Here is a 104,373-nt window from a genome sequence, read left to right on the forward strand (position 1 = left end):
TAATGCTCATGATCCACAACATTCCCTTGAGAAGGGAGAAGATGCGACAGTGTCTAGACTGAAGAGGGAAGGCTGTAAGCCTGGACACATTATCTCCTTTACGCAGCACTGTCCTATGGCACTGTTTGATAACATTTCTATAAACTTGTCTTCTACGTGGAACAGTTAAACCAGATCATTTCTGTATTTAAAGTTAGCGGATGAGAATCTAAGTATAATTAGGTGAAGATATAAATGCTACAGTTTAGCCAGTAAACAGACACTAGACATTTACTGTGATGTGTTGTGCATAGGTTTGAATATCATTCCAGAAGTACAAGATGAATTTTGATCACTTGAACGGCATATTATTCCATGGTCTCCTCCAGTTGAGCTCTCTTCATATGTGAGGGAAAAAAAAGTTTGATGTTGGAGATGCAGCTTAGTGGTAGAGTGTTTGCTTAGCTTGTGTGAAGCCCTAGGCTCACTTTAAAAGAAGAAACGGGAAAAAGTTCCTTCAATTGTTAAAAGTCAGAAAAACATTGGAACCAGAGGACAGAACACCTAAATCTGATTATCCTTTGGTAGCATGACAATGGGCTTGGGCCTATAGATGACTTTGTTATCACCAAAAGATTGGGAACTAGGTATCAGTAAATAGAGATGAAATTCCAGTCTCCTCTACCAAGTCTGACATTAGCTTTCTCCACAGTGTACGGGAAAGGTAGAGTGTGTATGTGGAAACACATACATACACACACCACACATACATAAATCCTAGAGGAATTTATTTTTAGGGTTAGTCGCAGCTGTTCATCGTTTCCAGAAATTACGGTTACATAACACTTGGCATACATAATACATGTTGCCTTGAACTGGGGGTGAGCACCAATTGTGATCTTTGTGACAGTATGCTATGTTAATGGCCGTCCATAATTTGAAAAGGAAACATCAGCTGATTATTGCTGACGAACTGGATCTGAAGTAATGGGGACCTTTTAAGGTAGCTGTATATAAAAACTGATTCCCAGAGGCATTTGGGCCAGCCTCTTGACGTATTCCTTTCATAAGTGGCATTGCCAGTTTGAAGTAGTAAATACTTAAGTGTTTTTAATTTTGAGTTGATGGTGCAGGCTACTATCCAGATAATGAAAAAGAACCATCTACAAAGCACTGCTGTTCCCTAGTGTGAATTCATTGCTGGACTTGGTACAGCAATGTGATAAGTCACATGCGGTCTATAAAAGCTAATTGGTAGTCCCTCATGAAGTAGGCTTTTGGAAACATCCCCAACTATTTCCCTGCCCTTGGCTATCTACTTCTGTCTTCATGTTGGTGCCTGGCCCATAAGAAAACTGTTTGCTGTGAAATCAACCAGGGTTAGAAATCCAACTAAATCAGGTAGGTGTCTGAAATAATTTCAAAGTAGAAGGAAAACCCTGGGAAGTTGCTTCTCTTTCACCTTTTATTAGACTTGGCATTAAGAAACCATGCTTACTATAGTAAAAGAAAAGCAAAGAAAGGAAGATTGGGGACTGTGGTAGATAAATATGCCTTTTATAGAATGATTTGTATAAGGCAGAATCTTTAAGGGCTGCCAATTAGTTCCAAATTAAAAAACAAACACCTTAAGATGGGTCCAGTTCTATTTGAAATGCTGTTGCTTTTAAGCCACAATTGAAATACTCCAGGCAAATAGTTGCACTAGCCAAACTGAAGCAGTGGATACTAGAAGACCACCGTTGCCAGTTGTTCTAGAAGTTGTTTTGCTTTTTAATTCCTTGTAAGTTGGCTGAAATATTCAACAAATATATGAGAGGAAGACCTAAAAATGAAGAGGCTTAGAAGGCTTCTTATTTAGAAAATGCAGGAGCAGTTTAATGCTAATAACCTTTTGGGAAATCTAGAATTTCAGAATTACAGTGGCTACTATGAATCTTTAATATGAGTTAGGCTTTTTGTGTGTTTTGTTTACTACACCTTGATAACTGCCAGGCAGATGCTAAACTAGTTCACCCATCCCTTAAAAGCCAATGCAAAGGTCTGGAGAGATGGCTCTGTGGTTCAGAGCACTGGCTGCTTTTCCAGAGGACCCAGGTTCAACTCCCCTCGCTCACCTGGCAACTTACAACCATCTATAACTCTGGGTCCAGAGGCCCTGACACCCTCTTCAGGCCTCTATCACCAGGCATACATGTGTTGCATAGACCTAATCCCCATAACATGACGGTAGACCCACTGGAAGCTGGGCATAGTGGTGCACACATCTGCACTTGGGAGGTGGAGACATGAGAATCTAAAAGTTCAAGGCCAGTTTTGGCTATATAGTGAGTTTGGATGTGCTTGGGCTGCGTGTAATTTTTTTGTCTCAAAAAAATTCAAAAGAATTAAAATCAAATAATTTGTACATGTATAGATCTAATAATGAGCACAACTGAGATTTGGAATTAGGCAGACTCATAGTTTGGCCTACTAGTCACAAAACTACTATCTGTCACTCCAGGAACTAAAAGAACAGTCAACCTTTAAAATAATTCTTTGCTGAATTAAGCCTTGCAAAATAGAAAGAGGGCTTGTTACTGTTTGAGGGTGAGAAAGGAAATCTGATGCTTTGATTACAGGAAAAGGACACTGAAAAGTTCAGTGTACTTGAGGTTGTTTGATGAAGAGGGTCTCCAGCTATCCTAAGAGAGGTGAGTATAAGCAACAGTTCTTTCACGCCTGTGGGTGCCAGGGGACAAACACATTTGGGAGCAGGAAACGTCTTGGATGCAGAATTCCAGCGCCGCCCATGGTGAAGGGTTCTATCTTGTCAGGTGCAGGCTTTACCTGTCTTTTCCTCTGGCCGCTTCTTGGAGGACCCAGAAAGGACCAAATTGCTCTCCCTGAGAGCCCTAGTCCTCTGAGCTCAGGGTGGAGCACGAGGGAGGCCCCCGCTGCAGTGGAGACAACCTCCCAGAATTCTGCTCCGGCCTCGTCAGACCGGCGACTACGCAGGTCCAGCGGGGCTGGGGGCGGGGCCGAAGGGGGCGGAGCGTCTTGGTTAGGGGCAGGGTCTAGGCGGAGGGGCGAGGCCTCCCGCTGCTCGCGCGCGCCTCCGAGGCTCGCGCTGTCGCGCCGGCCGGGCGTCTCTGTAAAGCCTTGGCCGCCAATGGGGGAGGTGGAGCCCGTGCCCGCGGGCCCGCTGGAGCCCCCGGAGCCACCTGAAGCGGCTGCGCCTCGCCGGCCAGGAGGCATTCGGGTCCTAAAGGTGAGTCGGCAGAGGAAGGGAGGAAGCAAGAGGGCCGTGGCCGCCTTCACCAAGCTGCCCGAGGCGGTGGGCGCTCCCCGCCCTGCATCCCTGGGCCGCTTGCACTTGGCCCGGCCGCCGCGGGCCTGCTGTGGGCCTCCGTGCCGCGCCCCCGCCCCGGCCTCGGCCGCCTGGGTTCGCGGCGCTGTCCATCCCTGACCGCCGTCCCGCAGGCCCACGCCTTCGGGCAGCCGCTGCCCCCACCCTCCTTCTTCCTCACATCCGCGGGACCGCGGTCGCCTCGCTGGGCCTAGCCCGGGGCCCTGGGACGGGTTCCGAGGGGTTCCGAGGGCGGGCCGCGCCTGGCGGGAGTCAGGCGGCGAGTACGCAGGGCTCGGCGGACACCTGAAGACATCACCCCAGGCGGAGGATGGCGGCGGCGATTGGCCAGGCGCTGCGGTGTGCGCGGGCTGCGCCGGCGGGAGCGGCCACACTGCCCTCGGGACTGGCTACGGGAGTTCCGAACCGGCTCTCGGCTCCAAGACGCGACATCCCGCGCTTCCAGCTCGGGGACAGTCCCGGAGAACCTGCTGCGGGAGAACCCGCTGGGCGTGTTGCAGGGGTTGGGGGGTGGGGAGGAGCAGAGCCCGAAGGGGCACTCCTGCTTGGCTGACAATCCTGGGAGAAGGCAGTGGGGGAGCCGTTATGCAACAGGCAGCTAAGCGGGGCTTTTTGGTGGAATCAGGGGAGTAGGAGGATAGGAAAACAGATGCAGGGGAAAGGAGAGCGCAGCCTTGAAGGTGAGTGATGACAAGTTTCTATGCAGGAAGAATGCAGAAGGTGAGGTGAGGTCACCACAGATGGGTTAAAGGGTGGCTAACTGGGTGGAGTTCTCTAATAACCTCTGAAATCGTGCACAGACATTTTTTTCTGTTGGTTCAGTATATAAACGAAGCGGAATTGTGGAATGGAATTCATCTGCAGTTCTAGAAGAGAGCAATTGGCAGGATTTAAAACTTGCCAAAGAAGAAGGGGAAGAAAATTGAGATTTAATGTGTTTCGAAAACAGCCTGCCAAGCATCGAAGATGCTTAATGTTGAAAACAAACATTAAGTGATTAAATGAGATTGTTGTTGAGTAATATTTTCTTTTATTAAGATTATTAGTAAAGTAGCACAGAAGCGGGGACAGCAGAAAAGTAGATTATGCACTTAGTGAATTCACGACACCAATACTCGGCAGCCTTAAATCTTATTTTCTAGCACCTCTCAGTCTTAAAGCATAGTTTACTTTAGACTACTTCATAACGGTTAGCCCCCATTGGAATTTACTCCAGCATACATCGAAGTGTGATCACTCAAAGTCTTCTGGATATTTAAAGTGATAGCAAACAACAAACTGCAAATTGTGAGTGGATTCAATTGAAACCAAAGTTCTGTAGGCCCAGCTTATGAGGAAGTAGTTTTGAGAGAGATCAAATGGTTTTAGGTGTACAAAAGATGAGCACGTTTTAAAACCTTTTCTGGTAACATTTTTTTGGTCGTGCTGAAGTGGCAAATTGTATGAATGAAAATTTTGATTGAGGACTGTCTTTCCCTCGTTCCTTAAGCTCCCATTTTGGGATCATTAGGAAGATTTCAGTGATCGGTCAGTACTGAGCCCTTGCTGTGAAAGCCTTTCGGGAAGGCCTTTCTAGCCTTGCTTTCCCGCAGCGGTTGACAGGAATCCTGGTAAATAAGCCGAAGGTCATGGAAGCAGGTCTTGTGTGTTCCACAGCAGAAATTCTCTGGTGTTGCTGAGTGGTTCCCTCTCTCAGGGTTAGCCTATAAAGAGTAGTGGTGAGCAGAAGACTTTCTGAACCTTGAAGAATGTCATGTTTGCCAACGGTTTTCTCTGGAGATGCTTGTAAAGACTTCTAGCCTGGGGGTATGGCTCTGGGTTAGGAGTGCAGCTCAGTGGTAGAGGGTCAGCTTCCAATGTACAGGACTCTGGTGTTACTCCTCAGCCTAAGCATCAAAATACTTAGAAAAAGGTGGTACATGCCTTTAATCTTAGCACTTGGGAAGCAGAGGCAAACAGATCTCTGAGTTCAGGGCCAGCCTGGGCTACAGAGCTCCAGGTCAGCCAGCTATACAGAAACCTTGTCTTGAAAACCAGAAAAACAAAACAAACAAACAAAGACTTTTTATTCCTTTATACTTACACCGAAATCATGAGCATTATTCTCAACTTTTCATAAAAAGGTCTTCATAAAAAGCCTGACATAACTGAGTCAACATAGTTTATCTAGACTTCATTAAGGACCACAGGACACCGGAACATTTTATTTAAACACACTCCTAAACCAAAGGTCTGGGCTCATACCTGTGGCCTCAGCTATTCAGAAGGCTGACATGATATCATACTTAAGCCTCAGGGTCTAAGGCTAGCCTGAGCAACATAGAATGTATGTCAAAGTTCTAGAACTTTTTCCAGTCACTGAATCAAGCTCTAAAGGTTTTCAGATGTTTCCTATGATTTTGAGATTGTGGTTTAGTTTAATCAGTCAGCAGATGATAGGAAGTTACAGACAATCTAGTTTTTGAATTTTTTTTGTTTTTTCTTTAAGAATAGTTTTATATTTTTATCAAAATGGATGCTTTTGAAATTGCTTTTATGTGTATGTTGTGTGTCTGTGTATGGAGGCCAGGGGCAGATGTCAGACATCTTTCTCTATTGCTCTTCACCTTACTGTTTGAGACAGGTGTTCTTCCTGGACCAACTCTACTAGACTGGCTCCCTACTGAGTCTTTTAGGTCTTCATCTTTCAACGCTGGGGTCACCTGTATTTGCTGCCACACGTTGATTTTACTCATGTGCAGGGAATTGAACTCAGATCCCTGAACTTGCATGCCAAATGCATTACTGACTGAGCTATCTGCTCAGCCCTGACTTTTTTAAAATTTTGTTTTGGTTTTGTTAGATATTTTCCTACTATGTGGACCTTGCTGTTCTGAAAATTTCTATATGTTCCATGTTGATCTAGAACTTGCAGAAATTCACCTGCCTTTGCTTCCTGAATGCTGTATGGGTCCTAAACAACCAATCCCAAAACATTTTTAATGAGCTGAAATGCTTTTCCTTTCATACTCTTTCTGGTCCCTTAGGAACACTTCTAATGTGATACTGTTTAAAGCTGTTATTATATTAAAGCTTGAAGGCAGAAACATCTACCTTAAAGTATCCTACATTCTGATGGATTGGCTAGGCAAGAGCCTGAGACTTAGAGTCAGTTTACTAGCTTTGAGCTGATCATAGTCCTCATATGTCATCGTTATTCTTAGAATTAAAAGTATTAAATTTAAGTGGTGGCTACTCAGTTTGTGGCCTGCTTTAAAATGTTTGGCTTTGTAGACAGACTTTAATATTTAAGAAAATTTTAGAGTTCTATTATCTTATGGGATGAGTGTTTTGCTTGCGTGTATGTATTGGCACCATATGCATGCTGGTGCCTGTGGAAGTCAGAAGAGGACTTTAGGTTGGTTGTTATGAGCTACTGTGTGGGTGCTGAGACTTGAACCTGGGTCCTCTGCAACAGCAACAGGGGCTTTTAACTGCTGAGCTATCTCTCCAATTCCGACCTTTAAATGGTAAGTCTTTGTACGTGTGTTTGATGTGGTGTGTGGTTGTGATTGTATTTCCTTTTGGATAAGTTTGTGATAACAGCTTTTATAAAAGTAAAGAAAAAGTCAAACTGTCCTCAGATGAGCAGCCTGATGCCAGCTGACTCTTAGCAGTCAAAGGCTGCCCATGAGTGAGGCAGCAGAAAAAGACATTCCTGAGAAGAAGGAAGCACGAGGTAATTTAGCTCGACAGTCTATCTTCCTTATTGTTTCCATATGTACATTTTTGCTTTGCTTATTGTCAAGACTTTTAAATGACTATTGGGGAAGCGCAGATGAACCACATCTACAAGGGTTCTTTAGCTCCTCTGCAGTTTTACTTCAGAGTCTAGAGTGTAGAGTTGTAGATTGATAGCATAAAGTTCTTTATTAAATGTGTAGTCTTAGAGGAATACATGTGCTCAGTTACAAGTATATGCTGGGTGTGGTGGCTCAGACTGTATGTAATCCCTGCACTGGGGAGAGGATTCAGCGGATAGAGTCAACCCACAGAGTGAATTTGAGGCCAACATGGGGTACATAAGCTCCCATCTCAAACAAACAATTCTTGAAATAAAATGTATAATACTTTTGGGTCTTTCTAGGCTTTTCTTAGACCATGAGTCATTATTTGACCTGCTAATTTATTATAGTTTTATTGTTCTTTTTTGCAGCAGGATTTCACTTTGTAGGTCTGACTGCCTCAAACTCGCCACAGTCTTCCTGCCTCAGCCTCTTGAGTTCTGAGAGCACAGATGTGTGTGTCAGTCGTGTGTGTGCACAGATGGTGTGCAGATTGTGCCTGCTCATTCTTCCTTTTTACCGGAGTGTGGGATGCGGAGCCTCTTTGTAGAAATGTTACACTACCACATAGAATCAGTATTCAGTATCAGAGGTACTGGTTAGTCTTTATCAGAGATTAAAAGATAAGGATTATTAAAAATTGGCTGGTGGATGACTGTTCAGTGGCTACAGTTTCTTAGTGACACAAACATGACGGCTCTTGTGTTCGAGAGGAGCACTTGAGAACCCTTATTGACTTAGAGATTAAGCCGGGATTGAGCTTGGAAGAAAGGTTGCATTTGGTGGGAAAAGAGGTCTCATTTCCACCTGTGCCAGGGCTATACTTGTAAGATTTTCAATAATTCTAGGAAGTTGAGCTGCAGAAAAATCAGTTTAGGGTTGAAAGAGTCACTAGTAGAGTGCTTATCTGGTATGTCAAGGCTGTGTTCAACCCACAGGTCTGTTTTTCAAAAGCAAATTTACCTGTGTATCCTAAATTTAAAAAGTAAGGGCATTCATCTTGTTTTAAATTTACCACATCTGGGGTTACCAGCTTAGTTACCCTTACTTTTACTGTTTACTAATTTTGATGTAGCCCACATTGGTCTTGAACTTGATCCTCTGACCCTGGTCTCCAGCATCTGGGATTATAGGCATTGCGTCTCTGTGCCTGGCTTGGTTGTTCTTAAGTATCTGCTCTCTGTCAAACTAGTATTTTCTTTATATGTATTTCTGTTTTTTAATGAGAGATACTAGTGAAAGTTTTTATTTATTTTTATTTTTGTAGGTAAAAATTATTTGGTGTTTTACAAAAATTGAGACTTTCTTTTAAAGTTTATTCAGTTCCTTGTCATCTAATTAGTGAAGCTAAAGTGCAGATTCCTGTGGTGTCACCTGGGCTTTGCATCTGTATCTGTGACATCCTACATTAAAATCACTCTCCAGGGTCTCTGGTGAAGGGAGTGAGAAGTCAAAGAAAAGATGACATTCATGGCCAAACGTGCATAGTAGAGTCTATTCAAGGTGAAGACATTCTGTTGAGAGGGGTCATTGATGGTAGGCTTGGTGGGAGCTATGGAAGGCTCCAGAATAAGCCCTTCATTTGAGTAGGGCTTTGGAGAGCAAGCATGTGGAGAAATTGGAGAAGATGATTTAGACACTCTACAGAGTAGTAGAATGGTTACCGTGCTAAGGACACAGATGGTTAGAGAGGACTGAAACATGGCAAAGGGCAGAGGGAAGTCAGTGGACATTTTTGTTGAATAGAAATGGCCCATTGTGAAAACAGGCAAATGGTGACTTTTAGAACCGATTTGTTGTTGTTTTCATTTTTGTTTGTTTTGAAAGTCTTAGTTTGTAGCGTAGGCCAGCTTGGGACTCACTCACTCAGGTTAAGGTTGTCCTTACACTCTAGATTCTCTCCTTGCTTTTCAGCCTGACTGCTAGATTATAGGTGTGCCTCACCTTGCCAGGCTGGACATTTTTTTCATGTTGGCTCTTAACAGTTGTTTTGCTTTAAGGTAGCTTGACTTTGTAGTGTGTATGTGAATTTCACAGACCGTGGCTATAGAATGCCAGCAGTGATTATTTTAAAGCATGCAGGAACAGGACAGATACTGTATTGTAAGGTTGTGCTTACTGCTCTCTGTATGTTTGCACTGTGAGGTCTGAAAACAGTCTGTATTGTCAGATTAAAGAGGGGAGGTTGTTATTAAGTGACTTCTTTGTGTGAAAGGCTTACTTTATATGTATCAGATTCTACTTGAAATGTGAATTAGTAATTGTTTTAATTTTTGCTATTTAAAACCCTTTGGAAATAAATAAAAACCTCAGACACCAACATTAACCAGACTGTATAAACTAATGAACTTATATATAGTTAGGATTGGCATATAAAAACTTGAAAATTTCACATTAAATTTGACACTTTGAGTATTCAATTTGTTTTATGTACTTATTCACCACCAAGACTCACCTAAAAAATTCCATGACAGAATTAGAACTAGAAAAGTATATGTATGTATGTAGGTGTGTGTACATATATATACTTGTATCCATTAGCAGCATTCACTCCTTATTCTCTTGTTCTCCTTTCTTTGTTATACTCTAATGTGCACACTTGCTGCATATACACATATATGGTTGACTATTGTTGCTCTTTTTAGAATAATGATGTGTGAGTTACACTTGCATTGCTAGGACTTCGTAGATGAAGCAATTTAAATGGGGAGAGGTTTATTCTGGCTCATGATTTTAAAGGGTCTGAGGGCATCCGGATAGGGAAGGCAGAGTTTGTGCCCTCTGGGTGTTGAATCAGGAAGTAGAAAGCACCTTGGAAGGGCAGGCCTGTAATCTTCAAAGACCAACTCCAGTGAGCTGTCTCTGCCAGCTTAGTTCCTACAACTTCCCTGAATAGCACATCAGCTGAGGAGTAAGCACTGTGTGTGTGTGTGTGTGTGTATGTGTGTGTGTGTGTGTGTGTGTGTGTGTGTGAGAGAGAGAGAGAGAGAGAGAGAGAGAGAGAGAGAGAGAGAGACAGAGACAGAGAGAGAGAGAGAGAGAGACAGAGAGAGAGAGAGAGAGAGAGAGAGAGAGAGAGAGAGAGAGAGAGACAGAGAGAGAGAGAGAGAGAGACTCACTATATAGGGCTTGTTTGCTGGAAGTTTGCAGACCAGGCAGGCCTTGAACTCAGATCTGCCTGCATTTCCCTCTGAATTTTTGGAATAATGGTGTGTGTTCTTATGGCTAGCCAGGATCAAGCCTTTGAAAGTTTGTCTTGGGGTAGTGCAGATTCAGCCCATAACAGATCTGAACTAATAAGTCAGAATGTTGAAAATTTGCTCAAGGCAGGCAGTATATCCATATTTTGTTAGCACCTTCCTGAAGACAAGAGGGTGAAATGGGATGGTAGATGGAGGCCTAAAGGACGGTGTTTTAGGTTAGGGTCCTTTAGAGGAGCGGATACAGCTGACATGAAAGGGACTTGCAGGATATAGTGCCGATAGTTCCACAATAGCCATCTCACAACCAAAGGCTGCTAGCTGTTGAGCCCACAGCAGCTCAGATCTAGTACTAGAGTCTGGGAAGGTTCCTGAAGAACTGCTTCTCAGTTTGTGTTGGAATCTTGGGGAAGTTGGATTTGATACCGGTTACAGTAACAGGATCGATGAACTGGTCAGCAAACGGAGGGCAGGCAGGCAATAGCAACGTTTTCTTCTTCGAGCCCTTTTATGTGAGCTGCCAGTAGGTGTGGCCCAGGTGCAGGGTGACTTCCTGCTTCAGTAATCTGTTTAAGAAGATCCCTTCTTCACCGGTGCACTGCAGTGTGGGTCTAGTTGATTCCAGATGTTCTCGAGCTGACAATCAAGATCAGCCATCACCAAGGGGATGCTTGGGCAATTTTGAGTATAAGGACTGAGTATCAGACCAATGTTCTTGTTAATAATTTCTTTCTTTTCGAATTTTTTAGAGAAATATGAAACACAATGCGAGCAGAAATTGTTTGAATAGAAGAAGTAGGTTTGGTTCTCGAGAAAGAGACTGGCTAAGAGAAGATGTGAAGAGAGGCTGTGTTTACCTTTATGGAGCAGACACGACCACTGCCACTACAACCACCACCTCCTCCTCCACATCCTCCTCCTCTTCTGATTTACATCTTGTCCTTTGCACAGTAGAGACACCAGTGTCAGAAATATGTGCTGGAGAGGGAAGAGAAAGTCTCTATCTACAGCTTCATGGAGATTTGGTCAGGTGAGGTCTAGAGGTTTTCTTGTTGATGTTTTATTTTGTTTTGAGTTGATTGTGGCTCCAATACATTAGTGTGATCTCAAACTCACAATTCTTCTGCTTCAGTCTCCTAAATGCTAGGATTATAGTCATGTCACTACACTGAGCTGAGGTCTGAGTCTGATTCTACTGAGATATTAGGAACTTGTCTATCTGATTGGAAGTGGGCTTGAGGATTATAATCACATTCTGTTGGTGATTTTAGAGTCAATGGGCTTGAAAAAGATTTGTCCTTGGAATAATTAATGTTTTTAACAATTACTGTTTTGTATGTAGTGTGTCTACATATTTATGTGTGTGCCTGTAGATTAGAGGTTGATGTTAAGTGTCTTCCTCTATTGCTTCTTAAAGGTTTATTTTTAACTATTTAGAGATGTGTGTGTGTATGTGCATGTGTGTATGTGCATGTGTGTATGTTCATGCGAGCTGTCTGACTTGCATGGTGGGGATCTTAACTCAGGTTCTCTGGACCAGCACAAATTAGTACTCCTAGCTGCTTAGCTATTGCTCCAGCCCTTCTGAACCTGCTCACCAACTGTTGGACTGATCAGTGAGTCCTGGGTCTCTGCCAGTCTCTGTCTCAGTGCTAGTGTTACAGGTGTGCATCAGTCATCACAACAGGCCTACATGTGGGTGCTGGGGCTCCAAACTCAGCCTTCCTGGTTACATGGTGAATACTTTACTAAGCATCTTTCAGTCTCTTACTTTATGATTCTCAGTCTAAAAACTATAATGAAGGAACATTTGATAGTTCTTTTATTTGGAATACATTATAGTTCCTATATACAAATTTAAAGATTTAAAAAGTTACCTTTTGGGGAATTGTAAGTAGAAAAACATACTTGGAGGTATAGAAAAGGGTACAGAGTGAGAGGTAAGTTCTTCTCTGTTCCGGAGCTAGTTCTTCTCTGTTCATGAAGACATTTGCTCTTAGGTTTCTTAAGCATACACATGCTCATACCTCCACATCCACATCTTAATAGAAATGATGCAGTATACAACACATTGTTGACTTACTGTCTCTGAGAGATATTTCCATATCCATATTTTTATATAATATCATTTACTTAATATCTACCTGACTATTCCACTTTATGGGTTACCGTAGTTTTAGCTAGTTTCCCTAATCTCTCAGTATGGATATTAGCCTGCTACCTGTTAGCACAGTGAACAGTGTCACAGCTGAACTCCTCTGTGTCTGCTGTTTTACACAGGGGTTTCTCTCGAGGGTAATCCCCTAGAGGTACAGTTATCCTTGGTCAGAGGAATATGACCATTTATAATTTTGATAGATATTTTCATCTCCTTCATAGAGGTTATATTCTATTTAAAATATAAAAATATGGGGCTAGAAAGATGGTTCAGCAGCTGAGAACACGTAGCTGCCTTTTCAGAGGATCTAGGTTCAGTTCCTAGCACCTACATGGAAGTTCTCAAATATTTGTAACTCAGTCTCGGGGACTCAGCATCCTCTTCTGGTCTCCTTGAGTATCAGGCATTCACATGGTGCATAGACATACATGTAGGCAGAACATCCATATATGAAAATAAATACCAATTTTTTAATTAAAAAATCTATTAATAAAATATAAAATATACCCACCTCTTCTTTACTTTCTCTAAAATGTTAGTATTAAGATTTATATATAACTGTAGATACATAGTCTTGCATGAGCTGAACCTGCTTCTAAAAGATAACAGCTACTTGTTTGTTTGCTCATTCATTTACTTAAACGTTTCTGGATTCAAACTCAAGGCCTCAACCACATTAGACAAGCACTGTACACTGAGTTGTGCTTCTATTTGGTTGGCAGTTCTATATCAGACTCATGGAGTCAGCTTTCCAAAGGCAATCCTTTTCCAACCCTGTTGGAAGTCGAAGAAGAGGTTTTCTGAATCTTTTTGAGACAGGGTCCCATGTAGCTGAGGTTAGCCTTGAATTCCTGATTATTCTGCCATTTCCTCCCAAATGCTTGGGATCACAGGTGTGTACCACCACACCAGGCTTAAATAGGAGTTAATATTTATTTCTCTTAATGAGTGAAGTTGAGCATATTTGCACAGGCTTAAAAGTAATTTGTGTCTTAAATTTTTTATATAAAGACAAATAGTGTTTGTCTTAGTTAGCGTTTCTATTGCTGTGAAGAAACACCATGACATAGCAACTGTTATAAAGGAAAATATTAATTGGGGCTGGTTTAGAGTTTCAGAGGTTCAGCCCATTATTGTCATGGCAGCACACAGGCAGACATAGTGCTGGAGAGGCAGCTGAGATTTCTACATCTGGATGGGCAGACAGCAGGAAAAATGAATGAGCCACTGGACCTGGCTTGAGATTCTGAGAACTCAAAGCCCACTCCCCAGTGACATACTTCTTTCAACGAGACCACACCTCCTAGTAGTACCCCTCCCTGTGGAACTGTGGAGGCCATTTTCATTTAGATTACCACATAGGCTTGTAGCCACATCATAGTCCAACTCCCTAAGTCCCCATAGTCTACCACAGTATCAGCACTGTTTAAAGTCGAAAGTTCAAAGTCTCTTCTGAGATTCATGCAGTCTCTTAATATGATCTCTATAAAATCAAAATGGAAAAAGCAGATCACATACTTCCAGCATATAATAGCACAGGATTTTCATGTATTACTATCCCAAAAGGGGGAAAGAGAACATAATGAGGAAATACTGGATCAAAGCTAGACCAGCTGGGCAAACTCCAAACTACATCTCTATGACTGATATCAAAATGCCCTTTAGATCTTCAACTCGTTTCAGCTTTGTTGGCTGCAACAAACTTCTTTCTCTTGGGCTGGTTCTACTCCCTGTTAGCAGCCCTCCTGGGCACGTATCCCATGGCTCAGGCGTCTCCTACATTTTGTAGTCTCCAAGGCAATCCAGGCTTTACCTTCATAGCTTCACACTGTAGCCTCTCTAGGCCTTCATGCAGGCACACCCTGGATATGCCTGGCTTTAGCTGCTTTCCTTAGTTGTGGAGGGAGATTCCATAACCCCTTTCTTCTGTCCTTGACTCTAAGTCAAGAACCACGAGGCCAAAGTTGTCACGTTCTGCTGCTTGCTGGGGCTGGAACATGGCCCACTCGTTCAATTACATTTTCACCAGCTTTCTGTTGTCCTTCACTGCTTAAGCTTGGCTGTCCTGGAACTTAGTCTGTAGCCCAGACTGGCCTTGAATTTAGAAATCTGCCATCCTCTGCCTTCTGAGTGCTGGGATTATATGTGTGCACCACAGTGTCTAGCTCTGAACTTTTCTTTAATTCCCTTTTACTTTCCTTTAATTCCTTCTTGGGAGTTGGAGGCTTAGCTCGGGTAGGATCTTGTCCTGACATCAGCATTTGAACACAGAACTTACCTCCATTCCGTTCTCTGGTGTCCCTTCTCCCCTCAAACTGTACATTTTGTATTTTTTCTTGCTTAGCTTGCTTCTTTTTATTATAGATCTGCATAAGAGTGAACTAATAACCACACACTAGAGTCAATACTAGGCTGTTTTGAGACTTTTCTCTGTCAATACAATTAATCCAAAACCTTTCAATTTAGCACGAAACAGACTTTTCAGACAAAGGCAAAAAGAAGCCTCATTTTTTTGCCAAAATATAATGAGAACAGTCTTTAGGCTACACACTAGAATTTTTCTCCTGAAACATCTTGAGTTGGGCCCCTAGAGTTCAAATCCTCCCCTGTACCACTGCTTGCATATACTTACTAGGATGGCTCATAGAGCCTCACTTAAAGTGTTCACCATCTTTTTAAATCTAAAATTCCAAAGTCTACATTTCTCCAAACAAAAGCATAGTCCAACCTATCACAGCAATACCCCAGTTCTCCTGGTACCAACTTCTGTCTTAGTTAGGGTTTCTATTGCTGTGAAGACACCATGATCACAGCCACTTTTATAAAGGACAACATAATAATTGGGGCTGGCTTCTAATTCAGAGGTTCAGTCCATTGTTGTCTTGGCAGGAAGCATGACAGCATACAGGCAGACATAGTGCTAGAGAGGTAGCTGAGATTTCTATCTACATCTGGATGGGCAGGCAGCAGAAAGAATGAATGAGCCACTGGGCCTTGTGGGGCTAGTGATAAACTTCTTCCAACAAGTTCACACTTCCTAGTAGTGCCACTCCCTGTGGGCTTATGGGTATCAATTTCATCCAGACCACCACAGTCTTAATATTTTTATACTGTGCATCTGAACTCTATTTCAATGTTAAAAAAATTAGTTCTTTAAATGCTTCAGTGTGTGTTTCTGTCCTTTTCAGTAGTAAATAGAAACAGAAGTTCAAGCTGTGGATTCAGCATTATTGAAGTGTGTACATGAAGTAGCTTCTTACACCTTAGAAGTGTGGTAATAATAGTAACACCTTTAGCTGAGCCTAAACTGATGCCTCATTAAATGTGTGAACTGAGGTTTACTGTGATTCTTTTTAGGATCTCGGTGAAATCTGGAAAAAGTAGATTAGCATTTGAATGTTTTCTCTGTTCTCAGGTTAACTACATTTCCTAAATCCTTTTGTATAACAAAAGGATAGGGTGGGGGGGGGTTGGTGATCCTTAGGCTCTTCTAAATCTTATTGTGAATCTGATCTAATTTTATCAGGTGGAAAGCCCTGACCTAGATTATAGCTGGTAGTGACTGATGGTGCTCACTGGTATAAACAGATGTCTTATTCATTTATCAATGTTAGAAGATGCCAGGAATGTGAAGAAACACATGCTCTATACTTTGTTCCCATTAGTTGTGTAATTAGTTAAGAATTCAAATGTGATATAGTTCATTAACATGAGAATGTAAACTGTAATTAAAGTGGAAAGTTTACCTCTTGTTAGCCCTGTAGCTTTGATGATTAATAGTTGAGTAGCTCTTTAAAGATATAATTTATTGGAAGATATTGAAAACAGTTTTAAACTTTGGATGGATATAATAGGTGTGCTTTCATTACTGGAGAAAGTTCAATCTGAGGAGGAGAAAGAGACTGCCTGATCCCGACTAACTCCGTGAGTTTATTTGCAATAGTCAATCCCTTAGCATATTACCCATTTTCCTCATCGCATCTTTACAAGAACTGTGAGGTCGTCTCTTTCCTTTTATGAGAGGAGGGTTGATGGTATGAGAGGGTCCAATGACCGGTCCAAGGTCAGACAGATATTGCTGGGCAGATGATGGGACTGGTTTATAGTCAAGGACTTCGTGCTGAGTAAAGGTCTTAGAGGAGAGGAGCTGTTCTTAGTTTACTGCTTCATCATCTGTAAGATCTCTTACTTAGTTGTTAACAGCTTGATTTTAGTCTTCTATTATCTCCAGAGTATCCCTTTGTGAGATAGTTGATGATTGCTGAGGCACTGTTGTTTTTGAGAACCTTTCTTGCTGACTACTGAAGTGTTCTGTGTGCTTATTGAAGAAATTTTGGAAAATGAAAAGGCATATTTACATGTATGCTCTATATAGATTACCTCATTAAATCAAAGAGGCTTGTGAAGTAAATGGTTTCCATTGTATAGCCACAGTAGGTGATATTTAAGAGGGAATACTCTGACCTAAGAGTAGTCAACCAGAAAGTGGTTGAACTAGAGCTTGAGCCCTGGTATTCTAATAACCAGATCCTAGCCTCACGACCTATATTAGTAACTTTTTTTTCACTGGATATTTAACAATTACAGTACACCTTCTAATAATTATATATTTGAGTTCATATCATATATTTATTTTATATCCTTATAATTCTTTTAGTATAAGATCATCTAAATTTTATTGTGCTATTAAAAATTTGACTTTAGATATCAGTTTTAATAGTAACAGATTATTCCATCTTACAAGTATACTATATGTTGCTTAAAAATTGGGTGTTGGGGCCAGGGAGATGGATTCAGCATAGAAAGGCACTTGTTGCCAAGCAGACAAGTTAGGTCCCTGGGATTCACATAGTGGACATGCACACCATGGTGTGTGTATGTGTATACATACACACTAAATATAAAACTTTTTTTTTTTTTTTTTGAGAGCAAAGCTGGGTGTCATCCCAGTACTTGGGAGGTGGAGGCAGGAAGATAAGAGTTCCTGGTCATCCCTCAGCTACATATAACATTGGAGGTCAGCCTAGACTACCTGAGACCTTATTTCCAAAACTGAAAAAATAACTGAGACTTGATATACTTAGGTTGGATTATAGAATGAAAAAGTATGGTTCAAATCTTGTCTCTGACAATTTACCATGCAAGTTCATAATGTTTTGTGCCTTATGGATTTGTGGAATGGAGAATATTTTCATTGTTTATCATAGGGATTAAATCCACTGTATCTGATATAAAAAGTAATGAGTTACTACTTGTAAGTAATGCTTATTAAACTGTCCACCTAGGAACCTTGTTAAGGTATATTCTGGCTGTGTGGTGGTAATGCACACCTTTAAACCCAGCACTTGGGAGGCAGAGGCAGGTGGATTTCTATGAGTTGGAGGCTAGCCTGGTCTACAGACTGAGTTTCAGGTCAGCCAAAGCTACACAGAAAAACCTGCCTTGAACATTCAAAATAAATAAATACATAGAATGCAGATTCTGATTCAGAATGCAGATTCTGATTCAGAAGATTACAATAGCCTGAGATCATACTTCTGATTTGTCTCATAGTTTGGCTTTTGTTAGATAAGGTTTTGCTATGTAGCCCTGGTTGGCCAGGTACTTTCTGTGTAGCTCATTGTGGCTTTGAACTCACAGCAGTTATCCTGCTTCAACCTTGCCTTCTGAGTGCTGGGATTCCAGACATTCATCACCACACCTGACTTTTGAGATAGCAGCTCCTGTGTCATCCATAGCACTTTAAGTATCTATCAGTGCAGCAAAGCACTGAGAATGTTGTCTGGTACCACCTAATAAGTATTCATATATTCCACCTAACACAGGGCCATATGTGTGATAAGCATGTGCTCAGCCATTGAACTATTTTCCCAGTCTAGTGTTTAGTAAATATTTCCTATGTGGGTATTTCAAATCATTCAACTCTTAAAAGTAGTATTGTGCTAGCTAAACCACTGCATGTAATCCTGGCTCGGTTCTGGGAATCTGTTTTCTCTAAATTATATCTTTTTTCTTTCCTTTTAAGTTCTCTTTATTCTCTCTTTTATTTCCTTTACTATTTTTTTTCCAACTAGGGGTTTGTGTGGTAGTTTGAATAAGAATGGCCTTGACTGGCTTATGTATTTGAATGTATAGTTGCCAGAGAGTGTTACTGTTTGAAAGGATTAGAAGAAGTATTAGGAGGTATGGCCTTGTTGGAAGAAAGTGTGTCCCTGGCGTGGGCTTTGAAGTTTGAAAAGCCCTTGCCGAGTCCAGAGTCTGTCTGCCTAAGGATCAGACTGTAGCCCTCAGCTGCTGCTTCAGCACCTGCCTGCGTGCCACCTTGTCCCCAAACCTCCGCAACTGCAAGTGAACTTCCAACTAAATGCTTTCTTTTATAAGAGTTTCCTTGGTCATGGCGTCTCTTTCAATAAAAGAACAATGACTGACTAAGACAACTTGTGACTCAGTTATACTAGAAGGGTTACAAACTTATGGAACTAGTGAAGTAAACAAGTGTACACAACCCAATAGCACCCTCATATCCATTGTGTGTTGGGGCAGGGGTTCTTGGTTGTAACTGCTGGGATGTGATCCAGCTTTTAGGGAGCAAGAAAAAGAAAAGCTTAGTATCTCAAATGTGAGGCCCGGCAAATTTTCCTGCCTCCAAAGCCAGGAACTTCCCACTGGGAGTCTCTGAGGCCGCTTATTTCCTTTTGTCTTATAAACATGGAAGAGGCCCAGAGAATTGGTTGGATCATGTTCCTGTTGTTGATTGATGGTAAAGTTGCGTTTGGGAAAAAGTATTTCCATCTCAGTCTGTTCTTTGCCTTATACTGTTTGGCCTTGTCTTTTTCTGTTGAGCTGTTTAAGTAGCAAATGACTCATCAGTGAAGCTTATTGTAATCATTCCCTTCAGGCTGAAAAGTTGTAATAAGATCACACATAATAAAAACAGATTGCCCTTTGACTCACTGTCATATATCTGCTTTGGTTCTTAGTGACCAAAATGACTAAGATGTCAAGTGTTTAATAGCCATCTTTTAAGGTAAGCTCTGAGCGCTGATAGGCTGCTTATAGCAGAAGACAACACTGGAGGGATTGGGGCTCCTGAGTGCTAATCTTTCTGTCACTGTGTGTGACTTCTTACGAGTCATCAAAACTTTTATATAGATGGATGCACACCTGTAGACACACACAAATCTGTACCATACATTTCCTTTCCTCCCTCAGTGTAGTGCTGAGGGTCAAACTTAAGGATTTGTAGATTACATTCTCTACTGAGCTAAATTCTCATCCCTCTATACCATATTCTGAAGTAGAGTGAAATTTCTTGTTTATGGGTCTGTACCAGACTGTTACTGAAAGAAGACAAGGAGATTTGTTTTTTCTTCACATTTCAGCACTCTTGTTTTTGAGATTGTGCCTCATGTAGCCCAGGCTGACCTTGAACTTGCTGTGTAGCCAAGAACGATCTTGCCCAGGAGTTTTACCTGTCTTTAACTACCTGTGATTACAGGCGTGTGCCACCACACCTGGCTTTAGTAGTCTGTTAAGACTTTAAAAGAAAAGTGTGTTAGGCTGGAGGGAGAGCTCAGTGGATTAGTAATGTAAATAGTAACCAAGTAAAGTACAAGCATGTGGACCTGAGTTAGATTCCTGAACCCATGGTACAGAGCTGGGCTTGGCTGTGCCCTTTGGATTCTGAGTGCTGGAGATGTGGGACTCTAGGATCACTGGCCAGCTATGCTAGGCTACCTGGTGAGTCTTGGCTGAGTAGAGACTGTCTCAATAAAAATGTGGGTGGTACCGGAGGAACAATACCCAAGGTTGTCCTCTGGCCAGAGTATATATACATGCAGTCATGTGAACATATAGCCACATACATGCTACATATGAGTGTGCTACACAGTATACATGAATGTTCACTGTGCTGTATATTGTAAAAATCAATATAAATAACTTATTTTCAAAAATTTGCATTTTGATACTTATAGAATCAGTATGCATTTTACAGTTAATGGCAGGTGATAATTTAATTAGCAGTGATTTTTCTCTTTTAATGTTTGTTCTGACACCATCTTGTTCACTGCAGTGTTCTTAATGTGCCTTTCTTAATGATGACTTGAGAAATTAGGGCTTATTCCCTTTTTGGTGGGTAATGAAGGAATCACAATATGTGAAATCCTTTAAATTTTACTGACATTAAAAAACACTGCCCAGTTTTACAATAAAACAAACAAACAAACAAAGCAAAGGTAGTAAAAAAAAAATCACATAGTAAAATATCAGCATTTGTTTTGGTTCAGAGTTTTTCTGCTTTTTTCCACCCGTGGAGGGAATAAAAATTATATTTAATAAAAGAAGAAGAAAGAGCTGGGGAGATGGATCGGTGGATATTGCCATCCGATTACCAGGACCCACATGGTAGAAGGAGAAAATGGACTCCCCCAAGTTGTCCTCTGACTTCCATATATGTACTGTGTGTGCTGTACCCCATACCCATGCACAGGCACAAACTACATAAATGTAATAAAATCTAAAGCAAAAGCAAAAAGGGTGGAGAGGCATACAGGATTAAGATACATTCTATACAAGTATGAAATCGTAAAAGAAAAAAAAAAAGAAAGATACAAACAAAAAAGGAGGAATATTCTTTTTTCAGAATGGAGCAGCTCTTCTGGGGTACCCAGGCCATCTGCTTGTCTGGATAGCTAGATTCAAATTGGAAGTTCCCATGAGCTGCTCAAGTTCAGTAGTTTCCTGGAAGACTCAGCAGAAGGGAGGAAAGTACTATAGGCAGGATTAGAGTTTGGATGTAAAGAATGCAAGACAGAATTGCACCTGAAGAGAAGCAGGGCGAGGTCTGGGAGAATCTCCATCTATGTGTTTCCCCAACCAGGAAGCTTTCCTGAGCTTATACAGAACCTTTATTGGTGCTTAGTATAAAAGTCCATGTCTACAAGTATCTTAGGGTTTTCCTGCTGTGAACAGGCACCATGACTAAGGCAAATCTTTTTTAAAAAGGTTTATTTATTTATTATATATAAGTACACTGTAGCTGTCTTCAGACACACCAGAAGAGGGCATTAGATCTCATTACAGGTGGTTGTGAGCCACCGTGTGGTTGGTGGGATTTGAACTCAGAACCTCTGGAAGAGCAGTCAGTGCTCTTAATCACTGAGCCATGTCTCCAGCCCAAGGCAAGTCATATAAAGGACAACATTTAATTAGGGCTGGCTTACTTATAGGTTCAGAGGTTCAGTCCAGTATCGTTAAGGCAGGAGCATGGCAGCATCCAGGCAGGCATGGTGCAGGAGGAGCTGAGAAATCTTCATCTGAAGGCTGCTAGGAGAATACTGGCTCCCTGGGCCAAGCATGTAGAAACTATAACAATCACAACAAGAATAAGCCCTCTTCAGCCCCTTTGGCTCTCCAGCCAGGTCAGGCTGGCCTAGAATCCCAAGACTTTAATCACCTGGTCCCTTGTTTTGGTGACAGGGTCATATCCTGAATCACTTTATTTCTTAGCATAAATTACCTAAGGGGCCTGTGAATAACAAAGACTCTCCTTGGAATCTACCTCCTAGGAACCGGGGACCAAGGCCAGCTATGTTTTTTGTTAAACTGCTGTGGTACTTTAAAAAAAATAATGTATCTTTCAAGGCGTGTTATAGTAAATGTAATAAAATTCAGGCATTTAAAACAACCTTTTAGGGTCCATGGAGTGAAATGACAAATGAAGTGCTTGAGCTATTTTCTGCATAAATTATGTTAGCAAAATAAAACAATATGGTTTTCCCTAAGGAGGGGAAAAGGTAGGTTGGTTTTGTAATGGAGCAGACACAGTTGAAATGGGCTGTTACTGTGTTCTAGTTATGACACTCTGAATGTCAGTTTTCTTATTTCTGAAACAGGCATTGCTCTGTAATGCTTTGTATAATACCAGAGATACCTTCAGCATAGCACGTGGTAAAAATTATCCTTACTGTTGCTATTGGAATTAGTCTCTGTACTGTCAACTGATATTTGCAGTTTTATTGCCAAAGGTGAATGGGAATTGAATGTTAATCTGAATTCAATGTAGAGAGCAGTGCTGTACGTTATGGGGGCTTTAGTGTTAGGTCTTACATGGGATTTTCGAAGTGTGTGCTTTTTCTTCCCACTGATAACAAGAACTGGGTATTTATTTGCTGTTTTTGAAACAGGTTCTCACTGTGTATTCCAGGCTTGCTTGGAACCCATGTCTCTCTTGCCTCTACCTGGATTGTAAAGCTTGTGCTGGGATTGTAGATGGGATTACAGTTTGCAACTGTCTGGGTAGAACTCAATTTGGGTTGGGGAGGGAGTGGTGCTGGGAGTTGAATCCAAGGCTTTATGCCTGCTAAGAAAGTACTCTGCCATTGAGCCACATTTTTAACCCCTAACTAGAACTCTTGGAAAATATGCGTACTGAAGTGTATTCTGTACATAAATTTTAACTAGAGCACTGCTTAGTGACCAAATGCACAAATACTATTGGCTAAGGCACATAATCCACTGTCAAGAGGACATTGTTGCCATCTTGCTGGTTGGTATGGGAACCTTCAAACGTTGCAGATTGGGATTCACAACGAAGAGTTTTTTCATTGTTAAGTCAGAGAATTAATAAGAGTGGTTCAAATGCTGATTATACCTGTTTATAAAACAGCTTTCTAGCATCTATTTTACAGTATATAATGTCTTTTTGTCTTTTGAAAGAAACAGCAAGTTACCAGTTTATGAAACTTTTAAAACTTGGATCAAAAAATTGAGCTGTAAACATATCACCTCCTTTCCTTCCCCCATATTCTCTGCTCTTTAAAGAAAATGAATCTACTGAATAAATAGAACTAGTCTTTCACTTTCATTGATCTTGCACTTCTTGAGATATTCCTTAGGTACTAATTTGTTACATTAATAAGAGCAGGTGTGGGGCTGGAGAGATGGCTCAGCAGTTAAGAGCACTGACTGTTCTTCCAGAGGTCCTGAGTTCAATTCCCAGCAGTGTTCAGTCTACACAGAGGCTAATAACCATCTGTAATGGGATCCGATGCCCTCTTCTGGTGTCTGAAGACAGTGACAGTGTACTCACATACATGAAATAAATAAATCTTTAAAAAACAATAAGAGCAGATGTGGAGGTTCTCTTAAATTTTTCATGTAACCTGGAAAAATGCTTTTGTTAGGTGGGAATAGTATATAAAGAGGGTTTTCCAAATCTGCAAACCTTTAGAAGATCTAGTAATTTGATCATGCAAAATGCATCAGGATTAGGATGTTTTCATTTTTCTGTCTTTTATAGAGAAAATAGAAAATTTAGCAAGTGAGTTAGCTTTTAGGTATCATTATGGAGTAGGCAAAATGGCTCAGTGGTAAAGGTACTTGCCCCACAAGCCTGCCACCCTGTATCTGATTCCTGGACACAGTGGTGGAAGGAGATAACCAGACTTTTCCTGAAAGTTGTTTTCAGACTTCTGCAAAAATACATTCACCTCTCAAAATGAAACAAATTAATTATGACTATAAGATCATCCTATGAAATTTTGGTATTGAAATACAGTGAACTCTAAATTCTGAAGGGAGTGTAGTTAAGATGGAATTTGCATTTACTTGGAGAATGGTTTAGTTTAGATACTTCAACTTAAGTTGTAAAAGAATGATTCTGGTCATATGGCCCAAGTTGATTTCTGCAGATTCCTATTATTCTTCTGATAAGTGATGCTTTCATTTTTGAGCAGCTTGATGTATTAAGATCCAGATCTACCGATGTGAATTCTCATTGTGCCTGGCCTCATTCAGAGGGGCAGTGTAGAACAAGTCTGTTATAAGTCCTCCTAAAACACTTTATAAAATTCATTTATCTATTATGTGTGCTGTGGATATTTTTTGTACCATAGTGCACATGTGTAGATTAGAGGACAACTTTCAGGAGTTAATTCTTTCATTCTTGGGTTCTGGCAACTGCCTGTAGCTGTTGAGGCATGTTACTGACCCTATATGTTCTTCTTAAAACATGTCTTTATCTTGCTGATCTCTAGAATTTACTTTCTAGCTCCAGGCCCAGTGAGAGGCAATACAACAAAACAAAACCAACCAAACAAAGAAAAATTAAGATGCGCTGAAAATAAGGAGAGAAAGGTATATATAGAGAAAAAGTACCCAACGTTGATCTGTCTGGCTTTTGTACATACACATATGTGTACACATATATACCACCTAATAACAAACTCTATCTTTTGAAGAAAAATCCCTACTATTGTAAATCCCTACTATTGTCACAGACCTTAGTGAGTTTTGATTTTCTTTTGCTAAGGATTAATTGATGCTTTTACTCTGAAAAGCATCTTTTCTATTAAATTAACCTGGGCATGGTAACTGTATTAATTATGGTTTTACTGCTGTGAACAGATCCCATGACCAGGGCCACAGTGACAGACCTACTCCAACAAGGGCACACCTTCTAGTTTTGTCACTTCCTGGGCTGTCACACTGGCCTATACTTAAAATCCCAGCTGTTGGGAGGTGCAGACAGCAGGACCACTGCAAGATTGAGGTGAATCTGGAGTACATAGTGCCAGGGCAGCCAGCGCTACAGTGCTAGGCCTTGTCTCAGAAAACTGTACTGTGTAAATAAATAATGATAAAATGTGCTTTAGTACTTCTGTGCTGTATGTTCTCCTCTGGCCCCCTTTTTAGTAGTAGCAGCAACAGCAACAACAATAACAACCAGAAGCTATAATTGAGCTGGACATGTGTGATGGTTTATGCTTGGCCCAAATAGTGGCACTACTAGGAGTTGTGGCCTTGTTAGAGTAGGTGTGTCATTGTGGGTGTGGGCTTAAGAACCTCACCCTAGCTGCCTGGAAGTGAGTCTTCCTAGCTGCCTCCAGATGAAGATGTAGAATTATCAGCTGTGCCTGTACCATGCGTGCCCAGATACTGCCAAGCTCCTGCCTTGATGATACTGGATTGAACCTCTGAACCTGTAAGCCAGCCCCAATTAAATATTGTCTTTATAAGAGTTGCCTTGGTCATGGTGTCTGTCTGTTCACAGCAGTAAAGCCCTAACTAAGACCACATGGTAGCACATATTTAGAATCACACTACTTTGGAGGCTAAGGCACAGTTGTCAGGAGTGCTACCCTGGCATGGGCTGTAACAGCAAGCACTAGAAGAAACTAAGCAGAGAAGGAGGAAGGCAAGCCCAGGTGCTGACTTATTGTCGGTACGCTTTGTGCAGCAGTGAGCGAGCTTCTCTTTGGTTCTTATTTTGATGCAGGTGTTTGTATTGCAGCTTCTAGGTGATAACTGTTTTCATTATATTTTTTAACTTAAGTCCTGTTGCCTCATCGTTCTATAGTTATTCAAATATAAAAGACTAACCTTCTTTATAACTTGTGTCTTTACAGAGAACTATGTTATATTTCATCTTTATTTGTTATTTTATCTCTTTTATTTTATTATTTTGAATCAAGGTCTTACTCTATAGCCTTGGCTGTCTTGGAACTCTCTGTGTGTAGACCAGGCTAGCCTTGAACTCACAGAGATCTGCTTGTTTCTGCCTCTCAAGAGCTGGGACTAAAGGTGTGCACCACTATATCTTGAGTCAGGGTTTCTGTTGCTGTAAAGACCATATGACCATAGCAACTTTTATAAGAAAACATTCAGTTTGGGTTGGCTTACAGAGGTTAGTCCATTGTCATCATGGTGGGCAGGGGAGTATGGTGGCTTGCAGGCAGACCTGGTGCTGCTGCTGGAGAGATACCTTACAGTTCTATATGTGGATCAGGAGGTAACAGGAAGTGTGAGTGAGCCATTGGGCTTGGCTTGAGCTTCTGAAACCCTAAGGCTTACTCCCAGTGACACACTTCCTCTAGCAAGACCATACCTACCCAAACAAGGCCACATCTCCTATTAGTACCACTCCTTTAGAGCCTATGGGGGCCATTTTCATCCAGACCACTACACTGGCTTTCATCTCTTTTTTAATCAATGTAATTCCTAAATGTTCTTTAAGACCTTTTGAAGGTACATAGACTTTGATGTAGTGCTTGTTTATTGGTTGCTTCATGTCGAAGAGATGCTTTTTATTCTAAATAAAAAGTATGATCACTCTTAATTTTGTGTGTGTGTGTTGTGGGCACATGTATGTTTTTTGAATTACAATTGTCAGTATGTTAGGGGACACATTACATGCAAGAGAGTTTGCTAAGCACTTCACATATAGTTCTTGTAAGAAAGCAGGGAGTCTTAGTAGCAGCCCCGTGGATTGAATTTTCATTCTCTTTATACTGGTAAGAAATTGAATACAGGAAGGTTAAGTAAGCAGGGCAGGGAGATGGTAAATGGTAGAACTAAGTCTCTAGTTGTGACATCTATTACTGTTTGCTTTCTGATAAAAAGAATTATCTGAGGATCTGTGCTAGTGAGACTGCTGAACCCATAAACTCCACAATGTTTATATTTTCAAAATATCTTAAATCCGATTTAAATGCAGTCACCAGGAGCCTCAGCTTTTAGTCTAGGCCTTGTAGTAAAAACTTTTTAGGGGGAGGGGTCATTGTGGCATTTATTCCGAGGTGTTCTGGAAATACCTTCTGTAAAGCCAGTGGAGACACATGGTGCCTGGAACAGAGTAGGAAACATGGGCTACATGTATGTTTGTGTGTGTAGATTGTTTGAAATTAGTTATGGATGAGTATAATTTATATTACACATTTTTGTTGTTATTTCTGCCTTTAAATTTAGATTAGAAATATGCAGAGGACCCCAGGAGCTATCTGAGTGTTTTCCCAACCCCAGTTTTTTTTTTTTGTTTTGAGTCAGGGTCTCTTAGCTCAGACAGACCTCAACCTCTTAACCCTCCTGCCTGACCATAGTGCTGGGATTTTTGAGGCACATACCAGCAGAGTTGCTTTTGAGAGTCTTTAAAGAGATTTGTGAGGTTGAAACCACTTTGTAAGATTGTATTCCTTTTCCTTTTCATTTGCAGTTCCTTCTAAGGAAGTAGTAATGCTTTCCAAAGCCAACATGGCATACTACCTCAACAGAGTGACTGGAGAAGGAGACAGAACTTTCCGCTGTTTCTGTTAAACCTTCTGTTAAGCAATTTCTAAAAAATGCCTGGGCATGGTGACATACATCTATATTCCTAGCACTTGGAGGTAAAGGCAGGAGAATCAGGAGTTTAAAGCCTTCTTTAGCTGCATACTGAGTTCTAGGCCAGCCTAGTTTATGTGAGAGACCCTTTCTCAAACAAAAAACAAAAACTGAAAAGACAAATTTACAAAAATGAAAAGCAACGAGTGTCACTTTTTAGACTAAACTTTATTTTTGAAAACATATTAAGTAATTTGTGTTCTTATACAGTGGGTATAATTGTTTTAAGATAATAAATCTTTAGAAATTCTTAGCTTTAATTTCTAATTCAGTTGTATCACTGAACAGAAGCTTTTTGTGGTCCTTACAATGTCAAAAGAAATCCTAAGACTCATTATGAAAACCACATTTTTAGATTAGTTGTGTGATATTAAAACAGGTCTTGGATTATGTAGATAGCCCAGTGGGCAAGAGTGCTTACTCTAGAAGCTTGAATACCTGGGTTTGAAACTCCACTGCCCACAGGAAAAGCTGAGCATGTCTGCCTGTGCCTGGCAGCCCCAGCATTGGAAGGTGGCAGCAGGAGTTTTGGATCCACAGAGCTTGCTGACCAGCCAGTCTCTCTCAAAGGCAGGTCAGTGAGAGGCTGTCTCAGGGAATAAGTGGAGATCGATAGGGGAAGATACTTGACATCGTCTGTTGTTCTCTGCACCTTCACAGTCATGTGACACAGCACTCACTTGTGAGCACACACATACACAATCTTGTTTGATCTGGGAATTAAAAAAATGATCAAGAGCTGAGGGAAATAAGCACATTTTCATTACTTACCATGTATTATGTTCTGAATTGTGCAAGCAGGAGACTGGAGCCCACTGAACGACCTCTCCAGATTGTTTATGATTACTTATCCAGGCTGGGATTTGAAGACCCTGTGCGTATACAGGAGGAGGCTACAAACCCTGATCTCAGCTGTATGATCCGATTTTATGGTGGTAAGAATTTATCAGTAGTTTTGTGAATATGTTAACTACTTTTAAAGTGATTTGTATCTTCATTTCTGTTTGCTAAGAGTATTTGATATAAAAAGCTATTTTTAAGTCAGCTAAATTAAACTAAACACAAATAAGTACAAGAAAAGAAAGTAAGGAAGATTTTTTTTTAATTAGCAAAATACCAGTAAAAATATCTTCTCCTTTAAGTGCTTATTCTTTTTTTCCAAACTTACTACAATTATTTTTATATCTTTGCCAAGTTAGCTTTATTTACATTTTTTAAGATTTATTTTTGTTAGCCTCGAGGTGGTGGCTGGCATCTGCGTTTAATCTCAGCACTTGGGAGACAGTGACTGACCGATCTCTGAGTTTGAGACCAGCTTGCTCTACCGTATCAGTTCTAGGTCAGCCATGACTCTACAGAGAAACCTTGCTTCAGGGGAAAAAAGTGGTATGTTGGATGGGTGATGTTACTTTCCATAAACTGAAATGGTTCATATATCAGGTAAAATGGAAGGTACAAAAAGTATGTAGAGTAGGAATTAATACAGTTAGGTACATATTCTTGAGAGACATGCTAGTGCATGCATGTGTGCATGTGAAGAGAGAGAAATGCAGATAAAATCTTTTGGTGGTTTGTGGAGGGAGAATAGTTGATAGTTTGAAGCCAAATTGGAGAAAAAAATAGGACCAGTTTGAATTCTTCTGTTGCTATAAAACTTGCTTTTAAAAACCCAACCTGAGGGCTATAGAAATGGCTCAGAGGTTAAGAGCATGTGCTATTCTTACAGAAGACCTGACTTTGGTTTGCAGCACACATATACAGTGGTTGGGTCAAAACCAGCCTTTGGTAACTTCTTCAGGCTTCTAGGGGCCCAGTTCATTCTCATAAATGCTCATACCTAGATACATATACTCAGATATACATAATGAAATTAGTAAAACAAATACTTACCCAAGGTAAAATGAAAGCATGCTCCTTACTTGACTGTGATTGAACTAGGTTCTTTATGTAGTCAGTGTTTTCATTCCAGAATGAAAGCTGAGCCTTATAATACTTTGTGATTTCTTTTATATATAAGGGTATAGCACAGCTGTTGGCTCTGATGCCACCAATTTTCTACCACCACTTGATAAAGCATTGTATGACCAGAATCTTAATGTGGCTTTAAAAGAACAGTTCTAATGTAAACTACAAGAGTAAGTTTGTGTTTGATGCTGGTTGTGGCAGTGCTAGATAGGGAATCTTAAAAAATGTTCTACCAGTGTGCATAAGCTAATGTAATTTGAATGAGAAAATTAAGTTCAGTAAAGGGAGTTTTTAAAGTATTTTAAAAAATAGGCAATATATACATTTGATGACCAAACCAAAATGTTACAAGAAAATAGGTAGGCGACAAGATAGGCAGAGGCAGATAGGTAGGTGAATTATCTCTTGGCTATGTAACAAATTGCCTCAAAACACAGCAATGTCAAATGTCTGTTTTGTACTTTTTATGGGTTGGAAATACAGGAACAATTTTAGCTGGATGGTTCCGGTTTTAGGCACATATGACAGTTATCTGGAGCTTGAGATTTCCCGTATCTCTCTTTCTCTTCTGCTTATTTTGCTTATTTTTATTTTTACATGCATGTTCATGCACTTACGATCTGCATGCCTAGTACACGTGGATTCTATTAGAAAGAATAGGATCTCTTGGTTGAGTTGTCTGAGCAGCAAGTGCTCTTAGTTGCTGAGTCATCTCTCTAGCCCAATCACTGAAGATTTCTTTGTATGCATTTATGTATGTTTGAATGTGTGTGCATGTGTATTTTATGCACATATACACATATCCATGGTGTGCATGGGAAGATCAAAGGGCATCTTGTGGGAGACAGTTCTCTCCTTCCATCATGTAGGTCCTAGGGATTCAAGTCAGGTTGGCCAGGCTTGGAAGCAGGCAGAAATATCTCCCCAGCCTTGAGGATTCACTTTTATTATGGCTTAATTAAAGACTGTTGGTTAGAGGCCTTGGTTCTTTACTCACCATTGGTAAGACACGTTAGTTCCTTGCTATGTAGACTATCCATGGATTGCTTAACTGTGTCAAAGATATGGCAACTAGTGTACCTAGAGTGACCCCACATACACCATGTACACACATGCTGGCCTCAGTATCTTTTTGACAAGTTAACATCATTTTTAGCATCTTCTGTTTATCAAGGCTGGAGATATGGCTCATCTGTTAAGAATGCTTACTGCTGGGCTGGAAAGATTGCTCAGGACTGACTCCTTTTTCAGAGGTCCTGATTTCAATTCCTAGCAACTACATGGTGGCTCACAACCATCTGTAATGGGATCTGATGCCCTCTTCTGGCATGTCTGAAGACAGCTTCAAAAAGTTAAAGAAAAAGAAAGAAGAAAGTAAGAAAAAGAAAGAAAGAAAAAGAAAGAAAGAAAGAAAGAAAGAAAGAAAGAAGAATGCTTACTGTTCTTCTAAAGGATACAAGTTAGGCTCCTAGTGCCCATGTCAAGTAAATCAGAACCACTAGTAACTCCAGCTGTAGGAGTCAGATACCCTCTTCTGGTCTATGTTTATCTGCACAAACATATGTGTCTTAGGGTTTTACTGCTGTGAACAGACACCATGACCAAGGCAACTCTTTTTTAAAAATGTACTTATCTATGTATGTGAGTGCTCTGTCATACACATATACTTCTGTAGGCCTGAAGTGGGATCAAATTAAACAGGTGGTTGTGAGTCACTATGTGGTTGCTGGGAATTGAACTCAAGACCTCTGGCAGAAGAGTCAGTGCTCTTAACCACTGAGCTGTCTTTCCAGCCCCCAAGGGAACTCTTATAAAGATAACGTGTAATTGGGGCTGGCTTACAGGTTTGGAGGTTCAGTTTATTATCATCAAGGCAGGAACATGGCAGCATCCAGGCAGGCATGGTGCAGAGGGAGCTAAGAGTTCTAGATCTTTATCTAAAGGCTACTAGCGGAATACTTGGCTTCCAGGCAGCTAGGTTGAGGGTATTTAAGCCCACAACCATAGTGACATACCTACTTCAACAGGGCCACACCTCTTAATAATGACACTCCCTGGATGGACTGAGCATATACAAACTGTTATATTCTACTCCCTGGCCCCATAGTCTTTTTTAGACATGAGTCTATGGGGGACATACCTGGCCACAGCATAATAAAAAAATCATATTTTGTCTAATTTCCAAAGTCCCCATTTTCTATAGCAGTCTCAACAATGTTAAAAGTCTAAAGTTCAAGGCCTCTTCTGAGATTCATCCAATCACTTAACGGTACAAAGCAAGATGGGAAATCAGCCAGGCAAACTCCAGCTCTGCATCTCCATGTCTGATGTAAAAACAGTCTTCAGATATTCAAATCTTTTTATCTTTATTGACTGCAAAAACTTCTTTTTCCTGGGCTGGTTCCACTCTTTAGTATCTTTCCTCAGCAGATACCCCATGGCTCTGGCATCTTGAGCATCTTGGGGTCTCCAAGGCATCTTCAATATTACAGATTCTTCTTTCAATGTCTGGGATCCATACATGATCTGGGCCCCTCCAAAGGGCTGGCTTCACTTCTCCAGCTCTGCCCTCTGTAGCACTCTAAACTCGGGTTGATCCACTCCACTGCTGCTGCTGTTCTTGGTGATCATCTCATGGTACTGGCATCTCCAGTACACTGGGGTCTTCCGCTGCAACTAGGTTTCATCAATAGCCTCTCATAGGCTTTCTTCATGATGCCAAACTTTAGATCCTTTGCATGATCCCTTCAGTCCTGTGTTGTCAACTGCAACTGAGGCTGCACCTTCACCAGTGGCCTTTCATAGTGACAAGCCTCAGCTGTTCTCCATGACCCCTTCATGCTTCAAAACCAGTACCTCCTGGGTGACTCTTACCAAGTCCAGTTGTGCATAGGTGACTGTGTTTTCTTCAGTATAGGATGTGGGATCCATGCATGCCTCTTCTATACCTTGTTCTGTTCCTGGGAGCTCTTTTCTTCTGAAGGCCTGGATGACAATAGCCAGAACAGTTTTTGAAGTTAGATGTTACACGTGTAACTGTCATCCTCATGTTCCAAATAACAGTATTGATCTCGAGCTACCAAGAATGCCTCCCTGGACAGAGTTAGATGTTATGTTTAAGCCATTATGTTCTGTTGTGGTAGTTTAATGTGTACTATATAGGATATATGCATTAGAAATGTCAACTCTAAAGAGAGCGGGAAATGACTGTAGAGAAAGGGAAGAGGCTGGCTTCCTGAGTGTAAGAGGAGGACGTAGGTCACAGAGTAGAACCTTTGAGTTATTATAGCCATACGTTGTAAATTTGACTTACTATTCCTGAACTGTACAAATATGTGTTACCAGTAAGCATTTTTTTCATTAGAACTTGAGTGTGCTCCGTTTTTTACATTTCTTTCAGTATCAAGTAGTTAAGAACACTGACTGCTCTTCCAGAGGTCCTGAGTTCTATTCCCAGCAACCATATGGTGACTCATAATCATCTGTAATAGGATCTGATGCCCGCTTTTGGTGTGTCTGAGGACAGTGACAGTGTAGTTATATACATAAAATAAATTTAAAACATTTTTTTTTCTCAAAATTGCAAAGCCATACTGCCTCAGGTTAATTTGCATATCTGAAACTCATTTGTCAGCATACAGTGGTGCTAGGGCTGGAGAGCTGGCTCTGTTGTTAAGAGCAGCTGCTGCTCTTGGAAAGGAGCTGAGCCCCCGTACCCATTTAGGGGAGGCTCAAAGCTGCCTCTAACTCCAGCTTCAGGGAGAGCTGATGCCTTTAGTTTTAGCTTTTGCAGCCAAGTTTATTCATGCACATGCTCGAGCAAGCGCACACACACATGCACACACAATTTAACAAATCATAAAATGAATCTTAATAATGTAGATGTACTCTCTAGAGAAAACATCCCACTACACAGTACATTACTTTTATAGTCTATATTTTTTACTCTTATTTTATGTGTATATTGTATATTTATAATTATTGTGTTCATATTTTACGTTTCAGGAAATTTTGTTTAATTATACAAGTAAAATACAAGTATGTCATTATTGGTACTTAATTTTTTTATACTTACTTTTCAAGATCATTAACTTTTTGATCAATAGTCTCTATTGTCAGTTTAATATATATCTTCGTTTTGAGTGTTGGTAGACTCCGAATGTCTGGCTGTTGGTGGGCACTTAGGAACTACAGGTTTGAGAGAACCAGACTCCTCAGGGGTGGGAGTTAGATTGCAGGCAGAGGAGTTGGCTTATGTAGAGGTGGCCATTAGTAAGTCTACTAACAACCTTTTTGAGAAATGCAGTTGTGAGTCTTTGAGGCATCTGACCATTTCTTCATCTTACATATGCACAAAGGCGTGGGTATGTGGGCAGAGTGCTGCCTGAGGGCACACGGTCAGTCAGCCCTGTGGCGATCTCTGCAGAGCTGTTTGTACCATTTATTCCTGCTGCTTCTCTTGGTTACTCATTTTGATTGACTGGTTATGTGTGTGTACAAGCACATTTTCCATAGTGCAAATGTGGAGTCAGGACAAATTGTAGGAGCTGGTTTTGTCTTCCTCTTGTAGATTTTGGGGGTTCAATTTAGTCACCTTTGACAGTTGAGCCCCACTTGTCTGTGCCTTTACGGAGAGCTTTGCATCTTGGTCTCAGTGTTTTGTTTTGTCTGTTGTATCTCAGTCATGTGTTCATGATGGAAAGGAGAGTACTCGAACAAAAAGATGCTGTGCATGCTCTGCTTCTGTGGTGGGAGCTGATCGAACTACTACTCATAGGCTTTTCTTGCAAGAGCCAGAGAGGTGCGAGATTATAGACAGAATCAGAGAACTCTTACATTTTATATTCTCTATTCTAAAATAGATTGATATTAGTAATGACTGTCATTTATCTCATGTATCTTTTGTAGCTCCATTATGCTCAGTACTTTGTGTTATTTTGCCTTTTTACAAGACTATCCTGGAAGGTGAGTTAATAAAATCCAAGACAACATTGAATGATAGAATTTAATCTAAACTCTGTGAGGAAAGTAAGCCCAGTGGCCCGGGTAATTGAAGGGAGTGGTTTAACTTGGCATTCAGGCTCCAGTGTATCTGAACCCAAAGTCCGTGATCTTTCGACCCTTTTGAGAAAGGAGGCTGTTTAGAGAAGAGTTAGCAGTGACATCTGAGGTAAAACCTTATTTTCACTATCTAAGTGCAGTGGTGGGTGCTATTTTAAGACCAAGATCTTATTTTGTAAAACCCATATTGCTTCGTTCCTCATATCTATAAATAGGGCTACTGAATGTTGGCACATGCATTTTCCTTTTCTTTTCCAGTGTTATGTTACTTTAATGGTACATTCTGAAATACTGTTTTCTTCTCAGAAAAACCATGCCAGATGGATCATCTGGATCGAATCCTACTGTCTGGCATCTATAACGTACGCAAAGGAAAAACCCAGCTGCACAAATGGGCTGAGCGCCTGGTTGTTCTCTGTGGTACCTGCCTTATTGTTTCCTCAGTGAAGGACTGTCAAACTGGAAAGATGCACATTTTGCCTCTGGTTGGGGGAAAGGTAAGATTTCCAAATTTTAAATAATACCTTGCTTATTAAAAAATGTCAAGGGTGGGCTGGTTGCCCAGTTGGTGAAGGAGGATCTGGAGGGCCTCAGTTTGATCTTCAGAATCCCTGTTTAAAAACAACAACAAATCCAAGTGTGGTGGCACATGCTTGTTCTCTGAGTTCTGAGGAAGCAATGACAGGCAGGTCGGGGGGTCTGGTCACCCTGCCAACCTAGTGTAATAATTAAGCTTCAGATGAATCAGAGAACCTGTTTCAACAGACAAGGTGTACTGCTCCTGAGGAATGACTACTCCTCAGGTGGCTCTCTGGCCTCCACATGTATACATGTGTATGACAGATGGCCACATATACACACACAGCGAGAGGAGAGACACACACACACACACACAGCGGGGGTTGGGAGGGACACTGATTGTGTGCTAGGCTGTAACTCAGCTGTACAATGCTTGCCTAGCATGTTTGAGTCCCTGCATTTTTGTCTTCAGCATTCGAGGAAGGAAAGGAAAAAGGAAAGGAAACATCCTGCCTGACTTTCATAGATGCCAATAGGAACATTATGCAAGATTATATCAGAGACTCTTGGGAGGTCTCATTCCTCAAGTGCTGTTGAAGAACTGTGTGCTTCCACACCTAGGAGCTAGGTGCTATAGCTGACACCAAGTGCTGTTACCAGGTACTGCCTTTGGGAACCAGAAGCAGCTGCCAAGATCCCTTGTCAAGATAGATTCTTTCGGTGTCTTCTTTTTGCCTATTAGTTTAAAATATAAGAGTTGGGTGGTCATAAGCCTCATTCAACAGCCAGGGAAGTATGACAAGTCTGTATCTGTCTTGGAAAAGTTCATTTGCTAGTTAAACAGAGTGACGGTAGTTAGTCCTAGTAGGTTAGTATTTATAGGATGCTAGATAGAATGTTTTGAAGCTTGGTTAGCATAACCAATGTGAACTGAAGAGGATTATGACAAAATGACCTTTGAAATATGTAATTGATGTAGATTCATAGCAGTACAGACATAATATGTGTATTAAAAAGACATAATGTCGACTGGAGAGATGACTCAGAGGACAAAAGTGCTACTGACAACATATCTATAATCTCAATAACTAAAATATAAACTCATTTAAGACTAAGGTAGAAATCAGTGGATACACTGAAAACTTTGGGAATAAGTATATTTAGGATTCTGTGAGACAGAATAGAACAACAACAGTAGTTCTGAAATCAGAATCCTGGGGAGGATTCAGTGCACACCACAGGAATAGAAATATTATTATTAAAACTAAAAATAATGGGCTAGAGACATGGCTCAGCATTAGCTGTTCTTTCAGAGGACCCAGGTTCAATTCCAAGAGGCACCTAGATAGCAAGCAGCTCACAACCATTTTTAACTTCAGTCCCAGGGAGTCCCACACTCTTCTGGCCTTCAGGGTCCCAGAGCATGTACATACACCACACACACACACACACACACACACACACACACACACACACACACACATTAGTAAAAGTGAAAGCTAAAGTATAAAAAATACATTGAAAAACTATATACAAAGTTTAGAGAAACTTTCTTTACTGAGAAAATTTTATGAATTACTCATAGGTAGTAGAAATTAAAGCCAGCGTTTCTATGCAATTATGTTAATTTGGTATTATGTGAATTGACTTTGTACAACTTTGGAAATTATTAACTATTAATGGTGAGTTGTTTATATTTCATAGTGGGACTTATTGCCACAAAGCTTTTTCCATTAGTCTTTCTGTTTGTTTGTTGTTTGAGACAGGGTCTCACTGTGTATCCTGGCAGGCCTGTGTATCAGCCTTCTGCCTCTCAGTGCTGGGATTAAAGATCTATGCCACCCCACCTGGCAAACTCTATTTTTTTTTCTCCCTTAAATTGTACAGAGGTATAACTTAATGTATCTAAAATGAAATCCTCTTAATTTTTTAAAAATTATTTTTCCTTTTTATTTTATGTGTATGACTTTTGTCTATATGTGTGTATATGTACCACATATGTACATGGTGCCCTTGCACGCTAGAGAAGAAGTCCACATCATCTTATGGGACTGGAGTTACAGATGGCTATGAACCATCCAACATGTTAGGATCAGAACTCTGGTTCTCTGCAAGAGCAGCAAGTACTCTTAATTATGGAGCCATCTCTCCAGTTCCCCATAGTAATATATTTAAAAGATTATTCTAGAATTTATCTGTTGGTTTCAATGAAATTCTTTGTTTTGACACTAGTTTCTATAGTTGTACTGATTTCTTAACAATGAACAATGATTATGTTGTAAATACTGCAATTAAATGTTACAAAAACTTTTAGTTTTAATGAATCTTTACAGTGTGTTTCTTTTTTGCTCAAAGTATTTTGTGTTTCTGCCACTAGGTTCTATCTTTAGTAAGCACTAGAATGTATTGATTTGCAAGTATAACTTGTAAATTTATAGTTGGTGTGCCAAGATTCAGAAGCAATGTCATCCAAAGTAAAATGCCAAAGACAGAAGTGGCTCCGTAGTGGTAGGCAAAGTGTATCTTTAGCAAATCTGTGTAAGTTGAGTTGTTGCAGTTTAGGGAAACGTCTTTCTTTTTGAGACAAAGATGTTTAGGTAGCCCAGACTTACCTGGAATTCTCTCTGTATCTGCCTCCCAGGTACTGGGATTACAGGCGTGTATCCCTACATCCAGCCTTTGTTGTAGTTTGATTTTCCATAATGGCTGTTGATGTTGATCATTGTTTCGTGTTTTTGTTGATTATTTGTATATATTATTTGGAGAAATGTCTGCTCAGATTCTTTACCATTTTAAAAAGTGTGTTTTATGACTGCGTTTTGACCATCATTTCTGATAAGTAGTTCTGATTTTTTTCCTCTTCTTCTTTAGATAGAAGAAGTGAAGCGCCGGCAGCACTCCCTTGCTTTCAGCTCAGCTGGAGCCCAAGCTCAGACCTATCATGTCAGCTTTGAGACTTTGGCTGAGTACCAGAGATGGCAACGGCAGGCATCTAAGGTTGGAAGCTTTGATAGGAGATGAGGATGCAGCAGCAAGTGACCATCTTTAGTGTCACACTTGGTCTTTCTTAATGCACAATGAATATAATAATAGAATTTCACTGGGTCTTTACCTTTTTGTATCATCATAGTAGAAAATGGCATCAGGTATATTTCTTTCTGTAGCATCTTTGTGAGGTGGGTCTTAGAGTTATGGCATAATGAAATTAGACCTCGAAAGGATCTGAGAGGTGAGATTTCCATTACTTCCCACTCCCTCCCTAGCTTGCAGCCTGGTGCTTACTCTGTACATTGTTAGAACAGCTTTGATGAACCACTTAATGAGGGGACCTGACCTGTGACTCTGTCCCATATCCCTCATGTGCTATGTTGAGGGTAATTGACATTTCAGCATAGCTCTGCTTAGCCATTGAAGACATGACACTGATGTGTACTGCATCTCTAGAACTTGTGCCCTTGGATCCTTCATGTCTCAGGACACAAGTGACTTTCCTCATGTGTTTTAAAATACATTATAGGCATGTTTATGAGTACGGTATCATGGATTTTGAAGACTTGATTCATTTTATTGCTCTTTTGTTGCTGTAGCAGCTATAAAATCTGTTCTTTGTAAAAACTGGCTTTAGTTGTGAGTAACTTCCATCCTTCTGCCTCTTTAAGGAGAAGTTACTGTTTCTTGGGCATCTTTGGCATATTCAGCAGTGTGCTGTATGCTTTCAGTAGAAGAAAAAACCTTTTGTGAATAATTAGCCAAGAGTGTGGCTACAAAAGGCATTTTGTCCCACGTCGTCTCTGATTAAAACTTAGCTATTTTGAAGTACCTTACATTGATTCTGATTTGAAATGTGAAATTTTAATCCCTTACAGAGACATGATCAGCTTTTTTCTCCTTCTTTCTTTTTATGAAAGACAGCGGCTCACATATATTGTATTGTCTAGCCTGAAATTTATTCTGTAGCCTAGGGTAGCCAGACTTCTAGTGACCTTCCTCCTCAGTCTCCCAAGTGGTAGAATTATAGGCATGGACCCACTATGCTTGTGGTCTCGGTCTCTCTCTCTCTCTCTCTCTCTCTCTCTCTCTCTGATTTCTTATTTCTTGATAGGCTGGCCTTAATCTCCCTATGCAGTCAGGGCTAGTTACTGATCATTCTGCTTCCACTTCCCTGGTGCTAGAATTACAGGCTATACCTTTGTTTTTTTAAAGCAGCTTATAGTTTTAGGGAAAAGTAAAAATTAACTGGTTTTTATAAATGAGTAATAGAACCTCTGCCTTTTCCCCTTTCCTAGTTTATAGTCAGCACCTTTTGAGTAAATGCTATTCTGGTCTGTGCTGTGAAAGCAGATGATAGCTCAGAAGGCTTTCCTTTTTCTCTTCCTCAGGTGGTGTCCCAGAGGATCAGCACTGTGGACCTCTCATGTTACAGCCTTGAGGAGGTTCCTGAGCATCTCTTCTACAGTCAAGATATCACCTACCTCAACCTGCGACACAACTTCATGCAATTAGAAAGACCAGGGGGCCTTGATACACTCTACAAGTATGTAGAGAAGAGGTTTCTAGACTAATATACTGAAAATGAATTATAATCAGTAGCTTAGTGGTTCACACTTAGGTGGACAAGTTTACTAGATTAAATCATTCCTCATTTCTATAACAAAATAACCATAGGTTGAATAATGTATAAAGAGAAGAGGTTTAAATGTAAGAGATTGTCCCTTTGCTGCAGCATATCATGGTGGATGGTGGGATGGCAAGACAGGAAACCAGGAATAGTCAGTGGTCAGAGCTTACTGCTTTAGAGCAACCCATTCTCCTGGGAACTAACTCACTGTCTATCCTTTCCCAGGACAGAGTGTTCAGTGACTTAATTACTTCCTCTTCCTTTTTACATATTTGTTTATTATTTTAGTGAGGTTATTGAAGTATTGATTGAGCCCAGACCCCTGTGTATACTAGACAAGTGTTCTATCCCTGAGCTACACCCTGACCCTTCCCTCCTACAGGTCTACTGCTCTCAGTCCTGCCACACTGGGTCGTGCTTCCAGCACATGAACCTCCGAGGACAAACCAGTTGGCACTTTCTATCATAGTTTCTAAACGTCTACTCCATTTTGAAGAAGCAGAGCTTTTATCCACACAAATCTCTTTTCTTACTATTCTCTATAAAACAGAGGGATGGTAGAATGTTATGATTCAAAGACTACGATGAATTGCCATTGATTTTGATACTATTTTTTGGTTATTTTCTTTTGTTATAAGACAGGGTCTTAAACTGGCTTGGCACTCACTTATGTAGACCAAACTGACCTTGAATTTACAGAGATCTGCCTGCCTCAGCCTTCAGGGTGCTGGCATTAAAGGCCTGCACCATTATGGCAGGCTTGGGATAATCTTTATATTAATACTAAAGCATGATTTGTATTTATGATAAAGCATCATTTGTAGCTCTGGCAGATTGAGAGATTTCATACGTGGACTTTTTTAATCAAAAGTTTCTAATTGAAATGGCTTCAGGGTGGAGCAGGTTTTCTCTCTCCTGTGTATTTATTCCCACCAGTTCTTGAGTTTTTTGTCATTTGTGAAGCCTTCCTCTTCTGATAATGGAGCTATTTCATCCCTATGAGACTGTGATCAATGTGTTTATCTTCTGTGTTAGGACATATTTTATCTTCCTATTCTCCCCACATCCCACTGCATGTTTTCACCTAAAATAGCATGAGAGACAGACCAGCCTGGGCTATGTTAAATGAGACCCTCTCTCAAGAAAATACACAAGATACAAAAACTGGATATCCATGAATAATGACAAGATGTGATTGTGGGTTTCTGCTGGAGAAGGGAGAAATTGAAAATCAAAGCAAAGTGTTTTACATTACATGGTGAATAAAAAGTAACATGTTAAAGTGACATGCTTTACTTACTCATGTTAATAACATAATTCATGGGTATTTACAATCTAATTTTTTATAGGTACAAGTATATAGTAATGTTATGGGTATTTGACTTACATTTGTATAGTAAATTAAGATAATTTGTAACAGTAAGGAAGCCAGTCTTTAGCATTTTCATCTGAATTGCCCTGAAAGTATAATTAATCTATTTAGAGAGCTTGTCAGAGGTTTAGAAGTCAAGGCACCTGGGCAGAGAATAATAAGTAATCAGAGTCAGGTCACCTGGAAGTCAGAAGTTGAGGTTTGAAAGAGAAGCCTTAGTATTAGTTACCATGGGTTCCATTCTCAAAGCAGAACGGTGTCTTTGGCTTATCATCTCACTTGTGTAAAACATGATGTTCCACACACCCATTCTATGGCCACACTATCTCGAGGTAAGATAATATAGAAACTTTGACTCGGCACAAATGGCAACAACACAGGATTCATGTGGCTCACACTCTTCACCACACAAGGCTGCCACATTTTCAAGCTCTCTTGATTCATTTATTTCAAGTGACATTCAAACCAATATAATTTCAATATAAAAAGAAATGCTTTTAATGTGCTATGTATTTATTAGCTATTGTGGTATCTGAATAGATTAAATTTTGTATATTACATGTAGACATTTAGTAAAATGAGCTTAAAGGTATCAAGTGTGACTTGATAGAAAGGTACTATGCAGCATGAGCTCCCATATGCATTTTCTGCCTCATTTAGGACTCTCTAGACCCGTTTACAGCATGCTTTATATTTTAACCACTTTGCTATCCTGTGTCCACACATTTGTTAGCACATAAATGAAAACATGTGTTTAGAACAAATTATATTGTATATATTTTATATAGATCATTTAGCTGGTTGTGGTAGCATATGTCTGTAATCCTTCCACTTTGCAAATGAAGGCAATATTTTGAGTTTGAGGCTAGTCTATGCTACATCGTGAGTTCTAGGCCAGTCTGGGCTACATAGAAGGGCTCTGTCAAACACAGCAATAATAAAACAGTTAAAAAATAGATCGTCAAAGTTCATTAATGGTCCCTGTAAAAACATATATGGGTGTCTGTTATTCCATCACGGTGGATTTTTGGAAATATAGTCTATATTGTGCCTTTGTTCTTTAGATTTTCTCAACTGAAGGGCCTGAACTTGTCCCATAATAAGCTTGGACTGTTTCCTGTGTTGCTGTGTGAGATCTCTACCCTGACTGAACTCAACCTTTCTTGTAATGGATTTCATGACTTGCCAAGTCAGATTGGTAATCTGTTAAAGTAAGTGTTGGCTTTTTCTAGATTCTTCTTTTGCAGGAGACCTCCTCTAGTCTTAGAATGCAGGTAGCACTTTGAGTTTTCACAGTGAGATAAGTCACATTCTTATCAAGATTCTATTAAGTAATGGCTCTCAATGCCAGATTTGACCATGCCACCAAGCAGTGACCCATTCCTTCCATCTCAGCAGCAGGGACCCTGGACCTTTATGTAGTGTCTGAAAGCCCATCTTTAGAAGTTATGTTGAACTTCTGTTTATTCTCCATGGGCCATGATTTGGGGAGTTTTGTAATGTTTGGATTGTAAATAATTAGTGTCATGGCTTAGTAATGAATTACAATTCGTATTGTTGGCTCTGACTGTGTAAGATGTTCCATAACGCAGGCCTGTCTGTTCCCACAGTCTTCAAACCCTCTGCCTCGATGGTAATGTTCTCGCGGCTCTACCAGATGAATTGGGAAACCTGCAGCAGCTAACTTCTCTGGGAATTTCCTTCAACAATTTTAGTCAAATTCCTGAAGTTTTGGAGAAACTCACCATGTTAGATAAAGTGGTTATGGCAGGAAACCGTTTGGAAATTCTGAACCTTGGGGTGCTGGCCAGGATGAGCCATGTTAAGCATGTAGATCTAAGGTGAGACACTCCATGGGAACCTCTTTAGCTGTGCCGGTGTGGGCTTTGATGTCTTCTTATAAATGTTTCTTTGAAACACTAGAACTTAGAACAGTAGAAAAATAGATGTTCTCAGCTCTGCAGTAAAACTTCATTTTTCACCCAGTAGTAGAGAGATAAAGAATCTGGTGGGTTTGTCAGTGACAGACTTAAATTGCTCGAGATGTTGTTGATTTACTCTTTCAGTAACACTTTATGAGAATTTCCATTTCCTTGAACCTTTATCCACAGTGGATTCAGTAGTTTTGTTTTTCCTTTTTCTTTCTTCCTCTTTCTTTCTTTCTTTCTTTCTTTCTTTCTTTCTTTCTTTCTTTCTTTCTTTCTTTCTTTCTTTCTTTTCTTCCTTCCTTCCTCCCTTTCTCCCTCCCTCCCTTTCTCCCTCCCTCCCTCCCTTTCTTTCTCCCTCCCTCCCTCCCTCCCTTTACTGGCAGTAGAAGGTACCAATTTGTAGCTCATTGTTTTGATGAGCATTTGTTTATTCATGAGTGATGTTGAACATCCTTTTGTATGTAGACTAGTGGTTTTTACTTTTCTATAAACTTGACCATTTTTCTGTTGAGTCACTTTTTTCTTGATAACCTTGTGTTGTAGTTGAAATATTCAAGGCTTCACTACTAAAAACCTTCTTATGAGTTTTACTTTATAGTGTCTATTTTTCCCTAAAGGAAGGTGGTAAAAGTTATCTACTATATCTTCTGACATTTCAGAAAACTGATCACAAGCCCAGTAAAGACAGACTGGGATTTAGTAGCACACAGAAGGAGAACAGGCTGGTTTGTGCTAAGTCAAGTAGGGAAACAGACAAGAACCAGAAACATTGTATGAAGTTTGTGTTTCAACCATTCTTGTGTATTCAGATGACATTTTTCTCCTTAGTGCATGTAAGTCTTAGCACTGGAGAAGAGGAGGCGTAACCACAGGAAAGGGAAGCTGTTCCTGGCTTAGCTTTTCTCTCACTCCATGCCCATTTCCTTGTCCTCCCCTTCCCCACCTGACCTTACTAAGTACTTGGATATAAGCATTTCTCTCTTCATGAATATTGCCTTTTTTTCTGTCTAGTTTGTGTATGTATTTACTGGTTGTAATTTAACTAGATCTTGGCTTCTCTTTTTATAAATCAACTGGTTTTATTTATGTAGTACCTTGAAAAATGAAGCAAGTAGTGAAATTCTCAAGTTCAGTAAAGAAAGGGTCATACCTCTCTTCTACATTTCTAAACCCATAATAGAAATTCTTCTCAATTATCTTCCTATTTCTGAATATTAAGGATGAACCAGTTAAAAACAGTGATTATTGAAAATCTGGAAGGAAATAAACACATCACTCACATGGATTTGCGGGACAATCAGTTGACTGATTTGGACCTTAGCTCCTTATGTAGCTTGGAACAGCTGCATTGTGAGCGGAACCAGTTGAGAGAGCTGACACTCAGTGGCTTCTCCCTTCGAACCCTCTACGCCAACTGGAACAGTGAGTTCTCTATTCAACCTCCTGTTTTAGCTCTTTCTGCTTGAGTCTGAGCTTTCGAAGATGGGCATCTGTGGTCCTTCTCGGCCACTCCTCAGAATAGAGGTGTGGCCCCTTGTGTGTTCTTTTTTAACTTTGTTGTTAGCCCTGAAGCAATGGATATATACATAAAAAGACGTGACTGGGTACCTTGAGACTCATTGTGCACAGGAAGAGGCATTTTGCAGAATCGTAGGGGTCGGGTAGGTAATTGAGCATGTTCATACCAGAGCATCTGTTATGAAGCAGGTGTTGGTATCCTTACAACCTAGACTACATCTGTCCTGCCCCTACTGTTTGCATAGTCTATAAAGTTTCTTAGAATTTCTGTAACTGCAACAAACACCAGGACCAAAAAGCAAGTTGGGGAGGAAAGGGTTTATTCAGCTTACATTTTCACATTGTGGGTCATCACTGAAGAAAGTCAGGACAAGAACTCAAACAGAACCTGGAGGCAGGAGCTGATGCAGAGGCCATGGAAGGTGCTGCTTACTGACGTTCTTCAGATGACTGGCTCAGCCTGCTTTCTTATAGAACTCAGGTCTACCAGTCCAAGGATGGCACCACCCACAATGGGCTGGGTTCTTCCCCACTGATCACTAATTGAGAAAATGCCTTTCAGCTGGATCTCATGGAGGCATTTCCTCAACTGAGGCTCCTATCTCTGCAATAACTCCAGCTTCTGTCAAGTTGACACAAAACTAACCAGTACAAATGGTTTTTATATTTTTTAAAAGTTGGGCTAGAAATTAGAATAATAATATTTGTGACATGAAAATTACATGAAATTTAAGCTTTTATACTCATAAACCAAGTTTTATTAGTACACACTCATAGGTTTACATTTGGTTTATGTATCACTGATTTCATGTTACTGTGTTATAATTATAGGAATAAGACACTGTTACGGCCCACAAGCCCTAAAGGATTTCCCAACCCTTGTGGAGAAGCACATGCTTCCTTAGTTGTAGTATAAATAGATCCTGTCCCAGTAGTGTAGTGAGTACAAATGCCAGAAACAGACATGATTGTGCTTTCCACAGTGTCACAATTGACCTAGAAACAGTAAATCCACAAGGTTTCGTGGTTTCAATGACAGAAATCTGATATAACCTGCCTACCTTGGTAGCCTCGCTGAAGTGAATGCAAGTTCTTTTATTCCAGTGTTAATAACACAACTCTCATGTCATACCATAAGCAGTACAGATGCATATATGTGGTTTATAGAATGAATATAAGTTAAAGAGGTTGAAGCAGAGTTTCAGAGACTTCAGAGTCTGTATTGATAAAGTAATGAACCAGAGGAGTGTCAGGAGAGAGTGGCTATGGTTAGGTTTGAGAGTAAAGTTACAGAGTTCAGCTGAAAAGTGAAAGGCTGAACCATGATCAGAGAGTTGGGAACAGATTAAGAGCAGGAAACAGCATGCCAGGCAGGTCCAGGTAAAACAGGTAGTCACTATCTACATAAAAAAATGAGGTTGACCTGAGCTGACACTCAAGGAGTAGTAGGGGAGGCCTTAGTCCTACACATAAGCACACACACACCCACCAGGTGTCAGATGGTAGATTCATGTGAAGCCTGTACCATTACACTATTTAATATCTGTCACTTTATGCGGTCCAGGGAAGGGAGTCATCATTCCCTTTCCTTGGCTTGGCATATTATTGGGCCTGGTTTTCTTGATGTGATTTTAATAAGCCACATGCCCACACTATCTCAATCCCAGTAAACTTACAGGGTATTTGGCTCCCTTTTGGTCCCCAGGAATAAGTCATTTATCAGTCTGTGCTGGATGGGTGGTTACTGACAGCTGGGTTACCTAGGGCTGTAGTCATCCTTCTCCCTAAAAGATGTTCACAGCCTGTGAAACCACGCATCATACAGTGTGAAGTGACTTGGAGCAGAGCTTAGCTTCATCAGCAGCTAGAGATGGTCTCTGTGGGAATGTTTTTGATGTGAAAGCCTTGTGTTTATAGAGACCACCATTTTGTCTATTTGAGAGTCTCATGATGTTGAAGGCAGTTTTATGGAAAGTTCTTTACTAGTTAGGCTTGTTCTGTGTTTTATTTTGGCTTTGGTGTTTTAAGGCAGTTTCACTGTACCACCCAAGCTGACTTCAGACTTAACCCCTCAAGTACTGGGGCTATAGTTGTATTTACCATGCTTGGCAGTTTTCTGTGTTAAAGGAAGGAAAGGAAAAGAAAAATGTTCAATTTCACTAGCTGCCAGAAATGAAGAGAGAGTGCTAAGTATAATCAGAGACTAGTATAATTCTGGAGTCCTCAGCCATAGCCATGAGGATGTGACTGTGAAACCACCTCAGAAGAAGGTGAACCTGTCAGAAAACTGGCACAGCTGTGTGAGCAGTGATTCCCTGCTGGCATTTACCACAGAGCTACTTACACACAGAATGATTGCCACATTGTTGTGTCATGTTGTGTTGTGGTGAAAGTATAGGACTGTTAATAGGAAAGTGGGTAAAATCAGCGGAGGTGTATTTATACAGTAGCTCTGTACAATAGTGGAAATGAATGGACCAAAGCTTTGTGTGCTGGTGCAAATAAGTCTTGGAAACAGGTTTTGACCAAGAAAGCCAAACTGCATGATTTTAGTGAACTGTGGAAGTTACATCAAAGTTAAAACAGTGCCACAAATGATACATTCAGGGTAATGTTTACGGCTTAGTGCTAAGGCAAAGTGTGTAAGGCAGACATCAGTGTGTTAAGAGCTACTGATGATGGTGGGAAACTGCTTTCTTTCTTTCTTTGCTTTTCTGTGTTGGAGTGTGTTATTAGGGTAAAAGATGTTAGACACTTCTATTTAGTTGTCTTTCATCATGTTATAGAGGTTCATTCATGGCTCAGATAAACTTTAGGAATCAGAAGGTCTAGTTGTTGAGCAGGACTACAGGGTGGCTCTGAAGGGAAAAGAGCTTCACATAGCTGAGCCTCAGGACCTGAGTTCTACCCGTTGTACCTATAGGGTGAACAGAGAGAACCAGTTTTCATAAGTTGTCCTCTGGCCACCATGTGACAGCTGTGTATAGACACAGACATATATGCATGCAGAGATAAGTAAGTGCAATAATAAGAAAAAAGCTTGTTAAGTAAAAACTGAGTGCCGTGGCCCACACTTGTAATCCCAGCACTTGGGAAGGATTAGGCAGGAGGATCAGGAGTTTCAGGCTAGCCTGAGCTACCAAGTAAAGTGCTATTTCAGCCTACCACTCCCCTTAGAAAAGCCAAAACAACAACAAAGTCTTGAGTGTTAACTGACACTGAGTATAGTCACAGAGGCTGAGGTTCCTCTTTTGGCTCATATTTACTATCTGTGCATAGATTAGTTCACATGTGTATGGACAATATATTCATAGTTACTCTAAATTGGAGAAGCCCTAAATGCCCAAACAGCCCTACATTAAGTAGTTATGGTGTATTTGCCATCAGTCAACTGTCAGGGTTCTTATGTTCTACCACATAGAAGTCATCTCTGGACATGGAGGAACACTCTACAAGTGTTGGCTTCAGCAACTTTTGTACCCCATGGCACGGCAGTGAGTCGGGTAGTCAGGCCTGGTGATTCCCTCTAGTGTTACAACTCATTCATAGGTCTTTGATAGTAGAGCCCTTTGCCTACAAGTGAAGCATTGCCTAGGATAGGAAGTCAGGATTCCTCAGCCTGTAACAGCAATTGACATTGTAGCTTCTAGACAGACCTAAATGTCAGGAGTTCTCAACCCTTGATAGCAGCCACTGTTACAGCTTCCAGACCCGGAGTGTCTGAGGACTTAATAGCTCACTGGTATTCTTCCAGCAACCAGGGCTTGCAGTTGATTTCTTATGCCTCTTTATAGCCTCTGCCTTGTTCCAATTCAGCTCTCTACCCGATTTTGCCTTCTGTACTTTCTTTGCTACCCTTGTCTTGCTGCCTGCCAGGCTTGTGACACTCCTTAGTTGCTTCTTAAGCTCTGAAGAAGACAGCTTTGTCATCTTTGCAGCTTAGCATGCTCCACTGTCCTGATAGGTGCTGCCTCAGCCACCACTGCTGCTCCGCTGCCCCTGCTGCTGCTTAGCCTCTTCTGGTAAAGGAGGCAAGAAAAGATAACTTGAGAGAAATCTTGTATTAGGGCTAAGTGTCATGGCTCCAAGTTGACTCATCAAATGAGCAGACAGCTTGCTTATAGCCAGAGATAGGTGTTTACACCAATCTCAGAAACCTCTGATGCATATGAAGGTTTGTATTTATACTACTCTCAATGATCCCTCTGCTAGGCCACTAGGGTTGAGTGTCTCTTTCTGGCTTAGGTAGGAATGGTTATAGAGTCATCTAGGATTTGTCAAGGCTTGTGACAGGAAAAAGTCTCAAGTAAACTGAAACAGCCCTGGCTTGAGGATGTTGCCTCAGGAGCCCCTTTAAAAGCTGTAGTAAATAACAGTACAGTCGTCATGTTTTTTCCTCTAGGCCTCTGGTATGTTCATAAAGGTTAGTGCTAGCCTAACATTATTTGACTGGCTGATAGTCATTTTGCTTAACCCAGTCAGCAAAGGAGAGTGCAGCATCTGCCAGTTAAGACACCAGATTGTCTTATCTCCCATCATCCTTCCTTTCTTATAGGAAAATGAAGATTAGAAAGAATGCAATATTATAACACTTTAACAAAGTTCAAATCCTATTCAGATGTGTTTCACACATACACACATACACACACACACACAGAATATTCAAAAGATATAACCACATTTGTATGAACAAATGTCACAAGCATAATGTGGAGGGAGTGAAGTCAGACCAAAGCATATATAGGAGGGAGAGAGAAGAAAATCAAGAGTTCAAGGCCAGCCTGTGTTACATGAGATCTTGTTTCAGAAGGAAACAAAGGATAGCAAAGTGTATGTGTGCCTGGGTTACAGATGTGCATCATCGTGCTTGGTTGATGCAGTGCTGGGTTTAGACCCCAGGCTTCCACAAGCTAAGTGAGCACTCTGCCAGCTGAGCTGCGTCTACAGCTATCCTACCCTTTTAGCCCAGTATTTGGGGAAGTAAAGCAAGATTATGAGTAGTTGTGTGTGTTGCAAAGATAGACTGGGTTAAACAGCAGTCAGACTGAGCTACCAGTAGTTTTTATCTTTAGTCATCCCCACAAAGCCACTTTTGCTTTGTTTACCATCTGTTTCTTTAAAAAAAAAAAAGTGTAAATGTGTGGGAATGTGCAAGTGCCCATGGAGGCCAGCAGCATCCGATCCCCTGGAATTAACAGGCTGTTGTGAACTACCCACTATAGTGCTGGAACCTGCAGTTGGGTCCTCAGGAAGAGCAGCAGATGCTCTTTCACCGCTGAGCTATCTCTCCAGCCCGCTCCAGTTCTTGCTTTCTTCGTTAGAGAACAATGTGAACATGTCTGTTTTCTTACAGGGCTGACAGCAGTGAATGTCTACCCAGTGCCCAGCCTGCTCACTTCTTTGGAACTCTCCCGGTGAGTCTGTCCATAAGGGTGGAGCTTGTTTTGACTGGAGGAGGGTGTTTCGGGAGAGGGAGAAAGATATTATTTCGTGGGTAAAGGAAGGAGCCTCTGGGAGAGTAAGGGGCCTTAGATTTCTTCTGTCTGAATAAACAGTGTTGCTTAATTCCACTGTCTTCACCTCGTGTCTAAATTTCTCATGAGAGCTGTTTCCTTACTTCTCATTTTCTTACTCTGTCAGCAGCTCACTTTAGGCCCTCTCTAGTTTACTTTTCTCTACTGACCTTTGCTTTCTCTCTTTTTTAAAAGCAGCTTTCAAACTGGCCATGTTGTTTGTAAAGCCATGCTAGGCATTGCTTCTGTCTCTCTGGTTCTGCTGTGTTCTCCTGCAGACAGTGACTCACTGCCCTGTTATAGATGCAGTCTCACTGAGTCCAGTGATTTGAGCCATTCCTAAGTGTTGGCATCAGCCAGTTTTCTAGACTGACCCTCTTCTCTCAGGTCAGGCTCATGTATCCAGTTCTTCACTAGTTAATTTCGCTACCTACACCCCCAGGAGCCTCAAACCTGAGTAAAGGTAACTCATTTTCCACTGCACCAGTCTTGTTTCATACTCAGCATCGCCATGCCCATGGTCATCCAGGCAGAAGCCTGAAAGTAGCTTTCATCCTTTATTCAGTCCCCCTTTTTATCCCTAATGCTTCTCTATCGTCATTTCTGCCCCCTTAGCAATTCAGGAGTTTCTTCCTCTCCTTCAGCTAAATGACTCCTCACTTAGGCCTATATCATTCCTGATTCTGATTCTTCTTCCTTGTTTTTTTCTTCTCTTTCCTTCTTGGCAGAATCATCTTTACTGGGCTTTAGTAAATGTATTGAAAGCACATAGCTGACATCATCTGTATACTGCTTATAAACCCATAGAGGATCAAGTAAGAACTTTCCAGACATGGTTTAGACCTGGTTCCAGCCTCACTTCCCCTCTGTTGCTGTCACTTCATGCTTTAGCATTATCAAACTACTTGGCATCTCATCATACAGCACACTCCTCTTTGCCATATCTCTGTGCTCTGACTCGGTGACGTCTTTGCTTGAGTATCTTCATGTAAGGTGACAGAATCTAACCCAGATGTCATGCTTTTTAGCAGTTATTTGCCTTGGTCTATTTCCGGCCAAGTGTCCTTTTTTCTAAGTTGTCACAGCAAATTCTGTTTCTCCTGTATAGCTCTCACTTCTTCTGCCACATAATTGATGGACACCTTGAGATCTAGAAGGGGTAGGTTACATCTGAAAATAGAAGTCTTATGATGAGGAGTTATCTTAACTATTTCCAGTGGCTTGAAACTTTGCCCTGCTACTGGTTGCCTTTTGCCTCTACTTTCTCACTGTTATTTTTTTCTTCCTTCCTTCCTTCCTTCCTTCCTTCCTTCCTTCCTCCCTCCCTCCCTCCCTCCCTCCCTCCCTCCCTCCCTCCCTCCCTCCCTCCCTCCCTCCCTTCTTTCTTTCTTTCTTTCTTTCTTTCTTTCTTTCTTTCTTTCTTTCTCAGAGTTTGCTTCTTTTCTCTCTGTCATTACCCATGGAATTTCTGATCATCTTTGATGCCACTTCCTCCAAATCTCTCCTCATCTTATCTCACTGAAACCTGCTTCTTCTGTTTGAAGTCTTCTCTGAACATGTGATGTAACACAGTTGGTATAAATTGCTGTGCACATTTCACTACTTGTCTCTACCTTTCTACATTCACAGCATTTTCTGATTGATAACTGTATTTCTGGCAGCATCCCAGACACATTAGAAATAATGTTCCTGCCCTAAGGTGCTTATAGGTGACTTAATATACACATTAGAGTTTAGTGAAAGGAATTCCATTGGTTTGTTATTTAGATTTTCATAACCATGACAAAATACCTGAAATATGCAATTTAAAAGAAGAAAAGCCTATTTTTAGCGTGTACCTTCAGATCTGTGGCCACTTACCATGTTACCTTGGGCCCCTGGGGAATATTATCATATTATGGTGGCAGCTCACAGTGGCTCACCTCATGACAACTGAGAAGAGGCCAGATCTCCCAAGCTCTTCCTTTCTTCCTCCTTTCCTTTCTTGCTCCCTCCTTTCCTTACCTGTCTTATCTTTCTTCTGTTTGTTTTTAAAGACATTCTCAATATTTAACCCAGGCTGGTCTTGAATTTATGATCCTCATGCTAGCCTCAGCCTCCCAAGTGCTAGGATTACAGTGTGAGCTGTCACCCTGGCTTAATCCAGTTAATTCATTTTTAATTAACTTTCAGAAAAGTGTCTGTGTGTGGATGTTTTGCCTGTGAGTATGTCTATCATACCATGTGTATGCCTGGTGTCCTGGGACTGCAGTTAGGGATGGTTATAAGCTGATATGTAGGTGCTAGGAATTGAACTCCGGTCCTCTGGAATAGCAAGCCAGTGTTCTGTACCACCGACCCATCTCTCCAGTCTCACCCACAAATTTATTAGGCTACTAGAACAAACCTCAGTAACATTTCTATGAGGGAAACATTTAATATTCAAGCCATAGTAACTTTTTACCTTGTGATGATTCTTACTCTTTGCAGAAACTTGCTAGAGTGTATTCCTGACTGGGCCTGTGAAGCAAAAAAGCTAGAAATACTAGATATAAGCTACAATCTGCTTACAGAGGTTCCCATGAGGTATGTGTATACAAGCATGCATGATATATGTGTTTAAGTGTCTCTCTAGACTTGGATTGCCTTTCATTGTTGGTGACTGTGGGGACGGACCTGCTGAGTAGGAGGTGTTACAAGGGATATAGTGATGACTAGTGCATGGCCTTAGCCAACAAGAAACTTAGTAAAACTCTGACACAGACAACTGCTAGTGTGCTGGCAAGTTTCTGGCATGCTTAGCGAGATAGTAACATGAATATAGCTTTTATAGGGTGACTTATAATGAGCTGGAAACTTTCTGTGAGCTCAGTTTTATGATCTAACCCTTTAATCCCTTTTCTGTAGGTATTGTCAGCCTCCCCCTAGATTCGAGTGAGGCACCTAAGAACAGTTAGGGAACCTGCTGAAGGCAACAGCTCACCAGCGAACTATCATTTGAATGTAGCAGTCTTACCTTGGAGGCTTACTTTTAACCACAACACTTATAAATTGTTTTGGAATTTCAGGAGAACTTTAAATAGAAAGTGCTTTATGGTAAGGTGGCATTTGAATTCACCATTACCAGATGGTGAGATTTACCTACCTTGAGGAAGGAGGTCATGGTGCTTGAGGGGGTATATGAGGATGTTATACTATATATCCCAAAATACTTAAATTTAAAACATAGGCTTTTGGAGTTTGTAGAATTAAAATAGAGGCTTTGAGGCACAGTAGTTCAGCACTAAACCTCTGGTCTTCGCATCCAGACAGTGTTACCGGTTCAGTGAGATCTATGGCAGATCACTACATCTTTGGCATGTCACTAGCACTTTTTGGATTTTATTGGTAACAGCTTAGTGATAGCACATTTTAAACTCTTAATAATTTGTATTGTAATAAAATTTTCATTATGGAATTATCTTAATAAACAGACTGAGTTATTAGTATTGATAAATGCTATTCAGACTTCATTTCTGTCTAAACATACATTAAAATAGATTTATTCTAGAAACTTCTTTTCCTGTGGCTTTAAACTTTCCTAATGCTTTGACCCTTTAATACAGTTCTTCATGTTGTGCTGACCCCCACCATAAATTATTTTTCTTGTTACTCATTATTGCTAGACTGTCTTAACCCGACAGCTTCCAGTAATCACACAGAGACTTATATTTGTTTATGAATGCTTAGACCTTATAGCTTAGGCTTGTTTCTAATTAGCTTGTATAACTTAATTAACCTGTTTATTATAATCTACATTCTGCCATGTAGCTTATTACCTCTCTTCAGTCCGGGCAACTGTTCCTTCCTCCCTGTCTGGCTGGCGAATCTTCTTCCTCTCCCATTAACACAACTGATTATTTTCCACAATTCCTGTCTCTTTCTGGATGTTCTACCTGTTCTGTCCTACTTCAGCTCTAGGCCGTTCAACTCTTTATTAAACCCATCAAGTGATGCAGAAGAATGTTTACAAAACACTGAGACAGGTGATGCTTCATAAAAATAAGAGTGCCTAAGTCCAGACAGTTCCAAAGTCCAGGCCGTCCTCAGCGCTCTGCTGGCATAGAAATCAACATTTGAAGAATACAAAGACAGGCTTTACACAGTGCACAATATTATCCCAGCACTTCATAGCCATTGCTGCTGTTATAAATGATAATGTAAATATTTGTGTTTTCTTATGGTCTTAGGTGACCCCTGTGAAAGGGTCATTTGACCCCCCAGTTTAGATTCTGTGCTGCTTGTACTAAAGATCTCACTGTGACTTCTGGGTGTGTGCTAGGTGATATATGTGACAACTTACTTGGTTCAGTCACTTGTCAGTGGTTGCATATTCTAAAAATAGGTTCCTTGACTGATTTTAATTAACTGGCCTATAACAGACTTACAAAGGATTGAAGTAAGCTTTTGTTTCTTAGAATTCTGAGTAGTCTGAGTCTTCGGAAACTGATGGTTGGACACAACCACATCCATGTCCTTCCGGCACTGGTGGAGCACATTCCTCTCGAGGTACTGGATATCCAGCATAACACTCTCTCCAGGCTACCAGACACGCTCTTCTCCAAGGCCTTAAAGTGAGTGCTACAAAGCAGAGTCATTGCCTCCCCACCCACCCCGCCCTGCCCCAAGTGACCTGTGTGTAACAGCTCACTTGGTACTCCAACTCTGCACAGACACTTAGGTGCAAATTTTTATGGTAGAAAATATGTGTTTCACAATAAGCTCGAAAGTTGAAGTAACTATTCAATACTTAATTATTTAAGTGGTAAATGGTTTCAGCAGGTTGGGGACACTCGGGGTTTCACTGTATTCAGAGAGAAATAGCTTCAAGTGGAGCCTTTGATGAATTTCAGCTGTGCAATGAGGAAAAAGGCCACACTACTAAAGTCAGTTTCATTCAAGCTTGATCAGTCTCCTGAGTTATATTTTCCTGACTTCTAGAACACTAGTCACCTGCTTTGAAAAACATGAATTTGAACATAATATCCTTCTAGAAGGTATTGTTTGCCATCTTGTTGTAAATTAGTAAGTAGATGGTCTGTCTTCCTGTTTTAATACTTATAATCAGGCTTACCTAAATGTCATCTTTAAAGAAAAAGTAGATATTTATTTATTTATTTATTTATTATCTATTTTTGTGGTGCTAGGGACTAAGTTCAGAGTATTGCTCATAGTAAGTACTGTTCTACAGTTCAGCAACCCTAGCCCAGGAATATTGTAATGGCAGTGTCTACAGTATAAGAAGGGAGTGTAGAGATGGAGAAACAGATAAGGAGCAGGGATTTGACACAGGCTCACAGCTGTGAGACATACCAACAGACGGAGTCCACAGGTTTCTTGTTTCCTGTTGTTCAGCTTATGTATTTCTTAATTCATAATAGTCCTAGCTGGATATTCCTCAAAATAGAATCTTTAAGAAGCAAAAAAACAACAACAGGAAAAAAGAAAAAAAGAAAAAAGAAACAATACTGTTTGAGGGGAACCGTCTTTTGAGCATGTTTCTGTGAAGTGTTGAAATTGTTAACAAGTGTAGTCTTTCGTAACATAACCTAGAATGTAGTCTTAAGTGACTGAAAATAATTAAGAAGCCATCTACTTAATGCAGTGCTGTCTGAACTGACACACATGATCCTCACAAACGTAACAGCTCACTAGAATGCTGATCGTGAAGCATGTGCATTTAATAACACAGGAGCTGAAACTGGGGGGCTCAGTAGGTAAAGTGCTTTCCTCACAGGCATAAGGATCTGAGTTCAGTTACCCAGAACTCACGTAAAATGGCAGGGCATGGTAGTGTGTGCTTATTGTTCTGGTACAGGCATGGCAGAGACATAAGGAATCCTGGGGCTTGTTGGCCAGTCAGTTTAGCCTAATTGATAGCCCCTGGGCTGATGAGAGACCCCCATCTCAGAAGGTACATTTATTCTGTTTGTATATGCGTACAAGTATGCTTATGCATGCACTGTCGTACACATATGAAGGTCAGAAGACTGTTTTGTGGAGTCAGTTCTCTCTTGCCTTGTGGGTTCTGGGGATCAAACTGAGGTTGTCAGTGTTGGTAGAAAGAGCCTTTACCTTCTAGGCCATGTCACCATCCCATGGGTGACATTTTTTGAAGATGACGCTCAAGATTGTTCTCTTGTCTACACACACACGCACACACACACACACACACACGAGACAAAAGTTTAATGATGTTTCCTTTCATTGAGGCTTTTCTGTGTTTATAACATTGTATTTGGCCCATTATTAATATTATACCATTATATCATGGTTTATTTGTTAGTCTGACAAAGATTAAATTGATGTATGGTACTGTAGATAAAAATATGGATTACATTCTTGTGTAAGTGTAATTTGGACTTAATCTTAGCCAAAATGCCAAGAAACAACACAATTGCTATTTGATATAGTTTTTCTGAACCTCAGGAAGTATATTTTTAAAAGCCACTAAAAACCATGTATTCCCTTTTTCCATAAATTCTGCTTTTAGAACTGTACCCTATTAAGATAATTGGATAAGAGTCCAAAATTCTTATTGTAGTGTCTATAATAATAAATGCACAAAAGTGTAAACGCTCTATGTAGACACACCATCAGTTTAATGGGACTAGTTAAATACATAATGATTTGTTACAAAGAGACAAAAAAATTTGAAGGTTATCTTTATAGTTCAGATGTATATTATGGTGGTAGCCAATGGTGTTCTTGGCGATGGGAACAGGTAGTTTTGTATGCAGCCATCATAGAATGCTAGAAAAATAACCATGCCTATGTTTCTTCTTGCCATCTGGTTTTGAGTTACATAGATACAGAAAATACTTCCTGGAGGAAATGACTCTTGACTTTGGGAGCTTGGTAGCAGCATTCTGTGTTGCAAGGGCATGATGGTTTCTACATAAGAAGGCAACAGACTCAAAGGGAATGATGTTCTGTCAGTCTCAGGTACTTGAATGCATCTGCAAATAGTCTGGAGTCTTTGCCTTCAGCGTGTGCTGGAGAGGAGAGTCTGAGTGTGCTGCAGCTGCTGTACCTGACCAACAACCTTCTGACAGATCAGTGCATACCTGTTTTGGTTGGGCACCCACACCTTCGAGTTCTGCACCTTGCAAACAACCAGCTACAGACCTTTCCTGCAAGGTGAGTGAATGCAAAGTGTGGTCATTTGAGTGTGAACCACAGACTGCTTTACAGCTTAACTATCTAACTATGACACATTGCACGTGCTGGTGCTGTGACTTCATTAGCTCAGCAGGAAAATCTTGCTTAATTTGCCCCTGGTTAAGGGGAAATAACCAAAGAAATTGCAGTTAAAATGTGTTTGATTTTTGTTTTAATTATTTAATAATAATCTGAGGATATACTACCCAGAAAAGTACAGAGTTATGAAATAAAATTTAAATCTCTAAGTTTTTCTTATTAGCACTGTATTATATAATATGTTGTCTAATAGTTTATTCTTTATATGTACTTGTATAAAATGTGTAATGCGTGTCACTTGTGTGTGCTTCTGTTTTTGAACCTACAGTCAGTTTGGGGAAACAGACAAGCATCTAGCAGCGGTTCTCACTTTTCTAATTCTGTGACCTTTAATACAGGTCCTTATGTTGTGGTGACCCCCAGCCATAAAACTGTTTTCATTGCTACTTCATAACCTTAATTTTGCTACTGTCACGAATCCTAATGTGAATATTTTTGGAGAGGAGAGGTTTGTCAAAGGCGCTGTCAGTCACAGGTTAACCTCTGGTCTCAGCACTTCCCATGCAGCATAACAAATAAATACAAGACACCGAGGATCCCAGTTTGGGAACTGAAAGGATGACTTAGTGGTTAAGAGTGATTGCTGCTCTTCTAGAAAACTCAAGTGCAGTTCCCAGCACTCATATCCAAAGGATCTAATTCCCGCTTCTGGCCTCTGAGGGCACCTGCACAGGTGGGCATACATCCACACAGACTTATAAATAAACATAATGTTTTAAAAAGTACTGGAATAATAGCTAAAGATCTGTAACTAAAGAAGACAGACAGACAGAGAGAGAGAGAGAGAGAGAGAGAGAGAGAGAGAGAGAGAGAGAGTTCTCAAGTCAAGGTTTAAACAGTAACCATGGAAGAATAAGTATATTTCAAAATACATTTGATTTAAAAACAAAATTGGGCCTGGTAATGTAACTCAGTTGCTAGAGTTCTTGCTTAGTACGCATAGCCGTGTGCTCCATCCCCAGCACTGCACAAGACAGTTACAGTAGCACACACCTATAATCCCAGGATTTGAGAGATAGAAGCAGGAGGATCAGAAATAAAGGCCATTTTCAACTGTATATCAAGTTCAAAATAAACCTGGAATGCACAAGGCCCTGCTCCTCATACCCACTCCTAAAATGCTATCATTAAAAAAAAAAAAAAAAAAAAAAAAAAAAAAAATTTCTGGGGCTGGACAGATGGCTCAGCAATTAAGGGCACTGACTCTTCTCCCAAAGGACCTGGATTCAATTCCCAGCATGCACATAACAGCGGGCCACAGTCTGTAACTCTAGCTCAAGGGTTTTGACACCTTTACACAGACACCCGTGCAGGAAAAACACCAATGCACATAAAATAAATAAATGTAATGAATTAATCAGTAAGTAAATTTAAAAAAACAAAATATTTTCTTTGTTAAGGTTTTTAGGTTAGTGTATAGACTAACAAGTTTCGCTGTGGCGTCTTTATAAACATGTGTCATTATACTTTGTTATCATTCCTTCTCTTCCCCTGCTGTCTCCAAAAAATAATACGTATATATAAATATGTAGCTATGGACATTTCGGAACTCAATATGTAAACTATAAATTTGCCTGCCTCTGTTTCTAAAGTACGGAGATTAAAGGCATGGGTTACTATGCTGGCTTTAACGGTATTTATAATCTTTAACACAGTATATCTTGAACATATTCATACATATCCAAACTTCTTCATAGCTACTCTCTCCACCCTCTAATCTTGTCCCACCCAATTTTGTGATTTCTTTTTAAATCCCTATCAACTCTATGCCCAAATAGTCTTAGGGATGGGGATACCTGTCCTGGTGTGTTTTTGTCCTAATATCAGTCACATCTTTAAAGCAAATTGACTCTCCTACTGGCTACCAAATGCCAGTAGCTCCTCAGTTAGTGGTGGAATTTCTTTCCACCTTGCCCTTTCGATACTGGAGTTTTATCTTGCTTGAGCCTTGTGTATAGTGTGGTAGTTGCTGTGAGATCATATGTTTTGTCTAGAAAACGTTGTTTCCTTGATGTTCCCACTACCTCTGGCTCCTGTCTCTGCCCTCTCTTCAGCAGATCCCCCAAGTCTTGGTGACAGGCATATGATATGTATGTCTCATGTAGGGAAGAACATTCTACAGTTTCTTATTCTAGGCCTGCTGACCATCTTGTAGGAATTGGCTTGTTCTTTCTACCAGGTGAGTCCCAGGGATCAAATTCAGGTAGTTAGGCTTGGCAACAAGTGCCTTCCTTTCTTTATCCAATGACTCACCAGGCACAGTTGTATACTCACTAAGCAGCTGATTTAGGATATGAATATTGAAAGGAAAAGTCACTGAAAGAAAAAGTCCTGGGGCACCAATGTTGTGAAAAGATGACATCCCAGGTTTCAGCACCAATGCTAGGAAAAGGAGGATGAAGAGAGTTGGGGACATATGGCCCATGGAGGTACAGTGAGGCCTGGGAGCAAGGGAGATGTCTCTGAGGGACCCATGTTGGGAATCTCTTCCCCCTGAGGGACCAGCCACACAATGGTATAGTACAGAATAGAGTTTATTCAGGTCATGGGAGAGTTAAGAGGGTGGTAGAGGCAGAGAGAGAGGAATAGAGGAGTAGAGGCCGGCCATGAGCACATGGAGGGAGAGGGCGGAAGGGAAAGGGAAGAGGAAGGGTAGGAGTGGGAGAGCAAGGCTGCAAGAGGCCTAGAGAGGCAAGAGAGGCAAGAGTGAGGGGGGGGGGGCAAGCAGCTCCTTTTATAGTGTTAGGTCACTGGGGCAGAGCATACCTGGCTACTGCCAGGTAATTGAGGGGTGAGGTTTACAGAATCCCAACAAGTATGGTATTTCTGTTTACAAGTCAGAAGAACTTAGGATGAGAGAAATGTAACAGAGAAGAATAGGGCTCAGTGGTTAAGAGTACTGGCTGCTTGTCCAAAGGACTTGGGCTCAATTCTCAGTACCCATATGGCAGATCACAGCTCTCTATAACTCTACTTCCAGGGGACCTGTTACCCTCACACAGACATACATGCAGGTAAAATACCAGTGCACATTAAAAAATGAAAATAAAAAAATGCCAGGCAGTGGTAGCATACATTTGGGAGGTAGAGGAAGGTGGGTCTCTGAGTTCAAAGCCATCCTGGTCTACAGAGTGAATTCTAGGACAGCCTAGGCTACACAGAGAAACCCTGTCTCAGGGTGGGGCTGAGGTAAGAAAAGAAAAACAATGAAGGATGGGAATGCTTTTTAAAAAGACACATGTCACCATGGAGATACTGTGTTGTATGCATTTGTCATCATACCCAAGTCTTTGTAAATGCCTTTTACATGAATTTAGCATTTTGTTAAATAGTACTCATTATGTGACTGTTTATAATAGTTGGATTAAAAGATTTTGGGGAGTTGTTGGTAAGATGGTTCAGTTGGTAAAGTGCTTGCTGTGTGTACTTATCTTAAGTTCAGATTACTAGACTCCACATAAAACCCAGCTGTAGTAGAGTATTCAGCTGTGGTCCCAGCACTGGGGAAGTAGGAACAGAAGGATCTCTGGGGCAAGCAGGACAGCTAGTTCAGCTTCAGGTGTAGTGGAGCCCTGTCTCAAAACAAAAAACCCAAACAAGAAGCTACCCAATATGGACTCCTGGCTTCTATTTGGGCACACACACCCGCAGTAATACACACACACACACACACACACACACACAATTTTAAAATTTGTCTTTATTTTCAGTTTCTTTAAATGTACATATATTATCATAATATTTTCTAAGTCTACTTATTAAATGTATGCGATTTTTTTTCTGTGTAGTATAGGTGTGTATCTTGTGAGCAAGTGCACTTGCAAAGTATAAATTTCCTAGCAGTTGAAACTGTGATGTATTAGAAAGATAAGATGGAGAATTCATACAAAGTAGTAGTTTGGGGAACTGAAGGTGGCTTACTAGTTGGAAGCAGAAGACTTGGGTTTGGTTTCGAGTACGTGCATGGCAGCGCCATCTGTCCACTTCTGGCCTCTGTGGGCCATGCAGGCAAACACAAAGATTTGTGAGAAAGAAAGAAAGTCTGAAAAACATTTTGAGAAATCTGGTAGGAAGTTTTGTGAAATTAATAATAGTAATTCTTTCAGATTGCTAGTACTATTGGTGATTTATTTTCCAAACTTTATACATTTATTGTTTCCAAAGAAATTAGAGAAGTTTGTTAATGGAGACATTAGGCTTAGGATACTTTGGTTAACATGCAAAGAGTTTTGTAATCAGAGTGGTGTAAATAGTTGCCTTGCCCCAAGCAGGGTGCTCTGTGTACAAGAACTTGGTGGTTATTGGCGGGGTGCTACCAGTTGGTACCTACAGAAGTGTAAAACTGCAGTGAGCAAACTCAGCTCAGCCTCTTCAGTTTATAGCGGACACAGTCGTGCTCACTCGCTCACCGTGTCTGCAGCCTTGTTAGTGCTGCAGCAAGGAAGGCCTTTGCTTTCCACAACAGGCCAGTGCTTTTTCATGGACTTTCAGTAAATCAGACAAGACGCTTATGCCCATCTCTATAAGGAAAACAAGGGCAGTGCCCGCCTCGGAACCGAGTGCTGAATAGCTGTAGTGCTGACAGGTCGCAGGCTTGGTTGCCATGGTGAACTGAGCATGGCTGATAACTGATTATTCCCCTTCTCACTAGGTTCTCTGCAGTAAACCAAGTTGTCTTTACATCGTGGCTGCTAGAAAACAGTGGAACCTGGCAGCTGCTCTTTTCTGACGCAGCATGGTGTTTTGATGTTTCTTTTTCAGCAAACTAAATAAGCTGGAGCAACTGGAAGAACTGAATCTAAGTGGGAACAAGCTGAAAGCTATTCCCACAACCATAGCAAACTGCAAAAGGCTGCACACCCTTGTCGCACATGCCAACAACATCAGCATTTTCCCGGAGATCCTGCAGCTGCCTCAGATTCAGGTACTTGGATGAGGTAGCCTGACATCCCCACTGCAGAATGGCAAGGGTAGGGTGAGGTGCCTTTCTTGAAAGAAAGAAGTAAGGAGTATGAATGAGATGGCTTCCCTCTCAAGACTTTCTCCTGAGCTCATTGTCCTCCCTGCCAGGAAGATTCATTGAGAAACAGAACTGTGTGACTGCTGCTTTCTGATAGTCCTAAATAGGGTACAGTTCTCTACTTTCTTAGACCCTCCCTCAAATGGCCAAGCCCTAATCCTATATTAGGTCCTTTCCCATACCTTCTTCCCTATATACCCCAAAGGTGAGCATTCCCTATTGCTGTAATGAGAATCAACCAACTTTAACCACAGGTGCTCTAGATGTGTTCGTCTGAAGAATATTAACAAAACTACTGCTTAAACAACACGACCAGATATCTTTATAGCTTTGCAAAGCTAATATGTGCTGCCCATGAATATGGCTGAATCCCCTTTTCTTCAGAGATAAAGAGTGGGTCTTGTTCTCATATGCTTACTTTAAAATCTGAGTATACTTAATTCATTCCTGGAAAGAAATAAGTTCCCAATTGATGAGGATATAGGGAAGGTTGAGTGTTTGGGAATAGAGATTGTAATAGTACTCTTTTTTTGATTTCTCTATTTCTTCCCAGTTTGTAGATCTGAGTTGCAATGATTTGACAGAAATACTAATTCCAGAGGCTCTGCCTGCTACTTTACAAGACCTTGATCTGACAGGAAATACTAATCTGGTTCTGGAACACAAGACTTTGGACATGTTTAGGTAAAAAAACATCTGAAACTGAATCCGTATGTTCAGCTGTCAGTGGGTCATCTTTAGACTGTGGAAATCTCAGTTAATTGAAGGAACAAAGTGGATTAGGCCAGAAAACTCCTAGATTCCCATCTTTGGTTCATTTCTTCTGAGCTATACACCAAATCATTTTACATGGCAGGCATAGATGTCTGGTGGCAGAAGTCACATTTTAACATCTAAGTGATAATATGTATTGTTTCAAGATCTTTTATATTGCTTAAAAATGTAGACAATAAAAGCGTAGAGATCTTTTTGATATCTTAGTTGAGTCTATATTTAGCTTTTGTTTTTCTTACCACTTTCTATTCTCCTACATTAAAGCCACAAGTTCATCCCACTCTGATTCATTCTTTCTGGAAACGTATCTTAGTGTGTCAAAAGAGGATTTTTCTAAAAAATGCATTATTGTTATGATAGTTCTAATAAAAATACAGAAAAGAATATGATTTAATCTTCCCTTTTTCACCTCCCACAGCCATATCACAACACTGAAAATTGATCAGAAACCTTTGCCAACCACAGATTCTACAGTTACATCAACCTTCTGGAGCCATGGACTGGCTGAGATGGCAGGGCAGAGGAATAAGTGAGTCTGTTGCCCTGGAGACTGGAGAGAGAGAGATATCCATGGCTTCTTAGGCCTGCTCTGCTGCTCACCGCTAGACTGTGCTGTCCTGTCTGTCTCACCATCATAAGTCTCAGAACTTCAACATGAGATAAGATCCTTCTAAAGCCACATGTAGCCAACAGAGTACTAAATACCTCTTAATACTTCTCTTATGGAATTTTCCTTTCCTATGAGTGAGATTTATAGCAAGGCTCAGTCATAAATAGCACTGATTTTCGACTGCCCCCAATCTGAGATGATCCTCTGCTCCTGTAGACGTCCTCAGAATGGTCCAGCCAAAGCCCATGTTCTATACTAAGGTTTTTTTCAATACCTTCTGTCTCAGTTCTCCTTGGAGCTTGGAGAATAAAACCAGTTTTATCTGAAGGTGTGCTCTAATGGTCTTTCACTGAAGGAAATTGACAAAATGAGTTCTTAGTCACCATGACAAGAAAAAAATGTATCTTTCCAGCTTTTTATAGCATTGCAAACTTTAACGTGTGCTGCCTGTGAATATGCCTGAATCCCCTTGCCTTAGGATGCTCTCTGTTAGCTGCTGCCTGACTGTCTTATCTAGGAGCTTCCTTCTTATGGACATAGATTCACCATGATGCCTGTTCATCTTCAATTAATACTTTTTAAAAGAAACTTCCTGAAGAAAAAAAGTTTCTAGTAATCTTCTTTTGTGATTATGTTTCTCATCTTTGTTCCAGACTCTGTGTGTCTGCTTTGGCTATGGATAACTTTGCAGAGGGTGTAGGAGCTGTGTACGGCATGTTTGATGGGGACCGGAATGAAGAACTCCCACGTTTGCTACAGTGTACAATGGCAGATGTGCTTTTGGAAGAAGTACAGCACTCAACAAATGACACGGTTTTCATGGCCAACACCTTCTTGGTATCTCACAGGTAAGCAGGTGGGTTGAATAGTCCCTAGCTTCTAGAAAGTAAATCTCAGAAGTTGAGGGTCATTCTTACAGATCCAGGATCAGAGAGGAGTTACCCCTTTCTGTACCATGTTCTCTTGGCATCAGCGGAGTGTGATGGTCATTCTTCTTTAAGGAACCGGTGGAGTCATTTGCCTACTCTTACTAATCCTCTTGGAAGGCTAGCACAATAATGCTAAAGGTCATATGCCTGACTGCGTGTGAGCATTTAGGGGAAGAAGGCTGTATGCTTTCCTAAGATTATCCAGTTAGCTGATAACCTACAGAAGGCCAACAAACACTTGTCAGATTTGTGTGTTAGAATAATTAGTATTGGGATTTATCCAACGTTTCTTCCTCATTAACATCTAAGCCATTTACAAGCAAAACCCTGGCATCCCAACTCCTGAGAATCTCGTAGTAACAGAGAGTGCCTTGCACCTCAGTTGGGTGGCCTAAAGGATACAGAGTGCTGAGATTATAAACATGAACAGTCAAGACTGGAACAACTTGTAGCTGGAGCTGATTTAATCTTTCATGTTCAAAAACAGGCTGTTGGAAAAGACGTTCATTCTTTTTCAGTAGAATTGAGCTAGACACTGGCAGACTAACAGTTTGGAAAAGGGAACTCTGAAATTTGTATCTGCCAAGAAACAAGTACTATACCTTACAGTTTTCATCCTTGTCTTCAAAACAAGTCAAATAGGTAGGATTTTATCAGTTTGATTTCTTAGGGAAAGAACTTGCTGGGATTTTACAGTCAACAAATATGAAAAGGAAATTTGGAACTAGATTCTTCTGATGGTATCTGCTGTGTTTACATTGCCTCTAGGATGCTGGATACTCGGTCTCTTTCTCTCAAGGAACTTACAACCCAGGTGCTTCTCAAAGTGTTTCCCAGCATTCTCAGCATTCTTACTAGAAACTTGTTAGACATGCTGGGCCAGCGTCTTGCCCCAAATCAGGAGCTCTATGGTTGGAGCCAGGCCCCACATTCTGCTTAATTGTAATCTGTGATCAGGCCCCCTATCTGCATCTGATGTGCTGAAGTCTGAAAGCTCCACAATGAGGATATCTCTGGACAGACAAAGAAACAGTGGAGAAAGAGGCCTCTATTGTGCCTTATAACCCTCCACCCCTTACAGCCTTTGTAGCTGAAAGTGGTAGGCTAGACTCCTCACCACCACCATCACACGTATTTGCCGTGTAAGATAAGGGTGAGTAGTTCACCATAAAACTAGGTGTTATGTCTTCATTTTCGTTTCTTCCTACACAGGAAATTGGGAATGGCTGGCCAGAAGCTGGGTTCCTCTGCTCTCCTGTGCTATATTCGACCTGACATTGCTGACCCAACAAGTAGTTTTAGCTTGACTGTAGCCAATGTTGGCACATGCCAAGCTGTCTTGTGCCGAGGTGGGAAGCCAATACCTCTTTCTAAAGTCTTCAGCTTGGAGCATGACCCAGAGGAGGCACAGAGGGTGAAGGACCAGAAAGCCATCATAACAGAGGTACCTCTTGCTCTCTGCCGATCATGTCCTCTCCGCAGATCTACTGAAAGCTGTATGAGAGGAAAAGGTCACGAGAGGAAACAGATCCTCTGCTTCTATTCAAACAGTGGATCACCAGTTCATCTGGCTTTGTTGTTCTCAGTAAAGCTGCTGAAATGCAGATTCACAGTCTTGTTCCCCACTTACTGCACACAATTCTTGTTCTTGTGTTGTTTCTTTATAACAAAGTGTCGAGCAGCTATTCATAGTTTCCCTTCTTTTTGAAATTAGCATAACCCTTTGCTTCTGCAATTAGTAATTATATATAAATATTGTTTACTGCAAAAAAATCATATCTTGTGCCCAATTTAAATTGGATTGGTGTTTAGTTTGTGGTTGAGTATTAAGAGATTTCTTTGTGTATTTTAGAAAGAAGTCTTTTATTAGATATTTCAGCAAATATTTCTCAGTCTGTAGTTTATCCTTCGCTTCTCTAAACAGTGCCTCTAGCATAGCAGTTCATAACTTGTTGTACATTATGATTCATAATAGTAGCAAAATTACAGTTATGAAGTAGCAACAAAAATAATTTTATGGTTGGGGGGGTCACCACAACATGAGGAATGGTGTTAAAGGGTTGTAGCATTTAGGAAGGTTGAGAACCAGTGCTTTAGTAAAAAGGGGATTTTAATTTTTCTCATTTATTTATTATTCCATGTGCATGCATGTTGTGAATTGGGAGGGTATGTATGCGCAGCCTGCATTTGGAGGGTAGAGGACTACTTTCTGAAGTCAGTTCTCTCCTTTCTCCTTTATGTGGGTTCTAGGGATCCAGCTCAGGTCTCCTGGCCTCATAGCAGTGCCTCTACCTGTTGAGGTTGATCTTGCAGACCTGAGGTGTGTTTTATTTGTTGGTTGGTGTTATGTTTTGTTTTGTTTCAAGACAGGGTCTCACTTTGTAGTTCTGACTGTCCTGGAACTCTGTAGGCCAGGCTAGCCTTGAACTCTGTCTGCCTCTGCCTTCTAAGTGCTGAGATTATTGGCAGGTACTACCACTACCTGGCTGTCCTGAGTAGTTTTAATGACTAAAATTTTGCCTGCCTTTTGTTTCTTAGTGTTAAATCTGAGACTGCACTGACAAACCCAAGATTACTCATGTTTTTGTCTACTTTATTTTTCTAGAAGTTTTATAGCTATAGAAGCTATAAAACATTTGGACCTGTGATCTATTTTGAATTAATTTCCAAAAAACAAAAACTCTTGAGTCTTTTTTTTTTTTTGTTTTGCTTTTGTAATTCATTTTTTCTCAGCCTTTAAAATTAATTTCCAATTTAATTTTTTTGAAAATTTTATACATGAGTATTATACATTATTTCTATTCCTCTTTGTACCCTCACTTCCTATGTTTTCTCTCCCTCAAATTCATTACCTTTTCTTCAAGTGCACACACACACACAGAGTGAGATAGATAGATAGATAGATAGATAGATAGATAGATAGATAGATAGATAGATAGAGAAAGCCTGATAAGTTGTTTGATGGTGTGAGTGTGTTTGTGTATGTGTGTGTGTGTGATATGTGAATATGGGTGTACAACTCTATACGGCCATGGTATGTAAGAGGACAAATTTGGGAGTCTTTTCTCCTTCCACTGTAGGTTCTGGGACCCAACTCAAGTCATCAGGCTTGCATAGAAGTACACTTGGTGTTCCCTAGCTCTGAGTCTTGGTGTGTTTTGCTTGTTCTGTTTTGCTTTACTTTTGAGACAGGGTCTATCTTTCTAGCCCTGCTGTCCTGGAACTCTATGTAGACCAGGCTGGCCTTGCATTCTTAGAAATCTGCCTGCCTCTGCCCCTTGACTGCTGGGATTAAAGGAGTCATAGGCCAGAAAAGTCTTGAGAGATGACTCAGTGGCTAAGAGCACTTGTTTTATCATGAGGACTAGAATTTGGATTCCAGCTCCCACAAAGACTCTAGCTCCAGGGGATCTAATGCCCTCTTCTGGCTTCAGCAGACACCTGCATGTCTATATGCTTATTTCATACGAATAGATGTGTACATACATATACATACCCAGGCACACACACTTGAAAACATAAGAGGGGGGAAGCATCATTTTTTTGTTATCAAAGGGCCTGTTTCTTGGCTATTTTATCAGAATTGTGTACAAGAACTGTCCACTCTAGATTCTAACCAAGGAAGCACACAGTCAACTAGTAACTCAATATGGTGCTACTGGGAAGGCTGTGAACTAAGAATGCACCATTCAGTCAGGACAAATGGAAGATAGGTGACAACATTTTATTTGACTATTCTATTCTTACAGAATAACCTGTTTTATAGGCAGTAATGTTTAGATTTTTCTAAGCTTCTGGACAACTGTGAAGTATTTTTGTATTTATTTTAATCATAGACATGTTATTTGCCAAGTACTGTGCCTTCATATTTTAACCTTTATGAAGGAAGTGCTTTTATTTCTATTTTATATGAAGAAAATAAAGTTTAGCACTTGTGCCAAGTTCTTATACATATAAAGCCATGCATAGTCTTCCCTTGACTCAGAGAATAGCTGCAGCTGTGAAATCAATATCTTGGAAATATTAGAGGTTCTGTGTGTTTGTTTGTTTTTGTGAAGAGGTATCAATATGATTGTGCTCACTGTTACCTGCAGCCAGGAAGACTCCTTTTCCTCTTGGTTGAGACTCACTCAGGATCTGTTGGATCCATTTGTTCTTGTCAGTTTCAACAAGACTCCCCCTTGTAGGCTCAGTAACCTTGGGATATGTTTAATGCTCCAGCGTCTAAGATTCTTCTATACCTTTATTCATGAGTTCAATTGTGTTCCTAGGATAAATAATGTTACATATAAACTTGATTTTACTAAACATTCTTGTGGTGGTTTGAATAAGAATGGCCCCAGGGGTTCATATAGTTGACTGTTTAGTCATCAGGGAGTGGCACTGTTTGAGAAGGATTCTAAGGTGTGGCCTTGTCAGAGGAAGTGTGTTCATTGGGAATGGGCTTTGAGGTTGCAAAAACCCATGCCAGGCCCTGTTCTCTCCCTGAATACATTGTGATTTAGAAAGCCCCAGTTGCATATCACGATTGCTTTTTCTTAGACTTTGTGTTTTTTCACCTCTAGGACAACAAGGTGAATGGGGTTACCTGCTGTACCCGGATGCTGGGATGTACATACCTCTACCCATGGATCCTCCCCAAGCCCCACATATCTTCCACTCCACTTACCATTCAAGATGAGTTGCTGATTTTGGGAAACAAAGCACTGTGGGAATACTTGTCCTATCTAGAAGCTGTCAGTGCAGTACGCCACGTGCAAGACCCATTAGCTGCTGCTAAGAAGCTGTGCACATTAGCACAGGGCTATGGTTGTCAGGATAATGTGGGGGCAATGGTGGTTTATTTGAACATTGGTGAAGAAGGCTGTACCTGTGAAATGAATGGACTCACCCTTCCAGGCTCTGTGGGATTTGCTTCAACTGCAACCCTCAAGGATGCCCCCAAGCCAACCACTCCCTCCTCTAGTAGTGGGATTGCCTCAGAGTTGAGCAGTGAGGTGTCCACCTCAGAGGTGAGCAGTGAGGTGGGCTCCACGGCTTCTGATGAGCATAACACTGCGGGCCTGGAGGCGAGCTTGCTTCCCAGGCCTGAGAGGCGCTGTAGTCTGCATCCAGCACCTTCTGCAGCGATTTTCCAGCGCCAGCCTTCTTGTGCCACCTTTTCCAGCAACCAGTCTGACAATGGACTGGACAGTGACGATGACCAGCCTGTTGAAGGAGTCATAACCAATGGCAGCAGGGTTGAAGTAGAGGTAGACATCCACTGCTGCCGAGGCCGAGAGCCTGAGAACTCCCCTACTCTCCTGAAGAATTCTTCCAGCCCCTGTTCAGAGGAGCATGCTAGGGGGTTGGGTTTGGGGATCCGAAGACAGAACAGTGTGAACAGTGGTATACTTCTGCCAGTGAACAAAGACAAGATGGAGTTACAGAAGTCTCCTTCCACTTCTTGTCTATATGGAAAGAAACTCTCCAATGGCTCCATTGTGCCCCTAGAAGACAGCCTGAACCTCATTGAAGTGGCCACAGAAGCTCCCAAAAGGAAAACAGGCTATTTTGCTGCCCCCACTCAGCTGGAACCAGAGGATCAATTTGTTGTCCCTCGTGACCTGGAAGATGAAGTGAAGGAACAAATGAAGCAGCACCAGGAGGGCAGACCTGAGCCTGAACCCAGGGAAGAGGACCGGACAGAGCCCCTGGAGGAGTTTGATACAGCACTGTGATGGTACCTCGTGTGGACTCAGCCTGGGAGGGCTCTGTGGTATTGGGGAAGGGACCTTCAGGAGTTGTTTGCCTCAGTGTTTCAAACCATAGATGTGTGGAGTAGAATTTGGAGCCAAAAAGTTGAGCACTAGCAGGGTCTGGCTCTTGATGAGCTAGTACCACCATCAGTGTTAAACTTCACATCGAACCTTTGTTGGATTCCCAGAGTTGCTGGGAGACAGCAGATATTATTCTGTGTCAGTCCTGCCACCTGCCATTAACCCTTTCTCTCCTAGGATCATTTGAGAAATTGCCTGCCTGGGCAGGAAAGGGATTATTTCTGTGGAGGAAGTAACTGAAGGTTACTAATTGCTGCTGATGGATCTCTGTGACAAGAGAAATCACCTTATCTCTCAGACTAACTGGTGGGGTGTGATGTGATTAGTCACATGGCTTTTTATTCTCTGGGAGAATACAGCCTATCAAATGATGTCTACTGGAGATACAGAACCAATCTAGCAGGTGATTTATGTGTGTAATGTTATGTAACGAGAGCACTTTTCATTGACTGTGAACCTTTGATTTTTGAATCTGCACTCGGAGCCAATCTTCTTAGAGGCAGCCCAGCTCCTTTGTCCCTAGGTAGAAGTAATTGAGCATTGGAGCCTCTGAGGGAGGGTACTTGGGAGGGTCCTGGAAATTCATCTGTTGGATGTCAGACTGTGAAGAAAGCTCCTGAGAAACTTGGGGTGGGAGGATTTATCCTGTGGAGGAAGATGGGGAAGGAGTAAGAACTAAGACATCTTCCCTCAAGTCAAAAAGTGACTCAGCTCTGGATAAGCTGACCTCTGCCAGCTGGGATCATGAGGCAGGGACTTGTGGATTGGCCTCTTTTCCTAAATATGGTAGAATTGGCTGCCAGCCTCTTGACAGGCTGACACCTTGAATTATAGCCAGTGAGTGTGACAGGAGACCAACTAGGAACATATGGGCAGACAGCTTTTACAAGTTAGACTTGCTCCTCCCTCCCTCCCCCTCTTCCTCTCTTCTCCCCCCCAGGTTATTTTCTAGAATGTTGGTAGTGAGTTGAACGCTCACCCTGTATTGCTTGACACTGTGCCCTCTGAACACTGCTGATTCCCCTGGCATGGCTCAAAGTGCTGGGCTCAACACAGCGGAAGAAAGACGTTCAACTGAGAGATTGCTAGACTTAGAGAAAACGTGTCTTTTTCTTTTTACATTCCTCTTAACCCTAGCAAATGACCACTTTTTTTGTATATTTCTGTTGCTTTTTCCATTAGATTACCTAGGAAACTAATTTCTATTTATTGATATAAATTTTGGCATTGCTTGATTTTACTCAGTGGAAAAATGTGCTTTAGAGTTTTAGAATACTGAACAACTAAAAAATAGATTGGAACAATCTTTAATTTGCTTTATAGACACAAATAGTTAAATATGAGATTGAAAGTGTGTATTCCTTTGTGTTTGAGGAGGAAGTTTTTGGTTAAAGCAATACTAAAACCAGACAGACAATTCTGTCTCTTAGGCCCTGTGCTCACGTGCACATCAGTGGTTACACTGGGGTGGGTGGGATGGGGGGGTGCTCTATCACTCCAGTAGCTGCCTAACAATCAACCCTCAAGAATCTGAACGTGAGCCCTCCAGCTGTCATGAACACTTAACTTCCTTCTGTCAGACTACTGTCAGTTACTGGAAAATGTTAGAACTCAGGTGTTTGTTGTGAGGTGGGGAACACAGTAGCTTATACAGAATGTAGGTGTGTCAGAGAGATGAGAAACCATGTAGCCACCTTGTTTTTCCACCTTATTTTTATATGGGGAAATTGAAAAAAAAAAAAAAAGAATAAAAATGAGAATGAAGGAAAAACACAAGGTGTCGCTGCTGTGAGCAGTCTCCTCCTCAGCAGAGCCATTGAGCCGTGGAGCCCTGGTGATGGTGGGAGACCAGTCATTGAAAAAATAGCACTTTCCTAATGTGGCCTCAGAAAAGATGTCTTTTTATCTGTGAACTGTTTCCTTATCCTCTATTTGTTTACCACCCCATTCACTAAAGTCACCTCCAAACTCAGTTCTAGAAGGACCTTGACAAACATAAACACACTTCCCTTCTGGTTAGTGGAACTCTGGGACAGTGTCCTTTGTGGTGGAGTTTTCAGGGTTCTTTCGGTTATGTTGAGAAACCTCAGTGTAGACCAAACCAAAACTGATGGCTCTGTTTTTATAATTGTCTTTTATGTCCTATTGTACTCTGTATTAAAAAATAAAAGGTTAAAAGGCCATAGTCCATTTCCCAAAACATAACACACACCTCTTGTAGCTAGCTGTGAGGTGGTTTGTTGATGTTTTTATCTGAATAGGCTGTCAGGTGAGTAGGATCCCTTCCCGTTACTCCAAAGGGTATATTCTCCAGGTGGTCAGAGTACAGGTTACTTCTTACACAGAGAACCTACCCTCCCTCTGTATGATTCTTGATTTCTGTCCACATCTCCCATTTAACTAATTTAGACAAATCTGAGGCCATGTGTGGTGGCACAGTGGCATACACCTGCAGATCCACATGAGTCCCAGCCTCGAAAACAGATAGGCTGTCTAAAGGAAGAACACTCGGCTGTGGGTGCAGTTCAGGAGGCTCACTGGCATAGAGTGTCTGTGGCCACAATCAGGGTTTTAACCCAGTGGACAGATAACTGAAAATGACAGTGTTGGCAGGGAATAAGGTTCTGGTGCCACCACGGAGTCCAGTCATTGACCACGCCTGAAACAAGCGAGGCGGGGCTTGATGATACCACTGTGGAGTACACACGTGCAATAATCCGTGAACTCATCCCTGGGACAGAAGAGCCGCCTGAGCAGCTTGTAATCTCTGGGTGCTATTACAGTGTGTTTAACAAGTCTATTTTCCAGGCAGTTAGATTGGGCTGAACTTCTGAATATCAAACAGTGCTCTTCTTTCTGTGTAGACCTTCAGCAAAAGCAGGTACTTGGAAACCACAGGCTCACCTTCTCTATCTATTCAATAATTATTAATGAAGAGACTTCCATAAGGGAGCACTTGGCTGTTACTGATAAATGTACCAATTACTAAAGAATCCGTCTCCAAGCCATCGGGTGATGTCTGCAGCATCACTGTAGAACTAACTGTCTTGTGTCACTTTTTACTTCCCTTTGGGTGGAGCCTTTGAGACTCCCCAAGGCAGGCTCATCTTTCTCTCCAGGTAGTAGCTTTGCCCCATGGGTGGGCAAGCACTCCCTAGACTGAGGGAACCAGCTGTATCACATCTGCTCTGTCCCGTCATTTGGAGATCAGCCAGTCAGCATTAGCCCCTTGTGTCTAACTCTCATGCACCTCTCCCAGATGCTGTCGGGTTTCTCACGGTTGCCAGTGGATGTCATCCAAACAGTGGACTCATATCTTATGGTTTTTGTGCAATCATTGTCGTATTGTAGTCCTAAGACTCATTATAGTGTATTTTTGATATTTTTGAAATGTGTTAAATTTTTTAATTCAATAATATGAGCCAGAGCATGTTGCAGCAAATCTATTGTTTGTAAAAAATAATAATAAACAATAAATAAAATAAAATGGGATATCTTTTTCATGCCTTTGCTTTATAAATATTTTATGAGGAAGTAATTATATACACAATTAGGTTCTTTACTAAAAGTATGTTTAGGACTTTTCTACTTTGGGGGAAAGAACACAGAAGACATATTTTACGATACCACAAAGCTGTGAGTTAAGATGGAAGAAAATGTTTTCTTTATGGTTGAGTGCCTCAGACAGGTATACAAGAGAATGTGATAACTGCTGTTCCCCATATTTGCCCTCTAACTTTCCCCCTCAACCTCATTTTATAACTTCCTGCTAGGTCCAGTTACCGCTGCCCATTGTGCCTGGATGTGGGGCAAGAACGTGGGAAACCACCAGAAGGAATAGTTCTCCTCCAGTATAAAAACAGCGTTTAATTTTTCCACCAGTCAGCTTTGTGTCCTCCCTTATAACACAGTATCTGACACAGTTAATGGAGAGAGATGTTTGCCTCACAGGGTTTCCGGAGTGGTGAATGGAAGAGTGGAGAAGGAAGGGGTCATTGCTTAGCCAGAATGACGTGGTCAACCCTAGTAATCTACCTAGTGGGGTCGTGTTTAAGGCAGACTGACCTCATTTTCTAGTTCAGTTTTGACAGGCGCACATACAGCATTAGCTCGATTTTCAACTGCTCACACCATTGTGGATAACAACCAGGAACTTCCCAGGAGTCCCATCTGCCACAAGCATGCACCACAGCATGTTCCACAAGAGCACCAGGCATCTCATGGGCCAAGGCTTCAGTGACAGTGGGCTCCTAGAGAACACAGACAATTTTTCTGGAATGGCAACAAAGATGACTCACTAGAGATTCTTCTTAGCTTTATGTTTTGTTTTGTTTTGTTTTTTTTAATGCACTTAGGAAGTGGAGGCAGGAGGCTCAGAAGTTCAAAGCCAACTATGGCTTGGGGCCAGTGAAACACTAAAAAAACCCCTCACTACAGGTAGTATAGTTGTCAGATGGGGGTTATTAGCTGAGGAAACTTGTTTATGAGCCACTACAGCGCCTTAAGTATTTCACAGCTGTTGGCAACAGAGGAGTCAGGTAGCAGCTAACCAGCCCTGGTTGGCATCCTGTCTCTAAGGTTAAAGTGAGGCGTTAGGACTTTAGACTTGGCGAGTGTTGGCATCCAAGAGGATTGGCATCCAGTAAATCTCCAACTTGGTGCTATCTCTGCTCTCACAGAGTGTCTTCTAGTCTGGATTTCAAACAAGATCAGCTACCCCTCAGTCCAAGTAAAGGCCATGTTGAAGTCATCTTTCAGGCTTCCTCTTCATCTGGCATCTACATTTATAAACTTGGCTTCTTGGCAGCACACTAACCTTTTTCGGTGTGCGAGGCAAACGCTGTAGCTCCACTTCTTGATGCCTCAGTCCTGTGAGATACATGAGCTGAGATGGCACAAGTGGTTCCCCCAAGTTTGTTTTCCACACATGTGCCTGTGGAGTCCAGAAGAGGATATCAGGTCCCCTGGAGGTTTAGTTATGGGAAGTTGTGGCCCATCTGATTGGATGCTGGGAGAAGCAAATGCTCTTAACTGCTAAGCTATTCCTCCATTCTGTGTCCAAGTAGCGGTTTTCTGATTGTAGCAGAGTTAACCTGTTTAAAGCAGTTTTTGTCATTAAACAGAAGTCACAGCTTCTGTCGTCAGTGCCAGAATGATAGATAGGAAGTGCTTCTATACCATTGCACAATAATGTCATGCAGTGAGTCCCTGGTGAGGAACATCAGCTCCTGCCCTTCTTGGACCTTGACCCCTCAGTTGTAGCACATGAATAACAAGTCAGCGTAACCCAACAAACAGGGAATCCCATCAGGTTTGCAAGAGCGTCTCTGGTACTGAACTCCAGACTTGCAGTGGGATTTGTTACTGTTGGGTTCCAATCAGAAGAGGAGCTGCTTCCCAGGGGCCAGCTGGACACGGCTGGAGTCACATAGTCTCTTTCATCCAGTGAAAGATCCACAGTGGGCAGAGATAGCGATGGGAACACTGAGAAATAATGAAAATAGCAGGTCGGGGTGCTAGTCTTTGCTGAAGGGCACATATTTTATTTTAGCGATTGTCAAAGCTTTTTTTTTTTTTTTTTTTTTTTTTTTTGACACTTTTCACGTTTTTGTGGGGGACACTAGTCAATATCAGGCCAAGGGTGACATAGTAAAGCAGACATGTCAACCGAACAATAGAGATTTTCCTGATTAGTTCTCCCTGAGCTTTATTTAATTTCTTAAGGTTCCTTTGTTTTTATTTTATGTTTGAATGTTTGCCGGCCTGTATGTTTGTGCCCTCAGACGGCAGAAGTGGGTGTTGGACCTTTGGAGCTAGAGTTTCAGATGGTTTTGAGATGCCATGTGGGTGCTGGGAACTGAAAGTATAGTATAGGGCTCTTAACCAGCTAGCCATCTCTAGCCTCTTTCCCCCATTTCCGATGAGGTTTACTTCTGAACCTTTGGACAGGCCCCACAAGAATTACGTATCTGTGAGTGCCAATGCTAGGGTGAGCACAAGGAGGTCAGAGGTCAACCTAAGGGAGTCCATTCTTTCTCCACCATGTGGGCCCCAGAGATCAGGGCTGGCAGCAGGCACTTTCGCCAGCTGAGCCATCTCTCCAACTACTAAAGACATTTTTTTTTTTTAAAGGAAAAGAAAAATCAAAAGTTAATTCCAATGGAATAACCAACCTCTCTCCCTACAAATATACATGGAACAGCCAGTGGAAAACATTTCCCCCTGGCCTCCGGGAGTTACTCATTTGAACTCAGCCCCACAACTGTCTGGCAGTGTGCTGTAAAATAAAGGGGATGTGAAACCGTGTGCGTCTGAGTGCTAGCTTGCTTGTATGTGCACCACATTCATGCAGTGCCCTTGAAGTCCAGAAGAGGGCGTTGAATCCTCCCTTCCCCAAACTGGAGTTACAGACCTTTGTGAGAAATATGGGTGCTGGGAAGGGAGCCTGGGTCTTCTGAGAGAGCAACCAGTCTCCTTAACTGCTGAGCCATCTCTCCAGCACCCCGAGATTGCCTTTTCACAGTTTCCACAACAGCTCTTTACAGTCTGAGGTTGGATCTCTATTGCCGCATGTGTTCTCAGATTTTCTCTGGCTGGTCTCCTACTTAACACTACCGCCTTACACACAACACGAGGCCCTTTTAAACAATACGAGCCCCTAGTCCTCTTCCCCCCTTAGCTTTTATGGAGTGGGCCAGCCAACTTACTGATCTCCTTTGACACTTTTGCTCTGCTCCGGTGCCTGAGGGAGTTTAGGAATCAAGTATGGGAGGGAAATCACAGTTGTCTAGCCACGTGCTTAGACCGAAGGAACAAAGGAGGGTCCAGATCTCTTTAGAGCGTCCCAGACCACAGGTATTCTGGAACATCACGGTCATTTCTGTGTTGTTCCTGGCTGTCTTTGTAGTGTTTCTGTTCTCGGTAGCTCCGCAGGGCCAGCACCACGCTGGCCGCATATAAAATCACTAGAATACAAGCGAAGGTGGCCGCTGCCCCATCGGTGCCCGCTAGCTGGCAGTTCATCCAGGTGAGACCCTTACGGGCGTAGACTCTTTCTCTGGTTTTGCAAGTGTCCGTGGAATTGATACGCAGCGCCACGTGCAGGTAAAAGCCAATGCCGACGCAGTAGCCGGCGGCAGCCAGGAGGCTGAAGGCAGCCTCCAGCAGCAACCACCTCCCAGGCAGCTTCCTTAGACTCTTGGCTCCCTGCAGTAAAACGCCCATAGTGAGGACGCCCAGCCCCAGGGAGACAGCCACACCGCCATAGATCAGGGGTGACCGCAGGACTGTGTACTGCTGGTCCAGCTGCCGAACCTGCTCCAACTCGGTGCCCTCAAAAGGTGAGTAATAGTTATTCCCGAAGCCGCTGCCGCTGGCAAAGCTGGCGCTGAATCCGGCCAGGACAAAATAGGAAGCTACGATGCACAGGAGAACCATGCCGTTCAAAATCACCTCCATTATCTGCACCACACCTAGGGGAAGAGAGAGTCCGGTTAAGGCTGGATCACTCACCTGGTCAAGGTAGGGGTCCCCCGGATCCTTAAGATGAACGATCTGATTCAGCAACATTATCAACATGCTTGGTTTTGTCTATTTTTATTTTAAAAGATCTATTTATTTAATGGATGTTGAGTACACTGTAGCTGTCTTCAGACACACCAGAAGAGGGCATCAGATCCCATGACAGATGGTTGTGAGCCACCATATGGTTGCTGGGAATTGAATTCAGGACCTCTGGAAGAGCAGCCAGTGCTCTTAACCACTGAGCGATCTATCTCTCCAGCCCCACGGTTTTGTCTTCTTCTTCTTCTTCTTCTTCTTTAAAAAAAAAAAAAAAAAACTTTGTCATTAAGAAAAAAAAATCCCAGTGCTTGTGGTGGGACCCAGGACGTGTGTGTAGGCATTGTACTCTACAAGTGGGCGGAACAACCTCAGCCCAGGTGTTCTGTTTCTAAAATGTACTTTAAAATATCATTGCCAGGTGGGTGGGTGGAGCGTTGGCTCAGCGGTAGGTGCAATTGTTACCCTGACAGAGGACCCAGCACCCATGAGGCAGCTCTGCAACCTCTTTAACTCTGGTTCCAGGGGATCCAATGTCCTCTTCTGACCTCAGCAGGCAGCAGGTATACGAACAGTGCGCACAAAAAGCTCTCATATACATAAAATAAATATTCTTATAGAAAAATCAATGCCAATCTGAAAACTTGGAGACTTAAAAATTATATATATGTGTGTGTATGTATATATACTCAGGCTGGCCTTGAACTCTCTATCCACCTCCCAAGTATCAGGATTACAAATGTGCAGTACTGTAGTAAAAAGGTTAAAACATGTATGTACCACGTGGCTTGTACCCTTAGGCATTAACCCTAAAGAAATAAAAAGCTACTTGCCAGTTTGAGGAGAGCCTTGAGTAGGAAGCCTGCCTGGGCTACATACTGAGAGCCAGCGTCAAATTAAAAAAAAAAAAAAAAGGAAGAGAACTTTATGTTCACACAAAAACATGTTCGTGAGCCTTCACATTAGTCGTTTTATTTGTAACAGCCAAATGCTGGGACAATTTATCTGTGACTGGTTCAGAGGAATGGACAACATTCTCAACATGGAGACACTTTGGTAACAATGTGGGTGAGTTTCAAGGTACTTATGAGTGGGGAAAACGGTGGGTCTCAAAACATTACATAATTCATGACTCCATCTGTGGAGCGGTCTCAGAGGGACAGAGTTCTGGAGCTGTGGCATCCAGGTGGTGACTGGGGACAGGACTAAGTGGGATGAGAGAGAGTGAAGAGGGTGTGTGGCTTTGAAGAGGTAGCAATAGGGGCGCCTGCTGGAATGGAGCGCTTCCAGGTTTCGTTGTGGTGATCACACTAATCTATCGATAACAAAACTGCACACAAGCACACACACACTGACGAGTGAGTATGCGGCGAATGATCTGCACAAACTCGAAGACCGCCATTTCCTGGATCTGATGTCCTTGTCCAAGACAACTGCAGAAAGCTATAGCAGGCTCCGAAAGATTGTGCTATACTGCCTTCTAGTGAAATTTCAAATGGAAGGTTGGGAAAAAAAAAAAAAAAAAAAAAAAACCCAAAGACCAATAAAGTATAGACCAGAATTTTTCATTCATGCTCTCTATCCCCCATGCCCAAAGCACAGTCTGGCTGTGTCACTCAGATGGCCTTGGACTCTTACCCAGCCACCAGGACTCCTGGCACTTTTGTAAGTTTCTAACATGTTCCTCCTACTTCCTTTGTTTCTCTGTCTGTCTCTCTGTCTCTTTCTCTCTCTCTGTCTGTCTCTGTGTATGCATGTGTGTGGTGTGGTGGGCTGTGCGTGTGCACGTGTCTCAGGTGTGTATGAAGTTCAGAGGACAGCTTCAGGTGATGACATTCATTCCTCTGGCATTTTCCACGTTTTGTTTGAGGCAGGTCGGTCACTGTTCTGGTGCTTGACCAACAAAGGTTTGAATAGCCACCTACCTACCAGTGAGTTCCAAGGACCCACCCGTCTCTGCCTCCCAGCTCACCAGCATCGGATTACAGGCATTCACCACGGAGCCTGGCTTTTGACACACTTTCAGGGGATCCGTTCTCATGCTTGTGAGGCAAACACTTTGTCTACTGAGTCATCTGCTCACCTGCTTTCCAGCCTTTCTTTATGCAATTGAAAGCATTCAGCTCTGTGCCCCTCTCCCTACCTGCCTCCCCCTCCTCCACAAACCTAAATATAGCACATACACCACCAAGCATTTTGCTGGTTTCCTTTACTACCCGCCAACTATCGCTAGAGCAGTCTGCAGTGTGGCTACAGCATTTATCACGAGATTTCCAGTTTGGTTGTACGGATGAACCAGTTTGCTCAACCAGGTTTCTACAAAGAGATACTTGAGCTGTTGACTTGCAGGGAGTTTCTTAGAAGTGTGGAAGATCTGCAGATTCCACAAGGCAGTGAGAGCCAACAGGAAGGCCATGGCTGACCACCTCTCACCTGCACTTCCAGAAGTTTGACCATCATCCTCAGGGTGCAGAGATGAGAATTTTGAGAGACACCAGTATCTTTCCCTGTTCACTGAAGTCCTTCTAATCCTTAGATATTCTATCTGGTGAATGAAGTTAAGGCCTCTAGCCCCACCCTGCCACCCTCCCACGCAGGCCTGAGGGAAGGATCTGATGGAAGAGAGAGCAGTCAGCCCTCCCTAGTTGCAGCTTCTGCTCTCGGAGAGTCCACTGAGGATTGAACTGCGTCTGACCGTGGAACAAAGACAGGCTTTTTCTTAGCAGTGTTTCCCAAACAATGCATTCTAGCAACTTTTTGAGTGGTATTTATGTTAGGAATAAGTAATCCCAAGATAGAGTATATAGGAGGTTTACACACACACACACACACACACACATACACACACACACACACACACACACACACATATATATGTTATACATAAATACCATGCATGCCGTTTTATACAAGAAAACAGCACTCTCAGATTTCTGTATTGGAGAGGACCCTGGGGACAATCCCTGTAGATACTCATACATGACTAAAATTTCTTGAAAATCATAAATGGATGATACAGTGTCTCTGCAATGTTCTAAAATGGAAGGACAGAATGTAAGTGGTATGAAGTGCAAGGAGAAATGGAGAGAACGTTGAGAAAGTGCTGCTTCCCAGCGATGGTACCCATCACGCCAGTGGCTCCGGTTAAGGGGCAGCAGCCGGCTCTGCAGTCCTCAGGCTCCCCCTAGCACAGCCCTATCTCCTGCACGCCCACACGAATTCCTGGAAATCCAGGGGACACAACAGCGTGGGATCTGAGAGCCGAGAAACTGTGTCTCACTAATTTAAAATTCAACATTAGATTCTAACTGCCCACTCTCTGTAAATCCGGGCTCTGTAAATCCAGCAAATGAAGAGCCAGCCCAGATGTCGATGGTGGGGTCGGTTATCTTCCACACTCTACATCTTTCCCAACCCCAATTTTCCTTCCATCAGCATATAGAATCAGGAACACTTCACTGATCCAAGAGATGGAAAATGTGAGCCCCTTCTGTCTTTCCCTGGGCTTGATGAGGGACTGGCTGTAGGGTGTTATTCTGGGCACTAGCTAGCCTGACTTGTCTTAGCTAAGCTATGCAAAGCAAACGGTCACAAATGTCTTTAAGCATGCTGCTAATACACAAAGACAAACATCGGAGGCAAGGAAGAAGTACATGGCAGTACAAGGCAATTTATCTCCAAGCTGGGGCGGGTCGGGTCTCCAGAAAGATGTCCGAGGCCTGGGAAGCTGAAGTTCACTGTACCTCTGCTATAATCCTCAGCACCTTTCTGAGAGGCTGCCTTTTTTTGGTTGACCATATAGCACTCCACTTTGTGTCTACTTCTGTCTTTGCTCTGTATGTAACTGTCCTGAGTGGAGGAAAAAATCCCACGGCAAGCAAGACAGTTTGATCTTTTTATTTTGTGCAGTCATGGTGCTTACAGAATGAAAAATCCCTCCCCCCCTTTTCTTTGAGCAAAACTTCTCACAGTGTTTAAGAGAACCTCTAACCATGCATGATGCGGGTACGTAGGTCTGTCCCCAAGGCCGAAGTCTTCTAAATTGACTGATGGCATTTAAGTGAATAAAGTATCAGGAACATAAAGAAGAACGCTGCCTCCAAATTAAAAATTTTCTTTGGAATGCTTGAATTTGCCTGAAGCCATGCCCGTATTCACTCGTACCGGAATAGACTGTGATGGCCCCACTCCATGGTTGAACATGCCCATGAAGCTGTCTGGGCAAAGGTAACAGTCTTCTGTTGGGAAAGGGACTTTACATTCTTTTGAGTAGATCCTGAATACCAGCTGTGGAGTTGGATTCTTCATACAACGGCACATTTACGGGAGGTGCAGATGTTCAGTGAGTGCCTGGGGCCACTGGAAGGGGTCGGTAGGGACGCTTTCTTTGTAACTCAGCGAGTTTAATCTCATTACCCTTTCCTTACCGCATGCTCTCAAGATTAAGTTTTTCGGGGAAATATCCCCCAGAATCCATAGAGTTAAAGGGGAGCAGATACTCAATGTGGAGACACTCTGTGCATCTGCCGCAGAGCTGAGTGTAGGATAGTTCACACTGAGCTGGCTTCTGTCACTGTAGCTTGTTGTGAACTCCAAGTTCCCAGTGAAATTGTCCCTGCCCTGATCAGGAAGTACACTTTGCCTTTCTCCTGTGGGTCCCAGCCTCTACTAGCTCCTTCATTGTCTCTGATCATCTGCTTTGGAGGCAGGGTCTTGCTATGTGGTCCATGCTAGCCTTGAACTCAAGATTCTCCTGCCTCGGTTTTACAAGTGCTAGGATCACGGGATTCCACGACTGTACCACCACGCCTGTTTGTTAGTTCCACATCCATAGAAGATTGCAGAAACCAGAGCTTGTTTGTGTCAGAGAATCCTGCTCCAGGCAACCCGGAGCTAAGCCGGGCATCCCTGCACTGACTTGGTATCTTGGAAGCATTAGTGAGTTCCACATCAAAGAATTCTTGTGACAGATGGTGGCTGAAAGTGACTTCTGTCACGTGTATGTGGCAGAACATTCTAGAAGTCTAAAACTCAAGCATTTCTGTGGGCTTCTCCTTCAGCTTCTTGACTTTTCGGTATCCCCTAAAGGCCAGGACAGCTCCCACAGCAAAGACCCCAATGGCCATGACTGCAAAGACTCCTGCCCCTATGTCTCCCCCATGGAGAGCGCAGTTGAAGCCACTGTAACCTTTGCTCTGGTACAGGGCCTCCCTCTCTTTACACACATCTGAGCTATAGGCAGCAGAGAGGTGTTGGAAGAAGAAGTACAAGGCTGGGACATACGCCCCAGCAATGAACACGTCCATCAAGCTCTCGACCACCAGCCACAGTGGACAGTGCCATGGGACCCGCAGGGCGCCCCCAAGGAGGAGGAGACAAGAGAAGGCCATGAGGGCGCCACTGTAGGCCATTGCTGTAGTGACCGTGGGCAGCTTGAGCTGGTAGAACTGGACATCCAGCCGCTGGGCTTTCTCCCCATCAGCACCATTGAAGCCACTGTAAGCCCCTCCGTACTGGTAGTAGTAAATCCCCCCCAGGCTGGTGATGCCTGTGTAGCCCCCAGTGGAATTGTACGAGACAGAGCTGCAGGCCAAGATCAGCAAGTTCAGCAGAGCCTCCAGCATCTGGCAGCAGGCTGCAAGGAAAGGGCATTACTGTTTGGAGATGCTCCTTTGGGCTAGGAGACTCTTCCATCTCTAGGCTCATCCACTACTTTCTTTCTCTGCCTCAGTGGGCAGTGTAGGCTGCACTGTTAGTGTTAGGTGGCAGCGGGGACCTATGCTTTCCTCAAATCCTTTTGACAGAAAAGCATAACGCTCAAAAACAGCCAAGCCGGGATGGCTGTGAGTAAAGTGCTCACCTTGTAAGTACGAGAACCAGAGCTCGTTTCCAGCACCCACATAAAACAACAGGCATGGTGGTAAACCAGCGTAATCCTAGTACCCGGGAGGCAGAGGCAGGAAGGTCAGGAGTTCTTGGATAGCCTCGACTACATAGTAAAATGGAGACTAGCCCAGACCATATGAAATCCACTCCGCGCCCATAGATACATGTTGTTTTTTTCTATCTCAGTGAATCTTAATCTCAATTCTAAATATATTTTTTGTATGCCAGTAAACATCAATCCACCACATAGATTTATTCTTAATTTTTATTATTTATGTGTGTGAGTGTATGTGCATGTGTGTGCAAGTGCTTCTTTCCTCCCCAAACACAGAAGGAGATGAGTTTCAGACATCTGTGAGACACTTGATGTGGAGCTGGGATCTAAACTCTGGTCCTCACTACAGAACGGTAAGCATTGTCAACCCCTGAGCCGTCTTTCCAGCCCTACTTCAGAACATTAAAAAATATAAAAATTTTTCGAAGTAGTTTTACCACATAGTGCAGGCTAGAGTCATTCCTGGCACCATAGTAAACAGCTTCAGTGGGACAAATGGACAGTTAAGGTTACCCCAGAGCATTGTGATGTGATAATATGTGTGTGTGTGTGTGTGTGTGTGTGTGTTTGTGTGGTGTACTAGAGATGGGAAATACACTTCACCTCTTGCCAAAGAACATTTCATAGTGAAACAGAAGAAGAGCTAGAACTCCCATGGGGTTCCTTCTTCCTCTGTTAGGCTTAGTAGGTCCACAAAAGAATAAGCCAGGCTAAGCAGATCAGTTGTCATGCTTAAAATAAAGGCACGAGGCTCACAGGCCTTCCCTGACTCATTCCTCCCAGAGCCATTGTCCAAACTCTAGTTCAGGGCAAGTCCTCAGACCCCCTTTCGAATTAACGCCAGTTCAGTTCAGATCCGACTGGTACTATATCAGAGCATTAATTATTAAAAAGGAGAGACTGGAAATATAAACCAGACAAAGTGCCCACACAAGTTTCTTTCGTGAGCCTCTCAGGAGATCAGACGCTAACGCACTGACAACATGATCTCTGTCCTTCCCCTCTTGGCTGGGGACTGTCAACGTGAACTGAGGAGAACCTAGGAGGTTAGGAAAGGGAGCTTCTGAGGGTGTCTGTGGGGTTTCCAGAGAGATTAGAATCGTAAGACTTCCTTTTCTCCACCTAATGTGTGCAACACCAACCAATATGCTAGAGGCTCTGGTGGAACAAAAAAAAAAAAGGAAGAGAGGGACTCTGCCACCGAAAGTCTCCTTGTCCCTGTCCCTTTCTCCTGCCTCTGCGTCCTGGCCATCAGGAAGTGAACTGATCACAAAGACTCTCACTCCCTCTTTATGGCTAAAACCTCTGAGACTGTGACCCTTGATTTCCACTCTTTGGAGCTGTTTTGTTTAGTTGTTGTTGTTATTATTATCATAATCATTATTTTAAACCACAGCACCATTTCCTGTTGTAAGTACATAGACAAAGCCACACAACACAGACTGGAACAAGACTGACTTCCTCTTATGAGGCTGTCCCTTGGAACTGCAAACCCGAGATACTCTCTACAACTACACCTGGAGGCTCCGAGCCAAAGACCAGCACTCTTGACTGCAGAAGACCCAAGTGCAGGCGCTGGTGATTCTCCATAGGAAATATTCTGGCTGCACACGTGCGGGTGTGTAGTTTCCAGCCACTGTCACGTCAGCTCTAGGGAGGTAGAGATCGGAGACTCCAGGGGTTCGATGCTCAGCCAGCCTAAGCTATTTGTAAGTCTCAGGCCAGTGAGAGACACTGCCTGAAAACACAAGGTGGACTGCACTTGAGGAATGCTTCAGTTGAGTTGCACACACTCATACATGTGGGGGGTGGGGAGGGAGGGGGGAACAGTTTAATTGGGAGAAAAATGAAGTTTTTGTTTTATTATAGTTTAGCCTTTTGAGAAAGCATCTTCCTAGGCACCCCTGAAGCTTGTCACTCTCTCATCTCAGCCTCCCCAAGTGCTGGAATCCCAAGTGTGTCCCACCAAAGCCTCCTTGTCTGTTGTTTGGCGATGGTCTCACTATGTTGTCTTTGGTTCATCTAAATCATGGGCTCAAATGATCCTCCCTCGTCAGCCTCCTATGTAGCCGAGCCAGCCGGGACTGCCGCTGTGTGCCCCCATGGCTGACTGAGACAAAATTAAACTTTCAGAGATACTTAGCAACAATGGCTAGAAGCTATTAGAAAATACAAACCACTGTGGCTTAAGGACTAAGCTTCTAGAACCAGAGGGTGAAAGACGAGGTGGGGGGAGTGTTCTATATGCAAGTGAACTGAGACTTACATCTTCTAATCACCGGAGCTCTATACCCATCCCTCCATACCGGGAACCTACACCCACAGCAGGCTAGGGGTGGGGTCCAGGGAAGCCTCCCGTCCGTGGGTCACTTCTTTCGTGCCTGCTTTCAATCTGATCTTTAGTTCCAGCCCCTAAAAATGTTTCTGTCTGAGATTTCTGTCTGGCAAAAGTGGTTAGGGTTTTTCTCTTTCTGTTGGTCTCAGGATCTCACTGAACTTTCTAGGGCTGACTTTCTGTCCAGACATCAGGGTGTTCCCAGAGGGCCACAGGGTCCCTTGTTTGCTAGGAGGGATGGGGTGGGGGAGAGGGATGACATGGTTTTACCCACAAAGAAAAAGCCACAAAGGATCCACTCTAATGTGGACTTAAAAGCCATCAGCTGACCTGTATCGAGGTTCATCTTTCCTGCTCTAGCCAGTCCTGATGCACAACGGCTATGTCTCTCTGAACAGTGCTCCTCTGTGCACCTGCATAGGAGCTCTGAATTCCAGCCTCCTCACCCCCCCCCCCCCCGCCTTCCTTCCCCCCTGCCTTTATCTGCTAGTTTCCAAGGGCTGAACTACTGAACTATTTCCAAGCTCTCAAATCTGGAACTTCCATACCCAACCGCCAGGCTCAAAGCTAAAAAGCCAGAGGCAATGAAACCTAAATATAGGTCTGTTTTGGTAAGAAGCACAGCCCTGCCCCTTTTCTTGGTAGAGAGAGAGAGAGAGAGAGAGAGAGAGAGAGAGAGAGACAGAGAGAGACAGAGAGAGACACACACACACAGAGAGAGAGAGAGAGAGAGAGAGAGAGAGAGAGAGAGAGAGAAGAGAAAGTTAGTTAGGGAGAAACCAGTTAGCCAGCCTCTGGCTTGTTCCTGTTCTTTACAGTATCAAGAGAGAAAAGTTCTTCCAGGAAATACTTTGATGCCTCAGGCTGGGGCTCCAAGTTTCAATTTCAGGGCCTTTACTTAATTAGTGCCTGTGTGACCTGGGTCACTTGCTGTGCCTCTCTGAGCCTCAGGGGCTCTTAAGAGGGTTAAAGACATCTCGGGGCAGAAAAGTAAACTAAAGCAGGTGAGTGTAGAGGCCTTTCTGCAGAGTTCTTCATAATCCTATAATTACTACCTTTTCCTCCTTATAACACAGCTTCAGTTGTGTGGTATGTGATTCCCCCCCCCCCCCCAAGGCTGGGATGTTTCCTCTCTTAGTCATGGGCAGCCTCAGCTGACTAAACTATTTACCCTGACAAACCAGATTTTCTTCCTTGCTGGCAAGGCCAGGGCCTGGGCTGAGAGGAGAACCTGGGAGCCAGGCTAGCTGGTAACTAACACTAAGTCGTGAATTTTCGACACTCAGTAAGTTGATTTTGTTTTGTGATGGTTTGTCTCAGTCAAGACACAGTCTCCTATAGCTCTGGCTAGGCTTGAACTCCTGACCCCTCCTGTACCCGCTGACAACATGCCACTTCGCCTGACTTTTACTTACTTTTAAAAAATTTGCATGTATATATGGCACATGTGTGGTGGTCAGAGGACAACTTGGGGAAGTTGGTTCTCTCCTTTCACCAAGTAGGCCCCAAGGATTGAACTTGGCAGCAGGCACCCCTTAGACAGCATGCTGGTCCCTGGCTTTTGCTTTTAATGAAAGAGAAAATATTAATGCACTGGGTGTGCATAAGGGCTAAGAAGTTTCATGACATCTTTCTTTTCCTCTGGGAATGAATATGATTTTGTTTGTTTATTATTTGAGACAGGGTCTTACTCTATCACCCACTCTGGTTGAGAACTCACAGCTGGGATTACAGCCATGTAAGTCACCATGCTAGGCTGTGGACTTGCTCTTAATGTAAGATACATTCTGACTGTGCATCTCAGTCAACGAAGACTGGAAGCCCGAGACTGACTGGGCGTCAGCTGTCTTAGGAGACCACCCTTCCTGTATGCTTGGTTTGAGGAGAAACTCTGCTGGGCTCATATTCCCTCTGTGGCCTCAGCTTGCTATGCAAGAGGAGCAGGCGTCCACCACAGACCACTCCCAGCACACTCAAAGTACAAAGTTCCACCAGCTGGCTGAAGGCGGAAGCATGCTTGACCCAAGCTCAGAGTCGAGCACACTGGATAAGCTTGGGGACAGCCTCATTGCAGAGTTCAGACCTCCCGGAGTTCTTTCTTCTTTTTCTGCCCTGTTCTTTCTTCCTCCCTCCCTCTCTCTTTCTTTCTTTTGAGCATAAGAAACCCACGCAAACACGGAAATGGAACCCAAGAGGAAAACTGGATGGGCTGCCAACTCGCCAGCGCTCATCATCCCTCCAACCCCCACCTTGCCTCTCCTCAAACCATTTGCAATCTAAATGGTTAGACAGGGTTCCCCAAGGCTCACCTCTCCCTGTGCACAAGTATCTGCATTTGTGGCATTGCAGGAGGCCCTCAACTTCTGACTCGTAATATTCCTCTTCGTGTCGAGCAGAGTATGTAGGTGCGTATCTTTCCAAAGCCAGCTCACTGCAACCAAGGAGCACACAGACATTAGGGACGGGCCTGCAGCTCAATGATTTGTTTAGTATTAGACCTTCATATATATTTTTAGTTTTCAAAAACTTCACAGAATGAAGCCCAGGCTTACCTCAAACATGTGATCCTCCTGCCTCAGCTTCCCAAGAGCCAGGTCACAGGTTGTGTGTGCTACCATGCCTACTGGTATTTGAACTCTTAACTTAATAATGAGGTTGACCTTGAACCCTGACTCCCTGGCCTCTACCTCCCAAGTGCTGGGATTCTAGTCATGCACCACCACATCCAGTGAGCGGACATCTCTTCTTTGGTCACCCCTGGCACCTTCTGTTTCCCATTGCCTAACTATGCTGGGCTCTGCCCAAGACTCAACAAGAGGCTGCATTCTAATTCCGGGACATAGAAGCCATCCTGTCTCTCTTTGGTTTGAAGTCTTTGAACCCTTCATCGGCACGCTGGAGACCCCGGCACTGTGCACACTTAGGAGCTGGGCCTACTGAGCCAACAGCATTGAACTGCCTTCCACCCCTAAAGATGACCCAGGCCACTGGGGCACTGAGGAAGCTGTTTTTCTGCTTGAATCACCTTTTATTGTCCTCTTCCGTCTTCCTTCCACAGAACTCAGCTCTAGGTCACCTTCCTTAGCATCCTGTTGGTGCTTAGACAGAAAACCATCTTGTCTTTCCAAACCCCAGTTTCTCCTGCAGGGGCTGACTTCACAGTGGGCCGCAGGTGGCTGTTTTCACCGAGTCAGTCTCTGAGCGCTGACAGTGAGTTACTGCATGTGGGTCCCTACATTCCCTCCCTCCAATAAATGCTCAAGAGGAGAACAGACACAGAGAAGCTGCCCTTTGACCTCAAACCTTTAAATAAGCCATGAGCAATTGAATGTCTTTTATTCACTCTGGGGTGAGGCGGGGTAACCAGGACTCCGGCTTAAGAGGAAATGCACAAATGTACCTCTTGTTTTTCTACTCTTGTGGCGGCAGTTCGAGATGGGCGCAGCCAGGGAAACAATAGCTAGGGTGTCAAAGACCGAGAAAGAGCAGATGGAATCTGGGCGCAGCTTTCATAAGGCTAGTTGGTTTTAGATAATGTAACATAAACTCATGATAGCAGCTTTCCCCGATGTGTGGACTCAGCCTCCAAGTTTAATGGCAGAGGCTGGGGCTCATCAGCTAGAAGAGTTGTCTCCAGGGAAAAGAATGTGCAGTTTTGACAACCAGGTGCACACACACACACACACACACACACACACACACACACATACACACACACACACACACACACACACACACACACACACACACACACACACACGCATGCCAGTCTCATCCAAGAACTGGTTTCTTTGTTTTTTTGTCACCAGGAACACCTCTTTTATTCTATTTACTCACTCCCCAGAGCCTGGTCCAACATCCACAGAACTGGATGGAGCGCTAACTCCCTAGGAGGGGGCGTGGCACCCCGTCCCCCGGAAGTCCTCCCTTCTGCCCTCATTCACAAAACCTTCCAGGATACAGGGGAATTTCGGAACCTATAGGCCAAGATCATTCATTCAGGAGGGTGGGTTTCAAACAAACAGAAGATCTGAAACGAGCTGCTGACCTAACTGTTACAAATCACCCGAGAACTTGTAGGTGGGCTTAGTTTCTGGTTGAAAAGTGCGGCTTCTGGCTAGCAGTCTGCAGCGCATAAGGCCTTGGCTGGAAGAGCAAGTCCAACTATTAACTCTTCGTTGGACCAACTTTATTCAGCCCTTGATACCTGGAAACTGGACTTTGAAACTGAAACTGGAGGGCAAACTAGGGAACAAGACTCAAGGGTCTGTAGTCCGTCTGCTAGCCCCACCCCTCCAGCCTTCTAAGCCATTCAGGTTTCGGTCCTGAAACTCTCCTTCTTCCCCTGGTTCTGGGGATTTCCCATTTCTCCTTTGGTAACCAAGTTCACACACTGAGTTGGGAAGTCATGCCATCTTCCTCCGCCCTCCGTCCGGGTCCGCAGCAGGCGCACCCCTTACCTCTCCAACCCGCGGCGCCCGAGGCCATGCTTCTGCGGCGGCTCCGGGCCCCCCCAGGGTGCGGGTCCCCGAGTCGGGGCTGCGTCCCAACCGGGTCCCCAGGGCTCGGGCCGCGCACGGCTTTGGCGGGACTTCTCCCAGGCTCTTGGTTCGGTTCCGCGATGGCCTGCGTCCGTGTGTCTGTCCTGGCGCGGGTCTCGGTTTGTTCTCTGTTCCCGGCCCGTCCGACGGTCCCCGTTTCTTCTCTCGTCACCGTTCCTCTCCCTGTGCCTGTCCCCGCCTCGGTCCCGCGGCCGCTCGACGTGGCGGTCTCGGTCCGGGTGCGGGCGTCGGTCCGGGTGCGGGCGCCGGTCCGGGTCTCTTTCTCTCGGACGGGTCCGGGGCTCACGGGTCCCCGAAGTATTTTTCATGGCCCGATTCCTGTTCCCGCCCGGAAACAATCCGAGAGCAACAACCAACCACAAGTTTCCCAGGCAGGTGGCCAAGCTTACGGACGGGGTGGCGGCAGCTCACCTGTGCGCAGGCGCACTTGCCCTTGGGCGGTCTGGAGAGGGCTGACCTGCTCCTGGCCGCCAGGGGGCGGTGTGGTGCCCGCAGAGGGGATGGGGGTGGGAGTGGGGTGGGTGAAGAGGGGTGGACAGTGGGAGGTGGATTCTTGCTGAAATAGCTGTCAGTCCTAGGTGTTATGGGATTAACACAGTTAATGGCCTAGGGAACAGGATGTGGCCAAATCAGCTCAGCCTTCAAACGCTCTTATTAGAGCTGTAAGGACACCAGAGCCATCATTTATTTACTTTCACGGTACTGGATTTGAATCCCAGGGCCTTGCACGACTAGGTGAGTGTGATACCACTGAGCTATAGTTCCAGCCCCGAACGAAGATCATTAAACCCACGAAGGCCACGGGACATGGATTTGAACCTTTTGATAATGAGCTCAGTAGGGGGAGGAGGTGGTAACACTTGGTGGGTGGGGGTGACCCCACTCCTGGCTGCTGTGACGAGTTCCCCCAAATGAAGCCAGCAGTGGTGATTTCCAGTCGACCAACTTACAAAGCGTCTTGATCTTGCTTCCCCAGAGCGTACTTCCTTCTCAGCCACAGATCCCGCTCATCCTGCCTCTCATCCATGGGTTCTCTCCCTCCCCAGAGAAGCTGCATCTACTAAAATAGCCCCAAACGTATAAAACACTTAAAAATAAAAAACAGGAAAAGAGAGGAACTATTTTATTCGTCATTAAACAAACAAACAGAAAATTGGCTTCTGCTAGCGCCTTCAGCAAGTGCGCAGGACACCTGACTCCGCAGGTGCAGGAGGTGTGGCAGGGAAGTCCCTTTGAACAGAGATAGTGCTCCACTGTGTGCAGAGATTAGCCGGGAACAAGGAACTCTGCTCTGTGTAGACTTGAGGAATAAGTGTCTCAGGGAGGACTTTCAAATCATGATTTTCAAAGTGATGAGGTTCCGAGAAAGTGCCGGCTTGGAGTCCCACTCTGACCCCTGTCTCCCCACGTATGTGAGTCTGGTGACACTCCCTGTGTCTCCAGCCCTCACCACGGTGTCTAGGCACTTGTGTTTCAGCGGGGCAGAGAGGTGTTGTCCCTTGGGTGGGCTCTAAGGAAGGGTCATGGCCACAGGTAATGTCTTTCCTGAGCTCTGTCTAAAGCCCTTGGCATTTCATTTCTTGTGGAAGCTGGAAGTTTAGCCTTCCGAGACTCCTGTCCATAGAGAACGGGCATCGGGGCGGCTTGAAATATTTGCGATCCAAAGAAGAGTTGTCACTTTCTTCACGTTGAGAATGTTAGGAACTGGCCGTTTCTGAAGAGGCTTTGGTGCCCAGCTCTATGCCAAGTTCTACCAGCACCACCACGGAGGGTTTAAGACGTAGTGCTGGTGCCCCACAAACTCCATATGGCTGCTCTCCCCCCATCACCCGCATCCATCCATGACTCCATCACCACCACACCGAACACTAATCTCTAAACTCGAGTTCATCAGTGGGCACACCCGCAATTCCAGCCGGAGATCTCTGGACGTTACACGTTGGAAGGTGTCAGAGTGGGCTACACTTTGTGTTTTCCAAGGTAATGGAATTCTAAGAAAGTGCCTGCTTGGAGGCCCACTCTGACCCCCTTTTCAAGCTTGGTGACATCCCCTGTCTCTCCAGCTCTCACCATGGTAGGTAAAAATGCAATTTAAAAAAGACTTTAAAAAAGTAAAACAGGGCTGGAGAGACGGCTCAGTGGTTAAGAGCATTGACTGCTCTTCCTGAGGTCCTGAGTTCAATTCCTGACAACCACATGGTGGCTCACAACCATCTGTAATGAGATCCGATGCCCTCTTCTGCTGTGTCTGAAGACAACTACAGTGTACTTATATGTAATAAATAAATCTTACAAAAAGTAAAACCAATAATCCTAGTAAGGGGAAGCGCTCATGAACTGCCAGATACTAGAGCAAGAAGAAACAAGAGAATGAAGGTCTAATATATGTCTAAGGGGTCTCCTCATTTCTAACCTTATGATATTTCATTATGGAAGAGAAGGTTACGAACCAATGTCTAATAACAAATTTAGCCCCAGGACTGGAGAGGCAGCAATGGTCAGTTGTTTTCCTGAGGATTCACGTTCGATCTCCTGCACCTGTATGTGGCCCGAAGCTACCTGTGACTCCAGTCCCCAGGGATGTGATATCTCTGTGGGCACCAAACGTTCATGTGGAACCCAGACATACATGTGGGCAAAACACACATACATGTAAGAAAAATAAAATAAATGAAATAGCACCTCTGCTTGTCCTTCTGGTCTCCAGGCTCTCCTGCTCAGATGTTAGGTGGAGGGTGGAAGGTCGGCACAGGCAGGAAGGTTTTTTTCTGAGAAAATTCTCTGAGGCAATGCAGAGCTTGAGGCAGGGGGCGGGGGGTACTCACCATTGGTATGCTCAAGATTTTTTTTTTTTTAAGAAAAAAAATGAAAAGAATACGAAACTTGTATTCGGAATTTTATTTAACTCAGTGGTCATTTAGGAAACCAGGCACATGTAACAGCAGGTCCTAAAAGCATGAACTCCAGCTGTGGTGGCACACACCATTACTCCCAGCTCTTAGCCAGCCGCGTTCATGGCCCCAAGTTCCAGGCCCGTCAAAGCGGTGCAGTGAGAACTCTGTAGAACAACTCACGTATAGGTCACCGGGGATAATGAGACGAAGTGAACCTACAAAGGCCTTTTCTCCCCACAAAGGAAAAATCAATTTTCAATTTTTATGTCTATAGGCAAGAACCTTTTGTTTTGTTTTGTATTGCTACCAGTTACACACAATTTGCCGAGTTGTCAAAATAGCCCACAGTCAATAAAAGATAGGCGTCAGATGACAAGAGTGTCCTCTACCTGTCACCGTTTCTCACTGAAGTGGGAAGGCCCAGCTTCATCCAGGAAAATGGGGTATTGAATACTCTTAGCTGCTGCTGGGCTTGTCTCTGAGGCTAGTGTTGAGAAGTATCTACTGGTGACTTTGATTTAATCTTCTGAATAAGGCCTAGAGATCTACTTTTTTTTTTTTTTTTAAACTTAAACTTTAAAAAAAATTGTGTGTGCTCTCGAGCACGTTTGCCAATGCCTGGGCATGTGTGGAAGGCAGAGGTTAATGCTGGGGTGTCTCCCTCTCACACTCTGCATCTGATAGTTCCTCTTCCCCCTCTTCCTCCTTCTTGAGACAAGGTCTCTTTATATAGTCTGGCTCTCCTAGAACTCACTATGCAGAGCAGGCTGGTCTCAAACTCACAGAGATCCACCTGTCTCTGCCTCCCACATACTGGGGTCAGAGGCATGTGCCACTGTGTCCAGCTCCGTCTTGAGGGTCTCTTCACCAAATCTGAAGCTTGCAGTCAACATATGAAACCCAGGGATTTCCTTGTCACCGGGACTACAGGTGCTGTGTGGTTTTTACAAGAGTGTTGGGGATTCGAACTCAGGACTTCATGCTCTCATGTTGAGCAATTTCCCCACTAAGCCATCTCCCTGATCCCTTCACTTTGAAATGGTTTTACAGGATGCCTCTTTAAGAACTAGTGTGTGGAATATGTGTCACGGTCCATTTTGTGTTTCGATAACAAAATATCCAATGCTTAGAACTTCATGAAGAAGATAGATTCATTTAGGTCAGAGTTCTGAAGGTTCTAGAGTGTAGGGCTGGTACCTGCTGGGGAAAACATGGAACGAGAGGAAAGAACAGGGAAGACGCTCTTTTCACAGCAGCCTGCTTCTCATGGGAACTAATCCATTCCCATGAGACCTGCACCAATCTAACCAGTGGGCTGGAGCTTTATTACTTTCCCTAACCTGCTTCCCTTAGACTCCACCTTACACTGGAGAACAAGTCCCTAACACACGAGCCTTCTGGTGCCTATACAGAGCACAGCAATAAGTAAACCATGCATACTTCTACCCTAAAGGAGCACGTATCACCAGGAGGGTCCAAATACTTCAATGCTTTTTAAAAAACAGGTATTTTTATATTTAGTGCAATCTATGACAGTCACAGGCAAAAAAAAAAAAAAAAAAAAAAAGATTTCACTGAGCCTCAGGACCTTTTCTGGTCCCGGAGTATTCTCTCATGACCTACTGGCTCTTTCCCTCTTAGAGCACCCTTTGCTTGCTGTCCACCCTCACACTCAAGCCGTGGTGTCAGAAAGGGCTTCTGGGGGGTCCCAGTTTTCAGGCTGGGGCCCTGGAGGGGGTAGACAGCCGCGGGAAGGCAGAGCTGACCAGCAGGGGGCAGCCCAGGCCTGGTTGTCTGTTCCAGAACACAGTCTTCTGCCTGTCATGTCTACAATCCCTCACCCAGATCCTCCTGGATGTAGTTTAGACTAGAACACCAGAAGTTCAAGTTAGCACACTCAGTTTCCTGACCTTCATTTAGTACCTGGATGAGCTTGGGAAGCCACCCAATCTCTGGGCAACCAAGTGTCCTCATTCGCAAAGCAGTGATGGCAACAGCATCATAGGACTAGACAAATAAAACCACCCCTTTCTCCTTTGAGCAGCTTTTATCACAGGAGCAGGAAAAGAAACTGAGGTAACCCCGAAGAGCAGGCCGTCACACATGACACCGAATTAGCGTTGGTTGTGTTTACTGCACACACCACACAAAATTACAACACGGACTGTGACAGTCCTGCCCCCAGAGCTTGCAGGCTCATCAGAAGGCAGCTGGGAAAGGCTGGGGTGAAAAAAGATGGACGCGGCCTTTCGGAGACAGAAGTAATGCAAAGCAGCTCCGCGAAAAGGATGATGGTTATGAAAGGCTTTGGGAAGATGGACAGCCTTGGGGTCGGGGAAGCCAAGGCAGGGAAGAACGTGAGAAACAAAGGAGAGTAAGACAATAGAAAGCTGATGGGAGAAGAGACCTTCAAGTCCAAATGCTTCCATTTGGAGCATAGTGCTGTGAGCGAGAGAGGAAGTCAGGGGACCGGAGGCTGAAAGGATAGTCAGGTCCGGGTCCTAAAAAGCCAGGCATTTGCGAGGGCACTTACTACCGTGGCCCATTGTCTCCAAACAGTGCCACAACCTCCACTGTGGCCAGGGGAAACATGTTGGTGCGTTTACTCAATCTATGAGTGTTTTTTTTTCCCTGACTCAATGATCTTCTAGTGGAGCGGTGTACGCATGTCACTTACTGATAAATGTCTGCATATGAGCTCGCTTGTCCCGCTTGAGTCTAGAGGCTGCGTAGAGCCATCAGAGATGGCTTAAAAAAATGAAAACACTTGTTAATTGTTATTACTATTATTAAGCATGCTGGGTGAGAGGGTACACATACACCACTGTGCATGGGTGGGGGTCAGAGAACAACTTTTGGGTGTCACTTTTCTCTTTCCACAATGAGTCCTGGGGATTGAACTCAGGTCATCAGGCTTTTGCCGCAAGTACGTGAACCCAATGAGCCCTTTCACTGGCCCCCAGAGGGGCTTTTTTTTTTTTTTTTTTTTGGAAGTGGAGTTGGGCTGAGGGCATTGAGTTTGCTTTGCAAGCTTTCTGCCACTGAGCTATGGCAGCCCGCTTCCCGAGGGGACTTTTAATGAGGGAAGTGCTTTAAAGTTGTCACAGGAAAACAATTCCAGAACATTCTGGAAGGACAGCAAGCCCTAACCTGAACTCTGGCATTGGGAGCTATTGAGAAAAGAGCAGGTTAATAAGCAGCAGTATGAAACGTTGAAGAACAACCTGACCCTGGGTCAAATACTCCGCGAGCTCCACCACTCAGTGCTCCGTGGGCAGCAAGTGCCCAACTGCTTGAAACAGGCTTTAAAGGGAAAGCGTGCACTTCCATTTTCTACCACTAGATGCCGCGCAGGTCTAAGTAAGGTAAAGAGCCTTCGCCATTTCCTTTCCTCAGAGCCATGGGTACAGACAGGATTCCCAGAATTCTGTTGCAGATGTTGTTAGGAAAAATGAGCAAAAGGTGACCATGGACTCTCAGTACTAATTAGGATAGAAATATTTACTTTGATAGTAAATGTCGGGGATAAGGGAAATCAAAGCCTGTAAGAAGGTGCAACAGAAACAGGCTCAGTAGCTAAAATACTTGCCTTGCAGAGAACTCCCCAGAACTCACATAAAAACGCCTGGTGTGACATCACAGGCTGTAGAACTAGCACCGGGGAGGAGAGATAAAATACCCCTGGGACTTTATAGCCAGCAAATGAGAGGATCCATCTCAAAACAAGGTAGAGAGATCATTGGCCTCTGACTTGGCATTCATATACAACACACACACACACACACACACACACACACACACACACACATGAGCACACACATCCAGCTACATACACACAAATCAGCATTTTATCATTGTTGTAGGTTAACAACAACCTTGCCATAGAAATTTCTGATAATAGAACTGTGGGCCTCCCCGTTCCTGTGGACCATCAGCCGATAAAGTCCACAAGAGCAGTGGGAACCGAGATGACAAGGGGTGGGGTGGGGTTGGAACCCCTGTGGGTATGTACAGTGAGTGACCACACCAGGACAGCTTGTCAGTAGGCAGATCAACTTTGCATAGAGTGACTGAAGGCTTATAAAGTTTTGGGGGACTGAGGGCAGGGACATCCAAGATGGGTAAATGTCATTGACTAGAAGCTTAGGGTATCTGGCATACCTCATTAGCATGGGAAGCATGTCAGGAATCTCAGGTGCTGGCTGAACAGGCTTGTCACGACAAAGGGAATTGTTCCTATAAGACCACCTGACATTCCTCGGGTGAGTATGGGGGTATGGACTCCCCCAGACAAGGTCGGAGAAGGAGAAAATCTCCTAACAAGAGTGTCTCCATTTTACACTGAGCTCAGAGGCTACCTGGTCATGGTGGGCTTCAACCTTAATTAGCAGAGGTTTCCCACAAAAACTAGAGGGGGAATGAAAATCGCCCCATAAAAATCACCATTCATCAATCTGCCAGTCCTTATTGAAAATAACAATAATTTTTCTCCTCAGTAACTCACTTCCAATCTATACACGTGCTATTACTAAAGAGTTTTCAGATGATTCGAGGTGGTGGAAAAAAAAATAGTGGTTTATAATTTTCCGAAAGGAGCCCTTGGGGGTGTTTTTTTTTTTTTTTTTAAGGTGTCCTCAGGGTTCCACCTGCTATCACTTACCTCAGGCTTCTAGAGTGTTATCTTAGGATGTGGTGAACTTTGCAAAACCAAATTAATTTTTAAAAGTAAATCTATGCTTGGCAGTTCCTCCGGCTCTCAGAGAAGGGAACTGCAGCACCGAGCAAACATGCGAATGCAGTGGGGTTTCGAAACTCCCATGCCCAAAACAGACCATCTGGCAAATCAGAGCTGGGGACCTGCTTCTTTTGTGCGGAGATTCTTTAGACACCAGTCCTAGCAAAGGTCTGCCTTGGCTGGTTACATCAAAGCCTTAAACCAGGTAATAAAAAGAACAAAAGATGACCCTCCCCCCATATCTGGGTCACAAGTCTGGTGGCTCAAAAGTCCAACAAGCATGGAGCTATCTCTGGTGGCCCTTCCCCACCAGCAACATGACTACATGGTGGAGAAGCACCCGTGGAAGGGCCAAAGCCTGTGAGACACTCGTGTGCTCCTGTGAGAACTGCATGGATTCTTGGAGCGCAGTGACCTCACACCAGGCTCCACCTCTTAAAGGCTCCAACCCCTGAGCACCACCACAAAGGAGACCACCTCTCATTCTCTGGGACGTGTGCCATCGGGGAACACATCATGATGACATCAAGCCAGCAAGACCCTTTCCTGAGGTTTTGTCATGGTTGTTGTTTGTGTGTGTGTGAAGATTTTTAGTTTATTTGTCCCTTCAGAAATCTGCATATAGCAGATCAAGTCACCGCAGATCTAATCCTTTGGCTTCTTGCCAGCACTGACATGGGCCTTTGTAGTCCCCTGACCTTCTCCATTCTGTGCTTGCGTTCCTTTCGATGTTTGCAGGAGGATTTTTTCTTCTCATGAAGACCATGTCTTTCGAGTCTGTGTTTTGGCTCATTCTTCTTTTCATAATCTAAAGGATCATAGATCATGCCAAAGCCAGTAGTCTTGCCACCACCGAGGTGGGTTCTGAATCCAAACACAAAGATAACATCTGATGTGGTTTTGTACATTTTGGTCAGCTTTCCCTGAATTTTTGTCTTTGGTACTGTTGCCTTCCCAGAGTGAAGGACATCAAGGACCATCTGTTTTCTCGGAAGCAGACAGTTTGTCATGAACTTCCTGGTCTGATTACTGTGTCATTCATGATGGCTACAGTGGCTGAGTTGTAGAGGAGAACTTTCCTGAGATTTTTAAAAGAAGTCTGTCTGTCTGTCTGTCTGTCTGTCTGTCTATCATCTATTTGCTCTCTCTCTCTTTCTCTCCTATTTACTATCTGTCTGTCTGTCCGTCTATGTGTATGTGTCCACGTATATACTGAGGCACAACTGCGGAGGTTAGAGGACAACTCGTAGTGGTCAGTTCTTTCTTTCCATCAAGTGGTTCTCAAGGATTGAGCTCAGGCTGTCAGAGTTGGTAGCCAGTGCCTTTACCCACTGAGCCATCTTGTCAGCCTAAGATTTTTTTTTAAAAGACATGAATCAAAAGGTATTTTTTAAAAAAAGATAAGAATTTAATGCCTGTGCCTTAAGTCTTTGTCTCAGAAGTGGTATTTTAAGAATGGATTAGGTGAGATGCTCTGATGATATTTTCAGAATCCTCCTACTTTGTGGATAAGAAAACAGAGCTAGGTTACTCAAGGTCTACAGATCCTGGAATTGGAAGAATTCTCTTTGGTTTCTTCCCATTTAGTCAGACTAAAACTGCTGTTTGCTCACTAGTATAAGCTGAATGATATCTTCTCCAATTGATACACTGGAGCCTCTGGTCCCTCTACCTTAGAATGTGACTGTATTTGGAAACATTATAACCAGTTGAGATGAGATGTTACCAAGATACATGTGGTCACTGATCTAATCTACTTCCTTAGGACTGATGTTTCTTACAAAAAAAGAGGAACTCTGGACCCAGACATACACATAGAGAAAACTCATGAAGGCAGAGGTCAGGATGATGCTTGTCCACACCAAAGAACACCAAAGATGGTAGGAGCAGGAGCTGGGTAGAAAGAGGCACAGAACAGGCCCTTTCTCTTTCTCCAGAAGGAACCAAATTTGACACCTTCACTTTGGACATCTCCCCCGGGCTAAGAGACAATGTGTTTCTGTTGTTTAAACTGTCAAGTTTTGGGGGCTTTGTTGTGGTACTACTAAGAAAGAACATTACTAATAAATATCTCAGGAGTGAGCTGGGGGAGGTCATGATGATCTTACTGAGATTACTCTCATCTCTTCATCCTTGGTTGATACTTTCATCAGAGAGGGCAAACTAGAAAACCATTGCTTTCTCTGCTGGCAGGGTATGTAGTTTAGAACAAAGCACAGGAATGTGAGAAAAAAATAGCAGTGACCTTAGTAGCAAACATGTTAGTTGTCTTAAGAGCTAGAGTGGGAAAAAGATCAACAGGTTAGTTAGAATTTGACAGGAAAGCCAGGAAATGAGACAGAGATTCATGATGAGTTTTGATGAGCCCATGTACAATTGGAAGTCATAGAAGCCCTGTGTAGAAGCAGCTAGTGATTTGTCCCTGGCTATATATGAAATTTTGGTACATCAGAAGAGTCATAAAAATAGCGACAGAGAAAGAGGTAGGAAACTTTTGACAAAAGCGGCTCAAAGCAATCTCAAATCTGATGGGCAACATTAATCTGTACAACCAAATGTTTAGTAAGACAAATACTTAGACACAATGTGGTCCAGCCATTGAAGGGCAAAAATAATGAGAAAAACTTTGAATGTTCTAAAAAAAAATGTCATATCAAGTCAAAGGAACAACAATAAGATCAATGGCAGACTTCTCACTTGAAACAATGATAGTCACAGGAATCTGGGGTGCCATAATGGGAATACTAAAGAAAGAAAAAGTCAAGCTGGAGGATGAATTTTGTACCTATCAAAACTAGTCTTCAAAGATGAAAGTAAAGACTTTATAGTTTCTCTGTTTCTGTCTCTCTGTCTCTCTGTCTCCTCATTTGTTTTGGAGGAATTTAACTACATAGCCCAGCCTGGTTTTGAACTTATCATATTTCTGCCTTAGTAATTACAGGCAGGTACTAACATACCTAGTGGTTAATATACCTCTGCTAGCAATTTTGCCTTACAAGAAATATCAAGTAAACACTTCAGAAGGAAATTGCTAGTTGGGCACAGTGACATGAACTTGTAGTCCCACCCACCTGGTAACACAGAAGTTCAAGGCCAGCATGGGCAACATAATGAGCCCTTGTCTTATAAAAACAAATGGTTTTACCTTCACTATATTTAGTCTTTTTATCTTCTCTGTCTCTATTTCCCCAAGACCAGGACATTATTGAGATAACATACTGAAAAATGGAGGAACAACAATGTCATGAGTTGAATATGAAAAGGCTCCCACATGGTCAAGTATTGAATACTGGATCTCCAGGTAATGGTGCTACTCCAAGAGGTTCTGGAAACTTCAGGATATTGGAAGAAGTAGGTGTGTAAGGGTTTCCAGTTACCTTGTCCCCCTATATTTCCCCCATCACAAGGTAAAAGATATTTGCCACATTACACTTGATTATACAACTTTCTGCACGGGGCTAAGCAACCATGGGCTGAACCCGCCAAAACAAAATAAGCTCATCCACCTTAAATTCTTCTTATAGGTACCTTACGCACAGCTAATCCAAAGTGAAAAATATATATCACACAAGAGGGGCCTGGGACAATCACTGCTTAGAAGAAAGTCTCCCAGGGCAGGACTGTCATGAACACCCACTCTTTACTGTATGTGACTCAGAAGTCACATTAACTCCACCAATTCAAGGACACTGAAGACTGTTACAGTAGCTAATGCTAAACAGGTTTAACAATAAGGATATGTTACAAAGTAACTTTACACTTTAAAAATGTATTCATCTACTCCTTGAGTTTCATGTATACAATGTATTTTGATCATATTTACTCCCCAACACTATTAAAACTTCTCCCACTTCTCCAAGAGCATGAGTTTGTCTTGTTTGCTTTCTATTTATAAAGTAACTGAGTCCAGTTAGGGTTGCCTATTCATGCATAGATAAAAGGACATCCACTGGCTCACCGGTAACCTTGGACAGGCCATGGCTCTGAAGAAAACAGATTCTTTTCTCTAGTAGCATCAGTGGCCAGTTGTTCTTAGATAGGGGTGGGGCCTCTTGACCTTCCTCAATTCATGTTGTTGTTATTGTTGGGTCTTGTGTCAGTGTTGTACAGACATCCAGAGCTTCTGTGAACTCATAAGTGTCAGCACAGCTTTGTCATGTCCTGGAGACATATTTTACAACAGTCCTCTTTCACCCTGGCTCTTTTGGTCTTCCTGTCTCTTCTGAAATGTTCCCTTAGGTTCCTTTTGAGCCATCAGCTATGAAGAAGGCCATCAGCTATGAAGAAGGCCATCAGCTATGAAGAAGGCCATCAGCTATGAAGAAGGCCATCAGCTATGAAGAAGGCCATCAGCTATGAAGAAGGCCATCAGCTATGAAGAAGGCCATCAGCTATGAAGAAGGCCATCAGCTATGAAGAAGGCCATCAGCTATGAAGAAGGCCATCAGCTATGAAGAAGGCATTTGCAAGAGCTAGAAGATTAGAAGAGACTGGAGAAAAAGCTCAGGCCTTATCTGAGATTTTTGGCTGCTTATTCCTTTCTTTAGTACGTCATTTGTGTGTGTGTGTGTGTGTGTGTGTGTGTGTGTGTGTGTGTGTGTGTGTGTGTGACTGATTTGGGCAACTGAGGATGCTTAATTATTATGTACCTAATTTTTTCTGAGGAAAAGCTTTTTCTTCACTGAAAATGAGCACAGTGGTGGAACTGACCTTATAGGGTGGTTGTAAAAATGATGTGATTTAATATATTTAAAACATTTTAAATTGGGTTTGTTAGGGACAGGTGTCATTTCTATTTCCTCCTTTGTCACTTTATATCTCAAGTTCCCCATAGTTTTTACAGGGGGTAAAAAAAAGGATTAAAAAAACAAATTGGCCTAATCCAATTAATGTTTATTTCTCAGTTATGCAAAGTAAAAAGCAGGTGTGCTAAAGAGTCAAAACCGTGACAAAGAGCAAGTAGAGGCTGATGTACTACAACGATGATGGACACGTCTCTTCATGTGTGTGCATGTTCATGTATGTACAAGTACATGTGAATATGTATGGACAACTTCAGATGTCATTACTTGGGCCATAAATCCTGTTGTGGTTGTTGCTAGGGTCTATCTTAGTCTGGGGGCGTCCAAGGAGGCTGGCTGACTGGCCAGTGAATCTAGACATCTGTCTGTCTCTCCATTCCCAGAACTGGTATCACCATCCCTGCCTCCCACACCACCATGTCCAGTATTTTTTGTTTTTCTCTTAAAATCTGTGCTGTGGGGTTGAACTCAGGTTCTTGTGCATGCAAGCCAAATGTTTCATGGACTGAGCCATCTCCCCAGTCCTGTGCTGGAAATTTCTTCAGACACTTCTATATCAGATTTAGATTTTTTTCTCTAGGAGAGATGCCATTCATTGCCAACAAGGCAGAATAGGCAAGCTTGTCCAAAATACCACGTTTAATCAAGTTGTCTATTTTGGTTGGCTTATTTGACACTTGCGAGTCAACATTGCAACATGATTATATATTTGTCTTCTGATTTAAAAAAAAAGATGGGTGATGTGCTTGCATTTTAACCCTCTCTAAGAGATAAGCATCTACTTGTTGAGTCAATAGACTTATTTTTTAAACACTCCATTGTACATGACACTCTTTTACATCATATACAAGTTAAATAAATATGATCCTTGCCCTCAGAAATGCACAAACATAAAATGAAACAGACTTTCACTTTCTTGGTACGCACTTTGGTGAAACCACAAGTTAGGAA

General features: G+C 42.6%; 2 protein-coding genes and 1 pseudogene across 4 annotated transcripts; 1 reads left to right on the plus strand and 2 right to left on the minus strand.

Annotated features, from left to right (window-relative positions):
- Positions 1–3,130: 3,130 nt before the first annotated feature.
- PHLPP2 (PH domain and leucine rich repeat protein phosphatase 2) lies at positions 3,131–70,614 on the plus strand (the record flags this gene model as incomplete). The annotated part of the gene is made up of 19 exons (XM_080937302.1): positions 3,131–3,229; positions 11,102–11,382; positions 28,471–28,604; positions 35,002–35,192; positions 38,086–38,211; positions 39,594–39,748; positions 42,269–42,415; positions 42,815–43,045; positions 44,352–44,554; positions 50,004–50,064; positions 52,633–52,728; positions 54,600–54,755; positions 57,121–57,321; positions 62,203–62,365; positions 63,015–63,145; positions 63,654–63,764; positions 64,499–64,693; positions 65,987–66,218; positions 69,340–70,614. 19 exons carry the CDS (start codon positions 3,131–3,133, stop codon positions 70,492–70,494), a joined length of 4,068 nt encoding a protein of 1,355 aa, XP_080793428.1. The 3' UTR covers positions 70,495–70,614.
- Positions 70,615–77,427: 6,813 nt separating this feature from the next.
- On the minus strand, positions 77,428–91,299 carry MARVELD3 (MARVEL domain containing 3; the record flags this gene model as incomplete). Of its 2 annotated transcripts, none has more annotated exons than XM_080936681.1 (3): positions 77,428–78,065; positions 88,739–88,860; positions 90,890–91,299. In XM_080936681.1, the coding sequence occupies 3 exons, from the start codon at positions 91,297–91,299 to the stop codon at positions 77,428–77,430; spliced, it is 1,170 nt and encodes a 389-aa protein (XP_080792807.1). The 2 variants fall into 2 exon arrangements, with proteins under 2 accessions (XP_080792807.1, XP_080792808.1); XM_080936682.1 differs by lacking the exon at positions 77,428–78,065 and adding an exon at positions 83,178–83,788.
- Positions 91,300–99,265: 7,966 nt separating this feature from the next.
- Positions 99,266–99,639, minus strand: LOC308436276 (small ribosomal subunit protein eS24-like; annotated as a pseudogene). The gene has a single exon. The product of its transcript is annotated as a small ribosomal subunit protein eS24-like (transcript).
- Positions 99,640–104,373: the final 4,734 nt, after the last annotated feature.

Source organism: Micromys minutus, assembly GCF_963924665.1.
Source record: "Micromys minutus genome assembly, chromosome: 24".
Lineage (NCBI taxonomy): Eukaryota > Metazoa > Chordata > Mammalia > Rodentia > Muridae > Micromys > Micromys minutus.